We start from the raw sequence: 125,963 nt of genomic DNA on the forward strand, positions 1-125,963 counted from the left end.
AAATCTTTAATGAATATGAATAAATCTCACAAACAAATGAATAAGTATATAAATAAATACATTTTAAATGATTAAGGTGTTTAATGTTACATCTTTAGAAAAAGCTGAGCAGACTGTTCATTTTTTCTGATGCCTCCTGAGAGCCTGTCAAACACTTGTGTTTCCAAATTGTCCAGCCAAGGAAGCAAAGGCAATAGACAGGGAGTGAATGCATCTTGCATTCTTCCTGTCCCCTGTCCCCTTCAGTCAAAGTTTCCTTTGTAAGGAATTAATTTCCTATAGCAGTCAGGGTTCTCCAGGGAAACAAAACTAATAGAATGTGTAGAAGATTCACTTTGAAGAATTTGTTTTTTTGATTATGTTGTTGTTTAACCACTATGTTGTTTCTGACTCTTTGAGACCCCATGGACTGTAGCCTGCCAGTCTCCTCTGTCCATGGGATTTCACAGGCAAGAATACCTGAGAGGGTAGCCATTTCCTTCTTCAGGGGATCGTCCCAGCCCAGGGATGCAACTCAGGTCTCCTGCATTGTAGGCAGATCTTTACCACTGAGCCATTGGGGAAGCCCCCAATTAAACATATAATATTTATACATATATGGAAAATTAATATATACAAAATTGCATAAAACTACACTAAGAAACTGGCAAGAAAGACAAATATCATACAATATCACTTACATGTAGAATCTAAAAAAAGGCTACAAATGAACTTATAAAACCGAAATAGTGTCATAGATATTGAAAACAAGTTAAAACCAGGGGGTAAGGAGTCAAGAAGAGATGGAAGTACGTAGAGAGGATATGTTATAAGTTACTATTTTCTACTTTTGTAGACTCATGAGTACAGTGTAGCTAATGCTGTAAAAATTTAAAACATTTTGTTTATCAAATTCAATCATATATTCTGAGATTGGGTATCACATGGCTAATGGGTAGAAGTAACTATTTGTGATTTAATTAGAGTGGAAGAAGGATTTTAAAATCCAATAAAAGGTAAACAAAAGATTGGTATATAAAATACTAAAAACAAAATATTGGTTTATAGGGATAACATTTACTTAGCATACTGAAACATAAACACCAACAATTGAAGTGTACGAGGCATTTTTTCAGTGTTTCTAATGTTTTAAAATACAGAGTTTATAATAAATATTATTCTTAGTAAATTTTTGGGGGCGAGCTGCTTGGATCTTACTGGCGGCATGAGGAATCTTCTTTATGGGTTGTGGTATGTAGAATCCTGTTTTTTTTTTTTTTTGACAGTTTCTGTGATGTCTTTCTTTTTTCTTTCCTGCTTTTTGTGTTAAGATTTTTTTTTTAATTGGAGTAAAATCTCATATGCATCAACCAAAGATTCCATAGGCTGTACAGCTGATTCACTTTCTTAGAGAGCATGTGGAATTTTTAGTTGCTGCAAGTGGGAACTTTTGGCTGAGACAAGCCTGGGGAATCTTATACTTTTAGCATGCAGGATCTAGTTCCCTGATCAGGGATTGAACCCAGGCCCCCTGCATTGGGAGCAGAGTCTTAGCCACTGGACCACCAGGGAAGTCCCCAGTCTTGGGAATTTTAAGAATTTCCCTATATAAGTGTTTTGCTTTTTTTTTTTTTTTAATTTAATGAATTAGTTAATTTTTGGTTGCTCTGGGTCTTCCTTGTTTTGCGGTTTCTCCAGTTGCAGAGAGTGGGGGTTACTCTTTTTTTCTTCTTCCCATTTATTTTTATTAGTTGGAGGCTAATTACTTTACAATATTGTAGTGGGTTTTGCCCAGGTTGGATGCATGAGACAAGTGCTCAGGGCTGGTGCACTGGGGGCTACTCTTCACTGCAGTGCAGGGACTTCTCATTGCAGTGGCTTCTCATGTTGCAGAGCACAGATTCTTGGGCACTTGGGCTACAATAGTTGCCGCTCATGGACTGTGGAATCCAGGCTCAGTATTGTGGCACATGGTCTTAGCTGTTCCGTGGCATGTGAAATCTTCCTGGACCAGTGATCGAACCCATGTTTCTTGAATGTGCAGGCAGATGCTTATCCACCGTGCCACCAGGGAAGTCCAAAAAAGTTTTCCCCATACATTTGCAACTGATGGTAAGATAATTTCGATTGTGTTAACCAATTAATAACTTTTCTCATCAGTGATTAAAATCATTTAGCATGGCTTCAGTTATCATAGTTATTTTTATGGTCCCATATGTGCAAAGAAAGTACTGTCTGTATATAAAAAGAGACATTTGTTCATATTGACTGGGTTCAAAACATAAATATCAACTCATTATATAACACTTACTTAATTTAGAATCGTGCTTTTCCAAACCCCTGTATCATTCAAGTATAGCTTGTCTCCTTGCTGTTAACAACACTATAAATGAATATTGGTGATATTTTTGGAAGAGCAAGCGATAGAGCAGCAACTGTATGTAATTTATAATGCATCTCTTGGAGATCATGTGTGAAATTCCCTAAAAAAGACTTGAAGAATTTAAGGATATGGAATAGTTATTTTTTTGCTGCAAATCCATTTTCTATCTGTGTAACTTCTGGCACTACTAACTCCAAGGTCATTCAGGTAGCCACATGTCGCATCTCCTGTGATGGCAAACCTAAAACCAAACACAAAAATATTTAAAAAGCATAGACTGGACATCTACATTCATTTCTCCTCTGTATGTTTTAGCACCCCCACTTCAGTTACTGTTAAGGTAAACAAGAGAAAAGTGAAAATCTGTTGTTCATAAGTCTTCTGAGTAAATATACACCATTTCTGTATTTAGTTCCTTTTATACTCTCAAAGTCTCTGCTGGAGTATCAGAAGATTATCACCATCCATCCCAAATCCAGTTATGCTGTTGACTAGGTATTCAGAGACATTTCTTTGCCAACAAAGGTCCGTCTGATCAAGGATATGGTTTTTCCAGTGGTCATGTATGGATGTGAGAGTTGGACTGTGAAGAAAGCTGAGAGCCGAAGAATTGATGCTTTTGAACTGTGGTACTGGAGAAGACTCTTGAGAGTCCCTTGGACTGCAAGGAGATCCAACCAGTCCATCCTAAAGGAGATCAGTCCTGGGTGTTCATTGGAAGGACTGATGCTAAAGCTGAAACTCCAGTAATTTGGCCACCTCATGTGAAGAGTTGACTCATTGGAAAGGACCCTGATGCTGGGAGGGATTGGGGGTAGGAGGAGAAGGGAACGACAGAGGATGAGATGGCTGGATGACATCACCAACTCAATGGACATGGGTTTGAGTAAACTCTGGGAGTTGGTGATGGACAGGGAGGCCTGGTGTGCTGCGATTCATGGGGTCGCAAAGAGTCAGACACGACTGAGTGACTGAACTGAACTGAACTGAGGTATTTAACTAGTGCTTGCTGTGGTAGCCAAGTGAACTGTTGCCATGGGTGGTGATAAATGAAAATTTCACATATTGAGATATAGGGAAGTCATTCTGGTTTATACATGAATTAAATTTTATGCTATTAAAAACAACCTGCTTGTGGCCTATCAAGCATACATTATACTTCTGCTTTAATTACTAAAGAAAATGATACATTGACCAGAAGTAAAAATGTCCATGTTAGAAATGATTAAATGTCCCTCTTCTTGAGACATCAATGCTGGTTCTCCTTTGTTGATAAGACTCCCTTCCCAGGTGGTGCCAGGGTCATACTGATCCCCTGTGTATGTGCTGGTCTATTCTTTTTTTTTTATTCTGGGGGAAATCTCGAAGAGATGTAACCCTGACTTGTTCAATGTTCTCTGTTTTGACAAGATGTAAAACTGGGCTAGAAACCCTGTTTCTCTGGAGCGATTTCTCCGAGTAATCTAGGAAGTGGTCTAGTTCAGTCCTCAACTTGGTTGAGAACTAAAAAACATTTTCTATTTTTATTATTGATCATTTATTGATCTATTATTGATTATTTTCATTGCCAGTGGCCTTGAGTGAAGAACATTTTCAGTGCTCTCCTGACCTGTTTCATACATGCGTGAAAATAAAGTGTTTACTTGCTAGTAAATTCTTAAAAGGGCTTAGTTTTGATTGAGGGAAGTGACTGCGATTCTATCTGCTCCGATGTAATGATTACATTCAAAACATCCCCACCGAAGCACTCACAATCCAAGAAATGTTACTAAGTTCCTCCCAGAGATAATTTAGGGAGGATTCCCACTGGGTGCCCTGACAACCTTCCTTTTAAGAATGAATGTAGCAAATGAAAGAGTGGACTGAGGGTCTGTGCATATCAATTCTTAGTGGCTTTCTAAGATTGTAGGACTCTCGTGTGCCTCAGCTGTTCTCTCTACCTTTTAAGTAGGGAATTAGCACAGTTTAAGTCAGTGGGTGAAAGTGGAAGAACTACATCCAGTGTTATCATCATGATAAATGTTTCAACTGAAATCATATTAAAGTTTTTCCAAAGGTGCAACTAATAAATGGAAGAGCATACAAAGGATTTATATTTCTTAATTCATAATCTTTCCATGATATTAAATTTATTTTCTCATAAACACAATTCATACCCAAAACCACATGTAAATACAAAAGAAGAAAATCTATAAACTTACGAGGCATTATATTTAGAGTTGTCTGTCCATTTCCAAACATGATGTGATGATTCTCTACTAAGGCCAATCCAATGGTCAGAGGGGCCTTTGTATCTTAGCAGGAAGTTCTATTATAAAACACAGAAAGCAAAAACACATGTCTGCTTCATTTTACCCTTGAGTCCTCTTCCCCTTAGCCTTCTCTCTTTAAATGGCAGCCTAAATAATTGGTAAGTTTAGAATCTGGTGGGAGACTAGTCCCCAGTTCTCAGCTTAAGTCACTCAAATATCTCTGATCCTAAATTACATTAAAGTGACCACACATCCCAGTTTGACTGAGAAAGTCCCAGGTTATACCTGTGGCACCAACTTATTATTAATATTGTCATTTTCATTCCCCAAAATGTCAGATTTTGATGATAAATTACATGATTACCATATTTCTTTGTACAATGGGAACAATACTTTTAACTAAAGGTTAACTATGTGGATACAAGAGAGAATGTGTCTAAATTGTCTCACAGGGTTCCAGGCAGAGAACATACTCAAGAAATATCAGGCACTAATGTGCACTCGAAGCCCCCAAATCTGCCTGGAATCGGATCCTTCCTCTTTTTTCAGCTGTCACCCTATGCAGCCTATAGCCTTCTCAGGGGCTAAATATTTAACAAAGAACATGATCCAAAAATATTCCTTACCAGCTCCTCCTCGGTTTCAAACTGAGCAAGAACAGCTTCTTCTGAAGTACAGAATGTCTGACTGAATGTCCAGTTCCTTGTCTCATCCGAAAAATAAAAACATTTTCTTCCAAATCCTATCCATCCTTTTGAGCAGGGAACATACAAAACATATGAGTCCAGCTCTCTCCTTCTCACTAAAAGTTGGACAAACACAGTAAATGTAACAAACTTTTTCATCCCTTTCATCTATTTTTCCACTTACCATCCTGAGGTCAGTCTTTTTTTCTTTATGTGTGTATATATACACCCATATATACACACATATGTATATATGTAACACAGTATGTATGTGTGAAAGTCACTCAGTCTTGTCTGAATATGCAGTCCATGGAATTCTCCAGGCCAGTGGATTTTCCCAACCCAGGGATCGAACCCAGGTCTCCCACATTACAGGCAGATTCTTTACCGTCTGAGCCACCAAGGCAATTCCAAAATGAGGGGTTTGAAGAAAAACATGATCAAATATCAACTAGACTGTTGTACTTTTATGACTTTGGGAGATAGCATTTTGTTTTTCTTCATATCCGAACAGGAGCTACTCTCAGTTGGTAGATAGATTTTGAGAAATGCCTTCCATGCCCAAGTGTGTTTGCTTTTCCCAGTAAATAGCTTTCCATTACATGTATTTGAGAACCATTCATTACATAATTTCCCTCATCATCATATTTTGCTTCCAGAAAGACATCTTCAAATGCCTGGCTATGTAATAAATATCCTCTATGGATGCTGCCCAATTTCGGTTGTGCAGAACTGCTGAGCTATAATGCATTGCCAACTAGTATTACTAATGCCTCTTAGGGTGCTACTAGCCATAACGATTTATAAATCACCAACTACTAGTCAATATTTGAAAATTTGTTTGCATTTCACTGCTTGCCCAAACAACAGTCTTTTCTAAGATCATTTTCTTCTTTTGGTTTCTTGGAGAATGCAATATTGAGATATGTGATCACTTGCTGAATGCAAGCTAGCGGTAGTTGTTTTCCCTAAATGATTTTATTAGATCGAGAATTGCCTTGGAACAAAATGTACTACAGAAACTAATATGTGAATAAATGTATATATATTTTATATGGTGAACTTTTACCAGAGATCAGTCTTGAAGTATGTATTGTACATTCAATTGTTGCCTCCTGGAGTCATCACTAACAGTCTTATTTCAGGCACAAAAGCCATCAGTCCACTGATTTTCAAGCAGAGAATATGTGAACCTCACTTCCCAGGGGTCCATGGACACTAATTGTTATAAAGAAATCAACTTCTGTAGCATTTAATTTCTGTAGTATTCTTTCCAAGCATCACACAGATTTCCCTTTCCCCACAGCCTCTTTATATCAGTCCTTCTTACTCTGGACAGAAGAAAGGCAAATTCCTTACCTTTCCTAGGTTTTACTATGCTACATTTCTTAAGGGTATAAAACCTTCCAGTAGACAAAATATAGCACAGTTCAAATATTGATTTTAGTACCAAAAATACAATGTAAGGTTTCCAGAATTTTTTTGTTTTATGTGAATTTCTGTCAAATATGTGTAAAAATATATGGGCCCTGATTAAATACTCTGTAACCAGCAATATTTCAGAGTATAGGTTATGGGAAGAATAGATGTTTTTGCTTCATAATCTTACTTTTCCTCCCTTATCCAACCTGATAGGAAATAGCTGTTGACTCAACTTTCAGAATAGATAGATTCTGATACCTTGTTCCACCTCCACTGTTACCACCAGGGCCAAGCCACTGTCCTATCTGGTTAGACATACAACTAATCAGATATACAACTTTGTCCTAGTAGCTGTTCCTATGTCTAACTTTTCTTCTAACAATCTGTTCTCAATGTAATAGTCAAAATGATTATTCTACAATGAAATTCAGATCATGGCATTCCTCTCCTACAATTTTTCTCTTCTAGTTCCTCCCCATTGCACTCAGAACAAAATCCAAAATCTTTAACTGACTCATAATACTGTGACCCCCAGCCCATTACTCTTCCTCATTCTCACCTTGCTTCAGCTGAAGAAGCCTCCTTGCTGTTCCTCAAACCTATCAGGAGATTCCTCCTTTCATTCTACTTGTTCCCACCCTCTGGAATGCTTTCCCCACACAGTCAATGGCTCCTTCATCTCCTTTTATAGTTTGCTGAAAAGTCATCCTCTCAAGGAGGCTTGCCCTGGACACTTGTACTCCTTGAGTGAATGAGTGAAAGTTGCTCAGTCATGTCCGACTCTTTGCGACCCCATGAACTATACAGTCCATGGAATTCTCCAGGTCAGAATACTGGAGTGGGTAGCAGTTCCCTTCTCCAGGGGATCTTTCCAACCAAGGGGTTGAATCCAGGTATCCCACATTGTAGACAGATTCTTTACCAGCTGTGAGCCACAAGGGAAGCCCAAGAATACTGGAGTGGGTAGCCTATCTCTTCTCCAGCAGATCTTCCCAACCCAGGAATTGAACTGGGGTTTCCTGCATTGCAGGTGGATTCTTTAGCCTACCTGAGCTATCAGGAAAATCCCTTGTACTCCTTAACCTGTTACTTTTTATTATAGTATCTGTGTCTTCCTGCTAGAATAGGAGTTCACTGGCATGGGGATTTTGTGTGTGTGTGTGTGTGTGTGTGTGTGTGCGCATGCGTGTGCATGTTTTGTTCATGGTATACCATACCTCAAGCACTTCACACAGTGCCTGGTTCATAATGGAGCTCAAAAAACATTTATTGACTATATAAAAGTGCAAAGAAAATTGTAAAGTTTGGATAAAACACAACTTACCTGGGAAAAGAGGATAAAATAGCATTATATTTGCAGCTAGGGATGCAATGAAGATGAAATGATAAAACTTGGCAGAAGTTACAAAATATTTAATTGCCAGGTATATCCTTTGGAGCATTTTTCTCAATTGGCTCAACAGATAAAGAATTCGGAGTAATTTACCTATAAATGCAAATGTCAGAATCTCAATCTCATGGACGTATTAGGGAGAAAAACTTGACTTGATCTGACATAGAATCAACCTGTAAAGTCAGCTGTACCTCACCTCTCCTGTCACCAACCTCCTTCACAAGAGATCAAAGTCCACAAATGATGGCCATGACCCAAAGGGGACCAGACTAAGAGATACTGAGTTTTTTCCCCTAGAGAATCTTTCAGTAATTGGAAGAAGAGCTAGGGAAATAGTAAGAAACAAAAAGAGTAGAAATCAGGATGAAAAAAAAAAATCCAGATTTACCTCCTTAAATGAGAAATCTGCTTAGAAGTACTGAGAGGAGCATTAGAAAATTAATCAATGTAATTCATCATATTAACAGAATAAGAGAAGAGAAAGGATATGATCATCTCGTAAGTATAGACAAAATATGTGAAAAACATAATATTCATCCAAGATAACAAATTCCAACAAATTAGGAATTGAAGGACATAAACTGATACTTGTCATTTGCAGAAGTAGTACAACTAACATATTTAATGGTGAAAAAGTGAACCCCTTCCACCAATGGTCAGAAACAAGGCAAGGATGTCTGCTCTCTCTCACCAATCCAGTTTAACATTTTACTAGAGGTTCTATCAGTGCCAATGAGGCAAGAAAAGTAAGTAAAAGGCATAAAGATTATAAAGAAGTGAACGTGTTTCTAGGAAAGTCACATCCACTCACCTCCCAGTAGAAATATTAATTTGAAAATTATCTGTACATGAAAATACCTTCCCCAGAGCCAAGGAGTCCAGGCACACCCACTCCCTGACTCATCCCAGCTCCTTGCACTCCAGCAATCCCAGCAGACAATGCAGGCTCAGACAGCTTCCACCCCGGGCTTCCTGTGGGCTCCTAGGAGACAGGCTCCTGTCTCCCCCTGCACCTGCCAACTCCAGCAGCTCCAGGTGGGGCTCCTGTGATACTTGGCTCCTGGTGAACCCTTGGGGACCAGGCTCCCAAAACCCTTCCCTCAGGACTGGGCAGTCCAGAAAAAAGAGAGACCCATTCCCCCTGGGAAAAGGGGAGTAAAACAGCACCTGCCTTCGCTACATATCCCAGATCTGCCTTCCCCAGCATCACGTCAGGCTTGACTCTGCAGCCCTATGTGACTCCCTGCAGGCTCCCACTAACCCAGGACCCCTCATCCTAGTGCTTGACAGCTCCAGTGAACCAAGAGACACCAGGCTCCTGGAAGGCTCCTGGGAACCCAGGCCTGCTTTCACCCCAAGGACTTCTGGCAAAGAATATGGGTCTGAATGTGGTGGGAAACAGTGGGCAGGCCCTGGAGATCAGACTCTCAGACTTAGCTTTGGGTTTGTCTGTCGTCTCTGTGTGTCCCTGAAAACGTTTATTCACCCAACTTCCTCTTTTTTCATGTCCATGTCAATGACCTTCCTTCCCTTTGCAACTCAAGCCACCACCTCCAACATCTTTTGTCTTTAGCTGGAGATGGTATTTCATGTGAAGTTTTTGGCCATTTTGACCAGTTACTCAATTTTTATGTGTGTTTTTTTTTTTTTCCCCCATTTATTTTTATTAGTTGGAGGCTAATTACTTCACAATATTGTAGTGGTTTTTGCCATACATTGACATGAATCAGCCATGGATTTACACGTATTCCCCATCCCGATCCCTACTCCCACCTCCCTCCCCACCCCATCCCTCTGGGTCTTCCCAGTGCACCAGCCCTGAGCACTTGTCTCATGCATCCAACCTGGGCTGGTGATCTGTTTCACCCTTGATAATATACATGTTTCAATGCTGTTCTCTCAAAACATTCCACCCTCACCTTCTCCCACAGAGTCCCAAAGTCTGTTCTGTACATCTGTGTCTCTTTCTCTGTTTTGCATATAGGGTTATCGTTACCATCTTTCTAAATTCCATATATATGTGTTAGTATGCTGTAATGTTCTTTATCTTTCCGGCTTACTTCACTCTGTATAATGGGCTCCAGTTTCATCCATCTCATTAGAACTGATTCAAATGGATTCTTTTTAATGGCTGAGTAATATTCCATTTGTATATGTACCACAGCTTCCTTATCCATTCATCTGCTGATGGGCATCTAGGTTGCTTCCCAGTTACTCAGTTTTCCTGAATCTGTCCCATGTATGTTTGTTAGCCAACTTTTCTTTGATTTTCTCCTGTTATCTATGTCAAATCAATTGAATTCTTAAACCAACCAGAAAAGCAAAGGAAAATTTCTTCTCATTCTATGGTTTGTCTCTTCTTGTCTTTCTCTAAATTCAAATGCCTTATATTATACTCCAAACAAAATAACCAATTTTCTAATTTGAAAAATAGTGTTGGGGATTATCTCACAGAAGAACAGAGAAATGAACCATAATACTGGTCTATTGGTTTTAACTTTAGTTTTATGTTCTAGAAAACCTAGTTAGCTTACAGGAACAGTTTAAATTAAAAAATAAATAAATAACTTTCACATTTGCACTGCTCAAATAGTTTCAACTACCTAAGCCCTTGGCTTAGCTAGTAAAACATTAAAGCTCTTTAAGAACTTTCTTTTTGATTAAGCATGAACCCTGTGTTTCAGGAAATTCAATATCATCTTGTCCTTGATAAAAAATAAAATTCAGAGAAAGGGAAAAGGAAAGAAGAAAGATGGAAATGCATGTTTTTACCAGAAAATAGATGTTCAGTAAAAGGTATTCTTTCTGCTGGGCTGAAGTACAAACATGCATGAGCTGTATTTTTTCTCTTTCTCATCAAATTTCTTATAAACTAAAAATGCTAAAGGGTTTTCTGGAGGATGGCTTTAGTATCCTATTCCCAAACCCACACATTTGTTTTCTAAATTATAAAATAGGGTCTGTACATCAATATTTCCAGTTTGGAGGCAACTTTTTTTTTTAGTCAACAACTATTCATGGTTTTATTAAACAAAAGTCTCTTTAGGGAACAATAAGAAATTAGTTCTCAGCTAATATCAACTGGGGAGAGTAGAAGGAGGTTATAATTAATTTTTTTGTAATGCAGGGATGTTGATAATAACATCAACCATATAGATACTATATTTCAACAAATGCTTTTAATAATCAATCACTATGTTATATTAATACTGATGTTCTTACTAAATCAAAACTGTTATACTTATGGCTGATTCATGTTGATTTTTGGCAGAAATCAACACAATATTGTAAAGCAATTATCCTTCAGCTAAAAATAAATAAATTAAAAAAAACTTTAACTAAAATGGTTAGGTTTAAAAGATGCTCATGTTTTTTATGTTCACTACTGAAAATCTCTGGTAAGACACATTAAATAAACTACTTTGGTATCATACTCTAAATAGGATGACATAAAGCTTGGCCATATAAGATCCACTATAATCAAAGGAATAGAGAATGAAAGAGAGAGAGAGAACACAGAAGTACAGCAGACTCCATGAGACATAAAGCAGAAGAGAGACAAGAAAAAATTAACTGGACACAAAATGGGCCTCAATAGATTTTAGCTGAAACATTTAATGATCTCACTGAAAAATCACATTTACCCTTAACCCCAAAAGGAAACTTTGCAGGGTATTTTTGTGACCAAGGGAAGGAAAGTATACTTTTGTATTTACTTAGAATTTGTTTTTTGAAGAAAATTGACTTTTATTCCTATTTCTTTCAGAAAAAGTGATGCTATCATTCAAGGCCCAGGTGAAAATTAACTTCACAATTATGCCATCACCAACTCCCTAAGTTTCATTAAATATCTTGTCACACTAATCACATCAAGTTGTAGTAACTCGTTTGTCTGTCCCTGAGATGATGAAGCCTGAAATCAGGGTCTAAACGTAATTTGTCTTTGTAGCTCTATGTCTAACAAATAGCAGGTTCTAAACCTGTGATTACTAGATTCAATCACACTACAGTATAGGTGTCATAGTGAATTCTTTTTTAGCATATATATGTATTTATTCTTTTTAAAATTCGTTTCTCATTTAGGTTGTTACATAATATTGAACACAGCTCCCTGTGCTATACAGTAGGTTTGGGCAACTTTTAGTAGTATATATATTACCAAATGTTGGTGTCTGTTTACCATTACTCTGAGATATAATCGTCTGTTATTTAATATCATAATGTGACTTGCCAGAGTGCAAATCGCCAGCAACTTGGGGAAAATATAAAGACTAATAAAATAAATCCAAAGAGCATTTTTCTATTAACCTCCTGTAGCGTAATTCATGTGAAATATTTAAAAAACATAAACAGTAGCATATTAACTGATATAACACTTACCTGTCCTCTCAGCCACCTCTAGACCTTCAAACCATCTCTCCTTCTACAGAGGTGAATTGTGAGGCACTGATATTCCTGAAGTGCAATTTCTATCCTGTCAGTAGTCACTGGAATAAGAATTCCCCTCCCCAGCCCCCATTTTACTTTGTCAAAGTTTATCAATTTTCACTTACCAGATCGCCCCTCTTCCACATTTTCTCTGGAGGTAGAGTCTTTCTGAAACATTTTCAAAGTCTCCAACACAGTAATGTCTCTATTTAATCAAGAACATATGGCACTGTTTCATAAGTGGTTGCAAAAACAGGAAGTGAGAAGTGAAAGCAGTAAACTCCCATCCAGTAAGTAAGCTGCAACAAGATAAGTGAAGTTGACAAGAGTTTTAGAAGTATAAAATCCAAAGTGCTTTTAACTTAGAAAATCTACTCTACAATCTTCTTTTCCCTGTCAAAATGGAATAACACAGACCAGATTTCTTTTCTTGCCTGAATCAACTAAAAAGAAAAAGGTTAAATAAAATGTGTAGAAAAAACTTCCTTTCCATTACTGGCACCAGTCAATGAAGGGCAGTGATCCTTTGGTGAGACCTGCAATTGCTTCCGTTTACATCACAGACAGATTTGTCAGTCAGTCAGTCAGCTCAGTCACTCAGTCATGTCTGACTCTTTGTGGCCCCATGAACCACAGCACGCCAGGCCTCTCTGTCCATCACCAACTCCCGGAGTTTACCCAAACTCATGTCCATTGAGTTGGTGATGCCATCTAACCACCTCATCCTCTGTCATCCCCTTCTCTTCCTGCCTTCAATCTTTCCCAACATCAGGGTCTTTTCAAATGAGTCAACTCTTCACATCAGGTGGCCAAAATATTGGAGTTTCAGCTTCAACATCAGTCCTTCCAATGAACACCCAGGACTGATCTCCTTTAGGATGGACTGGTTGAATCTCCTTGCAGTCCAAGGGACTCTCAAGAGTCTTCTCCAACACCACAGTTCAAAAGCATCAATTCTTCAGTGCTCAACTTTCTTTATGGTCCAACTCTCACATCCATACATGACTGCTGGAAAAACCATAGCCTTGACTAGACGGACCTTTGTTGACAAAGTAATGTCTCTGCTTTTTAATATGCTGTCTAGGTTGGTCATAACTTTCCTTCCAAGGAGCAAGTGTCTTTTAATTTCATGGCTGCAATCCACATCTGCAGTGATTTTGGAGCCCCCAAGATATAAAGTCAGCCACTGCTTTCACTGTTTTCCCGTCTATTTGCCATGAAGTGATGGGACCAGTTGTCATGATCTTAGTTTTCTGAATGTTGAGCTTTAAAAAGGTTACCATATCTGGGGAAAAAAAAGTTTACAATATCTGGTTGAATTTATAGAATCACTGAATAAAATAGTTGAGATTTGTACACAAATTTGTTTCTGTGCTAAAGTCCTGTTTAATCTAATGCTATATTGCCTCCATGTGGTATAAACATATTCACAGGCACCTGTAAATAAATAGTTACATATTTCCATTCTTATGCATTTGGAAATACTGAAGATCTATTTACTTGTTTACTAGCAAAGCAATTTTTCCTGCATACCGAGGATGCTCTTCTTTTAATATTTACATCTCTTTGAATCTGTAAAATTGTATGCTTAAGACACACAACAAGCAGTTAATTATATGAAATTTTACATATATATTGTATATATTGTCCAAGTCATTGTATCCTAAAAGTTATTAAGCTATTATTAGTATTCATTTCACTTCAGCAGTAAAATAAATGAATTTCACAGTCTATGTAACTTGCCAGTATCACACAGCTACCAATGGTCAACCAAGGCTCACACTCTCTTGTTCATTTTCAAAGCCCATCCTTGTAACCATGAATTACACTTCTACCATAGTTTTTCCCCAGTTAGAATTTTTGTCGAGGTTTTATTCTTGCACTGCTTGTTTACAGCTTTTCCAACATAATATATTCTGAATGACCACAAGCATCAGATCTTTTGAAATCAATCCTTGAGTAGTACCTTGTTCAGCTATTCATTTGTGTAAACACAACAAATAAATATCTGTTCATTGTCTACCATCTATAACTGTACACTTTTTCACAAGACATAAACAAGAATTTGTTTTCTTTATTTTTCATTAATTTTTATTAGTTGGAGGCGAATTACTTTACAATATTATAGTGGTTTTTGCCATACATTGACATGAATCAGCCATGGGTTTACATGTGCTCCCCCAAACCCCCCCCCATTTCCCTCCCCATCCCATCCCTCTGAGTCATCCCCGTGCACCAGCCCTGAGCACTTGTCTCATGCATCCACTGATCTGTTTCACACTTGACAATATACATGTTTCAATGCTATTCTCTCAAATCATCCCACCCTCACCTTCTCCCATAGAGTCCAAAAGTCTGTAGTATACATCTCTGTCTCTTTTTCTGTCTTGCATATAGGGTTATTGTTACCATCTTTCTAAATTCCATATGTATGTGTTAGTAAACTGTATTGGTGTTTATCTTTCTGGCTTACTTCACTCTGTATAACGGGCTCCAGTTTCATCCATCTCGTTAGAACTGATTCAAATGTATTCTTTTTAAAGGCTGAGTAATATGCCCGGAGAAGGCAATGGCACCCCACTCCAGTACTCTTGCCTGGAAAATCCCATGGATGGAGCAGTCTGGTGGGCTGCAGTCCATGGAGCAGTTGCTAAGAGTCGGACACAACTGAGCTACTTCAATTTCACTTTTCACTTTCATGCATTGGAGAAGGAAATGACAACCCACTCCATTGTTCTTGCCTGGAGAATCCCAAGGACGGGGAGCCTGGTGGGCTGCCATCTACGGGGTCGCACAGAGTCAGACACAACTGAAGTGACTTAGCAGCAGCAGCAGCAGCAGCAGCAATAGGCCATTGTGTATATGTACCATGGCTTTCTTATCCATTCGTCTGCTGATGGACATCTAGGTTGCTTCCATGTTCTGGCTATTATAAACAGTGCTGCGATGAACATTGGGGTACACGTGTCTCTTTCAGTTCTGGTTTCCTTGGTGTGTATGCCCAACAGTGGGATTGCTGGGTCATATGGCAATTCTATTTCCAGTTTTTTAAGGAATCTCCACACTGTTCTCCATAGTGGCTGTACTAGTTTGCATTCCCACCAACAGTGTAAGAGGGTTCCTTTTTCTCCACACCCTCTCCAGCATTTATTGTTTGAGGACTTTTGGGTAGCAGTCATTCTGATCGGTGTGAGATGGTACCTCATTGTGGTTTTGCTTTACATTTCTCTGATAATGAGTGATGTTGAGCATCTTTTCATGTGCTTGTTAGCCATCTGTATGTCTTCTTTGGAGAAATGTCTGTTTAGTTATTTGGCCCAGTTTTTGATTGGGTCATTTGTTTTTCTGGAATTGGGCTTCAGGAGCTGTTTGTGTATTTTTGAGATTAATTCTCTCATTTGCTTCGTTTGCTATTATTTTCTCCCATTCTGAAGGCTGTCTTTTCACCTTGCTTATAGTTTCCTTTGTTGTCCAAAAGCTTTTCAGTTTAATTAGGTCCCATTTGTTTATTTTTGCTTTTATTTGCATTACTCTGGGAGGTGGGTCATAGAAGATCTTGCTATAATTTATGTCAGAGAGTGTTTTGCCTATGTTTTCCTGCTGGAGGTTTATATTTTCTGATCTTATGCTTAGATCTTTAATTCCATTTTGTGTTTGTTTTTGTATATGGTGCAAGAAAGTGTTCTAGATTCATTCTTTTACAATTGGTTGACCAGTTTTCCCAGCGCCACTTGTTAAAGAGGTTGTCTTTTTTCCATTGTATATTCTTGCCTCCTTTGTCGAAGATAAGGTGTCCATAGGTTTGTGGATTTATCTCTGGGCTTTCTATTCTGTTCCATTGATCTATATTTCTGTCTTTGTGCCAGTACCATACTGTCTTGATGACTGTGGCTTTGTAGTAGAAACTGAAGTCAGGCAGGTTGATTCCTCCAGTTCCATTCTTCTTTCTCAAGATTGCTTTGGCTATGAGGTTTTTTGTATTTCCATACAAATTGTGAAATTATTTGTTCTAGTTCTGTGAAAAATACCGTTGGTAGCCTGATAGGGATTGCATTGAATCTATAGATTGCTTTGAGTAGTATACTCACTTTCACAATATTGATTCTTCCAACTCATGAACACGGTTATTCTCCATCCATTTGTGTCCTCTTTGATCTCTTTCATCAGTGTTTTATAGCTTTATATACATAGATATTTTGTTTCTTTAAGTAGATATACTCTTAAGTATTTTATCCTTTTTGTTGCAATGGTGAATGATATTGCCTCCTTAATTTCCCTTTCTGTTTTCTCATTGTTAGTGTATAGGAATGCAAGGGATTTCTGTGTGTTAATTTTATATCCTGCAACTTTATTATATTCATTGATTAGCTCTAGTAATTTTCTGGTAGAGTCTTTAGGGTTTTCTATGTAGAGGATCATGTCATCTGCAAACAGTGAGAGTTTTACTTCTTCTTTTCCTATCTGGATTATTTTTATTTCTTTTTCTTCTCTGATTGCTGTGGCCAACACTTCCAAAACTATGTTGAACAGTAGGGGTGAGAGTGGGCACTCTTGTCTTGTTCCTGACTTTAGGGGAAATGCTTTCAATTTTTCACCATTGAGGATTATGTTTGCTGTGTGTTTGTCATATATAGCTTTTATTATGATGAGGTATGTTCCTTCTATTCCTCCTTTCTGGAGAGTTTTTATCATAAATGGATGTTGAACTTTGTCTAAGACTTTCTCTGCCTCTATTGAGATATCATATGGTTTTTATATTTTAATTTGTTAATGTGGTGTATTACATTGGTTGATTTGTGGATATTGAAGAATACTTGCATCCCTGAGATAAAGCCCACTTGGGCATAATGTATGATCTTTTTAATATGTTGTTGGATTCTGTTTTCTAGAATTTTGTTAAGGATTTTTGCATCTATGTTCATCAGTAATATTGGCCTGTAGTTTTCTTTTTGTGTGGCATCTTTGTCTGGTTTTGGTATTAGGGTGATGGTGGCTTCATAGAATGAGTTTTGAAGTTTACCTTCTTCTGCAATTTTCTGGAAGAGTTTGAGTAAGATAGGTGTTATCTCTTCTCTACCTTTTTGGTAGAATTCAGTTGTGAAGCCATCTGGTCCTGGGTTTCTGTTTGCTGGAAGATTTCTGATTACAGTTTCCATTTTCGTGATTGTAATGGATCTGTTAAGATCTTCTATTTCTTCCTGGTTCAGTTTTAGAAAGTTATACTTTCCTAAGAATTCGTCCATTTCTTCCAAGTTGTCAATTTTATTGGCATATAGCTGCTGGTAGTAGTCTCTTATGATCCTTTGTATTTCTGTGTTGTCTGTTGTGATCTCTCCATTTTCATTTCTAATTTTGTTGATTTGGCTCTTCTCCCATTGTTTCTTGATGAGTCTGGCTAACTCTTTGTCAATTTTATGTATCTCTTTCAAAAAACCAGCTTTTAGCTTTGTTGATTTTTGCTATGGTCTCTTTTGTTTCTTTTGCATTTATTTCTGCCCTAATTTTTAAGATTTCTTTCCTTCTACTAACCCTGGGGTTCTTCATTTCTTCCTTTCTAGTTGTTTCAGGTGTAGAGTTAGGTTATTTATTTGACTTTTTCTTGTTTCTTGAGGTAAGCCTGTATTGTTATGAACCTTCCCCTTAGCACTACTTTTACAGTGTCCCATGGGTTTTGGGTTGTTGTGTTTTCATTTTCATTCGTTTCTATGCATACTTCGATTACTTTTTTGATTTCTTTTATGATTTGTTGTTTATTCAGAAGCGTGTTATTTAGCCTCCATATGTTTGAATTTTTAATAGCTTTTTTTTTTTTTTTCCTGTAATTGAGATCTAATCTTACTGCACTGTGGTCAGAAAAGATGGCTGGAATGATTTCAATTTTTTTGAATTTACCAAGGCTAGATTTATGGCCCAGGATGTGATCTATTCTGAGAAGTTTCCATGTACACTTGAGAAAAAGGTGAAATTGATTGTTTGGGGGGTGAAATGTCCTATAGATATCAATTAGGTCTAACTGGTCCATTGTGTCATTTAAAGTTTGTGTTTCCTTGTTAATTTTCTGTTTAGTTGATCTATCCATAGGTGTGAGTGGGGTATTAAAGTCTCCCACTATTATTGTGTTATTGTTAATTTCCCCTTTCATACTTGTTAGCATTTGCCTTACATATTGTGGTGCTCCTATGTTGGGTGCATATATATTTATAATTGTTATATCTTCTTCTTGGATTGATCCTCTTGATCATTATGTAGTGTCCTTCTTTGTCTCTTTTCACAGCCTTTGTTTTAAAGTCTGTTTTATCTGATATGAGTATTGCGACTCCTGCTTTCTTTTGATCTCTGTTTGTGTGAAATATTTTTTTTTCAGTCTTTCACTTTCAGTCAGTATGTGTCTCTTGTTTTGAGGTGGGTCTCTTACAGACAGCATATATAGGGGTCTTGCTTTTGTATCCATTCAGCCAGTCTTTGTCTTTTGGTTGGGGCATTCAACTCATTTACATTTAAGGTAATAATTGATAAATATGGTCCCATTGCCATTTACTTTGTTGTTTTGGGTTTGCGTTTATACAACCTTTTTTTTTAAAAAAATACAACCTTTCTGTGTTTCCTGTATAGAGAAGATCCTTTAGCATTTGTTGAAGGTTTGGTTTGGTGGTGTTGAATTCTCTCAGCTTTTGCTTGTCTGTAAAGCTTTTGAATTCTCTTTCATATCTGAATGAGATCCTTGCAGGGTACGGTAATCTGGGTTGTAGGTTATTCTCTTTCATTACTTTAAGTATGTCCTGCCATTCCCTTCTGGCCTGAAGAGTTTTTATTGAAAGGTCAGCTGTTATCCTATGGGAATCCCCTTGTGTGTTATTTGTTGTTTCTCCCTTAATGCTTTATTTTTTCTTTGTGTTTGATCTCTGTTAATTTGATTAATGTGTGTCTTGGGGTGTTTTGCCTTGGGTTTATCCTGTTTGGGACTCTCTGGGTTTCTTAGACTTGTATGACTATTTCCTTTGGGAAGTTTTCAGCTATTATCTCCTCGAGTATTTTCTCATGGCCTTTCTTTTTATCTTCTTCTGGGACTCCTATGATTTGAATGTTGGGGCATTTCACATTGTCCCAAAGGTCCCTGAGATTGTCCTCATTTCTTTTGATTCTTTTTTCTTTTTTACTCTCTGCTTCATTTATTTCCACCATTTCATCTTCTACCTCACTTATCCTATCTTCTGCCTCTGTTATTCCACTGTTTGTTCCCTCCAGAGTGTTTTTTTATCTCATTTATTGCATTATTCACTTCTAATTGACTCACTTCTAATTGACTCATTTTTATTTCTTCTAGGTCCTTGTTAAACATTTATGGCATCTTCTTAATCCTTGTATCCAGGCTATTTATCTGTAACTCCATTTATAACTCTATTTGTCTGTAACTCCACAGAGGGCTAATGCACTCAAGACTGTGTGACCCCCCCCTGGACTGGGATAGTGAGATGTTTTGTTTTGTTTTTTTCTCCCAGTTATTTTTATTTGTTGGAGGCTAGTTACTTTACTATGTTGTAGTGATTTTTGCCATACATTGACATGAATCAGCAATGGATTTACATGTGTTCCCCTTCCTGATCCCCCCTCCCACGTCCCTCTCCATCCCATCCCTCTGGGTCATCTCAGTGCACCAGCCCTGAGCACTTGTCTCATGCATCCAACCTGAGCTGTGAGGAGTTTTATAGTGTTCAAGGAGCAATGTGTGACCAACTCATGGACCATTCTTGGATTGGTTGGCATCAAGGTGAAGTTTCAAGCATCATCAATTTTCTAGTTTCAACCAGTCTAGAGTCTATGTTCTCATGATTCGCAGTTTTCCTTTGGAGGGGGTCTGCTTCTTGTAAAAATATCTTAGCAATGTGTGTCATACCTTTATATATTTCAGAGAAATAGGAGTTCAGTGATTCTGCTATGTGGTTGAATTATAATCTAAATTGTTACCAGTTCCCCAGCCCAGTAGATAGTCTTTGTTTCTACATCTTCACATTTCTCTCTTCAATGAGGGATGCTGGGAAAACTGGTCAACTACATGCAAAAGAATGAAACTAGAATACGTTCTAACACCATACACAAAAATAAACTCAAAATGGATGAAAGACCTAAATGTAAGATGAAAAGCTATAAAACTCTTAGAGGAAAACATGGGTAGAACACTCTTTGACATAAATCACAGCAAGATTCTCTATGACCCATCTCCTAGAGTAATGGAAATAAAAACAAAAAATAAACAAATGGGACCAAATTAAACTTAAAAGCTTTGGCACAACGAACGAACCTATAAGTAAGGTGAAAAGACAGCCTTTATGAAACAATTGACTAAAAAAGAGTCAATCCTTGATTCTTGAGTCAATCTTTTACTTTAAAAACAAAGACGCAGGGATTTGTAGAGTTTCCGAAATACAATGTATTAATGCTACTGCTGCCATAACAAAGTGCCATGCACTGCATGATTTAAAACACAGTACTACTGCCTAGAAGGCCCAACATCAATATGTCCTCTGGGTCATGCTTTCTCAGACTGCTCTAGGAGACAGTCCTTTTTTGCCTCTTCCTGCTTCTCATAATGGCTGGCCATACCTACCACTCTTTGACTTATAGGTATATCACTTCAGTCACCTGGCCGTCTTTTCCCTTTGTTTTCATATTGTCTTCCCTTTGTTAAGAGTTTTGTCTGACTCCAAATTTCTTCTTCTTATAACACCACTGGTGCTAAAGAGCTTGAGGCCTATAGTAATGATGTCTTCACTATTACACTCACCCCAGCCCTAAATTCCGATAAGGTCACAGTCTGAGGTCCTGAGCAATAGAATGATGTGATCTCTCCATTTTCATTTCTAATTTTGTTGATTTGGTTCTTCTCCCTTTGTTTCTTGATGAGTCTGGCTAATGGTTTGTCAATTTTATTTATCTTCTCAAAGAACCAGCTTTTGGCTTTGTTGATTTTTGCTATGGTCTCTTTTGTTTCTTTTGCATTTATTTCTGCCCTAATTTTTAAGATTTCTTTCCTTCTACTAACCCTGGGGTTCTTCATTTCTTCCTTTTCTAGTTGCTTTAGGTGTAGAGTTAGGTTTTTTATTTTACTTTTTTCCTTGTTTTTTGAGGTAAGCCTGTATTGTTATGAACCTTCCCCTTAGCACTGTTTTTACAGTGTCCCATAGGTTTTGGGTTGTTGTTGTTGTTTCATTTTCATGCGTTTCAATGCATATTTTGATTTCTTTTTTGATTTTTTCTGTGATTTGTTGGTTATTCAACAGCATGTTGTTCACCCTTCATTAAAAGAATTTTTAATACTTTTTCTCCTGTAATTGACATCTAATCTTACTGCATTGTGGCCAGAAAAGATGCTGGAATGATTTCAATTTTTTTGAATTTACCAAGGCTAGATTTATGGCCCAGGATGTGATCTATCCTGGAGAAGGTTCCATGTGCACTTGAGAAAAAGGTGAAATTCATTGTTTTGGGGTGAAATGTCCTATAGATATCAATTAGGTCTAACTGGTCTATTGTATCATTTAAAGTTTGTGTTTCCTTGTTAATTTTCTGTTTAGTTGATCTATCCATAGGTGTGAGTGGGGTATTAAAGTCTCCCACTATTATTGTGTTATTGCTAATTTCCCCTTTCATACTTGATAGCATTTGTCTTACATATTGCTATGCTCCTATGTTGGGTGCATATATATTTATAATTGTTATATCTTCTTCTTGGATTGATCCTTTGATCATTATGTAGTGTCCTTCTTTGTCTCTTTTCACAGCCTTTGTTTTAAAGTCTACTTTATCTGATATATGTATTGCTACCCCTGCTTTCTTTTGGTCTCTATTTGCATGGAATATCTTTTTCTAGCCCTTTTCTTTCAGTCTGTATGTGTCCCTTGTTTCGAGGTGGGTCTCTTGTAGACAACATATATAGGGGTCTTGTTTTTGTATCCACTCAGCCAGTTTTTGTCTTTTGGTTGGGGCATTCAACCCATTTACATTTAAGGTAATTATTGATAAGTATGATCCCGTTGCCATTTACTTTGTTGTTTTGGGTTTGAGTTTATACACCCTTTCTGTGTTTCCTGTCTAGAGAAGATCCTTTAGCATTTGTTGGAGAGCTGGTTTGGTGGTGCTGAATTCTCTCAGCTTTTGCTTGTCTGTAAAGCTTTTGATTTCTCCTTCATATTTGAATGAGATCCTTGCTAGGTACAATAATCTGGGTTGTAGGTTTTTTTCTTTCATCACTTTATGTTTGTCCTGCCATTCCCTTCTGGCCTGAAGAGGTTCTATTGAAAGATCAGCTGTTATCCTAATGGGAATTCCCTTGTGTGTTATTTGTTGTTTTTCCCTTGCTGCTTTTAATATTTGTTCTTTGTGTTTGATCTTCATTAATTTGATTAATATATGTCTTGGGGTGTTTTGCCTTGGGTGTATTCTGTTTAGGACTCCCTGGATTTCTTGTACTTGGGTGACTATTCCTTCCCCATTTTAGGGAAGTTTTCAACTTTTATCTCCTCAAGCATTTTCTCATGGTCTTTCTTTTTGTCTTCTTCTTCTGTGACTCCTATGATTCGAGTGTTGGGGTGTTTAACACTGTCCCAGACATCTCTGAGGTTGTCCTCTTTTCTTTTAATTCTTTTTTTTTCTTTTCTCCTGTTTCATTTATTTCTACCATTCTATCTTCTACCTCACTTATCCTATCTTCTGCCTCCATTATTCTACTGTTGGTTCCCTGCAGAGTGTTTTTGATCTCATTTATTGCATTATTCATTATATATTGACTCTTTTTTATTTCTTCTAGGTCCTTGTTAAATATTTCTTGCATCTTCTCAATCCTTGTCTACAGGATATTTACCTGTAACTCCATTTTTTTTTTTTTCAAGATTTTGGTTCATTTTCACTATCATTATTTGGAATTCTTTTCAGGTAGACTCTCTATCTCTTCCTCTTTTGTTTGGTTTGGTGGGCATTTATCTTGTTCCTTTACCTGCTGAGTATTTCTCTGCCTTTTCATCTTGTTTAGATTGCTGTGTTTGGGGTGGCCTTTCCATATTCTGGCAGTTTGTTGTTCCTCTTTATTGTGGAGGTTCCTTGCTGTGGGTGGGGTTGGATGGGTGGCTTGTCAAGGTTTCCTGGTTAGGGAAGCTTGTGTTGGTGTTCTGGTGGATGGAGCTGGATTTCTTCTCTCTGGAGTGCAATGAAGTGTCCAGTTTTGAGATGGGTTTGGTGTGACGTTTTGGGCAGCCTGTATATTGAGGCTCAGGGCTATGTTCCTGTGTTGCTGGAGAATTTGCGTGGTATGTCTTGCTCTGGAGCTTGTTGGCCCTTGGGTGGTGCTTGGTTTCAGTGTAGGTATGGAGGCTTTTGATGAGCTCCTATCGATTAATGTTCCCTGGAGTCAGGAGTTCTCTGGTGTTCTCAGGATTTGGACTTAAGCCTCCTGCCTCTGGTTTTCAGTCTTATTCTTACAGTAGCCTCAAGACTTCTCCATCTATACAGCACTGATGATAAAACATCTAGGTTAATGATGAAAAGTTTCTCCACAGTGAGGGACACCCGGAGAGGTACACAGAGTTACATGGAGAAGAGAAGAGGGAGGAGGGAGATAGAAGTGACCAGGAGGAGAAGGGGGAATCAAAGGGGGAGAGAGCAAGCTAGCCAGTAATCACTTCCCTATGTGCTATCCACAGTCTGGATCCCTCAGAGATGTTCACAGAGTTACACAGAGAAGAGAAAAGGGAGGAAGGAGACAAAGCTGGCCAGGAGGATAAAAGGAGGACGCAAAAGGAGAGAGACAGATCCAGCCAGTAATCAGTTCCGTAAATATTCTCCACAGCCCAGAACACACAAAGGGATTCACAGAGTTGGATAGAGAAAAGAAGGGGGAGGGAGGAAATAGAGGCGACCTGGTGGAGAAAAGGGGGAGTTAAAAGGAGGAGAGAGCAATCAAGCCAGTAATCTCACTCCCAGGTAAAAATGGATACTGAAGATTGGGTTCTTAAAGGTACAAAATTGATAACAAATACCAAAAAGCAAAATTAAAAGTCTAGAGTAGAGGTTAGATTCTCAAAAATACAATATTAAAAAAACAAAACAAAATCACAAAGTTATAAAATATATATACATATATATGAAGTTTGATTTAAAAATAGGGATTTCTTTGCAAGGTAATAATAGGGTATAAAAATAAAAATTAAAGGAGTAACAGAGGACTTAAAAATTTTTTAAAAAACAATTTTTTAAATTTAAAAAATGATAATAGTAAAAATATATCTAGGACATTCTCTGGAGCTCTTGCAGACAGTGTGGGGTCAGTTCAGTCTCAGATGGTTCCTTGATCTGGCTTATACTTCTCAAGATCTATAGGTCCCTTCCTATGTATTCAGTGCTAACTACAGGGTTTTAATTTATTGCACCTGTCACTACCAAAGCAGTTCCCTCTGTTTATTTTAGCTTTTCCTGTCTGCTGGTCTCTTCAGTGTCTAATTTTTGCCCTGACACAAGGGAGCAGTGGTGGTCACTTTTTTAGGCTCACTGTTAAGTCATGCTGTGGGGAGGGAGGAACACCGAAAACAAATGTCACTGGCGTGTGTGGGGAGTGCTCACAGTGTCTCGGCCACACTGAGTTTGCCCCCCACTCACGGCGTGTGTGCTTTCCTGGTCTTTACTGTTCAGGCTCCAGGTGGCTCTGCTGGGAGCTTTCTGAGGCGGGCCCTGGGTTGCATGCCTTTCCCAGGTCTAAGCCTCTCAGGTTCAGGTTCTCGGGTGCTCCACAAAGGCGCAGACTTGGGTCTGTGTTTTGTGCCCTTCCCAGGGCCCAGCAGCTCAGGTGACCAGGTGCTTGGCGAGTGCATTCGCCCCCAGTTGAAGGCTGTGACTTATTGCCTCCCCCGTCCCAGCTGCTTGGTTTTCTGGGTGTACAACGGGCGCGCCTTCTCAGGTGTGCCGTGTGTCTCTTCTGGGGAGCTGATCTCTGGCTGCGACCCTCCCGGCGGATGTCGACTGTCCAGAATCCCAAGAAGTCTTGGTTAGCAACGAAGCCTGCTTGCAGTTTGGTAGAGGATGTCTCTCTGGAACCGCAATTGGCCCCTTCCGGCTCTGGTTGCGCTCACCCGCCAGTCTCCAGTTGGGGATGGGCTGGTCCACAGCCGGCTAGCTCTGCTCAGTCCTTTGTTCTGTGAGTGGGCCTGGCAGTGTCTTAGGTTAGGGCTTTTCGTGGGATAGCTATCCCACAGTCTGGGTTGCTATCTCAAGTTAGTTCCCTCAGATTGCCCTCGGGGCATTCAGGCCCGGTCCTTACCCTAAGCAATGCAGCCTATGCCTCCCTGTCCAGCCCCCGCTTGCTAGTGGCAGATGTGAGTGTCTGGGCTGCTTCTCTGCTGGGAGTTGCCATTAGGCACGTAATCTGTGGGTTTTAATTATTTATTTATTTATTTATTTTCCCTCCCAGTTATGTTGCCCTCTGAGATTCCAAGACTTGCCACAGACCTGCTGGTGAGAGTGTTTCCTGATGTTTGGAAACTTCTCTCTCTTTTAAGACTCCCTTCCAGGGACGGATCTCCATCCCTACCTCTTTTTTCTCTCTTTTTATCTTTTACATTTTGTCCTACCTCTTTTCAAAGACAATGGGCTGCCTTTTTGGGTGCCTGATGTCTTCTTCCAGCATTCAGAAGTTGTTTTGTGGAATTTACTCAGTGTTCGAATGTTCTTTTGATGAATTTGTTGGGGAGAAAGTGGTCTCCCCATCCTATTCCTCTGCCATCCTAGGACCGCCTCTGTTTTCCTCTATGTCTTTGCACTGACCCCTGAGGAAGGCTTTCTTATCTCTCCTTGCTATTCTTTGGAACTCTGCATTCAAGTGGGTATGTCTTTCCTCTTATCCTTTGCTTTTCACTTTTCTTTTCACAGCTATTTGTAAGGCCTCCTCAGACAGCCATTTTGCTTTTTTGGCATTCCTTTTTCTTGGGGATCGTCTTGATCCCTGTCTCCTGTACAGTGTCACGAACATCCATCCATAGTTCATCAGGCACTCTGTCTATCAAATCTAGTCCCTTAAATCTATTTGTTACTTCCACTGTATAATTGTAAGGGATTTGATTTAGGTCATACCTGAATGGTCTAGTGGTTTTCCCCACTTTCTTCAATTTAAGTCTAACTTTGGCAATAAGGAATTCATCTTGAAAGCAGGACTCCATCTTGGGCCGGACTGTGGACTTTGAGCTATATGCCCAGTATCTATGGAAATGACATACCAATGGAAAACCAGACCCCCTGGATGAAGGAGCCTCAGGACTTGTACCTAGACTCTCTGTCGCCTAAAAGAATGTGCTAATTATATCTGTAACAGAAGAAAGTCATAAATCCATTATGCTTATCAGGGTATGACCACGTGACTATTGATAAATGTCCACTGTTTAACTATCCAGGCTTATGACACATGAATCATGGGTTAACTTTGATTGTATCTCTCTTTTACCTTGTCCAGACTAGTTTCAAGGAATTTGGGGAGGTGGGTTTGAGCACATACACTTAGGGTATAAAAGGTTTTCATAAAAACTAGTCAGGGTCCTTGGCTAAGAGGCGACTCTGCCTTGGGCCCACCGTTGTATATAAACTGCACTCCACTATCTGCATTGTAGGACTTCCTTGGTGGCTCAGATGGTAAAGCGTCTTGCTTACAATGTGGGAGACCTGGGTTCGATCCCTGGGTTGGGAAGATACTCTGGAGAAGGAAACTGGCAACCCACTCCAGTACTCTTGCCTGGAAAATCCCATGAGTCAGACATGACTGAGCGACTTCCCTTTCACTACTTCTGAGTGCGTTTGTTTCCCAGAACGCGTGGCTACAACAAATACTACGGAGAAAACGTAGTCTTTTCAACAAATGATACTTTAACAGTTAAACACACACACACACACACACACACACACACACACAAATTAGATGCTAATCTAACACCCATCACAAAAAAATAACAAAATGTTATTGCCTGTATTTTTACTTTCATTTTCATAGAGCTATGATGGAAAAAAAAAACTATGTATTAAATATTTATGGAGTCAAATAGAGTAACAAGAGACTTTCATCTGTTACCTCATTTGAATCTTTAAACTAGCCAGTGAAACTGGTGATCTATTTCTTTTTCATGTGAAATACCTCTGCTTTGAGGTAATTTATAAAGGTCAGAATGAGAGGGTAACAAGCAGGAAGGCCAGGGGTCTCCAAAGAGAGGAAATAGGCTGCAAGTGTCAGACATGTTTTATTCTCTCTCTTAAGAGGCAGGAGGAAACAAACTAGTGTTACATTTTTTCCCCTTCAGGATACAAATTTAAAAGGAGGTTTCTCTTAAAATTCTGTGTTGCCATGACGACTCCTGGCTCCACCTGAATTTAAGTTTTCTCAGACCTTGAGCTAAGCAATGCATTGGAAATGTTTGTCTTAAGCTATGTTAATGTACTATGTATTTACCCTAGACTCTGTCTTCAAGTTGGTTTCTAAGACTCAGAACCAACTTGACAAACCAGTATGTTTTACTCATACATTGTTCTCCTAATCTATGTTAATGAAACTAGCTTGTAAAAGAATACTAAGTCAGTTAGGGTCACAGTTTGACTCAAACATCATTTGTAAATTAATCACTCCAAGTTTACCAATATAAATTTTACTGATTGCTTTATTTTACTTTCCAGATTTCTGTGAAAATTTATCTTTCTTTATGAGAAAATTAGCAGAAACAGGCAAACAGGGCAGCACCTCATAGTCAGGAAGACATTATATATTCACAGGTATGTTTAGAACATTCTGTACTTGAGACGTTGTGCTAGTCTCTGAGGACACGGAAGTGAACTAGACATTGTCCACTCATCTTACAACACTTGAGGTAAAGGGACGGTAAGACAAAAAGCATCAAATACATAATTTAAAGTATATAAAATTACATATATTATATATGATGTAAATATATAATATATATAAATAGATACAAAACTAAATATCTTCAAAATTAAATTAAATTACAAGGAGAAATTGATGACAAACATACGATATTGCTTATACATGGAATCTAAAAAAGGGTACAAATGAACTTTTCTACAAAACTGAAATAGAGTCATAGATGTAGAAATCAAACTTAGAGTTACCAGGTGGTAAAGGGGTGGAAAGGGGTGTGGAGGGATAAATTGGGAGACTGAGACTGACAGATACACAGCACTCTCTGTAAAATAGATAATTGGTCAGGAATACTGCATTGCCCAGGGAAACTCTATAACGTGTTCGTTCCTGTGGGGAAAGAATCTAAAAAAGCGTGCATACATGTTCATGTACAGCGGAGTCACTCTGCTGCACACCTGAAATTAACACAATGTTTATTGGAATATGGTTGTAGATCAAAATTAAAAACAAAAAAAGAAGAAACTGGGAAGCACACCACTAAGATGGGAGAAATGGAAGCACTGGGTTGGCCAAGAATGTTATTTGGATTTTCTATTCTGTAAGATCTTATTCACTGGACAACCCAATACATAAAGACAGAAGATGCATTATAAATTGCTACTTAGTCCATTTCTGGACTCATCAGTATAGTGCAGCTCATACTGTAAAAATCTAAAACATTCTCTTTCTAAACCTCAATCATACATAAACATTTGTGATACTGAGTATCACATGGGTAATGAGAGGAGTCAATTCACTATTGTTTAATGGGGTGAAAGCAGGATTTTTAAAATCCAATAGTGTAAAAAACAGATTGGTATTTGTTTATAGACATAATATTTACATAGCACACTGTAATAATGGGGAATACATGTAAATTCATGGCTGATTCATGTCAATGTATGACAAAAACCACTAGAATATTATAAAGTAGTTAGCCTCCAACTAATAAAAATAAATGGAAAAAAAAAGAAATAGAAAAAAAAAAAAAAACAGAAACACTTAGCATTAAAGCATAAAATGCACCTTTACAGTATTTCTAATGCTTTAAAATATGGAGTCTGAAATAAAGATTAGTCTTAGTAATTTTTGAATTTTGGCTGCCCCAGATCTTAGTTGCAGCATGTGGGATCTTTGATATTCATTTCAGCATGTAAAATCTAGTGTGTTTGCTTGCTCCCCACCCCCCCGCCCCGCCCAATCTTATGATTTCTTTCGTTTCTTACTTATTGTGGTAAATGGATAATTTATTATTATTATTGGACTTCCACCATGGAAGTCCCTAGTCTTGGTAGCATTAAAATTTTCCCTCTATATTTGTTTTCTAATGTACTTAATTAATCATTCACTTTCGGCTGCACTGGCCCGTCGCTGCAGTGTGTGGATTTCTCACTGCGGTGACATCTCCTGCAGCGGAGCACAGGCTCTAGCGTGAGGCTTCAGGAGCTGCAGCACTCGGGCTCATAGCTGTGGCTCACGGGCTCTACAGAGCGGGCTCCGCAGCAGTGGCACAGAAGCCTAGCTGCTGTGTGGGGCACAGAACCTTCCTGGACCAGAGCTGCAACCTGTGTCTGCGGCATTGGCAGGCAGATTGTTATTCACTGTGCCACCAGGGAAGTCCAAGAAAAGTGACCATGTACATTTGCAATTGACAGTCAGGGAATTTTGAATGTGTTAACCAATTGTAACATTTCTCATTTGTTATTAAAATAATTGTGCATGGCTTTAGCTATCATAGTCATTATTGTGGTCCCATGTGTGCAAATAAAGTGCTGTTTGTATGGGAAAAAGGGAATTCTTTCATATTTATGGGTTCAAAACATAAATATCAACTCATATTATTTAACACCTACTTAATTTAGAATCTCTTCCAAATTCCTATCTCATGCAAGTATAGCTTGCTTCTGTGGGGTTAACAAACACTATCAATAAATATTCCTGATATTTTTGGCAGAGCAAGCAATAGAGCAACTGTTTATAATGTATATAAAAACATTATAAATGTTAAATAATTTAATGTTAATAATTTAATGTTAATAATTTAACATTATAATGTTAACATTATAATGTTAAAATGTTATAAAACATTTATAAAACAATTTTTAATGCATCTCTCAGGGATGGTGTGTGATCCCTAAAAAGGCCTTGAAGAATTTAAGGACATGGAGATATTATTTGTTTGCTGCAAATCCATTTTCTTTCTGTATAACTTCTGGCACTGCTAACTCCAAGGTCATTCAGGTAGCCACATTCCCCATCTCCTGTCATGCCAAACCTAAAACCAAACACGAAAATGTTAAAAAAGCATAGCCTGGACATCTACATTCATTCCTCCTCTATAATCTTCAGTACCCCCGACTTCAGGGATTTTTAATGTGGACAAGAGAAAAATGAAAATCTGTTGTTCATAAGGCTTCTGAGTAAATATAGACGATTTCTGTATTCAGTTCCTTTTATATTCTCAAAGTCCCATCTGGAATATTGGAAGATTATCATCATCTATCCCAAATTCAGTTATGTTGTTGACTAGGTATTTAACTAGGGCTCACTGTTGCAGCCAAGTGAACTGCTGCCATGGGTGCTGATAAAAGAAATTGTCACATACTGAAATATTGGTAAGTCATTCTGGCTTATATATGACTTAACTTGAATTTTATGCTATAAAATAGTCTGTATCATAGTAAACATCCACTGTACATCTACTTTAATTATTAAACAAAAGGGCACACTGACCAGAAGTAAAGAATGTCCAAATTAAAAAGAAAGTTTAAATGTCCCTCTTCTTGAGATACCAACACGGGTCCTCCTTCCATGGTAAGACTCCCTTCCCAGGTGAAAATGCTGTGTCGATACACTGTGTACTTGGTGGTCTATCCTTTTTTTTTTTTTAAAGCAAAACCCTGTAGGAATGTAACCCTGACTTAATTTTCTCTTTTCTGACAAGACATAAAACAGGGCCAGAAACCCCGTTTCTCTGAAACAGTTTCTCAGAGTCCATCTGGGAAGTGGGCTTCTGGGCTAGTCCTCAACTTGGCTCAGATAAAACTTTTCTATTCTTATTTTTGATCTTTTACTGATTATTTTAATTAGCTTTCAGGGAACATGATTTTCAGTGTTCTCCTGACCTGGCTCATACATGGGTGAAAATAAAGGTATGTGCTTACTAGCAAATTCTTAAACAGGCTTAGCTTTGATTGAGGGAAGTGACCGCCCCTTATATTCTATAGGCTCCAAAGTAATGGTTACATTTAAAACATTCCCACTGAAGTGTTCACAACCCAAGATGTGTTACTAAATTCCTTCCAGGGATAAATTATCACAGGAGGGATTCCCACTGGTTCTCTGATGATTTCCTTTTAGGAATCGGCAGAGCAGCTGGCAGAGTGGACTGAGGGTCTGTGGATACCAATTCTTCAGTGGCTTTCCAAGACTGTAGGATCCCAGAGTACCTCAGCTGTTCTCTCTACATTCTAAATACGGATTTCAGCACAGTTTAAGTCAGTGGGTGAAAGCAGAAGAACTATGTCCAATGTCATCATCATGCTAAAGATTTCTACTAAAAACATGATACGTAAAGTTTTCCCAAAGGCACAGATAATAAATGGAAGCGCATACAAAGGATTTCTATTTTATACCTCACAGTGCAGCAAACTTTCCATGATATTAAATTTACATTCCCATAAATACATCTCTCACCCATAACCACATATAAATAGAACAGAAGGCAGTCTAAAAACTTACGATGTATTATATGTAGAGTTGTCTGTCCACTTCCAAGCATGATGTGATGATTCTCTGCTAAGGCCAATCCAATGGTCAAAAGGGCCTTTGTATCTCATCAGAAAGTTCTATTATAAAACACAGAAAACAAAAAACACATGTATCCTTCATTTTACCCTTGAGTCCTCTTCCCCCCAGCCTTCTCTCTTTGGATGACAGCCTGGTAAGATTGAGAAGCTTAGACATTGAAGGGAGAAGACTAGTCCCTAGTTCTCAGCTTAAGTCACTCAAATGTCTCTGATCCTAAATTACATTAAAGTGATCACACATCTCAATTTGACTGGGAAAGTCCCAGGTTATGCCTGTGGTTCCAACACAATACTGTCACTTCCGACATAATATTGTCACTTTCACTCCCCAAAATGTCCCAATTTGGGTGATAAATTGCATGATGACCAGACTTCTTTTTACAATGGGAACAATATATCTAATCTGAAGGTTAACCATGAGGATTACATGAGAGAATCTGTCTAAATTGTCTCACAGGGTTCCACGTAGAGAACATACCCAGGAAATATCAGGCACTAATATGCACTCCAAGCCCCCAAGCCTGCCTCGAATGGGATTCTTCCTCTTTTTTCAGCTGTCACCCTGTGCAGCCTACATCCTTATCAGGGGCTAAGTATTCAAGAAAGAACATGATCCAAAAATATTTCTTACCAGCTCCTCCTCGGTTTCAAACTGAGCAAGAACAGCTTCACATGAAGTACAAAATGTCTGACTGAATGTCCAATTCTTTGAGTCTTCAGAAAAATAAAAACACTTACACCCAAATCCAATCCATCCTTTTGGGCAGGGGACATACAGAATGTGTGAGTCTGGCTTTCTGCTCCTCACTAAAAGTTGAACAGACATAGTAAAGCATAACAAATAAATTTTCTCATCCCTTTTATTATTTTCCACTTACCATCCTGAGGTCTGTCTTTTTAACATATGTATGTATATGTATATGTAGGTACAGTATAACTAAATTCCAAAATGAGGGGTTTGAAGAAAAGCATGCCAAAGAACAACTAGACTCTTGTACTTTTATGGCCTTGGCTAACAGCATTTTGTTTTTCTCAAAACCTGAACAGGGGCTACTTTCTATAGGTAGACAGATTATTAGAAATGTCTTCCAAGTCCAAACTCGTCAGTTTTTCCCAAAGAACAGTTTTTCTTTTTATGTATTATGGCACCATTCATTACATATAGATTTGTGGAACCAGTTCTCTGCTGCTCACTAAAAGTTGGACAGACACAGTGAACATAACAAATAAATTTTCTTATCCCTTTTACCTATTATTCCACTTATTATCCTGAGGTTGGTCTTTTCTTTTTTTTTTTTAAATTATGTATGTATATACATATACACACACATGTATTCATGTATGTAAGTACAGCAAAACTAAATTCCAAAATGAGGAGTTTGAAGAAAAACATGGCCAAATATAAACTAGACTCTTGTACTTTCTGGCTCTGCAAATAGCATTTTGTTTTTCTTAAAATCTCTACAGGACCTACTTTCCATAGGCAGATAGATTGTCAGAAATGTCTTCCATGCCCAATGCGTTTGTTTATCAGAATGCAGTTTTATTTTATATGTATTTTGGCACCACTCATTACACAATTTCATATTATTTTGCTTCCAGAGTCACATTCTCAGGTGCTTATCTACATACTAAACACTCTCTATGGATGCCACCCAACTCTGGGTTATATGGAGAATCGCTGAGCTGTAACGCACTTCCAACTAATATTTCTAATGTCTCTTGAAATGCTACCAGCTTTAACCACTTATAAAACACCAACTGCTACTCACTGTGTGGAAATGTGATTGTACTTTACTGCTTTCAGAAACAGCAGACTTTTCCGAGATCTATTTTCTCATTTTGGTTTCTTGGAGAATGCAATATTGAGATCTGTGGTCACTTGCAGAGTGCAAGCTAGTGGTAGTTGATTTTCCTAAATGATTTTATTAGCTTGAGAGTTTGTCTTGGAAAGAATGTTCTGTGAAAACTAATATATGAATATATATATATATATATATATATATATATATATATTTTATATGGTGACTTTTTACCCCTGAGGTCAGTCTTGAAGTACATATTGTATTTGATTGTTGCCTCCCAGAGTCATCACTAACAGTCTTATCTCAGGCACAAAAGCCATCAATCCACTGATTTTCGAGCAGAGAATCTGTGCATCTCACTTCCCAGGGGTCCATGGACACTAATGGTTTTAAGGAAATCAATTTCTGTACCATTTAATTTCTGTAGTATTCTTTCCTAGCATCATACAGATTTCCCTTTCCCCACATCTTCCTTAATATCAGTCCTTCTTACTCTTGACATAAGAAAGGCAAACTCCTTACCTTTCCTAGATTTTACTATGATACATCTCTTAGGGGTATAAAACCTTCCAGTAGACAAAACATGGCATAGTTCAACTCTTGATTTTAGTACCAAAAATAAAATGTAGTATTTCCAGTGTTTCTGGAAATGCTATTTTATATGTATTTCTGTTAAATATGATAAAAATATTTGGAACCTTGTGAGATGCTCTGAAACCAGCAAGATATCAGAGTATAGGCTGTGGGAAGAATACATGCTTTTGCTTCCTAACCTCACTTTTTCTTCCCTTATCTAATATGATAGGAAATACTGTTGGTTCAACTTTCAAGATAGATTCTGATACCAGGTCCCATCTCCACTGTTACCACCAGGGCCAAGTCATGGTCTGCTCTGGTGTGGATTTCTATAAGTTTACCCTAGTAGATGTTCCCAAAGTCTAACTTTTCTTCCAATGGTCTCTTCTCGATGTAACAGTCAAAATGGTTTTATTCTACAATGAAATTCAGATCATGGCATTCCTCTCCTACAATTTCCCTCTTCCTGATACCGCCCACTGCACTCAGATTAAAAGCCAAAGTCTTTACCTGATTCAGTAGGCTGTGACCTCCCTGACCACCAGCCCATTACTCTTCCTCATTCTCACCTTGCTTCAACTGTAGAAGCCTCCGTGCTGTTCCCCAAACCTGCCAGGAGCTTCCTCCTTTCATTCTACTTGTTCCTGCCATCTGCAATGCTTTCCCCACATGCCCAATGGCTCCTTCATCTCCTTCAAGTTTGCCGAAAAGTCATCTTCTCAAAGAGGCTTTCCCTGGACACTTATATTCATCTCAATCTGTTACCCTATATTATAATATCTGCATCTTCCTGCTATTAATAGAATTGGAGTTCCCTGGGACAGGGAATTTTTTGTGTTTTGTTCACTGATATACCTCAAGCATTTCACACACCCTGGCACATAATGGAGCTCAATAAATATTTATTTACAATGTGAATGTGCAAAGAACATGGTACAGCTTGGAGAACAGGTAACTCACCTGCCACACAAATGGTAAGTAACACCACATTTAGAGCTATAAGCACAAGGATAATCACGATGCAGCAGTAAATCTTGGCAGGTGTAACAGGAGATATAATTGCTAGGCATTTCTTTTGGAAATCTTTACCTGTAAATGGAAATGTCATAATCTCAATCTCATGGAAGCATTAGAAAGAAAAACTTAAATGTATCACAGAATCCACATGTAAAATCAGCTGTACCTCACCTCCCCTATTGCCAAAATCCCTCACAAAAGGTCCACGTCCAGGAGAGATGGCCATGGCTGAAAAGCGACCCAGAGATAAGAGAAACAGTATTTTTCCCCTGGAGAGTCTTCCAGTTATTGTAAGAAGAGCTAATAAGAGAGTAAGAAACAGACAGACTAGAAACCAGAATGAAAACGAAACATAAACACAATCCAAATTTACCTCCATAAATAACAAATTTGGTTAGAAGTTCTAACAGGAGCATTAGAGAACTAATCAATATAATTCTTCATATTAACAGAATAAGAGAAGAGAAAGGATATGATCATCTATATAGGCATAAAAGGAGAAGGAAATGGAAATCCACTCCAGTATTCTTGCCTAGAGAATCCTGTGGACAGAGGAGCTGGTGGGCTGCTGTCCATAGGGTCACCCAGAGTTGGACATGACTGAAGCAATTTCGCATGCATGCATAGACATAAAATGTGGGAAAACCTAAGAGTCATCCAAAATAACAAAGCCCAACAAATTATGAATTGAACTTTCACTTTTCATAGAAATAGTACAGCTACCATGATACTTAATGGTGAAAAAGTAAATGCCTTCCTCTAAAGGTCAGGAACAAAGCAAGGATGTCTGTTCTCACCAATCCAATTGAACATTTTACTAGAGGTTCTATCAGTGCCAAAAATGCAAGAAAAATAAATAAAAGACATATGGAGATTAGAAAGAAGTGAAAGTGTTTCTAGATGTGGTATCCATTCACCTCCCAGTAGAAATATAAATTTGAAAATTATCTGCACATGAATCTACCTTCCCCAGAGCCAAGGATTCCAGGCACACCCACCCCTGCCTTGTCCCAGCTCCTTGCACTCCAGCAGTCCCAGCAGACAATGCAGCCTCAGACAGCTTCCACCCCAGCCTTCCTGTGGGCTCCTAGGAGCCAGGCTCCTGTCTCCCCGCTGCACCTGCCAATTCCAGCAGCTCCAGGTGGGGCTCCTGTGTCCCTTGGCTCCTGGTGAAGTCCTGGGGACCATGCCCCCCAAACCCTTCCCTCAGGACTCAGCAGTCCAGCATAGACAGAGACCCTCTCCCTGCAGGAAAGGAGAGTAAAGCAGCACTTGACTTCACTACAGACTCCAGGTCTACCTGCTCTAGCCTCACATCAGCCTGACTCCTGCAGCCCTGGGTGACAGCCTGCAGACTCACTAACCGAGGCCCCCCTCTCCCCAGTGCCTGCCGGCTCCAGTGAGCCAAGCGACTCCTGTGACATTATGCTCCTGGCAGGCTCCTGGTAACCCAGGCCACCTTTCACCCTAGGGACTGTGGACTCGAGTGCCCATAGGCAGCTCCTATCACTCCTGCTGGCTCCCATGAGTCAAGAAACCAACACAACCAGTCGTTGTTGTTTAGCTTCTAAACCTTGTCTGACTGTTGTGCGACCCCATGGACTATAACCTGCCAGGCTCTTCTGTCTATAGGAGTTGGCTCCTATGTCCAGGGGGTTTCCCAAGCAAGAATTCTGGAGTGGTTTCTCATTTTCTTCTCCAGGGGATCTTTCCAACCCAGGGATCAAACCTACGTGTCCTGCTTGGCAGGGGGATTCTATATACCACTGAGCCACCTGGAAAGCTCCAGCCAGTCACTAGGGGAACATAAAATACAGTGAGCTGCCACAAGATGTGTATCAGAGTGGCAAATAAAATAACAAAACTAAATGATGGTGAAGAAATGATACAAATGGAATTCTCATAAACTATTGAAAATGCAACAGCACAGCCACTTTGGAAAACAGCTTGGCAGTGAGGTGAGGCAAACATAACCTCACCATATGCCCTAGTAATGCCATCCCTAGGTATCTATGCAAGAGGAATGGAAATTTCCATTTACACACAAACCTATACTTGAACATTTATAATAACTTTAATTATTGTCACCAAAAATGGGCAACAATTCAAATATCCTTCAGCTGGCAGGTAAATAAAGACCACTTTTTACTAAGAAAAAAGAAAAACTTGACCCCATGCTCACAATTGCTTATTTATTATTTTGCTTTGGCTCAGTAAATTTTACTGAGCCTTTCTCCTCCCCAAAGACCAAGAGAACTCTGGATTGCCTGAAAATGTAAAAAGGCACTAAAGAAAGGAGTGAGATGCTTCCCAACTCAAGTGTGATCATGACCTCATGTCTCCAGAAAACAATTGAGAAGTGTGACTTTGGAAATGCCACCTGCTCTTCCGCCTTGCTCTCCCTTCCCCACGAAGTGTTCTGTTCCCCTTCTTGCCTTATTTAAAAATGAGAACATTTTTCAGAGGGTGTTCCTTATTGTGAAAGTCCTTGTGAATAATGTCTCTCCTTATTAAGTCTACATTATTGTTATATAGTACAATATACATGAATTTCAAATGCATTATGCTGGTGAAAAATGCCTGACTTTGTAAGCATTCTTCAAAAGCAAGAGCATCAAAAGAGTAAACAAATCATTGGTTGCCAAATGATGAGGAGAGAGCAAAGAAATATATACAGAGAGCATGTGTGTGTATGTTGGTGACGGGATACCCTCATTGTGTTGTGGCCACATGATTATATGTATTTGTCAAAACTCATAGAAATGCACAACAAAAGGTGAATTTTACTGAATGTCAATTATACTTTTTAAAAGTTCCTGCTACCTATCTTTTAACTGCTACATTTCACTCATTGCACATAAATCTTCCAGAATGTTCAGGAGTCTCAGTTTAAATGTGAGGCTGGGGGAAAAAATATAGGATTGAAAAAATATAGGATTGAGTTCTTAAATGCTATACAATTGGCTCCATATAAAACTTTTCATCTTCATTCTTTCTGGTTCTCATTAAAGCAAAATTGTCTTAGAAATTCCATATGTTATGACTTCTGAGAAATGGAAGATTTCCTGCCATAACAGTAAGCAAAGGATGTCACAGTAATCAGCAATCGCAGCCATCACAGAACGGTGAGCTGCTGAGCCCTGAGGGAACTCAGGAAGGGGAGAATTCCCTCCTTCTAGTGGCCCTCACACTGCAGCCACTCCCTAAGCTGAGCCCAGAAGGAACTCAGGATAGGAAAACACAGGATACTGGCCCCAGATAGTTGAGGTGCATATAAAAAAAAAAATGATTTCAGTGAGCCCAGACTCTTGCATCTTCCCATACATAGAAAAGTGCTAAATTCCTTAACTTGGGATATCTGGTTTTCTTTAATTTACAAAAAAAAAAAAAAAAAAACTTTTGATATTCAAAGGCTACATGCTGTTTGCTGCAAAGTTTTTATACCACCTGGCTCCCCCTTGCCTCCTTGGAGCAGTTCTCTTGGGGTTATTTGAGATGCTCTTTTCCTGGCTGTTCTAAAAGTTCCCACTGAATAAAACATAACTCTTGTAACCAGGGTTAATTTTGACGCCATACAGGATCTGTTTCTGTGACTTTAACTCTCCTTTCACTGCTTTTGTTATTACAGGCATACATAATGGCCTGCCTCAGGGAGCCCTGCCTGCCTGCCTGACCCTTGGGCTAGGGTGCCTTTGTTTGGCTCACAGGGAGACAGCCTGACTCCTCTCATCTGTGAAGGGCTATGACATTCCTGTTCTTTGTGTGGGAAATGGCACCCCTCCCCTGCTGCTTACCAGCGTGACTGAGAAATTCATATTTGGCGGCCAGAACTGCAGAGAGCTGTGGCATCTTTGTTTACTGATATCACAGAAAATATTTCATGTTACATCACCCAGGAAATGATAAGTGAAACTAACACATCCCTCTGCATGAGGCTTGCTATTCTAAGAGATACCGACAAATATCAATTTTTTTCTTTTTACTTTTGTTTCCTCACCTCCCCCCATCTCTGATCATAAAATAACCTGGCATCCAGACCCTGACAAGATGGTTATTTCGAGATGTTATTCAGCCATCTTTTTGGTCAGCCAGCTCTCTGAGTAAAGTCATATTTCTTGCCTCAACACCTTGTCTCTCAGATTTATTAGCCTATTGTAAGGCGTGAGTAGAGTGAACTTGGGCTTGGTAATACTCTCAACTTTTAGGTTGTGAATACTTTTTTAAGTTTACACTTCCACAATTTTTTTTCATTGTTAGAAGAGTAAGATGTGAATCTCCCCTTACCTCTCTCCAACAAATCCCCTATTTGCCCCTTACTTATATTTTAAAAGGGGCTTCCCTGGTAGCTCAGCTGGTAAAGAATTTGCCTGCAATGTAGGAGACCTGGGTTTGATCCCCGGGTTGGGAAGATCCCCTGGAGGAGGTCATGGTATTCTTGCCTGGAGAATCCCAATGGACAGAGGAGCCTGTTGGGCTGCAGTCCATAGGGTTGCAACCAGGCAGACGTGACTGAGTGACTAAGTACAGTATTCTAAAGTCCTCCCTTTTTCTTCTTCTTTATTTCTCATATCTTTCTCCTAACACCTTCCCTTGTTTCATGTTTCATTTCTCTTTCTTGCTTACTTACTTCTCTTTTGTTTTTTGGTATGGAAATAAAATTTGCCACCCCAAAAATGTCTCTTTAGCATGTGAATTATTTCAACCTGGAAATCAGCAAGGCACCCAAAATCCAGGAAGAATCTTTGATCTTCACCCTATCTGTCTAAAATAATTTAGATAGAGGGACTGTTTAGAAGAGAGCTATCACCAGAAATATCTGCAAAGATTATGGGCCTGCGTGTAGTGGGGGAGACTGGTCAGGGCCTAGAGATCAGAGTCTATCCTGGCCCTAAAGATCTTTGTCTCTGCACAGCCCTGCAAACATTTATTCACCAAACTTCTGCTTTTCCATTTCCATTTCCTTCTCTCTGAAGTCCCAAACCACTACCCCCAACATCTTTTGTCTTTAGCTGAAGATGCTATTTAAGGTGAAGCTATTGGCCATTTTGGTGAGCTACTCAGTTTTCCTGGGCCTGTCTCATGTATACATATGATTCAACTTGAGATGTGGAATTTCTTGCCATATCAATAAACAAGGATGTCACAGTCATCAGCAGTTTTGACCCTCCAAATGTGAGATTCTGAGCCTCGAGTGAACTTAGGAAGGAGAATGATGCTTGCTATCTGGCAGTCATTAAGCTGCAGTCACTCCCTGCTGTAAGCACCAAGGAAAAGTGCAGGAGACCAGCCCCAGACAGCTGCGGTGCGTATCAAGGGAATGATTTCCGTGAGCCCAGACTTACATCTTCCAGTACATAGAAATCACTACATTCCTTAACTTGGGATATCTGGTGTTCTTTAAATCACAATAATGTTTTGATGTTCAGATTACCTGCCCCTTGTTCTAAACTTCGACATAACCTGACTCCTGCCCCCTCCCCTCCTCAGAGCAGTTTTTATGGGGTTACATGAGACATTGTCTCCCAGCCTTGAAGCCCTAAGAATTCTCATCGAATAAAAAGTAACTCTCAACATTAAGGTGCATATATTCCATCAGTCTGCAAAGTTTTGTTTGATTTTTATTTGTTATCTGTCTCATGTCAATTTAATTCTTAAACCAGAAGAGCAGAGGAAAATGTCTTTCTCCCTTATACTCTCCTGTGGTGTGTCCTCTTCCTGTCTCCTTCTAAATTCATGTGGCTTTTATACTACACTCTGAACACTTCAAATGTCTAGTTTGAAAAATGGTGTTAGAAATTATCTCACAGAAAAACAGAGAGGAGCTGATGATGGAAGCACGACATGTACTCAGGAAAGACAAAGAAGGTCTTCTCCCCCACCTACTTTTCCTTTGACTGTAGCCCAGTAAGTTCTGCAGTGCAGGAGGACACTGCCCACCCACTTGAAAGCCTCACAAGTGTTCTATTCTAATAAATCACTTCTTATCTATCACCAGGGCTTCCCTAGTGACTCAGGTGGTCAAGAATCTGCCTGCAATATGGAAGACCTGGGTTCGACACTGGGTTGGGAAGATCTCCTGGAGAAGAGATCGGCTACCTACTCCAGTATTCTGATCTGGAGAATTCCATGGACAGAGGAGCCTGGCAGGCTACTCTCCACAGGGTCACAAAGAGTCCAACACGACTGAGCGACTTTCACTTTCACTTATTTATTACTTTGCCTCTCAATGAATTCTTTTCTGGGCTCAAAGATAAAGAACTGTGGTACCGGAGCTCTTTGGAGCCCCTGTCATGACACCAAACAGTTTCACCAATAGTCCTAGTTTTTGCAGTTAACCTTTATTTTTTTGTCAATAATTATTCATGGCTTTATTAAATAAAAGCCTCTTTAGAGGACAGTAAGAAATTAATTCTCAACTAACATCAGGGGAAAGTGATAGGAGGTTACAATTTTTTTTTTAATGCATTGATATTGATAATAACATTAACCAGATAGGTACTATATTTCAACAAATACCTTTAATAATCAATCACTATGATACATTAATACTCTGATGCTCTCATTAAATCAAAACTGTTTAACTAAAATGGTTAAATTTAAAAGAGGCTCATATTTTTATATTACTACTGGCAATGTCTGGTAAGATATTATATAAACTACTTTGCAATGTACTCCAAAAAGGATGATATAAAGCTTAGTCATTTAAGATCCACTATGATCAAAGGACCAGAGAATGAAAATTGTAGTATATTATAGTATGTAAACTATTATAGTATATATAATCTATATAGTATACAGTACATATATATAGTACATATAGAGTATATAATATATATACTATATATATAGTAGTAGAATATATATTTTATATATGTATGTATATACTATACATATATAGTTTAAATACATACATATATATACACACATAAGTATGCATATACACCCATATATATATATAGTATATAGTATATATAGAGAAGTAGAATATATATGAACTATTATCTATATTATAGTATATATCTTAGTATATATACTATATATATAGTATACTTCTGTTATTATATTTCTCTCTTATTTTCATTCTCTGGTCCTTTGATCATAGTGGATCTTAAATGGCTAATGCTTTTTCCAGTAGTCCTGTATGGATGTGAGAGCTGGACTATAAAGAAAGTTGAGCACAGAAGAATTGATGCTTTTGAACTGTGGTGTTGGAGAAGACTCTTGAGAGTCTCTTGGACTTCAACGAGATCCAACCAGTCCATCCTAAAGGAGATCAGTCCTGTGTGTTCATTGGAAGGACTGATGCTGAAGCTGAAACTGCAATACTTTGGCCACCTGATGCAAACAGCTGACTCATTTGAAAAGACCCTGATGCTGGGAAAGATTGAGGGTAGGAGGAGAAGGGGACAACAGAGGATGAGATGGCTGAGTGGCATTACCAACTCAATGGACATGAGTTTGGGTAAACTCCAGGAGTTGGTGACGGACAGGGAGGCCTGGCGAGTTGTGGTTCATGGGATCGCAGAGTCAGACACCACTGAGCGACTGAACTGAACTGATATATATAAATAACACTATATATAAATACAGAAGTATACTAGACTTTGTGAGAGAGAGAAAGAGACATAAAGAGGGAAAGAGACAGAGGGAAAGACAAAGAAAATTATTTGGACACATAAATGAGCCTCAATAGACTTCAGCTGAAACACTTAATGATATTACTGAAAATCATATTTACCCTTAATTCCAAAAGGAAATTTTGCAGGGCACTTTTGTGCCCAATGGAAAGAAAACATACTTTTGTATTTACTTAAAATTAAAAAAAAGAAATTGTGATTTTTATTCCTAATCCTCCAGAAAATGTGATACCATCATTCAAGGCCCAGGTCAAAAGTAACTTCAGAAGTAGCCGCCATCACCAACTCCCTAGGTTTCATTAAATACATTGTAGCACAGATCACATCAAATGATAGTAAATTCATTTGTTTGTCCCTGAGACAATGAAGTCCTGAAAGCAGGGTCTAAATACAATCTGTCTTTGTAGCACATAACAAATAACAGGTTCTAAATATCTCACTACTACATTTAATCAGACTACAGAATAGGTGTCATGGTTAATTTCTTTCTAACATATACATGAATCTTTTCTTATTCAAATTCTTTTCCTATTTAGTTTGTTACATAATATTGAGCAGAGTACCCCGTACTACACAGTAGGTACGGGCAACTTTTATTAGGATATGTATTACAGAATTGTTGGTATCTGTTTGCCATCACCTCTGGAATATAATCATCTGTTATTTAATATCATAATGTGACTTGCCAGAGTGAAAATTGCCCGTAACCTGGGGAAAATATGAGGATTAATAAAATAAATCCAGAGGACATTTTTCTCTTAAAAGTCTGTAACCTAAATCTGTGCAGAAATATTTAAGTAACATGCCAGTAACAAAACATCTGATGTGACAATTACACACCTGTCCTCTCACCCACCTCTAGACACTCAAAACATATCTCCTCTAGGGAGGTTAACTGTTAAGTACTGATATTCCTGAAGTGCAATTTCTGTCCTGTCGGTGGCCGGTGGTATAAGAGCTCCCCCTCCCCAACCCTCATTTTGTTTTGTCAAAGTTTATCAATTTTCACTTACCAGATTGCCTCTCTTCCACATTTTCTCTGGAGGTAGGTTCTCTCGGCAACATTGCCGGAGTCTCCATCAGAGTCATGTTTCTACTTAATCAAGAGCCTCCGGCACTGGTTTTCAAGTGGTTGCAAAAACAGAAACTGAGAAGTGAAAGCAGAAAACTCTCATTTAATGAATAAGCAGCAAAAAGATGACTGAAGCTGACAAGACCTTTAAATTTAATGTTGACAAGACCTTAAATTTAAAACGCAAAGTGCTTTTAACTTAGAAAGATCTACTCCATAGACTTGTTCCCTATCAAAATGGAGTACCAGGGACCAGATTTACTTTCCTGCCTGAATCAACTAAAAAAAACAAACCAAAATTAAAAAATGTGTAGAAAGAAAAAATCCTTTTCAATCACTGGGCATCTTTCAATGAAGGACAGTGAGCCTTTCACTTGCCCCAGCTTGTAGCCCATAGACAACTTTGTAGTGGTGAGTTTTTTGCTGTTCAGATGCTAAGTCCTGTCAGACTTTTTGCAACCCGTAACAGCAGCACAACCAGGCTTCCCTGTTCTTCACGATCTCCTAGAATTTGCTCAAACTCAAGTCCATTGAATTGGTGATGCCACCCAACCATCTCACCCTCTGTCCTTCCCTTCTGTTGTCCTCAATCCTCCCCAGTATCAGGGTCTTTTCCAAAGCAGAGGGAAACCAACAAAATGCCAAGAGATTCCCTGAGGTGGACAGGAGAAGCGCAGGGGTAAGACTGCAGACTATCAGAAAAGAGAGAGATGCACAGAGAGAGAACTCGAGGGCGGTACACTGCTCCCTTTGGGTCTCCAGCAGCTTGCTGATCACTTGTATATGAGGATGGAGGGAAAAATGAAAATCCTGTCAACTACAAACTGGTACTTGCCATGGGCATTGGCAACTCACTCCAGTATTCTTGCCTGGAAAATCCCATGGACAGAGGAAGCCTGGTAGGCTACAGTCTATGGGGTCGCAAAGAGTCGGACACGACTGAGCAACTTCACTTTCAAGGATTAAATCGTGTCCCGCGCCTTTCCGGCGCAGTTGCCTCTGCTGGTGCCCATGACCCCAGGGCAGACTCGGGGCTGAGAGCCAAGCCAGGGAGGCTGCTGGAAGCCCGAGGGCCGCCTCCCACGCCTGGCTTCAGGCTGCTCCAAAGAATGGGCAGCTTGGCCGGCGATCTTGGGGCCCCCCCGCCCGCCTGCCCCCCGCAAACCTAGCCTGATATGGCTGCCTGCCCCTGGGCCAGCTGCGCTCGTCCTCCTCCGGCAGCGAAGTCGAACAGGACTCCTCTTCCGCACGGCCGCCGCCTCAGCGTCCGCCGACACGCTGCCGCCTCGGCCTCTGCCCGCCCGCCGCCGCCTTGGCCTTGGTCTCCGCCCTCCCGCCGCGGTCTCCGCCCTCCCGCCGCCGCCTACGCCCGCCGGGTCAGCCACCCTTGGCGCCCTACCCATCCTCTCCCCGCCCCCATCCCCGCCTGCCGGGGCTGGCGAATCTAAGTTGAAAGAAACAGCCTGAGCATCAGGGAGTACAGGGTCAACGACATACAGAGCCTTCCTATAGGGGCTAGGAAGTAGAGCAGCGCTTACTGCGCCGAGGTAAGCAAGATGATTACCAGCTGGTTCCCTTGGACAGCAAGGAGACCCAACCAGTCAATCCTAAACGTAGGAAATCAACCCTGAATATTCACAGGAAGGACTGATGCTGAAGCTGAAACTCCAATAATTTGGCCACCGGATGGGAAGAACTGACTCACTCCCTCATAAGACTGAAGGCAGGAGGAGAAGAGGGTGGCAGAGGATGAGATGGTTGGATGGCATCATTGACTGGATGGATGGACAGGAGTCTGAGCAAACTCTGAGAGATGGTGAAGGACAGGGAAGCCTGGTGTGCTGCAGTTCATGGGGGGTCACAAAGAGTCGGACACGACCAGACCAGGCAGCTGATCAACAAAAACCGATTGGTTGGAAAACTTGGGTCAGGGAAATTATAGTGAAGTATTTGAGGCTGTTAACATCACCAACAGTGACAGAGTGGTTGTAAAAATTCTCAAGCCAGGGAAGAAAAAAATGGTAAAAGGAGAAGTTGACATTCTGGAGGACTCTCCTGGTGGAACAACTATCATTTAGCTGATTAACACCATGAAGGACTCTGTGTTGGAGAGACCAGCTCTGGTACTTGAATGTATCAATAATATAGATTTTAAGATCTGTCTTATATCCTGACATATTTTGATATCCAGTTCTATATGTCCTTAATAAAAAAAATGCTTATTTTATAACTACGTAAAGCTCTGAATTACTTGCCCCATCAAGGGAATATGCACAGGGGTGTGAAATCTCACGATGTCATGAAAGAGCACCACCAGAAAAACTGTGACTGATATGATGGGGTCTGGAGGGGAAGTTTATCATCCTGCCCAGGACTACAACATCCAAGTGACCTCCAGGTACTTCATGGGACCAGAGCACCTTCTGGAGCAGCAGATGTATGAGTATAGCTTGGATATGTGGAGTTTGGGCTGTATGTTAGCAAGCATGATCTTTTGAAAGGAGCCCTTCTTTCATGTGGTGCTAGTGGTAAAGAAACTGCCTGCCAGTTTAAGAGATGTAAGAGACTGAGGTTTGATCTCTGGGTCAGGAAGGTCCCCTGGAGGAGGGCATGGCAACCCGCCGCACCAGTATTCTTGTCTGGTAGAATCCCATAGACAGAGAAGCCTGGTGGACTACAGTCCATGGGGCTGCAAAGAATCGGACATGACTGAAGTGACTTAGCATGCATGCACTTCTTTCATGGACAGGATGACTATGACCAGCTTGTTCACATGGACAAGGTTCTGGGTACAGAGGAGCTACATGGAAATCTGAGTAAGTATCACATAGACCTAGATCTACACTTCAACTATATTTTGGACAACATTCTTGGAAACACTGGGAAACTTTTATCCATAGTGAAAACAGATGTCTTATCAGCCCTGAGGCCCTAGATCTTCTGGACAAACTTCTGCGATATGACCAGCAACAGAGACTGACTGCCAAAGAGGCCATGGAGCACCCGCACTTGTACCCCGTGGTGAAGCAGCCCCAGCCTTGTGCAGATAATGCTGTACTTGCTAATGGTCTCACAGCAGCCAGATGAAGACTGGCAAATGATGGCCTCTCAAAGAAAGCTTCGTTTCCCAGCATATCTCTCTGTACACATGTATTTTAATGCACATCTCTGGATCAAAAATGTTTTATTCATAACCATAACTAAAGGTTGAAAGCCAGTTTTCAGAGAGAGAGGGGAAAAAAAAAAGATGTAATATTAGAATTTATTCAGGAAGGACAAATTGGATGGAGGGGAAAGAGAGTTCTTGTCTCCCACTCTTTACCTCTTTTTATCCCCATGAGAAGCAATTTCTCTCTATTAGGGTAATATACATTTTTGAGCTCCAATAGGTATATATGGGGACTTTCTTGGTAGCTCAGCTGGTAAAGAATCTGCCTGCAATGCAGGAGACCCCAGTTTGATTCCTGGGTGGGAAGATCCCCTGGAGAAGGGATAGTCTACCCACTCCAGTATTCTTGGGCTTCCCTGGTAACTCAGCTAGTAAAGAATCCACCTGCAATGCAGGGAGACCTGGGTTCAATCCCTGGATAGGGAAGATCTTCTGGAGGAGGGCACAGAAACCCACTCCAGTATTCTTGCCTGGAGAATCCCCATGGACAGAGGAGCCTGGCAGGCTACAGTCCATGGGGTCGCAAAGAGTGGACATGACTGAGTGACTAAGCACAGCACAGCAGAAAGAAAGAATGTGACGTGTACACAGCAGAGGTATGCATGAGCGTGTTGGCAAAGAAAAGTCTTTCTTGTGTGCAGGGTTGGCATTGTGTGGGCTCCTACCTTCAAGACCCCCCCGATCTTACCCTGTGTAGTCTCTACATCTGGTGCTTTGTCTGTATCCTTTATCACACCCTTTTATAAACTGGTAAGCACTGGGAACACTAGTTCCCCTGGGCTCTATGAGCCACTCTGGCAAATTAATCAAAATCGAGGAAGGGTCATAATCTCTTTGATTTGTAGTCAAATTGAACAGAAGTTGTTGTAACCTGGGTCCTGCCACTTTCATTAGCATCTTGAAGTGGGGGTGGGGGGGCTATCTTGTGGGGCTGAGCTCTTAACCTGTGGGATCTGACGCTGTCTCCACATTGGTAGTGTTAGAAGTGAGCTAAATTGTGGGATGCCAGGCTAGTGTCACAGAGAGTCATTTTTTTAGTAGGAAAGTCTTGTGCACTTGGTGTCCAGAAGTGTCAGAAGTGAAAAGGTCTGTATGCATAATAACGGAGATTCGAAGGAAAGAAATACCAGTGAGGAAGAACTGTGGATTTTTCCTTTACACAAATCTTAAAAGGAAGACCCAAAAGGACAGAACTGCTTCCAAATAATTTAGCTTCACTCGGAACAAGTTTAAGAATATTTAGAGAAAGGCAAAAATACCCAACATCCAAAGGTAAAAACTCACAATCTCTGGAGTGCAAAGATTGCACAGAAGCAGAGAAGTATGACCCCCTGATGTGGAGAAAGTGAGCCAAAACAAACAAACAAACAAACAGACCCAGGAATGAAGCTGAGCAGGACCCTGTTGGGCTCCTGGATAGGGAAGTCTTTCTGTCTCACATTTCTTGTTTGCAGGTTATAGACTCCAGTCCTAAGATCTTCCTTGTGTTCTTTTTTAAATAACTTTCTACATTTTCCTATGGTATTTCTTTTTATTATTTATTTTTTAATTGGAGGATACTTGTTTTACCATGGTTTTACCATGTTGGGTTGGTTTCTGCCAACAATGGGAATCAGACATAACTATATATATATACATATCCACTCCCTCTTGAGCTCCCTCCTCTCCTCCCCGCATTACACCCATCTAGGTCATTACCGAGCAAGGGGCTAGGCTCCCTGTTTTATGCAGCACATTCCCACTAGCTATCTGTTTTACACGTGGTAGTAGATATATATATATCAGTGTTACTTTCTCAATTTTTCCCTTGAGTTCTAAAGAGCAGATTAGAACAGGTGCTAATCAGGGAAGGAAAGGGACAAAAGACAAGGGAGAAGGAGCAGCCAAGAAACAATAGAGCAGGCTTGGGGCAGGATCCTGGTTCTACCTCGAGGCATATATATATATATATATGTAATATCTTTAAGCTCTTTATAGAACTAAATCCCCAACAGATGGAAGATCCCCAACAGAATGAAGATTCTTCATTCCAAATTAAAGGAACCAGAGAAACTCCTCTAGAAGACCACCTCAGGCCAGTTTAACAGAACCACACTCACAACACTTAACACTTAACCAAGCTCACTTAACCTGTATGACACCGAGAAGGGAACTTCTTTTTAAAACACATATATTTTGCCAGAGAGACCTTGAGGACATTCAAACCAAGCTTAAAGACAAGTTTTCCCAAGAACATTAGACATTTGTGTTCCTGGAGAAGAGGGAGATTCAGGCCAGTTCCAGAGGGATCTCTAGTTTCCAATTAAGATGCCATTCCTGGGGGACAGGGAATATTGAGAAAACTGGGGGACAATGTCCTGAACCAGCTCACTAGGAACACTGGCCACCCCCTCCCAGCTTTTCAAAGCCCTTAATCCCCAGACCACAGGGCCTGTCCTAAGGAATCATCCAGTCACATGCTAATGTTCTGCAAACTCCCATGAAGAGGGCAGCTTAGGGGCTCAGCTCTCTGGGGAGAAATCAGGTTATATTTTTCCAAATCACCTGTTCAGGCCAGATACTCATACCTGCATAAGAGGTAAGTAAATATATACTATGCTATCAGTGAAATTGAGGAGGTTATTTATTGCAGCAGCTGTGTTACATACCTAGTTAGTTACAGGTAACTAGTTCAGATACTCACATTGAAAACAAAGCCCTGGTGAGGTCATGTTGCCAAAACTTGGCCTCTGTTCACCGATGCCAAGTAGAAACATGGAGACCGTCTTGGGTGAAGTACAAAAGAATAGCCGTTATTTCTTTTCCAGGCAAGGGGGGCCAGAGCAGGCTAATGCCCTCAAGACTGTGTGGTCACGAGGAGTTTTATACTGTTCAAGGAGCACGGCAAGGACAATTCTCAGATTGGTTGGCATCAAGGTGAAGTTTCAAGCATCTTCAGTCTTCTGGTTTCAACCAGTCTAGGATCAGTGTCCTGATGGTCAGCAGTTTTCATCTGGAGGGGATCCACTTCCTGTAAAAACAGCTTAGGAATGTGTGTCAGGCCTTTGTCTATATCTTTCAGAGAATTTGGAGTTCAGTGATTCAGCCATATGGCAGAATTATAATCTAATCTGCTACCAATTCCCCAGCGCAACAACTAGTGTTTGTTTCTGCATCTTCATATTTCCTGATGACTGACTCTTGAGCTGGCATTCTACTTCAAAAGACAAGAACACAGGGACTTGGCTTCAGTCATGGCCGAGTGAAACCAGGGTAGGCAGTTTCTTCATCCTCTCCTTGGCTCTCCTGGTAGCCGTTCCTCTTCAGTGTGACCTGCCGCTGGCCAAAGGGGTTTGCTGGTCTCAGGACTGCAAGCACTGCTGCTACTGCCAAGCCCTCTGGTTTCCTGGGTTCTCTCACACACACCTCACCACCTGCGGCCTCTCCTGGAGAGTCTCTCACTTCTAGGCCTCAGTCTTCTGCCCAGACTTGGGGGAGGCACCAGATGCAGGGACCAGAAAACAAGCACTGATCGTAAACCAGATGACACTAGGCATCCCTCAGTCTGGATGTCACATACTGGCTTTGTTTTATTTATAGATTGTTTTTACCAGCTTTAACCCAGTTCTGCTTCCTGTGATTTGTTTTTCAGGGCTTCAAGGCAGAAGCAGAAGTCAGAACAGGTGTAAACAGGATGCCTGAAGGTTGCTGGTCTTTGGGCTCCTCTTCAAACTGCCAAGTGCCTGATGGGGGCTGGTGGATTATCGGTGGACATAAGAGAACGAACCTTTGCTCAGGCTGTCTGCCACGCTGGGTGCCTTTCTGGCAGAGCAAAAGAAAGTCTGGAGAAGGCGTCACAGCCTGGCAGTCACCTTGGCCTAGCAGAGATGTGGACAAGGCTTTGTCTCTGAGGTTCAACCTGAGGTAACCAAGAGTTCTGAGGACAGAAACTCTGACTGAGGACACACCCATACTCAGAAGGGGTTGATTTGTGATTTTTAAGGAGTGTTATCTCTCAGGAGGCACAGATCAAAATAATTGAAAGGGAAAAAAAAAAAGCAAAACAAAATAATTGGAAGGTACTCCTGATTTACAAAATAGGGGAAATTTATAAAAACCCAAACTACAATTTATGTTCCATAAATTGTCAAGAATTAGGATTGGAGTTGGCAAGAAATAAGGGTGCTTCTTTAAGAATTGATTGGAGTTCAAAATGGTTACATAGTTGCAGATAGGGGAAGGGGTACTTTGAAACTATGTTTGCAGCTGGCCTGCAGCTTGCAGATATTGTTCTGAAAATGGTTGGGATCTTCCCTGGTGGTCCAGTGGTTAAGATTCCAAGTTTCTATTTCAGGGGCAAGTTCCATCTGCATGCTGCAGGGCATGTCCAAAAAAAACAAAAAAATGCTGGTGGTATTCTTGAGTTTGATATAGTCCCTAAAGTTCAAATTATCAGAGATATAAGAGCATGTCTGACACCACATCCATGGATGGCTACCTGGCTCCATTTTGAATGTGTAAACTATAGTTATTTCATTTTAATTTTTAAATGATCTTGATTTCAAAGCTAAGGATCTGTCCACGGTGAGATTGGTTCAGTTGGAATAGAGTTTACGAACATATTCTCAAAACAAGACAGTAACTGCAGAAAGTGGTCTTTGAACAACTTTATTCTTTTCTAGTGAATTATTTCAGTCCTTGAAATGATTTAGAAGTTTCACCAAGTGATGATAATAAAAAGCAGATGACTCTTTAGAAGACAGTTTGGCAGTTTTTTAAGACATTATTATATTCCTCATATGATCCAAAAATCTCACTTTTTGATCTTATACTCATCATATGATCCAAAAATTACAAAAATAATTTGAAAACTAATGTTTTTGCAAAATATGCACAGGTATGTTTATAGCAGTTGTATTCATGATTGTCAAAACTTGGAAGCAGCCAAGATGCCTGTCAATATATAAGTGACTAAATACACTTTAGACTCTCCAAACAATGGCATAATAGTCTGGGACTTAACAAAGAAGCTATTAAGTCAACAAAAACATGAAAGTACCTTTAATGCAGGTTACTATGTGAAAGAAGTCAATCCGAAAAGGCTACATACTGTAAATTTCAACAACATATCTTTCCAAATTCAGGAAAAGGCAAAACTATGGAGACAGTGAAAAGATCTGTCTGAAGGGCCAAGGTGGAGAGGTTGAAAGGGACGAAAAGGTGGAGCCCAGGGAACTGTTAAGGCAGTGAAACTATGCTATGTAATGATGGATTCAAGTCGCTATACATTTTTCAACATCTGTAGCATACACAGCACAAAGAGTGAACCCTAGACTATAGACTTCAGATAATAATAATGTAGCAAAGAGCTAACATCCATCCTTCTCAAACTCTTCCAAAAAATTTCAGAGGGAAGAACACTGTCAAGCTCATTCTAAGAAACCACCATCATCATGATGCCAAAACCAGACAAAGGTATTTCAAAAAAGAAAACTATAGGCCAATAACACTGATGAACATAGATGCAAAAATCCTCACAAAATACTAGCAAACTGAATCCAACAATACACTAAAAGGATCACATACCATGATCAAGTAGGATTTAGCTCAGGGAGGCAAGGATTCTTCAATATATGCAAATCAATTAATGTGATATATCATATTAACAAATTGAAGAATAAAAGCCTTATGATCATCTCAAAAGATGCAGGAAAAGTTTTTGACAAAATTTGATACCCATTTATGATTAAAGAAACTCTCCAGAAGATGGGGAGAGGAAACTTACCTCAATATAATAAAGGTCATATACAACAAGCCCACAGCAAACGGCATTCTCAATAGTGAAAACCTGAAAGCCTTTCCTGTAAGATCAGGAACAAGACAAAGTATCCAAACTGGAAGAGAAAGAAAACAGTCACTGTTTGCAGATGACAAGATAGTATACATAGAAAATCCTAAAGATGCCACCAGAAAACCACTAGTGGTAATGAATGAATTTAGTAATGTTTCAGGATATATAATTAATACCCAGAAATCTCTTGCATTCATTTATACTAACAACATAAGATTATGAAAGAAAAATCCAAGAAATAATTCCATTTACCATTGCAGCAAAAAGAATAAAATACCTAGGAATAAATCTACCTAAGAGCCAAAAGGCCTGTCCTCAGAAAACTAAAAGATACTAATGAGAGTAATCACAGGTGACACAAACAGAGGAAGAGATATAACATGTCCTTTGATTGGAAGAATCAATATTGTGAAAGTGACAATACTACACTAAACAAACAAATTTCATGTAATCATTATCAAACTACCAAGAGCATTTTTCACAGAATTAGAACAAAAATTTTTACAATTTGCATGGAAACACATAAGACCCTGAATAGCCAAATCTTGAGAAAGAAAAACAGAACTGGAAGAATCACTCTCCTTAACTACAGACAATAGGGCAAAGCTATAGTCTTCAAAACAGTATGATACTGGCACAAAATAGACATACAGATTAATGGAAGAGGATAGAAAGCCCATAAATAAACCCACTCACCTATGGTCAATTAATCTATGACAAAAGAAGCAAGCCTACACAATGGTGGAAAGACAGTATCTTCAACTGTTGAAAACATTGGGCAGCAACATGTAAAAAAATGAAAGTAGATTATGCTCTAACACCATACACAAAAATAACCTCAAAATGGGTTGAAGACCTAATTGTGAAATGGGAAGCAATAAAACTCCTACAGGAAAACATAGGCAGAACATTCCCTGACATAAATTGCAGCAATATCTCTTTCAATCCATCTTGCAGAATAATGGAAATAAAAAATAATAAACAAAATAAACAAATGATACCTCATTAAACTCAAAAGCTTTTGCACAGCAAAAAAAAAAAAAACAAAAAAAACCATAGACAAAATTTAGAAAGACGAGGAGAACTCACAGATTGGGAGAAAATATTTCCCAGTGATATGACTGACAAGGAATTAAGTCTCCAAAATTTCAAACAACTTCATATCATCAAAACAACCTCATAACAAAATCAGCAGAAGACCTAAATATATATTTCTCCAAAGAAGACACATGGATAGCCAAGAGACACATCAAAAGATGTTCAGCATCTCTAATAACTAGAGAAATGTAAAACAAACTGCAATGAGATATCACCTCATGCCAGTGAAAATGGCTATCATCAAAAACTCCAAATAATAAATGCTAGAGAGTAAAGAGAAGGGAATCCACCTACACTGTTGGTGGGAATGTAAATTGGTATAGCCACTATGAAGAACAGTATGGAGATGGCTTCAAAAACTGAAAACAAAACTACCATATGATTCTGCAATTCCAGTCCTGGGCATGTATCCAGAGAAAAACATGATCCTAAAAGATGCATGCATCCCAATATTCACTGCAGCACTGTTAACAATAGCCAAGACAAGGAAGCAACATAAATGTACATTGACAGAGGAATGGATAAGGAGGATGCCATACATATACACAGTGGAATATTACTTACTGTTAAAAAGAACAAGATACCATTTGCAGCAACATGGATGGACTTAGAGATTGTCATACTGAGTGAAGTAAGTCAGACAGAGAAGCAGAAATATTTTTTGGCATCCTTTATATACAGAATAGAAAAAGAAATGATATGAATGTACTTATTTACAAAAGAGACCCACAGACCTAGAGAATAAATATATGGTTGCCATGGGGAAAGATGTGGGGAGGAATAGTTAGGTAGTTTGGGATGGACATGTACACACTGCTATTTTTAAAATGGATAACTGACAAGGACCTACTATATAGCACAGTAAACTTTGCTCAATGTTATATGGTAGCCTGGAAGGGAGGGGAGTTTGGGGAGAATGGATACATGTATGTGTATGGCTGAGTCCCTTTGCTGTGCATCTGAAACTATCACAACATGGTCAGTTGGCTATACTCCAATATAAAATTAAAAAAAAATTTCGATCTTTATAGCAATATTTGTAGCACTACATTATTGTTTTTAATGTCTGTATTGTTTTCTGTAGTATTGTTTAGTAGCCCCCCAGGCTCCTCTGTCCATGGGATTTTTCAGGTAAGAATACTGGACTGGGTTACTGTTTCCTTCTCTAAGTGTATAGTATAAATGTACCATAATTTAACCTAGCTCATATATAGAGACATTAAAGTTGTTTATAATTATTTTACTATTTTAAATATTTTCGAAATGCGTATCATATAGGAGACCATTTATTTCCTTATGATAAATTCTTCGAAGGAGATTTGCTTGGTCCAAAATTTATTGATCCATAAAAGATTTTGAAATATTATTAAAAAGGTTTCTATATTAATAAAATGCATACCTGTACTGAAATAGAGGAAAGCAGTAGAATGGAAAAGACTAAAGATCTCTTCAAGAAGACTGGAGCTATCAAGGGAACACTGTATGCAAGAATGGGCATGATAAAGGACAGAAACAGCAAGGACCTAACAGAAACAGAAGAGATTAAGAAGAGGTGACAAGAATACACAGAAGAACTGTACAAAAAATGACCTGGATTAATGGCCTGGATAACCACAATGATGTGGCCAGTCACCTAAAGCCAGGCATTCTGGAGTGTGAAGTGAAGTGGGCCTTAGGAAGCATTACTATGAACAAAGGTAGTGAAGGTGACAGAATTCCAGTTGAGTTATTTCAAATTCTAAAAGATGATGCTGTTAAACTTCTTCACTCACTATGTCAGCAGAAAACTCAGCAGTGGCCACAGACAGGACTGCAAAAGGTCAGTTTTCATTCCACTGCCAAAGAAGGGCAGTGCCAAAGAATGTTCAAACTACTGTACAATTGTACTCATTTCACATGCTAACAAGGTAATGCTCAAACTTTTTCAAGCTAAGCTTCAGCAGTAGATGAATGAAAAATTGCGAGTTGTACAAACTGGGTTTTGAAGAGGCAGAGGAAGATATCAAATTTCCAGTATCTGTTAGATCGTGGAGAAAGCAAGGGAGTTCCAGGAAACATCTACTTCTGCTTTGTTGACTAAGCTAAAGCCTTTGACTGTGTGAATCACAACAAACTGTGGAAAATTCTTAAAGAGATGGGAATACCAGACCACCTTACCTGCCTCCTGAGAAACTGGTCAAGAAGCAACAGTTAGAGCTGGACATGGAATAATGGACTGGTTCAAAACTGGGAAAGAAATATGTCAAGGCTGTATATTGACACCAGCTTATTTAACTTACATGCAGAGTACATCATACAAAATGATGGGCTGGATGAATACATATGTATAATATGTTATAAATAAAATTGAAGATGCCTTACCACAAGCATAATGTGATGCAGTCAAGACAGACATCATTATTTCCACTTTATATTTGACTTAAAAAGGTTCAGTTCAGTTCAGTGGCTCAGTCGTGTCCAACTCTTTGTGACCCCATGAACTGCAGCATGCCAGGCCTCCCTGTCCATCACCAACTCCCGGAGTTTACTCAAACTCATGTCCATTGAGTCAGTGATGCCATCTAACCATCTCATCCTCTGTCGTTCCCTTCTCCTCCTGCTTCAATCTTTCCCAGCATCAGGGTCTTTTCCAATGAGTCAGCTCTTCACATCAGGTGGCCAAAGTATTGGAGTTTCAGCTTTAACATCAGTCCTTCCAATGAACACCCAGGACTGATTTCTTTTAGGATGGACTGGTTGGATCTCCCTGCAGTCCAAGGGACTCTCAAGAGTCTTCTCCAACACCACAGTTCAAAAGCATCAATTCTTCAGTGCTCAGCTTTCTTTATAGTCCAACTCTCACATCCATATATGACTACTGGAAAAACCATAACCTTGACTAGACGGACCTTTGTTGACAAAGTAATGTCTCTGCTTTTTAATATGCTGTCTAGGTTGGTCATAACTTTCCTTCCAAGGAGTAAGCATCTTTTAATTTCATGGCTGCAATTACCATCTGCAGTGATTTGGAGCCCCCAAGATATAGATATAAAGTCAGCCACTGTTTCCACTGTTTCCCTGTCTGTTTGCCATGAAGTGATGGGACCAGATGCCATTATCTGAGTTTTCTGAATGTTGAGCTTTAAAAAGGTTACCATATCTGGAAGAAAAAAAAAGTTACCATATCTGGTTGAATTCACAGAATCACTGAATAAAATAGCTGAGATTTGTACACAAATTTGTTTCTGTGCTAAAAAGTGAAAGAAAGTGAAAGTAAAGTCTCTCAGTCATGTCTGACTCTTTGTGACCCGGTGGACTGTAGCCCACCAGGCTCCTCTGTGCCTGGGATTCTCCAGGCAAGAATACAGTTTCTGTGCTAAAGTCCTGTTTAATCTAATGTTATACTGCCTCTCAGTGGTATAAACTTATATTCACAGGCACTTGTAAATAAACAGTTGCATATTTCCATTCTTATGCATTTGGAAATACTGGAGATCTATTTACTTGTTTACTAGCAAAGTAATTTCTCCTGCATACCAAGGATGCTCTTTTTTTTAATATTTACATCTCTTTGAATCTGTATAATTGTATGCTTAAGACACACAACAAGCCGTTAATTATATGAAATTTTACATATATAGTGTATATATTGTCCAAGTCATTGTATCCTAAAAGTTATTAAACTATTATTAGTATTCATTTCACTTCAGCAGTAAAATGAATGAATCTCACAGAGTCTATGTAACTTGCCAGTATCACACAGCTACCAGTGGCCAACCAAGGCTCACACTCTCTTGTTCATTTTCAAAGCCCATCCTTGTAACCATGAATTACACTTCTACCATAGTTTTTCCCCAGTTAGAATTTTTGTCGAGGCTTTATTCTTGCACTGCATGTATATGGCTTTTCTAACATAATATCTTCTGAATGACCACAAGCATCAGATCTTTTGAAATCAATCCTTGCGTAATACCTTGTTCAGGTACTCATTTGTATAAACACAAAAGATAAATATCTGATTATTGTCTACCATCTATAACTGTACACTTTTTCACAAGATGTAAACAAGAATTTGTTTTCAAATATGTGTTGATTTTGCTACTCTACTCCTGACATTGGTGGTAAAAAATGGTGGTGAAAAAATTCTTCTCTATGTGGTTTAAGGTCTAGATCCAAACCATACCTTTAGAAGTGAAGTGAAGCGAAAGTTAGTCTATCGTATCCAACCCTTTGCGGCCCCATTGACCATATAGTCCATGGAATTCTCTAGGCCAGAATACTGGAGTGGGTTGGCTTTCCCTTCTCCAGGGGTCTTCCCAACCCAGGGATTGAATCCAGGTCTCCTGCATTGCAGGCAGATTCTTTACCAGCTGAGCCACAAGGGAAGCCTTTAGAACTGCTGTGCAATAGGATAGTCATTAATCACATTTGAGTATTAAAATTTAAATAAAATATAATTAAATAAAAATTTAAAACCTAGCCACGTTTCAAGTGCTCACCAGCTCCATGTGGCTACAATTGTGGTTGCACTGATGTGGAATATTTCCACCATTGTAGAAAGTTGATTCAAAAGTGCTGATCTAGAATAAGAATAATAGTTTTCTTCCAGATGTTGAACAAAAGGAACTCCAGCTCACTTGCTTTTAAACAATGAACCATATATAGCTCAATACATTTTATAGTAATTAGAAACTTAGCCTCCTTCAGTATATGTGTTTGTGAAATGTATAGACGTTAAGATCCGAGTGAAGAAAGACTGTACAATGAATCCGTGGGATTAAGTTTTTTTTTAATTTTTCATAGTTTTCTTTCACCGTCTTTTTGCTGTCCAAGGACTCTACAGTATTGTGCGTGTGTGTGTGTTAGTCGCTCAGTCCTGCCAACTCTGCAGTCCCACAGACTGTTAAGATCCAAGTGAAGCAAGGCTGTACAATGAATTTGTAGGATTAGGTATTTTCAGAATTTTCTTTCACTGTCTTTTTGATATCCAAAGATTCTGTAGTATTTCCCCTTTTTTGTTTCTAATATTGTTGATTTGTGTCTTCTCTCCGTTTTCCTCAGTTCGCTTGAGGTTTACCAATTTTATTTATTTCTTCTGAAGAACCAGCTCTGTTTCGTAGAGGCTTATCAATTTTATTGATCTTTTTCAAGGAGCCAGCTTTTGATTTCATTGATTGTCTCTGTTGATTTCTGCTGTTCAATTTCATTTCTTTTCACTTTGCGTTTTCCCTTCTTTTTCTAGTTTACTATGGTTAAAGCTTAGATATTTGTTTTTAGATATTTATTCTTTTTGAATATATGCATTCAATGCAGTAAACTTTCCTCTAAACACTTATTTTACTCTATGTCACAAATTCTGAAGTTATATTTTCATTTAGTTAAAAATATTTTTAAATTTTTCTTGAAATGTCCTCTTTGACTCATGTATTGTTTAGAAAGATGTTGTTAAATCTCCTGTATTTAGGATTTTCTAGTTATATTTCTAGGTAGCCATCTGATTCTAGTCTAATTCCACTATGGCCTGAGCACATACATTATATGATTTCTATTCTTTTAATTTTTTAAGCTATAATTTCTCAGAATGTGGTCTCACATGGCAAATATTCGACATAACCTCGAGACAAATGTATATTCTTCTGTCATTAAATAAAGTAGCTTATAAATGTCAATTATTTTATATACAGTTGGTTGATGGCACTGTTAGAATCACAACTGTCTTGTGATTTTCTGCTGGATGGGTCTGCCCATCTCTGACAGAGGGTTACAGAAGTCTTCAGCTCTAATAGTGAACTCACCTGTCTCTCCTAGCAGTTCCATCAGGTTCTGCCTTATGTCTTGACACTGTTGTTAGGTTCACATACAAAAGAATTGTTGTGCCTTCTTGGAGAATTAATTGTTTTATGATTATGTAATGTCCTTCTTTCTCCCTGATAAGTTTTCTGGTTTAGAAGTTGCTGTGCATGAAATTAATATAGTGTAGCTACTCCAGCTTTCTTTTGATTAGTATTCACAGGGAATATCTTTCTCCATCCGCTTCTTTCTTTCTTTTTTTTACTACATATATCTTCATCTTTAGAGTGGATTTTTTATAGAAAATACAAAATTGAATCTTATTTTTGTTTCACTCTGACAATTTCTTTTAGCTGGTATATTTAAACCATTGACATGAAGATGATTATTTAAACAGATGAATTAATATCTGCCATATTTGTTAATGTTTTCTATTTGTTGCTATTGTTCTTTGTTTCTATTTTGTCTTCTACTTTTTCAGCCTTATGTGGTTTTATTGGGCAGCTTAGATTATTTCATTTTCTTTCCTATCTTGTATCCATTGTACTTCTTTCTTTTTAAAAAAAATATTTTTAGTGATTGCCCTGAAGCTTGGAATACAAAATTACAACTAGCTCAAATATGCTTTCAATTAATACTGTAAACCTCAAAAGAGTAGTGCAATATCTTATAACAAAATAATCTGAAGTATACTCTTGTCCCTTACATAGTTACTGTCATCCATTCCACTTATGCATAAACTACAAGAAACTAATACAGTCATTATTTTGAACAAACTGTTACCAGTGTGATCAATTAAGAATAAGAAAGACACATTTTAAATTTTCTCATTTATTCCTTAAGGTAGATCCTAGGTTCTGACCTGTATCACTTTCCTTACCTCTTTCTATTCCTTCCTTATTTTAACATTCTTACAAGGAAGGTTTGCTGGCTACAAATTCCCTGAAGTTTTCTTTTTCTGGAAAAAAATCTTTATTTCCCCTTCACTTTGAAGGGGATTTCATAGAATATAGAATTCTAGGTTGGTATATATATAATTTTTTCCCTCTCAATTTGAACATTTCACTCCACTTTGCTTGTTTACCTGGCTTCTTAGGTAACAAAAGGTGCAAGGTAATTTTTTTTTTCCCTGCTTCTTTCCAAATTTTTTCTCAATTTTTGTTTGACATTCTGCAATTTGACTATGATATATCCAGATTTATTTGATAGAGGTATGTGTGTGTGTGCACACAGATTTATGCTGCTTGGTTTTCTCTGAGCTTCCTAGATCTGTGCTTTACTGTCTGATATTAATTTGGCGTAAATTCTCAGTCACCGTTTCTTAAAATATTGTTTCTTTCTTCTCCTTTTGGTGTCCCCATTACATGTTACACTTTTTGTAGTTATCCCACAGTTCTTGGATATTGTTTTGGGTTTTCTTTTCTTTTTTTTTCTTTGGTTGTTTTCTTTCAACTTTTCAGTTTTGGATGTTTCTGTTGCTATGTCCTAAACTCAGAGATTCTCTGCTCAGCCATGAGCTATTCTAATCTATTAATGAAACCATCAGACACTCTTTATTTTTGTAAGTGTTTTTGATTCTCTGACATTTCTTTTTTTTTTTTCCTTTCTTATAATTTCTATGTCCCTCCTTACACTACCTATTTATTCTTCATGCTGTCTATATTTTGCATTGGATTCATTAGCATGTCAGTCACAGTTTTAAAAAAGTTTCCAGTGTGATCATTCCAATATTTCTGCCATATCAAAGTTCTGATACTTTTCAAACTGTGCTTAACTTTTTGTTTTTGTTTTCTGTGCTTAGTCATGTCTGACTCTCTGCAGTGCCATGAGCTGTAGCCTACTAGGCTCCTCTACCCATGGAATTTTTCAGGCAAGAATACTTGAGCGGGGTCCCATTGCCTACCTCAGGGGATCTTCCCCACCCAGGGATTGAACCTGCATCTCTTGTATCTCCTGCATTGGCAGGGGGATTCTTTACCACTAGCACCACCTGGGTGACTGAAAACTGTGTTGTAATAAATATATTTGGTCTTTGGCTCTGATTCCTGGCAAGGAGCTTCAAAAATCATTATAATTTTTTTCAATTTCTTGAGTCATAGAAGAAGTAACTTTGTTATGCTAGTGATCACTCACCGTGAAGGTTCTGTATAGTTTCAAGGGAGTGTCTGGTCACCAGAAAAAAAACCTCACCATGTGATTAGAGCGTAGCAAATTCCTGCACACCCCCTCCACAGACACACGAGCTGTGTGTGCCTACACCCAACTCTAATATACCAAAGACACTGAAGCCTAAACTCTGCATAGCAGAACATTGCCCACACTCAAGGTTGGCCACTGGTTGATGCCCTTGCAAGAAATATCCGAATAACACTACAAGGGCTCTGAAAACTGAACTGGAGCCAGGGCCCGCAGAAGGCCTCAACCTAGCTAGAGTGATTGTCTGCTCAAACCAAAAATTTGGATATGTTCCAGATATTTAAACAAAGAGTCTCCTAACAAAATATTTATCAAAAATGACCAGAAGACAATCCAAAATTACTCATCATATGAATAGCCATGAGAATTTGGACTTGCATGGGGAAAGACAATCAACAGAAGCTGTGCTGACATGACACAGATGTTGGAATTATCTAGCAAATAGTTTAAGCAGCTATTATAAAGGCACTCAAAATACCAAAGGAATGAAGAAATAAATGAAGTATTTTAACAAGAATTAGAAATCATCTTTTTCCTCCTCTGAATTGCTATCTAAATTGATTGCTACTTTTATCAAGGATAAAGAAAATTTTCCATCCTAAATTATGACATCTCAATTTCTCCAACAGGTAAAAGTCACTTTTTTCACTTAGTAAGTCATCAAACAAAATCTTAATACATGATTTTTAATTTCAAGCTCATATATATGTATGTATATGTACATATATATATACACACACACACACACACACATATATACACATTTTCCTTTCTATATGGCATCGAATGTAAGATATTTTATTTGAATGTTCTCCTAAATTTTTACCTGGACTTGTTCACTTTTTTAAAATGGTAAATATCTTGTACTTGCCTTTTAATGTTTTCTCTCCTATAAGCTTCCATGATAAGTTTTACACTTTATTTCATAACAATAATATGCTGCATCTGTGTAACACTTTACAGTATGTATTTTTCTCAGTGAAATTAATCATTCCATTATCAGTTATAAATTTAACCTGTTTCCATTCTCTTACCTCTTTCTCTTAATATTCCCTTTCATAACCTGTTAGAACAAGAATTTCCATATGTGCTTATTCTTATACAAATTATAAGCACATTTACAATTTTATGAATTATAGCACTCTTTTAAGGTCTCTCATCCTTGAAAACTCTGTACCTGTGAACCACTTTCCCTGTGTAGACACTAGAGTCTTATCAGGAGCATTATTTTATCACCTCAATCCCACCCTCATTCCCTGCAGCCCAAATTCTTACCTCATTTTGCAATCCACACAGTTGGAAAACATCTTTCTCTACCATGTTTAAATCATGCATTTTACCTCCAGCTTTCATTAGAGAACTAAGACTACAGTCAACCGTTTGAGGTTGGAACTTCCTGAGTAACTGAAAATATCAAGCTAAGCTAATTTGGGAGTGAAATATTCACACAGTGAACCACACATTTTTAGTCAGAAGGCCCCTTGCCACACACACACACACAGAAGACTGGGCTTTGTATGAATGTTTAAAAAGACAATGAAGTTATTTCATGAATAGTACTTTAATTGCAAGACAAAGGATTTCAAACTAATCACCATGATAAGACCAGTTACGGCATGTCAGCTTGAAATATATTACACAGTTACTGACTATATTTCCTGGACTGTATGTTTCTGCTTATAACTCTTTTATTTTGTAGCTGGAGGTTTCGGTTTCCCACTCTTCCTCACCTATTTCTTTTCATCTGTTCCCCCCACTCCTTCCTGGCAAACACGTATTTGTTCTTTGCATCTATAACTATACATACACAGTATAATAATTTTGAACTGCTATATTGTACATTTGAAGTTAATTTTGTAAATCTACTATTCTTTAGTAAGAAAGAAAAGGAAATGGTGCTCAAGAGGACATGGGAGTTATTTTCTGAAGCAAGTTCACTGGATATAGCAATAAAGATAGAAGTGACGTGGTGAGGGCTGCTTTTATTCACTTTTGTCGAGTGATAGACAAAACTAGATTTGAGTGGACTGAAATGATGAGAGAATGTATTTTCCTTAAAATACATTTCCTGAAAGAAGCAGTGGACATTCTAGGTTATGCTTGTATCTGAAAAAGATGAAACATAGAAATGAAAAGAAGCTGATGTTGATAATGTTACTGAAACTCTGCCTGTGTTCTCTGATGCTGAATAGAAACATAGAGACAGGTTTTGGGTGAAGTAGAAAAGAGTAACTTTTATTGTGCTGCCAGGCAAAGGGGGCCACAGAGGACTAATGTACTCAAGACTGTGTGACCCACCCTGGAGTGGGTAGTGAGGAGTTTTATAGTGTTCAAGGAGCAGGGTGTGATCAGCTCATGGACAATTCTTGGATTGGTTGGCATCAAGGTGAAGTTTCAAGCATCATCAATTTCTGGTTTCAACCAGTCTAGAGTCTATGTTCTCATGATCAGCAGTTTTCATCTGGAGGGGGTCTGCTTCTTGTAAAAATTACTTAGCAATGTGTGCCATGCCTTTATATATTTCAGAGAAATAGGAGTTCAGTGATTCTGCTATGTGGTTGAATTATAATCTAAATTGTTACCAGTTCCCCAGCCCAATAGATAGCCTTTGTTTCTACATCTTCACATTTCTCTCTTCAATGAGGGATGCTGGGAAAACTGGTCAACTACATGCAAAAGAATGAAACTAGAACACTTTCTAACATCATACACAAAAATAAACTCAAAATGGATGAAAGACCTAAATGTAAGACAAAAAGCAATAAAACTCTTAGAGGAAAACATGGGTAGAACATTCTTCAACATAAATCACAGCAAGATCCTCTATGACCCACCTCCCAGAGTAATGGAAATAAAAACAAAAAATAGACAAATGGGTCCTAATTAAACTTAAAAGCTTTGGCACAACAAAGGAAACTATAAGCAATGTGGAAAGACAGCCCTCATGAAACAACTGACAAAAAATGAATCAATCATTGATTCTTGAATTAGTCTTTTACTTTAAAAACAAAGACACGGGGATTTGTAGAGTTTCAGAAATACAATGTATTAATGCTACTGCTGCCATAACAAAGTGCCATGCACTGCATGATTTAAAACACCAGGAATTGATTGTCTCACAGTACTACTGCCTGGAAGGCCCAATATCAATATGTCCTCTGGGTCATGCTTTCTCAGACTGCTCTAGGAGACAGTCCTTTCTTGCCTCTTCCTGCTTCCGGTAATGGCTGGGCATACCTACCACTCTTTGACTTATAGGTATATCACTTCAGTCACTTGGCTGTCTTTTCCCTTTGTTTTCATATTGTCTTCCCTTTGTTAAGAGTTTTGTCTGACTCCAAATTTCCTCTTCTTATAACACCACTGGTGCTAAAGAGCTTGAGGCCTATAGTAATGATGTCTTCACTATTACACTCACCCCAGCCCTAATTTCCAAATAAGGTCACAGTCAGAGGTCCTGAGCATTAGAATGTCAACACAACATTTTAGGCTCATAGTTCAACCTCATAAGATATAGGAAGAGGAAATTTCTTGAGTCTACACACGATATACATAACTCAGATGGTAAAGTGTCTGCCTACAATGTGGGAGACCTGGATTTGATCCCTGGGTCAGGAAGATCTCCTGGGGAAGGAAATGGCAACCCACTCCAGTATCCTTGCCTTGAAAATCCCATGGACCAAGGAGCCTGGTAGGCTACAGTCCGTGGGGTCACAAAGAGTCAGACACAACTGAGGGACTTCACTTTCACTTTCAGAAGTTTACAAAAATTAATTCTATCCCATGGGATAGATTGCGTAGTTTTTCATATTAAATATTCATAGATATTACATAAATTAAGTTACCCTCAACTGCAAAGACCCTGTGTAATTATTGATTACTGGATATTTGGGCTTGTAAAGGCCTCTGCCTGGGTCTGAGATCCAGGGCAAACATGTATGGTAGGGTCTTTCTTCAAACAAACACTTTGCTTAAAGTGCATCATAGAACTCATAAGCCCATGAAGAGCATTATTATTTAGCAAAAAATCTTCAGAATAGTGGGGAAAGGGAATTGGTTATATACTGGCTCATCCAATGAGCGTGCATTCAGATTGTTTACAGGGTTCAGATGCTATTTCTTCCTGTTCAGGGCATGTGTGCTCAGTCGCTCAGTTGTGTCTGACTCTCTGCAGCCCTGTGGACTGGAGCACACCAAGATGGGCTTCTCCAGTCAAGAATACGGGAGTGGGTTGCCGTTCCTTCTCCAGAGGATCTTCCCGACCCAGGGTTTGAACCCATGTCCCCTGCAACTCTTGGATTGGCAGATGGATTCTTTTTCCACTGAGCCATCTGGGAAGCCCCTTTCCTGTTGAGAGCCAGGGATAATATCAGACTTTGTTATTGTCAAATGTGTCTTTTTTAATGTTATTTCTCCTATCAGGAGAAAATGAGATTTTTATTTCATTGACACAATATAAATCTTCTAGAGGCTGCAGCTCTCTAGCACCAGTCTTCAACATTGGTGACATCATTATGTCATGATGTCCATGAGTACTCTTCTAGCAGCTCTCTCAAAGGCTGCTACTGCTCTTCAGTGAAGATCACGAGTGCATATCTAAAAAATATATATATATATGCAGAAAATGTGAGCAGGAATGAATTTTCAAGACAAATGAAATTTATTATTCACAATTTTATAGCATAATTTAAAGCAGCACATTTTCAACCATGTCATCACTAAATTATTCAAACTATAATCCCTGCTTTCCTAAGGAAAATTTTAGGGTAATCACACTCAAGAGTGTTAAAAAATAAATATCAAAATGAATATATCTAAAATAAATAGGATATCACATCATGAGCAAATTGAATTTTATCTAGGAATGTAAAGCAGTCTCTTAACAATAGAAAATTTAAAATGTCATTCAATACATTAAAAGAATAGGAATAGAAACCATGACAAGATTGAAACAGATGCGGCAAAAAAAAGCATACAAGAAAATGAAGTCTCTTCCTACAAAAAAAAAAAAATAACTCTTAACAAATAGAAATAGAAAAGAACCAAGCTAATTTTAAGAAAAGTCTATAAAAAACTAGATACAACACGACTAATGTTAACATATCAGAAGCATTTTCTTTAAAATGCGGAACAATTTTTACTATCAATATTGTGCTGGAAATTCCACCCATTTTAACTATACAAGAAATAATTAATTTCTACAATATAGGAAAAATAAAATTGTTACCAGTAGATGTTATGTTTTCCAGTATTTAAATGAATCCACAAATTATTAGAAAATTATGAATTGTCAGAAAGTATATTGAACAGAACAAGAATACCCAAAAGAGTTACCTTGCTAATAAAAACAACTATTTTAAAAGATAATAAAAGTATATAATTGCAAAAGCAATAGATACATATAATAGACACATATAATAAATACTATGCAGTAACTGTTTAGAAAAATTATAAGTTATGTAAGACAAAAATCTATACAAGAAACACATTGTAAATGAATAAGAAAATAATACATAAATACAACCTAAATTAACCTAAAGATTGTGTAAAATGCATGATTCTTCTAAAATTGATATAGATAAGCAAAGATCCAGACCATTTAAAAAGCAGAAAACTAATAAGAAAATTACTTTCACAATCATCCAGCTGTGTCATCAGGCTATAATACTAAAGCAGTGAAATGTTGAGATTTCAACAAAGGGAAAGGGAAAAAGTTGATAAGTATTAAAACCATCTTACTCCTGGATGTCAAGTCCACTGTCGGAAACTGATTTAGGGCACTTTTTTCCTGCAAATCCATTTCCTCTCCGTGTAGCACCTAGCTGTTGCAACACCATCTTCATTAAGGTAAAAACATATTTCATTCCCTGTCATATTAATCCTACAATAAAGGAATCAAACAGTATGCATTAGGGAGTCCTGTGACTTCTCTCTTGGTCAGTGACACCTTTTGAAAAAATATTATCTGTCTAGAGTTCTGAAAAAGTATGCTGTTACACAGTCCTTTCTTGCTAGGGTTAAGATGTCTGTACCAAATTGGACCAAAGGAGTCTCCCTCCCAAGAATCTGTATTTGTTAAACTAAGTTACACGTTATAGGTAGAGTCTTCAATTTGTAGAAACCAATGGTTCTTAACCCTGGGGTGAGTTTGCCTTCCAGCAGTCCTTGCAAAGGACACTTGGAAATATCTGAAGACATTTTTGGTTGCCTCAAGTGGAGCGGAGCAGGGGGAATTGCTACTGTCTCATGAGTAGAGGCCAGAGATGTTGCCAACATCCTATTATGCACAAGAAAGTGCTCCACTCAACTTTTTAGGTCCAATTCTCCATGTTGTAAAATAGAAGGTATGAAGCTCAGGTTAAATTGCAACTATCAGTGCAAATAAAAGCAGGTTAAAATAAACAAATTTACCTTGAACTGTGAAACTTGTCAGCAAACAGCATGAAGTTTGTGAAATAGATATAAGATTAGAGAAAATAGGGTAAAATCATGAAAAAGCCTACTTTTATTGTGTATGTGAATCTCAGGTCTTTACTTTCAAAGTAACCAACTAAGAAGTCTTTTCCCTTATAGCTTTTTTTTTTTCATTTTTAAATTGAAATATAATTGCTTTGCAATGTTGTGTTATTTTTTGCTTTACAACAAAGTGAATCAACTATATGTATACATATATTCCCTTCCTCTTTAGCCACCCTCCCACCTCCTATTCCATCCACCTAGGTCATCACAGAGGGCTGAGCTAAGCTCTCTGTTATATAGCAGCTTCCCACTAGCTATCTATTTTACACATGGTAGTGTATCTATAGGCCCGCTGTGGCTCAGAGGGTAAAGCATAATGCAACTCTCTCAATTTGTCCCCCCCTTTCCTTCCACTGCTATGTCCACAAGTCCATTGTCTACGTCTGTGTCTCTCTTGCCCTGCAAATAGATTCATCAGGACCATTTGTCTAGATTCCATATATATGTGTTAACATACAATATTTGTTTTTCTCTTATATCTTGATTTCCAACCTCTCTGGTTGACTCTTGAAACCAGTCAATACATGATACACTAATCCTTACTCCACTTTTCCAACATGCAGACCAATCAAGGACTGTACAGAAATATACTAATGTACAGGTTCTAGAAGGCTGCAATCTGTGTGTGTGCTTAGTCACTCGGTTGCGTCTGACCCTGCAACTCTATGGATTGTAGCCCACCAGGCTCCTCTGTCCATGGGAATTCTCCAGGCAAGAATACTGGAGTGGGTTGCCATGCCTTCCTCCAGGGAATCTTCCCAACCCAGGGATCAAACCCAGGTCTCCTGCATTGCAGGCGAATTCCTTTACCAACTGAACCACCAGGGAAGCCCAAGAACACTGGAGTGGGTAGCTTATCCCTTCTCCAGGAGAACTCTTCCCAACCCAGGAATTGAACCAGGGTCTCCTGCATTGCAGGTGAATTCTTTACCAGCTGAGCTACCAGAGAAGCCCAGAAAGCTGCACTATCTAAACTTAAATAATCCCAGAAAAAAGACACTCACCCTTTGTTAAATATGTTTTCATCCACCCATTGTCCCGTTAGATTTTCTGTCATGTCTCGCCAAATCCAGTGATCAGAAGTGCACTTGAACCGCTTAAGGAAATGCTTTAGAGACAAAATAAAATTCATAATTTTACTTGTCAGTTGTCACTACAACTTATTGTGTTCTTCTTGCTTTGCAGGTTGTGAGAAGAAAGGTGACAAAGCTTCAAATCCTAGTTTCACTGGAAAATAGCTATGTGATTGTGAAAAAGTATTTTACCTTCTGACCCTCAATTTTCTCATTTATGAAACAAAGAAAGAAATTTGTTAGAGAAATTTTCTTTAAGACACTTTTGATTCCAAATTGATAAATATTCAGTATGAAACTCTATTCCTCCAAGATTTTTAGTCTGTGAACTCCTAGAAAGCTAGACTTTTCAACTGAGTTCTTACACAGACTTCCTAATCATCAGATATGTATTATGTTTTCTTTTTTACTTCCCAGTAAATACTAGTATATTGAATTTAATGCAACATTTCACTTCAATATTTCTTCTAATTATCACGTTTGCACACCCATACACACACATCTTTCACGTATCCAGTTCCTTTAGAACCTAATTCCCAAATTTCAATTTTTTTTTTTTACCAACTATTTACATTTCTAAAGACATCATTCGGGGGGAAATTTTTATTTTTTTCTGATATTTCTCCTTATTCATTTGATGTTGAAAATTTTTCCTACCTTAGACGCTTTCGTGCCATAAAATTATGTTCTACACAGAAAGTCACTGAGTCTACCTGCCCCAAAATAGTTGCAAAACCATAAACTTGACTTTGTATCACTCCACATTTCAGTTTTATATAAATACAAAGGAGTTATGACAGATAACAACACTGTGGTCCGTTCCTACCTGGTAACAGTGATGCCAATAACCTTGGCATTTTAATATACCATCTTCTATAGCATTTCACGAATTTATTTGAAAAAAAAATCCAATTCGCTGAGATAAGCTATGGGTTTACAAAGGAATCTATTAAGAAAACAGTGTCCCTGGATTCACATGGTTTCCTGTAGAGTGAGCAAATCCATGCAAACTTCAAGTTAGAAAACATTCTACTAAATGAGAAGATTATGAGTATAATAAATACAGAGTGAAATTTTAGTTTATAGAAGAAGCATCCCAGTCTTTATGGGAGACTGTCACATAGGATGCACTGTAAGAGGCGTATCTGGAAAGAGTAAAAGATTCCATGACAAATAGAGAATCCAGGGAGAAAAGGACAATTCATGTTCTAGGCTTAGGAAAGAGCTTGTTTTAAGGCAGAAAAAAACAAGCTAGACAGGCTGTATGTATTGTAAATCAACAGGATATATTGCACTGAATAGCTGGAAAAATTGGATGAAGATGTGGAGCTGTGTTTTTGATGATAGGGAACTGGGAAATGACAAGGTACAGGGAAATGTCCTATGAAAAATATTGAACATTATTTGCTTAATAAAGAGTAACTCATGGAGCTGCTTGTTAAAAAGACAAGGTATGGCAAAAACCACTACAATATTGTAAAGTAATTAGCCTTTAACTAATAAAAATAAATGAAAAAAAAAAGACAAGGTAATTCTAAATAGGTGCAAATAAATAGGGGGAAATTTTCATGAAGCAAGCTTCATCTCATTTTAACTAAGAAAATACTTTGCAATTTAAATAAACATTTGTAATATTTTAATTAAACCATTTAAAAATAGCCTTTTAAAATTCTTTTATAGTTTCTTTCATTACTTCTTCACAGATACCATATGCAATAACAACCTCATTCTATTTGTCACTTGTTTGTTTGTTTTTTCCATCTTGCTGCTCTTTGTTAGCCTTTTTTCCCCAAAAGGAATTGTAAGGCTGTTTAAGGATTTCTCAGAATGTTCATATCAAGAGTCTTGTTGAATTCAGCAGTGAAACCATTTGCTACAGAAGCTCTTTGTATTAAATTAAGCCTGCATCTTACTTTTTGACTTGGTATGTCTACTCTTAACATATCTAGTTTTTCACATTTTGTTCAGGTTTCTCTGTCTTTTCTTGCATCCAAAATGGTTTAGTTTCCTTACACTGATCTATAAATTGCCCCAGCCTAGTTTGTATCTCGGAGAAGGCAATGGCAGCCCACTCCAGTACTCTTGCCTGGAAAATCCCATGGACAGAGGAGCCTGGTAGGCTGCAGTCCATGGGGTCGCTAAGAGTCGGACACGACTGAGCGACTTCACTTTCATGCATTGGAGAAGGAAATGGCAACCCACTCCAGTGTTCTTGCCTGGAGAATCCCAGGGACGGAGGGGAGCCTGGTGGGCTGCCGTCTATGGGGTCGCACAGAGTCGGACACGACTGAAGCGACTTAGCAGCAGCAGCAGCAGCTGTTTGTATTTATTTAAATTTGAACCAGTCAGGCAGATTGCATAACTGTACATTGTTTACCTTGAAAGTAATACACAGTTCTTTTAACAATGTTGACAAGTGTGCTGCTGTACATTTAAACAATCTTGTATTACTGCTTTAATCGCTCACTCATGTCCTACTCTTTGCAGAACCATGGACTGCAGCCCGCCAGGCTCCTCCATCCGTGGAATTTCCCAGGCAAGAATACTGAAGTGGGTTGCCATTTCCTTCTCCAGGGGATTGTTCTGACTCAGGGATGGAACCACCCTCTCCTTCATCTCCCGCTTTGGCAGGCAGATTCTTTACCACTGAGTCATCTGGGAAGAACACACATAAATTTTAATGAAGTTAATTACCTTTTAAATTGACCCTTTACTTTTAAAGAAACGGAGCAAAAGTAAAAAACATACTTGTCACATAAGTCACCCAGGGAAAGAACAGATTTCATAAGTTCAGAGGTACAGGGTCTCATGCTTGTTAAAGCTCTTGGAGATTCTCTTTATTTATTGCATTTTTCCATCAGTGTTTTTTGAACAAAGATTCATTAACCTTTTTATTTGTACCTGCCTATATGCTACAGCAATGGATACAATTTCAGATAAAATATGGTGGCGATCTGGCCACTGGAAACTCATAACTTCAGCCTAGAGGGAAACTTTCAATTACATCTATTGCATTGTTGATAGTGAGCACTCTGACAGAGGCTGCCATGAAATCTCAGAGAAAGACAGGAAAGCAAGATTGATTAGCCAGAGGAAATTTCCACCAAGGAAGTGAAATGGAGAATTCCATCCTTCTTCTTCAAGGGTTTTAAAAGTTTTCCAAATAGTATAAAGCTCTTCTATTCTTATTCCTTAAAATGGAAAAGCTAGCCATCAAGTCTACAACTTGATCAGAGTCTTAAACTATCCAAACAAAATATCACTAGCTTTTTCAATTGTATCTCCTGTGGCATGTTCTAAACTTCTTCGGCATTTTGCATATATAAACAGGCATGTTTGAAATGCTTTAAAGACCATAATGGAATCTGAATACTTCCAGTATCTCTACTTAATGCAATTGATAAGGAATGCATATTAAATTACTTACTTTTTCTTTTGTAGTGGTAATCAAAACTAGGTTAGCATTTTGAGACAAACAGTTGTATCTACTTGAATTCCAATCTTGTTCTTCTTCAGAAAAATAGTAGCATTTATCTTGGAAACCAATCCAATTATCTGAGCAGAAATACCAAGCACCCTTATCTTCTTTAACTAGAGCAGAGATAAATACATATTTTAGGAATCAGATGAAATAATGTCACTGTGCTTTGAGATCACTGAAGAAGGACGGGACTGTGACAAAAAAGATGATGCTTATGGCCAGAATTGCATGTCTATCCCATAGCCAGTTGAAAATCGACTTCATGTTAGGTTAAATGAGAACAGTTCAGAATATGAGAGGACACTCACATTGCTTTCAACTCCAAACTCACTGATTCATAGGCCTTCCTAGAGCAGTCAATGTGATTTCACACATGTTAAGTCACTTTTGTCATTTCCAGTTTAATAAAATATAACAAAATCAGGTGGTACTAAAAAACTGATTTATTTTAGACTGTTATAAATCTAGGACAGATTTTAATCTCTAAGAAAGCAATAAAAATAATAAAACACTATATAACTAACAAGACATGTACTCGGTTTCCAGTTGCAACTAGATACCACCATCATTGTGTGGTTCCAGGTTAATCAACCGAAAGAACTCATAATGAAATTTAGAAGATGAAAATGAAGCAGAATTCATTATTGTTGGAGGCATTGTGCATAGGAAGTTTACAAGCCTTTTCATGAGTTTCCTTTTGTATTTGCTGCAGTTAGATGTTTCTAGACTTTCCGCACCTGGGTTTCTCCAAACATACTAGTGCTTTAAGCCAAAATCATTAGTGACTATTTCCTCTTTAGCCTTCCATATCATCTCTTCACAATTCCTTCCAATTGTGTCATGCATAGTTCTTACATTAAAATCTTTTCTATAGTAACTAGTTGTATTGTGGTGATGATTTTGAAATATATAGAAATGGTAGAAATTAAATAAAGTTGTATTCTTGTAATATTTGTGCCATCTACTTTTCTGAACACTCCCAGACTGAATCAGTTTTTGGTATCAAAAGTGGTTCTAAGGGAACAGAACCTTAAGGATGAGATATGCTATTGGTTTTCCAATGTGATCTGCATTAAAGGCATTGACCCAGTCACCAGTTGTAAATGGGATGCTGGTGATCTATGGTGCATAGAGGTAAAACTACTAGTTAAATTATCACTCCTAAGCACCTCATACCATACAGGTACCTGTAGATGGTAAACATTTTAGCACCCTTCTCTTAAATACTGATAAAGCAATGGTCGAAACGTCTAAGTGAAAGTGAAAGTTGCTCAGTTGTGTCTGACTCTTTGCGACCCCATGGACTATACAGGCCATGGATTTTTCTAGGCCAGAATACTGGAATGGGTAGCCATTCCCTTTTCCAAGGGATCTTCCCAACCCAGGGATCGAACCCAGGTCTCCTGCCTTGCAGGCGGATTTTTAACCAGCTGAGCCACAAGGGAAGACCAAGAATTCTGCAGTGGATAGCCTACCCCTTCCCCAGCGGATCTTCCTGATGCAGGAATTGAACTGGGGTCTCCTGCATTGCAGGCAGATTCTTAACCAACTGAGCTATCAGGGAAGCCCATGTCTAAATGTCTAAGAATAATAACATTTGAACACCATAAGTAACAAAATTGAGTTGACATATACCCAGAGCTAAAAGCAGCAACTACAGAATATACATTCTCAAAAAAGCATGTAAAACATTTACTAAAATGTGGGACAATTAAGTTTTAACAAGAGATTTTAAAAGGTTGAAAACATTAACAGTGTGCCAGCTGACTGTAGTAAAATTGAGCCATATTCCAATAAAAATTTTTTTAAAAAAATCACCAAAGTCTGTAGATTAAGAAGCACAATGCTAAACAGTTCATGAATCAAAGGGGAAAAAAAAAAAGAAATCTTGGGAAATAAAATGTGCTTTAAATGAAAGGTAATTACATATCTTTTCATATACGTTATATATATCATATTAAAAATTATGGATACAACTACGTTTGTGGGTCTTTCTCTTTTAGCTTTGGCCATGCCATGTGGCTTGTGGGAGCTTAGTTCCCCAACAAGGGATAGAACCCGGACTCTCAGCAATGAAAGCATGGCATCCTAACCACTGAACCACACAGTACATTTCCTTTAATCTTAGAGGAAAATTTATTGGTTTAAATTTATGTTTTTTTAATTAGCTATCTCGAACAATTAGAGTGATAAATTAAACGTAAAAAGTAGAAAGACTCCATTAAAAAAATAAGACCAGAAAGCAATTGAATAGAAACTAATATTCAAGCAAAAAAGTCAAGAAACTCATTGCTGGCTTTTTGAATAATCTAGAGTAGATAGAACATTAGCTGAAAAAAGAAAAACACCTTTTTAAAGGGAAGTAGACAAATTAGCAATACTAGGAATAAAAGAGAAATTTCTGGACAACACAGCAAAACTGAGAAAGGAAAGGTAAATGTGAATAAATACTCTGTGTAGTGAAGAAATTAAACTTTTAATAAAAAAAAATTCCACACAAAGAAATCTCCCAGTCCAGGTGGCTTCGGATGTGAACACATCTAATCATTTAGGTAGGACATAGCTATGTTACCCAATCTTTTTCAGAAAACAGAATAGGAAGGAATCTTTTACAGCTCCGTTTTAGAGGCTAGCATAATCTTGGTGGCTCAGATGGTGAAGAATCTGCCTGCAGTGTGGGAGACCTGGGTTTGATCCCTGGGTTGGGAAGATCCCCTGGAGAAGGGAATGACAACCCACTCCAGTATTCTGGGCTGGAGAATCCCATGGACAGAGGAGCCTGGTGGGTTACAGTCCATGAGGTTGGAAAGAATCTGACACGATTGAGCACCTAACACTTTCACATAATTTCAGTATTGCTGACAACACTGCTATCAAAATGGGAAATTATAGTTCAGCCTTGCATGAGCATATGCACATATTATCATAACAAAATATTAGCCAGGTTAATTTAAGAATGTTACAAAGGTTAATATTTTATGATCAAATTGAGTTTACTCCAGATAGGAAGGTTTATTTTAACATTTTGTAAAACTCTGTGTAATTCAACACATTAACAGAAAGAAGAGACAAACTAAGCATTTCTCAATAGTGCTTGATAACATTTTATGTCCTTTTAGAATAAAACTCTTTGGCTATCTAGGAATTATTTAATTAAGAATAATCAAATAATCTTTATTTGATTCAGAATAGCCATAAATAATCATTCTTAGTGAGAAATATTTAAAACTTTCTTATGTATATTAAGAATGAGATAAAGATGCAAGTTCTCACTAGTTCTCAACGTCTTACTGGAAGTATTAGCCAGTGAAATGAGACAATATAAATATATAAAAAGATATAAAGATTTCAAATAGAATAAATAAAACCACTATTATTTGCATATAATCTGAATGCTTACATAAACATACAAATGAAAATGAAGATAAAATATTAAAATTAATAGTTAACATAGCTATTAACACTAACAAAATCTAAAGAAAAATTAATTATGTTTTCTGACCACAGTGGAACTAAAATAGAAATAAATAACAGAAAGATAATTGGAAATCCCCAAAATATGTAGAGATGAAAGAATACACTATTAAATAACACCTGGGTCAAAAATGAAATACAAAGAATTTTAAAAGCAATTTGAATTAAACAAACATGAAAACACAACTCATCAAAATTGATGGGAAGAAGCAAAAGCAGTCCTTAGAAAAAAATAAATAGCACCAAATTTATACATTAGAAAACAAGAAAGTTTTAAAATCAGCTATCTACATTCCTTCCTTAGGAAACTAGGAAAAGAAGTGAAAATTAAACCCCAGAAAAACAGAGCGGAAATAATAAGAATCACAGAGCAAAAAACAATTAAACTAAAACAGAAAATTAATAGAGAAAGTCAACAAAAGCAAAAAGCCCTTTCTTTGCAAAGAACAATAAAATCACTAAGCCTCTAGCCAAGTTAACTTAGAAAATAAAGGAGAGATAAATTAATCATGTCAGAAATAGAAGACACAACATCACTACACATGCCACAAAAGATAATAAAGGAATACTATGAACAAGTTAATACCCACAAGCTTAATGACTTAAATAAAATGGACCAATTTCTTGAAAGATGCAATCTTCCAAAACTCACATAAGAAGAAATAAACAATGTAAATAGGCTCATATCTATTATAGAACTTGATTAATAATCAGAATTTTCTAAAACACAAAGCAACAGGCTCAGATGTGTTCACTGCCAAACAACTGAGGAAGAAAACAGCAATTGCTGACAACCTCTTTTAAAGTATAAAATCAAAGGGAATGCATCTTAACTCATTACATGAGGCCAGCATTATCTTAACCACAAAACCAAAGACATTAAAAAAAGAGAGAGAGAGAGAAAACTAGAGACCAATATCTCTCTTGGGCATAGGTCCAAAAATTCTTATCAAAATGTTGGTAAGACAAATCTAACAGTGTACAGAGAATTATACACTATGAAAAAGTAGGATTTACCCCAGGTCTGCAAGGATGATTCAATATTTGAAAATCCATTAATATAATCCATCTTATCAACAGGCTAAAAAAGAAAAATCACATGATCATATCAATATGAGCATCTGAAAAATTTAACACTCATTCACAGCAAAAATTCTCAGTAAACTAGGAATAGAGGGGAGCTATGCCAACCTGATAGACTATTTACCAAACAAACAAACAAAAAAAAAACCCTACAGCTAATTTCTTATTTAATAGTGAAAAATTAGAGGTTTTCCCTCTAGAATCAGGTACAAGGTAAGGATATTCCTTCACAAAATATTGCAGTTAAATGAGTAGTAAATGTGAAAAGCAGTAACTGTGAAAAGAATTTCCTAAAGGAAAATAATCCTGAGTATTCATTGGAGGGACTGATGCTGTGGCTGAAGCGCCAATACTTTGGCCACCTGATGCGAAGATGACTCATTGGAAATGACCCTGATGCAGGGAAAGATTGAAGGCAGGAGGAGATGGGGATGACAGAGGATGAAGATGGTTGGATGGCATCACCGACTCAATGGACATGAATTTGAGCAAGCTCTGGGAGATGGTGAAGGACAGGGAAGCCTGGCATGCTGCAGTCCATGGGGTTGCAAAGAGTTGGACATGACCGAGTGACTGAGCAACAAAATGTGAAAAGGGCCTTAACAGTATTCGTCATCAAGAGAAGGCCAATTAAAGTTGCAATAGGTACCAACAAATGTACCAACACACACTCATCAGAATGGCTAAAATGGGACTTCCCTGGTGATCCAATGGTTAAGAATCCACCTGCCGATGTAGGGAACATTGGTTTGATCCCTGACCCAGGAAGATTCCACATGCCTCGAGGCAACTAAACCTGTGTACACAGCTACTGAGCCCCCTGTGCTTTGCCACAAGAGAAGCCACAATGAGAAGCTCCCACACTACAACCAGAGAAAACCTACATGCAACAACGAAGACCCAGCACAGCCAACAAATAAATGAATAAAATTTTTAAAAGTAAGAAAGAATGACTAAATTGGATAAAGCTGACAACAAATCATTGACAAATTCTTGAGCAACAGACATTTGCATAATCTTTTGGTTGGCTTATCTACTATCTGTGGTATTATCTACAAAAACTGACCTAAGTATCAGTTCAGCTCAGTCGCTCAGATTATCAGGGTGAAAGATTTTGTCATAATCATCTTTACATCTCCCTATGCCTTAATGTATATTGTATAATTCATAAGCATTCATTCATTGATACCCACTATATATATCATGGTGATGCTTTCTAAGGCCCGCTTGACTTCACATTCCAAGATGTCTGGCTCTAGGTGAGTGATCACACCATTGTGATTTTCTGGGTCGTGAAGATCTTTTTTGTACAGTTATTCTGTGTATTTTTGCCACCTCTTCTTAAAATCTTCTGCTTCTGTTAGGTCCATACCATTTCTGTCCTTTATCGAACCCATCTTTGTGTGAAATGTTCCCTTGATATCTCTAATTTTCTTGAAGAGATCTCTAGTCTTTCCCATTCTGTTGTTTTCCTCTATTTCTTTGCATTGATTGCTGAGGAAGGCTTTCTTATCTCTCCTTGCTATTCTTTGGAACTCTGCATTCAGATGCTTATATCTTTCCTTTTCTCTTTGCTTTTCATTTCTCTCTTTTCACAGCTATTTGTAAGGCCTCCTCAGACAACCATTTTGCCTTTTTGCATTTCTTTTCCATGGGGATGGTCTTGATCCCTGTCTCCTGTATAATGTCATGAACCTCGGTCCATTGTTCATCAGGCACTCTGTCTATCAGATCTAGCCCCTTAAATCTATTTCTCACTTCCACTGTATTGTCATAAGGGATTTGATTTAGGTCATACCTGAATGGTCTAGTGGTTTTCCCTACTTTCTTCAGTTTAAGTCTGAATTTGGCAATAAGGAGTTCATGATCTGAGCCACAGTCAGCTCCCGGTCTTGTTTTTGCTGACTGTATAGAGCTTCTCCATCTTTGGCTGCAAAGAATATAATCAATCTGATTTCGGTGTTGACCATCTGGTGATGTCCATGTGTAGAGTCTTCTCTTGTGTTGTTGGAAGAGGGTGTTTGCTATGACCAGTGCGTTCCAAGGCCAAATTTGCCTGTTGCTCCAGGTGTTTCTTGACTTCCTACTTTTGCATTCCAGTCCCCTACAATGAAAAGGACATCTTTTTTGGGAGTTAGTTCTAAAAGGTCTTGTAAGTCTTTATAGAACCGTTCAACTTCAGCTTCTTCAGAGTTACTGAAGCATTACTTAGAAAGCATCACTACGAACAAAGCATCACATTACTTAGAAAGCATCACTATGAACAAAGCTACTGGATGTGATGGAATTCCAGTTGAGCTATTTCAAATCCTGAAAGATGATGCTGTGAAAGTGCTGCACTCAATATGCCAGGCAAATTTGGGAAACTCAGCAGTGGCCACAGGACTGGAAAAGGTCAGTTTTCATTCCAATCCCTAAGAAAGGCAATCCCAAAGAATGCTCAACCTAGCGCACAGTTGCACTCATCTCACACGCTAGTAAAGTAATGCTCAAAATTCTCCAAGCCAGGCTTCAGTCATACATGAACTGTGAACTTCCAGATGTTCAAGCTGGTTTTAGAAAAGGCAGAGGAATGAGAGATCAAATTGCCAACATCTGCTGGATAATTGAAAAAGCAAGAGAGTTCCAGAAAAACATCTATTTCTTCTTTATTGACTACACCAAAGCCTTCGACTGTGTGGATCATAATAAACTGTGGAAAATTCTGAAAGAGATGGCAATACCAGACCACCTGACCTGACTCTTGAGAGTTCTGTATGCAGGTCAGGAAGCAACAGTTAGAACTGGACATGGAACAACAGACTGGTTCCAAATAGGAAAAGGAGTACCTCAAGGCTGTATATTGTCACCCTGCTTATTTAACTTATATGCAGAGTACATCATGAGAAACGCTGGGCTGGAAGAAGCACAAGCTGGAATCAAGATTGCCAGGAAAAATATCAATAATCTCAGATATGCAGATGATACCACCCTTATGGCAGAAAGTGAAGAGGAACTAAAAAGCCTCTTGATGAAAGAGAAAGAAGAGAGTGAAAAAGTTGGCTTAAAGTTTAACATTCAGAAAACTATGGCATCTGGTCCCATCACTTCATGGGAAACAGATGTGGAGACAGTGGAAACAGTGTCAGACTTTATTTTTTGGGGCTCTAAAATCACTGTAGATGGCGATTGCAGGCATGAAATTAAAAGACGCTTACTCCTTGGAAGGAGAGTTATGACCACCCTAGATAGTATATTAAAAAGGAGAGACATTACTTTGCCAACAAAGGTCCATCTGGTCAAGGCTATGGTTTTTCCAGCAGTCATGTATAGATGTGAGAGTTGGACTGTGAAGAAAGCTGAGCACCGAAAAATTGATGCTTTTGAACTGTGGTGTTGGAGAAGATTCTTGAGAGTCCCTTGGACTGCAAGGAGATCCAACCAGTCCATCTTAAAGGAGATCAGTCCTGGGTGTTCATTGGAAGGACTGAAGCTGAAGCTAAAACTCCAGTACTTTGGCCACCTCATGAGAAGAGTTGACTCATTGACAAAGACCCTGATGCTGAGAGGGATTGGGGGCAGGAGGAGAAGGGGATGACAGAGGATGAGATGGTTGGATGGCATCACCGACTCGATGGACATGGGTTTGAGTAAACTCCAGGAGTTGGTGATGGACAGGGAGGCCTGGCGTGCTGCGATTCATGGGGTCGCAAAGAGTCAGACATGACTGAGCAGACTGAACTGAACTGAACTGAACTGATATATATCATGGATAATGGGAAGGGAGTGAGAATAATGAGAAAAGATTATGACTGAAGCAGAAAGGAAAAGTATCATACAGTAGGAAGCTCTGAAAACAAAGTATAATTTAAGAAATAACAGGAAGTAATTTACTCACCTGAAAAAGGTATATTAATACTTATTAAAACAATATTAATAACTGCAGATATTGCTAATGCAAAAATAAGTATTTTAGTGATTGTCTTTAACATCTGAAACTTGTACTGCTTGGACTGCTTGTCTTTAACATCTGAAACAAAACAAAACACCACTTAGATTAAGGAACAGGTAAAAGAAAGACCTAATTTGCATTCAAAACCATACTTGACAAACTTCTTTACGCTAATATTTCACAAGGAGATGACACAAAATGTACTTTCTCTGTTTGTCATGTGGAAAAAAAAAAAAGAAACATGATTTATCCTTTTTGCTGAAATTCTTCATGAGAACCTTTTATCAAATCCAGATGTTACTATGAACTTTACTGCCACAGCCCAAAGGATCAAATATATGACTTTTCCAGTCGAATTTCCTCAAGCCTGAAGCCACCCCCAGACCTTCAACACCCTTCTATGGTGAAATATCAGCACATCCTAACATTCCTTGAATATTTCTAAGAAAATCTACTTTATAACTAATAAAAAGTTTAATTTTAAAGGATAGACAATATAGTATACTTGAAAGGCCACAGAATAATCAATCAAAAAATTTAGAATTGAGATTTTCACCACTAACAAGGGAACTAGGATGAGTCACTTTTTTTTTCTAGTTCTGTATTTCCCAATCTACAAATTCAGTAGAACAGAACAAATTTCTGTGAGGAATTGTTTTTCTTTTGTTAGTGGTCATTTAGGAAAAAAATAAAATTTGTATGCAAGTTTCTTGAAATGAAACTTTTTATTATTTCATGTGATTATAAAATATTTATCCTTAATGTAAAATTTCATGAAATGTAAAAAATTATAGCAGATACTTTAAGATAGATAATAAAATTATTGACAAAATTGATTCTCCCTGTCTTTTTTACTTAGTGAAGAACTAGTTGCTTTTTTTGTTGGATAAATTTTTTCCTTAGTGGATATATAAAAGAAATAATTATTTTTAATCATTTTTTTTTTTTTTTTTTTACTGTACCATGCGGCACGTGGAATCTTAGTTCCTTGGCCAGGGACTGAATCTGAACCCCCTGCCTTGGGAGCCTGGAGTCTAAACCACTGAACTGCCAGGGAAATCCTTCTAAGAAATTAAATTTAAAATAAATCTAAATCTACCCTCCTTAGAAATAGCTGGTGTTATCATTCGTGTTAATATCCCTCCACACATAGATCTTTCTAATCCATTATTAGCTATATAACCTCCCTCCCAAATACTGGTAATTTTAAACAAGTATGATCATCATTTGCCCACTGTTTTATATTCTCATATTTTCAGTTAACACTTTGTTGTTCTTCCTACCTGTAACAAATTGTTAAAAATGGCCTCAAAGAATCATGCCTCTCCCTGTCCAACGCCCCTTTGGTGCACAATCATGCTATTTCTCCTACCACGAGGTACATACTGCATTTCCCAACACTTAAATATGAATTGGTCTTGTGTCTCCCTTTGGCCAATAGAGTGTGGTAGAAGTGACACTCTGGGACTTCAGAACACAGACCTTAAGAGACCTCGACCATTCACATCTCTCTTTTTTAAAATTAAAGGATATATTATGTACTATGTTTTCAGGTTTGGCTTATAACAGGAATTAAATAAAAGAAAATGGAAGTCGTTCAGTCGTGTCCAACTCTTTATATAGTCCATGGAATTCTCCAGGCTAGAATACTGGAGTGGGTAGCCTTTCCCTTCTCCAGGGGATCTTCCCAACCCAGAGATTGAACCCAGGTCTCCCACATTGCAGGCAGATTCTTTACCAGCTGAGCCACAAGAGAAGCCCAAGAATATTGGAGTGGATAGCCTATCCTCTCTCCAGCAGGTGGGGAAGATCTGATGGAGAAGGGATAGTCAAACTTTTATTTACCTTCCTGTGTTAGCACTCCCGTATTTCCATATTTTAATTACCATATGAGTAGGAGTTGAAGGTTACTTATTGCTCTATTAAGCAGAATTATTTTAAAATCATTTTTCTATTCATTCTTTCAAGGAGGTCTTCAGCTATTTTGCCATCGCTTTCTCCAGAATGATTGGTGAAATTAGTGACTCCTTCAGTTAAAAAAAAAAGAAAAGAAAATCCTAGTTTATTAAAGGGAGTATTTTGAGAATCATAAAGAGCTTTAAAAAGAGGAAATACTTATAAGCCACAAGAAGATGGTGGATATCCTGCTAATATGAGAAATGCTCTGGGTACTAGTGATATAAGTCATTTCTATCTCAAAGTTGGCAAAATACTAGATCATTCAACTTTGTGGAACATATGGAGATATCCTACCTGCAAAAAACCAGTCTCAACAAAGATGCAAGTCATAAGTGTGGCAAACAGAGTGGCTTTCATTACATTAGCACAGAGGCAGCAGAACTAGAACCAAAGGGGTTATGAATGTTGATATAAATACCCCCCTGATGGCTCAGAGGTAAAGAATCCACCTGCCGATGCAAGAGACTCAGGTTTGATCCCTGGGTGGGGAAAATGAGGAAGATCCCCTGGAGAAGGAAATATTAAATAGCAACCCACTCCAGTATTCTTACCTGGAAAATCCCCCAAGAGTCAGACACCACTTCTTGACTAAAGAACAGCAATGACAAATACATTCTTCTAAGTAATCAGTGAAAAGAGATAACTGAAAACTCTCAACCTCAAGTTCAGTGTCTTACAAAATCTGGGAAAGTTCATATAACCCTGTAGGGAATGCCCCACTCAATTCAATATCACAACCACCAAGATTAAATATACTGTCAGCTCAATGAGGTAGGAACTTGGAGTGATGTTTAGTTTGATTTAAAGCCTTAAAGAATTGGAAATTTATTTCACTTCTGAATATGCAGGTACATACTTAAATCTGTTACACAACTATTCCCTATTTTATCGGCTTACTCCCTAAGCCTTAAAATCTAGTTTTGCACACTCAGTATAATTAGTTTTCATCTTTAAAATTCCTTGTTTCTACTCATTTACTCAATCCTTAATACCTGCAACTTACACAAATATCCAAAAGACAAAAGCAACAGAAAGTGTTGGTCTCTCAGTATGAAGTTAGTATTGAAAGATGAATTTCAAAGAAGTTGTTCATAGTGTGTGCAATGAATGTATGCTCAGCCACTTCAGTCGTGTCTGGTTCTTTGCGATCCCATGGACTGTAGCCCGCATGCTCCTCTGTCCATGGGAATTTTCCAGACAAGCATACTGGAGTGGGTTGCCATGCCCTTCTCCAGGGTAATCTTTCTTTCTTTCTTTTTTTTTTCCACTGAAGAATTTTATCCACATTTAAGTGTGAAATAATACAAGTAGCACTCAAATTCTTTCTTAAAAATAGACCAGGGAGAACATTTATCCAATTTATACATGTATCCAATTTATCTCTAAAGCCAACATTACAATATCACGACCACAAAATTGTTGTTAAAAAAAGCCAACTATAGAAAGATATCCTCCATTAAATGGAAGCAAGTACTTAATAACATATCAGCCAATGCAGTGCAGTAAACACACAAAGAAGCCGAAAGCACACGCCAAGTGGGGATTTGTCTGGGCGATGCAAATGGGGAGGCCTGAACCCAGAGCAGGGTCTCCTTCTCAAAGGGTGCCCCCCACAAGACGTCCCATACACGCAGGCAGTCCCCGCGGACGAAAGCCATCACCACACAAGGGCAGAGTCGCAGGTCACTGTGCAGACCAGGGAGCCAGAGACAGGAGGGCTAGCTTCGCGGGGCCACAGTCTCCAACTGCCGACAGGAGACTGGGGCTCCCTCCACCCCTGGCCCCTGGGGGCTCCCAGACCAGCTCTTGCCTGGAGAGAGGGGGGCATGGGCACCTCACCCCACCTCCCTGGCCTCCTTCCTGGACAGGAAGCCTCACAGGCCCAAAGCTGCCTGCTGCCCTGGGGGCAGGGTGTGTGGTGTGTGTGTGTGTGTGTGTGTGTGTGTGTGTGTGCACAAGGGCAGGGAGCGAAGCTTCCAGCGACTGGAGCTTCATCCTCCCCTCACAGGGTAATCTTTCTGACCCAATGTCGAACTCACATCTGAGTCTCCTGCGTTGCAGGCAGATTCTTTATCACTGAGCCACCGGAGAAGCCTGGTGTGTGCAATGAAGGAAAAAAAAAAAAAAAAATCCCAGGGAAGCTTAATAAAAATCTATTTAATTAACAATGTAACTAAAATATTTCTACATTCATCCCTGTTATAATATAAATAGCTAAGTGTTTCAATCATTCTTCCCATAGAGAAGCTTCACTGACAACTAATTTCTCTGTTTCTGACTCTGATCTCCTCCAAGGAGATAAGAGAAAAGATCCTGGGTGACCAGTGAATTTAAAACCAAATACAATCCCCTTTTTCCGAGCTCACAGCTATAGAAAAAAAAAATCACAAAATACCGATATGCAGAAAGAATAAGACAAAATAAAATTTTTAAAAATATTAAGAGCTTAGAAATGAATTACATAACACACTGTTATTACCATTTCAATGGTGTTTAAAATGTCAAAATACATATACATGATGTAGATATTATATATACTACATAAAATTTAATTTATATATTTATGTGATACATATAAATTTATACATAAAATATATAAATTTACACTGTTTATTGATATATAAAGCAAAAACTAACACTGGTTTTATGAGTGGGTAGAAAACACCCTTAAAACTTTGTTTTAGATATTTTCACGTTATCTAATATTTGATCCCATTGCCCCTAACTTTCTTTGATCTAACCTTAGAATTATTAAATTGTGAAAAAAAATGAGGAATAAAGCATTTATACATGCTAATATGAACTGCAGCAATATTTTTGACTGTTGCATAATGCTGGTGTACATGTGTTCTTGTTCAGTTGTGTCTGACTCTTTGTGAGCTCCTGGGCTGTAGCCCTCTAGGCTTGTGGAATTTTCCAGGCAAAAATATTGAGGTGGGTTCCCATCTCCTCCTCCACGGGATCTGCCTGACCCAGAAATCGAAACCAAGTCTCTCGCATCTCCTGCACTGACAGGAAGATTCTTTACCCTTGCACCCTCTGGGAAGCCCATAACACTAGTAGACTAAAACAAAACTAAATGGAAAATTTTAAAACTTACCATCATCACTAAATCATAGATTGCTTTCTTTAATGCACTTTAGCTTCGTTTCCTCAACTCTGTTTCTACCTATTTAAGGACCCCTGTTCAAAAAACTTTGAAAGATTGTCCTGTTACTAATAGATTTAGAATTTGGCTCTTACCTACTCTGAACTTTCTATTTAAAACATCCAATGTCACCGAATTGTTTTCTAAGTTTTGTGTTGTTGGGTTTTTTTTTAGTACATTTTCTTTTCTTCTCCATTTAAAAATTGCCAGAGACATCTCAAGAATATTAGGGTACCAGCAATTGCTTAGATAAGAATAGAAGAGGGAGATAATCACTCTGCTATTAAGTACCTCTAAAGAGTAGTTTATCTTGACTCTACTCATGGCCCATAAACAATCTTTTAAAATATTATAAATATTTGCCAATTATTTCATATCACATATGTATTCTAGACATTGAATGGCTATGGTTCATATTTAACATGTCTTGAAGTACAGATTTGATTGAATATTTAGTAAAAATGGAATCTATCTTGAACAATTTTACAGTATGGATAATCTTCCTCCATTATCAATTAAGATAAAGTGAATCTGAATTACAAGGACAAAATAATCAATTACCAATTTTAGTTTAACAGAAAAAAGGGTTTTTTTTTTTTTTTTTTTTTTGCCTTGATGGAAAAAACTGCAAAACCCTACTCAGGACTTTCAAAACTTTTGTTATGAAGTTATGATTCATAATTTCAGTAAAGAGCTTTCATTCTGAACAATTGAAAATGTTCTTACCTCGATTCTTTTCATTAGCTTCCTGTTTGCTCGCCTCCTTGTGAGCTGACTGCATACTTGATGACTTCTCTCTTCAAAGTTTTAATTTTAATGTAAAAAAAAAAAAAGAAAAAGTTTTTACAACACAACTCCAAACTAGAGTTAAGCTACCCTGAAGTAAAAGACAGCTTATTTAAGTCGATCTCTCAAAAGGAAAGTAATCATGTGATGAAGATTGAGTCATACTATTATCTATATAGTTTGCTCCCTGGCAAACAAACACAAAACAATTACTGGAAAGGAGGGAAGTTATGCTAAATAGCGAAGAGAAAAACATATATTCTTCTTTACTCAACAAAGGATCATCATCTGACGCATAAAGCAAAAACCTTCAAGTGGCACTTAAATTCTCACGAAAGTGACACATAACTAGTGACGCACGACTCTCTTTAATTCATTCAAGGGCACGCTTTAGGACGTTATGGTTTCATTATCAAGCATTAAGAAAGGCCATCTCAAAGAGGATGAAATTAAAGAGAAGGGAGCTATGCTTTAAAGTGGTTACTGAAACCGAAATAAAAAGCATTTTATTTTAAACAGAAACATCCTGAGCAGAAGCTTGCACAAGAGTGTGTGTGCATATTCACATGCGTGCACACTCACACACACAGAAAAAGAGAAAAAGAAGGTTTAAAAAGTACTCAGAATGCCACATGAATATTCACGATGATAATGTTATTATGCTAATGTTATTGATGACAAAAATCTTGACTCTCTGTATACTGATGTCCAAAAAATTAGAGACAAAGTTTTGGAGAAACAGAAAAGAGCTTTATTCTTTGCCAGGCAAAAGGCAAAACTCAGGAGGCTAGCACCTCAAGAACTGTGCCCTGCCTCTGGGAAATAGGCAGAGGTTTTGTATCCTAAGGAAGGTTTTCCTTTATTTTCTTTTGCAAAATTTCAAAACAGCCACAGCTGGTAGGCAACTGGATATCTGGGGCTGGTCTTTTCTGAAGCTATTGACTGTGGCCTTCTTTCTGAAATGAAAAATGTTACAAGAGGAAAAGAATGCCAGATGTAGAGTATAATTCATACAGAGTCAGAGAGTAATTGACTTTGTTTAGGTTTGGGAAGGACAAGTACCAGCTACAAGTGTTTGTTAGTAGTAACAGCTAAAGAATAATCAAGATTGCTTTAACTCTCTCAGGCCTGTTTCTGTTGTTTTCCTACCTGTTCATTGTTTTCTTACTTTTCTTATAAGAAAACTCTCATTTTTGTTTAAGAAAAGGCTCACTTCTATTTTTGTTGCAATATTGTCAGAACTCTTGTTTCCTTTTCACATCTGTCCCCATCAGAATTTTGAAATGATATCCTGTTTCCCCTCAATATATCTAAATAAAGTCGACTCTTGGTACTTGTGGGGAATTCGGTCCAGATCCTCCTCTCCCTGCTATGGATGCCACAGATACCAGAATCCGAGCACACTCAGGTTCCTTACAGTCTGCTCTCCCACATGCCCTGGGTACCCTGAGTTCCCCATCCATGGATTCCCATCCACAACTGATTGACTCCCCAGTGTTAAAGCTTCTAATATGAAGGGTCAAATGTATTTACATTAAGAAGAAAACGAGGGCTTTCCAGGTGGCTCACTGGTAAAGAATCTGCCTTGCCAATCCTGGTGGTTCCATAGTAAAGATTTGGCCTGAAAGAGACCTGGGTTTGATCCCTGGGTTGGGAAGATCTCCTGGAGGAAGGCATGGCAACCCACTCCAGTATTCTTGCCTGGAGAATCCCATGGACAGAGGAGCCTGGCGGGCTACAGTCCATGGGGTCGCACAGAGTTGGACACGACTGAAGCGGCCAAGCAGCAGCAACCAATGTGGGAGACACAGGTTTGATCCCTGATCTGGGAAGATCCCACACACAGGGGAGCAACTAAGCCCGTGCACCACAGTTATTGAGCCTGCGCTCTAGAGCCTGGGATCCGAAAGTACTGAAGCCTGAGTGCCCTAGAACCAAGCCACCACAATGAAAAGCCCGCACATGGAAACTACTCACTGTAACTAGAGAAAAGCCAGTGCAGCCTCAAAGACACAGCACAACCAAAATAAATAAATAAAATGTATTAAAAAATTAAAGAGGAGGCAGAAAAGTAAAGAAAAGCAGCTGGTGTGCCAGTGACTGCTTTGGGATCAACACTACATCTGTCTGACAAGGGACACTGAGGCAGGAGAAGGAAATAAGAAGAAAGGAAAGTAGAGTAAGAAAGCGTGATGAAAATAAGAAGTAAAGGCTTAAACTCTTCCAGGTGGTCTCAAAGATATTCCGCTGGTCAGTTCAGTCACCACCTGAAGTGAAATTATGCAAGGTAAAATGCAGAAGGAAGGACAGATAAAACTGTTTCTGCCGTGGTCTTTGCAGTGGTTGGGAAAAAGTTTCCAGACTCGAGACAGAATGAGAGGAGAATAGAGCTTATTACTATGCTAGACACTCTTGGAACAGTGGGCCGGCTCAAGGGAGAGCTGACACTTTTCTGGGCTAGTAGCCAGTTTTTATAGCCTCAAGACAAAGAAAATTCCTGCTGGAAGGATGGCATTAGGTGACTGGTTAGGGTGGGTATTTTTACCTAATACGGTATCAGGGAGCTGGCCAGTTTAGATGAGGGGGATTCATGGCAACAGTTGCCATGAGGCTCAGTAAGTTCTGGAGATGACCTTGGTGCTGGGCTCCTTGTCTGTGGCCTTAGTACAAGGCCTCTCACTTGTGACCTTGGTATAGGATTCCACAGTTTCCATCTGGGGACAGAAAGAAGACAGAAAGTTTGAGGGAAAATGAACATACTCTATATTTATGCCATCACCAAAGCATTCTATATATAGGACTATTAGGAACACATACAGGAAAATACAGACACACTGTGTATTTTTGTGCTTTTTGAATACTGCATTTTTTACGGGTTGAAGGTTTGTACCAACCCTGTATGTCAGAGATGGTGAGCATTTTTCAGCAATAAAATATTTAAAAATTAAGCTACGTACATTTGTTAGACATAACTATTTCACACTTAGTAAGCTATAATATCATATAAATATAACATTTATATGCACTGGAAAACCAAAACATTTGTGTGATTTGCTTTATGGCAATCTTAACTTTATTGTGGTGGTCTGAAACGAAAACCACAATACCACGGTTGAGTGAAATTTACTTTTGTTCCAAAGGAAGTTCAAGATATAAAATTTGACTCAAAATATAAAACATTTTCATTTCTTCAAAATGTTCCCTGATGTATCTTTGCAATTCATTTCCCTACCTTGTGGAAGCAGGCAGCCGCTAACCTCTTATTAATGGAGATAAATTTTGCTGGTTTTAGAATTTTGTATAAACAGAAACACACAGTATGCATTCTTTGTGAGTCTAGTGTCTTTTGCTCGGCATAATGCTTTTGAGTTTCATCCACATGGTTGCATAGACAAATGGTTCATTCTTTATTACTGCTACATGGTATTCCATTGTGTGGATTTATAAAGTTTTGCTTATCACTAGCCCATTGAGTTGTTTCTGACTTTTGCTACTATATATAAAACTAGCATCAATATTTCTGTTAAAGTCTTTCTGTGGACATATATTTTCTTATCTTTTGAGGAAATACCTGGGAGTAGAATTGCTAGGTCAGATAGAAAATATATAGTTTTGTCTTTTCTCTCTCTTTTGTGATAAGAACACTCCAGTTGTGATCTGGAAGGTGATGGGTATGTCTACCATCTTAGTTGTGCTGAAGTTATTATTGGCTTATGTCCACACTCTTCAGAATGCACGCATTAAATACAAACTTTTGGTTATAAATTTTACCACAAGTTGTTTTCTTATTCGATGAAAATATGTTTAAAACAGCTTATAAAAATATAACATTTTCCAAAGAAATTGTACTATGTCCATCATTAATGTAGAATGGTTCCAGTGGTTTCACATCAATGGCAACTTTTGATATGGTCAGTCTTTTTAATTGTAATAATTTAGTGGTTTTATGATGCAATTATGCCCAGTGTGGCTGATTGCAAGCTACCTTTGTGACATTACTGAATACCAGAATTTAACACAGATGTGTAGTAGCAGATCTGTGTATAAATACACCAGAATTTAATACAGATGTACAGTAGCAAATCTGTGTATAAATACAGACCTGTGTATAAATACCTTCATAATACTACTATTGAAAAAAAAAAAGACTGGTGACTTCTGTGTTTTTATTCAGTTCAGTTCAGTTGCTCACTCATGTCTGACTCTTTGTGACCTCATGGACTGTAGCATGCCAGGCTTCCCTGTCCATCACCAACTCCTGGAGCTTGCTCAAACTCATGTCCTTTGAGTCAATGATGCCATCCAACAATTTCATCCTCTGCCTTCCTCTTCTCCTCTTGCCTTCAATCTTTCCCAGCGTCAGGATCTTTTCCAATGAGAAAGTTCTTTGCGTCAGGTGGCCAAAGTTTGGAGATTCAGCTTCAACATCAGTCCTTCCAAAGAATCTTCAGGACTGATTTCCTATATGATTGACAGGTTTAATCTGCTTGCAGTCCAAGGGACTCTCAAGAGTCTTCTCCAACACCACAGTTCAAAAGCATCAATTCTTCTGTGCTCATCTTTCTTCATGGTCCAACTCTCACATCCATACATGACTGCTAGGAAAACCACAGCTTTGAATTTTTATGTGTTTTTAATTACCTTTGTTTTTTTTTTTAAGTTTACTGGAGCATAGTTAATTTACAACTTTGTGCTAATTCCTGTTGTAAACCAAAGTGAGTCGGCTATACATATACACATAATCCCTATTTTATGGATTTCCTTTCCATTTAGGTCACCACAGAACATTGACTAGGGCTCCCTGGGCTATATAGTAGGTGCTCATTAGTTATTTATTTTATACATAGTAGTGTATATATTTTGCATTTAATATGAGTTATTTAAGTTTAGATAATGTAATTTTCAATAATGATTCTATTTAATGATTGGACATCAGTTATTGAAAGAGAAAGCAGGTCCTCTTCAATACCATGACTAGTATAAATTCTAATAAATGCCGAGTCCACCCTCAAAGTGACTTCAGTTATGGCAACTTCTCAGGCCACCGTAAAAAAAAATACATGGTGGCTTAAACAATAGAAATTTATTTTCTCACAGTTCTGGAGACTGAAAATCCAAGGTCAAGGTGCCAGAAGGTAGATGGCTGCTGAGATCATTCTTCCTGGTTTACAGATGCCTGTCTTTTCACTGTGTCCTCATGTTACCTTTTTTTTTTTCTGTGTGCAAGAAGAGAGAGCACTCTCTGGAGTCTCATCCCTTTTAACAAGTGAACCAATCTTATAAGATTAGGGCTCCACCCAGTGTCTTCATTCGACCTTAATTATCTTGATCAAGGCCCTGTTTCCAAATACAGTCACATTTGAAGTTAGGGCTTCAATGTCTGAACTTTGAGGGACAAAACTTAGCCCATAATTTTCCGTCTTCTGTCTCCCAAAAGTCATGTCTTTCTCACATGTTAAATACATTCAACCCAACAGCCTCAAGAATCTCAACCCATCCATCAATTCCAAGTGCACAGTTTCATCTAAATCAGAGATGGTGAGACTCCAGGTGTGATACATCCCAAGGCAAAATGCCTCTGTAGCTGTGAAACCATCCAAGTTATGTGCTTCTGTAATACAGGATGAGGCAGGCTCAAGGCAGACACTCCCTCTCCAAAAGGTAGAAATCAGAAAGAATAATGTAGTCATGGGTTCTATGCCAGTCCAAATCCTGGAGAGGCAAATTCCATTGGCCCTGAAGTCTCAAGAATTATCCTCTTTGACTGGATGTTCTGCTTTCTGGGTCTACTGGAAGAGCAGCGTCATCTCCAGGGTCTTAGGTGGAGACCCTGCCTCCTCTGATCTGAGTGATGGCCTTGTCCTTGAGGTTCTGAATGGGGGTGGCCCTCTCTGCTGAAGCTGAGGAGGTGGCCCCACATTCAGAAATCCAGGAGGAAATAGTCTTGTCACCATTCCTCACCCTTGCTCATTTCTGCGTGCTCTAGGCTTATGGTGGGAGTAGTAACCCTGATGATCCCCAAATGGTCTTCAGGACCATCCTTCTTGAAGGATAAAGCATGCTCACAGCTGGATAGCTCCAGAAGTCTAAAAATTGTCCTTTATGTTAGCTTACCTCTGCCTCATTTATTTCACACTTGCACTGTCTCTGCTGGTATATTTCTACCTTTATTCATGGCTTCTGATGATGGTGATGATGTGTGTTTGTGTGTGTGTGCTCAGTCATTCAGTTGTGTTCGACTCTTTTTGATCCCATGGACTCTAGCCCACAAGTCTCCTCTGTCTGTGGAATTTCCCAGGCAAGAATGTTGGCGCAGGTTGACATTTCCTACTCCAGGGGATCTACCCACCCAGGATTGAACCCACGTCTCTTGCATTGGCAGGCAGATTCTCTACCACTGCAACCCCTAGTGGGCTGATATATGGCTAATTAAAATTATGCATAGTCTCTTTATGGAATGATTGTCTGGCCATACTTTTGGTCTTTCCTCTGGAGCATGCCTTTTTACTTCCTTTATATGGGTAGGCTGAGAATTTTCCAAATCTTCAATTTCTGGTTTCTTTGCTTAATGATTTCTTAATTTATCTCTCACCTCTCACATATTGCTATAAATAGTAAGGACACCCTGACAGAACCTTCAACACTTTGCTTAGACATCTCCTTAGCAAGATATTCATTTTCACTTCTCACAATTTCTGCCTTCCACAACACCAGAACATAATTCAGCCAAGTTATTTGTCTATTTATAACAAGGTAGTCGAAAAGAGTCAAACAAAAAAACCACTCTTACCTTGCAACATACAGAATTTTATCTAGAAATCAACATGTCTCTTCATTTTCATTCACCAACATATCCTGTGTGGTTTTAGATAGCCCTGCCAGAGTGAATTTTGATTATTTTTGGACTTCCCTTTAGCTTTTGGTATATCGTGCTTAGGAGAAGTATTCAAGGCTGAGGCTATTCTCTATTTTATTTTTCCTATTTTCTGGGTAATATTATATGAAAACATTTGAGGAAATGGAGAATGAAGATGGCTATATGAGGCTGAAATTCAAGAATCGCTTTGAATCGACAAAAAAATCTAAAGGTAGGAATATTAGTCCCCTTCATTTAGACTCCAGTTTAAGGTTGTGTTATTCTCTTAGGAGCAAAATTATCGCTAATGTTTTTAAGTTAACCATATTCTGGGATTTTAAAAGATGATCATGAATGGTCTAAGATAAACTGTTCAGACGTCTATAAGCATCAACCATAAAAAGATGATTTTTGCAGCCATGGGTACAGAGAAATGCTAATAGAATAATGTATAATCCCTTCAAAGTAGAAATACTTTGAATAGAATAAGAATGCAACTTTCAACTAAAAGGTCAAAAACAGTATTTTTGCATAAATTATTTCTTTTACAAAATATAAGAAAGCTACACAATGATTTGGGTGTGTTATGTACATGAAGACATCTATTATACTTCAAAAGTAAAGAGCAAGTATTGATGGTGGGAGTAGCAGTGCTATATAGTGTTTTATAGCCTTAAAGTCATTTTTATACTTACATATTTTCAATGTTCACAAAAGATCCGTGGAATTGGCAGAATAATGCATTGGGAATGAGAGTCAAATTGAGTCAAATGGACTGAATTCAACCCTAAGCCCCACAAAGTGCCTGACCTTTGACAATTTCTTTTTTTCTTTTAAATCTCAATACTCTTATTTATAATAAAGCAAATTTATATTGTGATTTTTTCTCTCTCTTTTTAATGTTTATTTAAATATCTACTTTCATTTTATGCTCCCCTCTTTTTATGGATGTTTCTTCCTGTTATTTTATTTTTAATTTATTTTTTAGGCTGTGCCATGTAGCATGCAGGATTTTAGTTCCCTGAGCAGGGATCAAACCTGTGCCCCTTGCACTGGGAGTGTGAAGTCTTAACCTCTGAACTGCCAGGGAAGTCCCTATATTGTGATTTTTTTAATGTAGACATTACAGTAAATGAAACTAAATTATTAACTATATATTCTTTAATGTATAAACCACCTTGTAATAGACAAGAGAGTAGAGAAATGAAATATGAGTATAGATATGAAGTCTGAGTATAGATACATAGAATATAAGATAACATCCATTTAAATAATGAGGGAAAGATGAAAAGGACTGGCAACATATATTAAGCTTGTAATTCAGCAGAAATTACATATTAAGCATGTTTGTGTTTGATAAATTGGATTCTAAACTTGCTTATTATTGATGAGTGAAAAGAAAACCTGCCCAGTTATTTGACTTATATTGTAAAATAAAGTTACACTTATTGCATAAGTAAGCAAGTAAGCTAGTAAGTGTTAGCTGCTCAGTCGTGACCAACTCTTTGTGACCCCATAGACTGTAGCCCACCAGGCAAGGAAAATTTCCCAACATAAAGCAGATATGAATCACACAACTAATAATCTTGCAGGAGTGATAATAATGGAATTCAAAGAGCAGTTTCTTAATATTGAACCACTTAGGCTAATGGCAACCAGTTAAGTGGGTATAGAATGGACCAGTACAATGCACTTCAGGTACCTGGCTTGATACAGTATGTAAATTGTGGCTTATGTAAAAGACCATTGGCTTTTAATTTATAACTATAATAGTATTTGGCATTAAACTTAAAATTGTCCTCTCTGGTAAGTACAGAACCTGTTAACTGCAGATCTATGTGCCCAGGACTGATATCTGGTCATAAAATTGAGAAAATGTATTATGAGGATTTTTGGTGAAGTAAAGATCTTTGGGGCTTCCCTGGTAGCTCAGCTGGTAAAGAATTTGCCTGTAATGCAGGAGATCCCAGTTCAACTCCAGGTTAGGAAGATCCCCTGGAGAAGGGACAGGCAAACCACTTCAATATTCTTGGGCTTCCCTGGTGGGTCAGCTGGTAAAGAATCCTCCTGCAATGCAGGATACCTGGGTTCAATCCCTGGATTGGAAAGATCCCTTGGAGAAGGGAAAGACTACCCACCCACTTCAGTATTCTGGCCTGGAGAATTCCATGGACTGTATAGTCCATGGGGTTGCAAAGAGTCGGACACAACTTCACCTTCACTTTTTCAGAGGTCTTTCTACTTTTGTATGTGACCAAAAATAGATTAAAATTGAAAGAGGATCTTAACATAGTATCCCTACTTAAGGTATTTGGAAGTTCCCTGTTTTCTCCTCTGTAAAGGGACCATTCCTGCCAAATCTGAGCCAGAGGAGTACTATGGCATAAATTCTAGACAAGCTTCATTAATCAAGATCTATGCTGTTTAGGCTGATGCTGATTTCTGTCCAAAATATCAAAGCCAGGAAAATACAGTATAGCATATGTAAAAGTGGAATAACATGGAAATATGTTCAGTACAGTGACTGGTACAGTAATAGAACTTCAATAAATGTTCTTTTATTTGTTATAGTGAGTCATTAAAATAAATAATATACATGACAGTAGCTGATATAGATATTATTCTACATATAGAATATAAATTATATATTTTGTATTTTATATACTAATGTTTCATACCTTTAGTATATTACTTTTGCATCTCCTATTTTATATTTTTAAATTTTTTAATTACTTTTTTAAACTTTTTATTTTGTGTTGGGGTATAGCTGATTAATAATGTTGTGATAGTTTCAAGTGAATAGCAAAGGGACTCAGCCGTACATAAATATAAATCCATTCTCCCCAAACCCCTTAATATATTACTGCACATTATATACATGATATATTGTTCATACATATATACATATATACATTATATTTATTCATGCAGAAACAATTTAATGTCATTGTAAGTCATCAAAAGTCACCAAACAATCAACAAAGCAAGACAATTTCAGTATAATCCAACACATTCAATAACCATAGCATCTCTCTGCTTTTGTATTGTATTTTAAAATTTCAATTAATCACTACAACATTGTAATTAGCCTCCAACTAATAAAAATAAATAGAAAAAAATAAATAAATAAATAAAACTTCAATTAATCATGCTTTTTTTGTCATAATTTGGGCATAAATTAAAATTATAAACTAAAGATTAAACAAAAATAAAGTAAAAAGCTTATACATACATTAATCATAGATTCTAATGCTGTATCTAAAATGAACATAGATTTTCTCTGTAATAAAAACAATACAGAAAAATGTATACAAAGTAAATAGTCACAGACTTCTAAAATTTTTGAAAAAAAATGTCAATGTTTCAGATGTCACCCTGTATCTACAGTGTTACTGTCTCATGCTAGTACTTGGATGCATTGGCACCCTTATTGTCATGATGGCAGTAATTGGCCTGAACTTTCGAGGTGAGTATGGAATTTTAATTTATTTTTTCACTTTCAAAAATAATAGTTGATCTTTAGTTCCTTTTACTATCAACATAAGCTCCACACTGTATCTCAATATTGGTAAGTTGACCAGTTATATATGTCATATTACAAAATTATTTTTAAATTAAGAAAAATTAGGAAACACTCAAGTACAAAATTAATACTTATTCCATACCTCTTCTTATGAAGAACCTCCAGTAAAAGATTGGCGCTATTTTATTAAGAAATTACTACTGTATTTTTATTAAAAGTATGTACTCATTGGTATCACTTTGAGAGACAGGACAGTGATTGAAAAGTATCTGCACACTTTTTTTTCTGAAGTAGTAGTTAATGTATGTATTCTGTAATTGTTTCTTTTGAAGCAACCAGACTAATTCATGGTTTCTATAACTTTCCCTTGAAACTATAGTTTTTGAAAATATAGGGCTCAAGGAAACCAATAAAATTTAATACATTGATAAAAATATTAGTGGGGATAATATTCTTTACTATTTATATATATATAAATAAATTAGTGACAATTTTAATATTGGTGTTTCTTTTAGATTTTTGCTTATACTTTGACCAGTTTAAAAATACTTTCCGTGCTTCTAGTTCAAAACAAAGTATTGACCATAAATATTTACTTACACTCTTTCCCAAGATTTTATATTAGAATAGTAAAAAATAAATAAATAAAAACCTAAGTAGAAAAATGAATAGAAACACAAAAGGGTAAATGAAGAAAATTGTAAAGAAAATGAAAAGTGGATGGGCTAATGCTGTTGGATAAATCAAGGGAGGGAACCACAGTTCAGAAAACGGTTAATAGATGGCTTCAATGTAGAGGAAGCGGTTCCGCACAGCAAATCCTGGAGAGGAGTCCATTTTCAAAGATAAGAGTGCAGAAGCAAAGTCATTAATAGGAAGACTTTATGGTGTGCTCTTTTAGACTTGTGTCTTGACAGCCTCTTACTCTGCTTATAGTGACATTTCCCATCATATCATATCAAAAACAAATAAAAAATAAAAATGCTCCTAAAGCAATTGATAGACAGAATAGATTCATTGTATTTCAGAACACCACAGACAAAGACATGACCCTAAACGTTTACATGAAGAATTCATTTCCTCTCAAAGAAAAGACAAATTGGCCTCACATTTTCAAATGGACATAAAATTATACCACTGTAGCAATGTTCTAAAAATTATGAACAATCTTGATTTTAATGTAAGTTTTTTATGCATTCTTTTGGAACAAATAAGGGGGTGAGGCTAATTTTAGATAGAGTGAAACTAGCCTGGGAATGTAATCAAAAGTCCTTTCAGATTGTCAGCTGTTCTGTGTTCTGGAAAGCAATTAATTCATTCTGTTAAAAAATCTACAGACAATGCAAATAAGAAGCTGAAGGAACTTAATAAGGTGAAAGGAGTTTCTTGTGTGTATGCCTGCAAAAAGATGAAATAATATCAATTAAAAAGTTCAGTGAAAAAAATAATATACAAAAACGTAAAAGGTATGAATTTTAAGAAGGCACAGAATATTTGGAACTTTGATTAGTACTTAAAGCAGTAAAAATAGATATGGTAAAAAGTAGTTAACTCTCAGGACAGAGGGGAATAAAGGCATAGCAGAAAAGAGAGATTTTGAATTTTTATTTGTATGCTTTTATTTTGTGCTAGCATGCTTATTTTCATATACCTAGACTTCTATCCATTTTAAGTTTCTCTTTCTATTTTTCCCTTTGCATTGAGTGCAGATAGAGAAATGGATTTCTTTCAGAAAGCTAATATCACCGGCCTAGCAGGTAATCATCTGTCTGTAATGTGCTGTTTTGTTTGAATCAAAGATTTCAATTAACTGGTTACACGAATTTAGGAAAATTAAACATTAGTTTTGAAAACTTGCAAAGGAAGAATGTAATAGCTAACATCATGGAATGTTTCGTGTAGATTGAACCAATTATAACTGTTCGAATTACATGTGTGAACTTGGTTAGGCAGTGCACAATACCCAGATATTTGATCAAACACTTGTTTAAATGTTGTTGTGAAAGTACTTTTTAGGTTATGTTAATATGTAAGTCAATAGATTTTGAGTAAAGCAAATCACCTTCCAGAATGTGGGTGGGCTTCACCCAATCGGTTGAAAACCCTAAGAGAAAAATACTGAAGTTTTCAGGGGAAGAAGAAATTAAGCCCCTAGAATGCCTTCAGATTTGGGCTGCAACACCAACTCTTCCTTGGGTCTCCAACCTGCCAGCCTGAACATTTTGGACTTGCTAGCCTTAATGACCACGTGAGCCACTTCCTTAAAATCTCTCTCTCCTTTCATTCTCATTCTTTCTCTCTCTTTAAACATGCACACACAGACACAAAATTCTGTTAGTTCTACTTCTCTGAAGAACTCTAACATACCAATTAGCATAGAGCAGGATGGCATGATTCAGTCATTAGTAACATGGGTTATGGAATCAAAGTAATTGGGTTGAAACTTCAGCTTTAATATTTATCTTCTGTATGACTTCAGGATAATGTCTATGTGACTCACTTTCTCCTCTGTAAATTGAGCATAATAATATCTACTTCATAAGGTTTGTTTGATTATATTCTTGTATTTCTATTACATTTCCCTGGTGGTTCAGTGGTAAGAACCCACCTGCCAATGCTGTTGACACGGGTTTGATCCCTGGGTCAGGAATATCCCCTGGAGGAGGAAATGGCAACCCACTCCAGTATTCTTGCCTGGGAAATCCCATGAACAGAAGAGCCTGGTGGGCTGCAGTCCACAGGATTTCAAATGATTTGGACACAACTTAGCACTAAACAGATTTGTATTATGCAAAATATAACTAAAAGTGGAAAGAATTGTATAATAAATCTCCATGTGCCTTTCAACTGGTATCAACAGTTATCAATATGTAACAAAGATTATCTCATCTATATCTCCACCTCTATCACACTCTCATACTAGGTTTTATTAAAGCAATTACCAGCTATCATGCCATTTAATATTTAAATATTTTAGTATGTGATTCTGACAGTTAAGTGTTTAACACAATCACAATGTCACTATAAGCCCTGTGTTTGTTTACGGTGTACAATGGGTTGATTTATTATACATATATTGTAAGATGATTTCTATCTCTGTCACATCACATAGTTACCATTTCTTTCTTGAGGTGAGTGTGGGTGTGTTTTCATTTCATATACGGCAGTGCCTACCTAGGAATAGAATTATTGAGTTATATAGCAATTCTTTGCTTGAATATTTGGAGGAACTGCCCCTGTTTTCCAAAGCAGCTGCACCATCTGACGTCTCCTTGGGCCCATTTTAGAATTCTACCACAATTCCTAAAACCAAGTTGGCAATGACCTCCTAATATCATCTACTATTCTATCAGCATTACATTTTTTTCCTATTTTATTTGTTAAAATCAGAGCAAAGAAGTTACATCAGCTAAAATGTCTCTTGAGTATCTAAATCTGTACATTCTCCTTACTTCCTTTTGTTTCCTACAGAGACAATTATTTAATGTTAAAAAAAATGGATTATGGTTGTGTCTAATTTCTTATGTCCTGGGTTTTACTGTGTCTATCTCTATTGCTTCATTGAATGCATCTCTCTATTTTATAAAGTTGTTTTAAAAAAATAAGTATATGTTAAGTGCTTAGAAACCTGCTTGGCCCACAGTAATGGCATTTTGTGTTAGTTATTATTATGCAAACCATCTGAGACAGGAATTGATACAAAGTGTTGCTCAATAAGTATTTTTCTCCATCCTCATCCTTATGATATTTCTCCTTATTGTAGAACACGGTACTTGAAACTGAATTAACTCTTATAATTCTTCTGGACAATAAGTGTCCACATTTTGCATTTTTTGTGGCTTTAGCATATTACATTGATCATTTGGAGTATTTTCAGTGTGTTTTGCAGCTCTAGACCTGTACTCTACTGGCCAGTCTATCAGAATCCATGTAATAGATTAGTTTGTCCAAATGACCCCTTTTCACTAGTGAATAAATAGCATCTCTCCAGTCATAAATTGAGAAGTATATTTAAGGTCATTTTGGCACATGACTATGTACTTGTACAGGCTTCCCAGGTGGTCATGGTTGTAAAGAACCTGCCTGCCAATGCAGGAGACATAAGAGATGTGAGTTCAATCCCTGGGTCAGGAAGATCCCCTGGAGAAGGGCATGGCAACCCACTCCAGTATTCTTGCCTGGAGAATCCCATGGACAGAGAGGAACCTGGCAGGCTATAGTCCATGGGGTTGCACAGACTCAGACACGACTGAAGTGACTTAGCACACAGGCATGCATGTACTTGTATAGCTGAGATTAGAATCCAAGTACCCTGAGTCATCGCGTATTTTTGGAAGATTATAGTTATTCAGGATTGTCAACTCTTGCCCTAGTAGAAAGTAGTTAAAAATATATTCATATTTTATATATTGAAAATTAGTCCATGATAGTCTTTTTCAAGTCATGTCTGCTGATGTAACTTTGTTTTCCCATCATAGCTAGACATCTTAATTCAATTTCCTAAACTGAATTTTTAAAAAATTTAAGCTTATAGATGACAAACTAAAATATTAGCCATGAAAAGTGTGACATGCTCTAACTTATGGATATTTAATTCAAGCATTCAACAATCAACCTTCAGACACTATAATTAAAGTGAGGTATGATAGGAGATGAATATGTCAGTTACCTGAAGAACCTTCCAATCAGACAAAAGTTATGGAGTCATTCACAAGTGACAATGACATGGACAACTCATCCTTAGTTAAGCGGCACCAGAGCGTTCTGATTCTTAGAGGTGGCAGGAATTATGACTGTTTAAAAACTTTGTTTCTGAGGTGAAAAATGATCTCAGAGAGACAGCAGTGAGCAGTCATAAAGAGAGATCTTAGTTCCCTCCTCAAGAATTGAACCTAGGTAGCCTCGATGACCATCAGGAATCCTAGCCTCTAGTCCCCCGACTCCAGCACTCTTGCCTGGAAAATCCCACGGATGGAGGAGCCTGGTGGGCTGCAGTCCATGGGGTCGCTAAGTAGTCGGACACGACTGAGCGACTTCACTTTGACTTTTCACTTGCATGCATTGGAGAAGGAAATGGCAACCCACTCCAGTGTTCTTGCCTGGAGAATCCCAGGGACGGAGGAGCCTGGTGGGCTGCCGTCTATGGGGTCGCACAGAGTCGGACACGACTGAAGCGATTTAGCAGCAGCAGCAGCAGCAGCCTCTAGCCCACCAGGGGTTAGAGACTAGATGAAGAGCAGCCCTGGCTCTTTCCCCCATTTGAAAGCAAGAATGTTTCAAGGAAGCAAAAACTGTAAACACATGCACAAAGTTTATTATTAGAAACAGTGCAAAAAGTGGGAAAGCACACAGAGAAGCAGTTTGTTTATTTAAGACAGAAGCAAGGCAGAGATACACACCCAGAGAGGAAGAGTGTGGGCGTCCTTGCTAATGAGGCAGAGCCCAGTAAAGAGGCAATCTACATCACTAGTATAGGACAGTTCTGGTCTTTGTTTACCTTTGGCCAAGTATCTCAGGTCTTTCCCCACACTTGACTAGTCCTCAGACCCTCCCCAACATGGGTGCACAAAAACATTTTGCTGAGATGGATCCCACAACAGAGGCCTGTGGGTACATGTACACACTCATAATGAGATGGTGCACCCTCCAGTTTTGACCCCCAAAGAGTCTTCCTGTGTACATGCAGACAGGGGAGTTTTCCTTGACCTCAGAAGTGGTCACCTTATCTCTTTACTTTAGTAGTGCTCAGCTTCTGCCACTAGCTTTGTCCTTGGAGGGTCTGGGTGAGAACAAAACTGCAATTTTACTCCACTTAACAAACAGCAGCTGTCTGGCTCAGGGGCCTATCTCCTACCTCAGAAATGCAGTTGATCATTAAAAGATATACGTAATTTAGAGGATGAAGAGGAAGGGAAGGCCATTCGAGACTAGGGAAGCAATGTGATTGAAAAGCAATCAACACAATAAGGTAAGAAACGATGATGAAAAGTAATCTCACAGGAAGGAAGTGTAGGTTGTAAGGACAACCTCAAGGAAAAGAAATTAGAAACAGATATGGGAAAGAATCATACAACAGATTTTTAATTTTTCGATTAGTTATAAACACTTAAAATATATATATTTATCTCTCCTAACTATGGGATCAGAGTTCATAAGCTTTGTTCTCTGCAATCCATAGGCCGGAACACTGCCTCCATTCCAGGAAATATATAGATTCTGAATTACTTTCATTCTTGTTCTGCTAATGAGGTACCTTTTAATCACAAAAAATGAGTTGACAAAAATCTATTTTCCATTCAATCATATTTGATACTATTCACACTTTCTCTAATGACTGTAGTTTAACTGATTTCTTTCCCCTGTGTTTTCCTTCAGGAACTAATTATGTGTGCCCAAGTGACTGGCTACTGAATCAAGGAAAATGTTACAGGCTTTCAACTTTTTCTAAAACTTGGAATGAAAGTCAACATGATTGTTTAAAGCTACAGGCACATTTACCTGTGATTCAAAATTCAAAAGAGCTGGTGAGGAATCAAAAACAGTTTTTAAGTGTTCAAGGGTGAATCACTAGGTACAATTCAAAGTGTGGGTGGTTCATAGTCATTGCTTTTGAACATTCCTTAACCAGCATACTGTTTATGAGGTTCTCAAGGCAAGAATCCTGAAGTGATCAGTCAACCCCTTCTCCATGGGTCACGTTTTGTCCGGCCCTAACTAGCAGGGACATGCCCTTCAGCCACTCCACGTAGCCGGATGACATGCCCGGTGTCCTGACTGTCCCACTGCTGGTCCTCGTCGAGCCGGTAAACCTTCACTGGCCATTGGGCATTGGTCAACAAGCAGCTCGGGGTCAGGGAAAGGCCCTTCTGGAGTGACTGGGAAGGGATTCTGGGAGAGGCTGGAGCCAAACTTGGAGGACACCCAGGAGTAGAGGGCACTCTGGTCTCTCTGCTCTCTCTGGCCACCTGGGGGCCTACAATTACTATTGTTTATTTTTGAAAACCCTATTATCCTGAAAGAAATAGATATTTATCATTTCATTAATGCCTGGCTCAGTGCCTTACTATATAAAAGGCATCAACATTTTTTTGAGAGCTTGTTTGGAGGTTCTAGCAGGCGAGTACAGCTACTTGTATACTCTTGACAGAAGACTGGTCCTCCTCTATTGGGATGGTCATCCTCTTTGATGGAACTCATAAGTTCTGGAGGGACTCACATGGAGTGGTGAGGGAGGAAGGGGACACCCACCTAGCCAGCCAGATCAGCCGAATCAACCCTGGCGATCAATGTGGTGACAGGTGTCACAACCCTATCACCCTCACATCCCTAAATTTTTTTGAATGAATGAATGAATATACTATTTCTCCTATAGGAGTTCATACAGAAGAGTTTAAAGTCTGGACAACCTAGTTGGCTTGGACTGTGTATTGCATCCCCAGGAAAACAATGGGTATGGATAAATGAACACCTTTTTGTGGAACAAGAGATGTAAGTACTTATTTGCAGGGGAGAGATGGTGGTGGTATTGATGTTTTATTTATAGAAAGGTATTTTTACTTAAGCTTCTTTGCTTTCTGGTATTTTTCTTCTTTCTCTCCTCATTTCTTTTGAAAAACTTTTCCTCTCCTTTTTTTTCTTTTTTCTTTCTTTCTTATCTTCTTTCTTCCTTCATTTACTCTCTTTCCTTCCCCTCCTTCTCCTTTTAACATTTACTGGAGAGAATAGAGGGGATTTCCAGGTGGCTCAGTGGTAAAGAATCAGCCTGCCAATGCAGGAAACTCAGGTTTGATCCCTGGGTTGGGAAGACTCCCTGGAGGAGGAGGTGGCAACCCGCTCCAGTATTCTTGCTGGTAAACTCTGATGGACAGAGGAGCTTGGTGGGCTAGTCTGTGGGACTGCAAGGATTCAGAGATGACTGAGTGACTGAGTATGCAAAGGGACTAGAAAGTGTTCATTATGAAACCTGTAAATTATTAATTGCAAAAAATGAGAGTTACTTTTAAATTGTTAAACTGATTGAAATCTCCCTTAAAATATTACCAAGCAACTATTTTCCATATACAAAATACAAAGATAAACTTCACTTATAAATGAAAAACACCTGAAATATATACAAACATCTCTTGAGCTGAAATCAGAAAGTGCAAATTTGCAATTTTGCCCTTAGAAAATTATTTCAATCTCATTTTTTTTTGCATGTAGGAAAAAAATCTATTTTTTTTGCATGTATGAAAAAATGAAGCTTTTCTCACAATATTCTTGTGTGAACACTATAATATAATGCATGTAAGAAGATTTTAAGACTCTTAGGTGTCACAGATGTTTGCATATTCTCTGTGCTTTGATTTTCTTAACATTCTAACCTGCTAGAGCACCTGAGATTTGGCAAGTTTGGGGCAATGACCATGAAATGTCAGTTCATTTCAATCTATTTACTCAGTTCTAGATATTGATATTCTCCACTCATTCTTGTCTTTCACAAACGTTAAAGTATGAAGTAATATTCATTCTTTGGACCTGCTTTGATTGCAAACTTGACAAAATTTAGTTAGACATAACTAGGCATTTTTTTTTGTTCTTTTATTTGGAAAGCAGAATATTGTTATGGCAGCGTCTCCCTCTCTCTCTCTTTTTTAATCCTGTAGCCAAAAGAGAAGTTTATTGTAGAAGGAGAGTAGATAACTGAGTAACATATCTCATTTTAAAAGCTTTCATTTAATTATTTAAGGAAAAATGATATGCAGATGGGGCTTCTCAGATGTCTCAGTGGTAAAGAATCCATGTGCCAATGCAGGAGTTGCAGGAGATGCCAGATCAATCCCTGGGTCAGGAAGATCCTCTGGAGAAGGGAATGGCAACCCACTCCAGTATTCTTGCCTGGAGAATCCCATGGACAGAGGAGCCTGGTGGGCTACAGTCCATGGGGTTGCAAAGAGTTGGACATGACTGAGTGACTAACACACACACAATCAAGGACTAGAAAAAATAGTTAAGGAAATAGCTGTCTCAAAAATTATTCTATTCACACCTATTCCTAACCCTATCATACCACTGAAGTTAACTGAAGATTTAGCAGTTATTTTGGAGAAGGAAATGGCACCCCACTCCAGTACTCTTGCCTGGAAAATCCCATGGATGGAGGAGCCTGGTAGGCTACAGTCCATGGGGTCGCGAAGAGTCAGACACACTGAATGACTTCACTTTCACTTTTCACTTTCATGCATTGGAGAAGGAAATCGCAACCCACTCTAGTGTTCTTGCCTGGAGATCCCAGGGATGGAGGAGCCTGGTGGGCTGCCGTCTCTGGGGTCACGCAGAGTCAGACACAACTGAAGCGACTTAGCAGCAGCAAGCAGTTTTAACTTAAAAACGTCCCTAGTTTCCAACTTCGAAACTCCCGAAACTCCCACTGGTATGTAGAATATCTGTCACCACGTAACCTTCATCAAAACTTTCATTTGAGCATTTAGCTATCTTGAAAGGACATTATTTATGCTGCTATGTGAAAAATGAGCAGATGGAAAGTGACACGGAAATGGATTTTCAATCACAAGGCTATGACCAGGGAGAAAGAGAGGTAACAGTAGCTTGGGAGAGAGGTAAATGGATGTCATAACTAATCTTGAGATGGGATGCCCAGGACTTGCTGATACATGTGATTCGAGGGTTGAGAGGGCAGGAACCGTCAGGAATGTTCCTGTCTTCAGACTTGCACTCCCACAGTATTGATAGTCAGATAAGACCCATCTGAGAAGGCAGGGCATGGAGCATAAGCAAATCAAGAGTGCCTCACTGGCAACAAGAAAGTCTCTTCTAAAATCTTCTGTTGTTGTTATTGTTGTTATTCTAAAATCTTTTGTTGTCCCTGGCAACAAAAGAAGAGTCTATTCCAAAATCTCTGCAACATTTTGACTGCTGGGAAAAAAAAATTACCTGCATAACTTGGTTGGGGGAAACTTTAAGAAGTATAACCATTATTTTAAGATAAATGCTCTAAAGTCTGCCTTGTATCTTCTAGTTTCTCGGTGATTGGACCCATTGATAACATGAGCTGCGCTGTCATAACAAGAAATCAGGTGTATTCCGAAGACTGTGACTCCAAATTTAAGGGCATTTGCCAGAGAGATGCTATCTGAACAATGAAAGCAAATCTCTGCATTTACATAATTGGAAGAGAAATATATGGATGTTAACAGTTCCTATCTGTTTTTGGAATGCAAACCTATTTCTTAATACAAATAAAAAATTTTCACGTATTCTGTACAGATACAACACTCCAAAATTAGAAAATGTAATAACTTATTTTTAAACTAGAAAACATAATTCCCTATTTTTTATAATGTTATTGGAGATTATTATTAATTACTTTTAGATGTGATAATTGTATTGTGGTTATGTTGTATAGACAGATAGGGAAACATTCACATGATATTATGTCTAGAATTTGCTTAAATTATAAATGATACAAGATTGTTGTTGTTCAGTCACCCAGTCGTGTCTGACTCTTGTGACCCCGTGGACAGTAGCATGACAGGCCTCCCTGTCCCTCACCATCCCCTGGAGTTTGCCCAAGTTCATGCCCATTGCATCAGTGATGCCATCCAGCCATCACATCCTCTGACATGCTCTTCTACTTTTGCCTTCAATCTCTCCTGGAATCAGGGTCTTTTCCAATGAGTCAGCTGTTCGCATCAGGTGACCAAAGTATTGGAGCTTCAGCTTCAGCATCAGTTCTTCCAATGAGTATTCAGGGTTGATTTCCTTTAAGATTGACTGGTTACAAGATTGACAACGAGTTAATAGCTGTTAAAACTGAATAATGAGTACATGCGACTCACTATATTATTTTCTCTACTTTTAAATATGTTTGACAATTTCCTAACACAAAACAAAATGTGTTTTGGTTGGGAAAGAATGTTGATTTCTGACTTCAGTGTATGGCATTCTTATTTACTTTTGTTGCTGCAGTGTCTAAAAAATATGAAATTTAATCTTCTAATCCTGCTTTTTCTCTATTCCTTGGGTTCTAACTCTTCCTGTGCATTTGGTGAAATAATAGACTGTGCATATATATGGTTATACAACATTTTTTTCTTCATGGTGGGCTTTGTCCTTAATTACTTTCAGTTTTTATCAAAAAGAAATCAAACTTTCAACTGGTAATAAAGTACTCAGGCACTGTAATTATGAATGTCTTTTTAAAGTAATATACAATCTTGTATTTAATCTGATTCTACAATTCATTTCCCTTTAACCAAATTTGCTTTTAAACATTGTTATATTGAGAATTGTCTCACTCCCTTAGTTTTCTAACTGAAATTTTATACAAAGTACCTTATTTTTTTCTCTCATTTATCCAAAAGGCACTCATATTTCAAAATAAATTCAACAGTTTGTGTCCCCTAAGTAAGTGAGGAGATACGACATAATATCATCAAAAAGTTCTCTGTAGTTCATGATGAGTCATCAGGAGTTGATTCACCCTGATAGGTGTGACATAAAGAAAAACAAGGAGTGAATTACTTTAAATAATGAAGCAGTTGAAATTAATTTGTAATCATGAACCAACAGCAAAAATAAAACACATTATGAATGAAGCAAAATTTGAACTTAATCTGAGCCAAAATGTAATACATAAGTAATACTAAATTTCATATTTTCAAGTTTCTTGATGACAAATGATGAATAGATATAATATGCCTGTGCTTGCTTACATGCTGATATTTGCCAAGTATTTGCATTCACATATAGTACCAAGAACAACATTTACAGGTGGGACTCACAAGAATCTCCTTTTCATTTATCAGAAAGTTTCATCTGCAACTAATTTAGGAGTGAGCCTCCATTAAAGATATGGGAGAAAGACTGGTCTGCGTGTTTCTGTATGTTTATCCTGTAACCTAGATACTTTTTTTTTTCTCCAGCTTCTCCATCCTACGTGTCTATGTATTCTCCTAAACTCTCATTCCTTCTTGTACTGAGAGGTTACAGTTGCCTAGGCAAACTAATGTAACACAGAAGGGCTTGATATAATTTTCCCCACACCCTACAGAGTTTGAATTTTATGACACATCCAGGGTTGCATCTTAAGCCCATCCTATTTCCTGGTTCTTACTTGGAAAAGGGAAATATTTTTCAATAATCTATTCTCTGTTCACTTTTAATGTTATTTTTCTAGTTTATATTCTATAATCTAAGCTTTGTGATTTTAATATAGAACTTTGATAATGTATCTGTGTTTATTACTTTTAGTGTTAGGGGCCTTCCTAAATATTTTTCCCTTATTTGTAAGATATTATTTAAGTACATGTTTGTTCATAGGTGATTCTCTTGTAACATTTCTTTAAACCAAAGTTGCTATGGTTAGTGGCTTGTAATATTTACACATATTAAGCACATATATTTCTCTAACTTTTAAGCAGACCTACTAAGCAGTAGGTCTTGACTGACCTATTAATATAAATCCCCTTAAATTTGTTTATCGTAACTACTAATGCAATAAATGTCATCTCATTGTATACTATAACTTTGTTTGGTCCTATTTAACAGAAGTTTCCTGACTTGTGCTCATGATGAGCAATAATGTGCCTTGAATTAATAAGATTCTATATATAATCATTCATTCAACAATTTTAGTTCCTTTAATTCTTGCAAAATTCTACTGTATGCCAGAAACTAACATTTGTAAATCAACTATACTTCAATTTAAAAAAAAACTTGCAAAATTCTTTATTGATTCCCTAATTTATTCTGTTTTAGATATTGGTTTGCTGCAAATCCACTTGATATCAACAAATCCTCTGGAACTGTGGACTCCATCAGAATTCAAAAAGGCAAAGGGTCCATTCCCACTGATTTCAAACCTGAAAAGAAACAATATAAATCAGTTTGGGACCACTTTCAGTTTTAATCAAAAATAAACTTAAGAATAGAGCAATTTGAAACATTTTATACAAAACACTGAGCTTCATACTCACCTATCACAATACTCTACCCCCCAAATATCTGTTTTTTTAAAGCAATGTAGGTATTTAATATTACTATTATTAGCATAATCTGTCAACTTATTTAGGGCAACAGGTAGAAAGAGATATAAATAGACAAAGAGAAATAATAGATATAAATAAGAGCTTATATCTATCTCCATTTATCTAACTATATATATTTCTTTCAAGAGAGAGAAAGTGTTTCTAAGTCGAGTGAAATATGGAATTTTTTTAAAGCAGTTCCCTAGCATATCACCTGGTATATTTTTAGCCAATGTTTAGTTTTGAAAGTAAGAAACAAGATTTATATTCATTTTGCACTTTTGAAATATATTGATATGGAAACCAAGGAGGCTAATTATAATAATTTTTATCAATTTGCATCACCAATTCAATGGACATGAGCTTGGGCAAACTCCAGGAGATGGTGAGGGACAGGGAAGCCTGGCGTGCTGCAGTCCATGGGGTCGCGAAGAGTCAGACATGACTTGGCAACTGAGCGACAACAACAAAAGCAATATTATTTATTTATATAACTATTTCTTGAGGGAATGTTGTTTCCTGACTTTGTATCCATGTCTTCTTGCCTTAATATTATTAATTGCTAGATGGAAAAATGCGAACCAATTTAGAAATATGGGAAGACAAGAGAGATTATACTAATTGCATAAAAAGAAAAAGATTGATCATCAACAGAGCAAGTTGATAAAAATTATTTGCAATGAGTTGGCTGTTCATATCAGGTGGCCAAACTACTGGAGCTTCAGCTCCAGCATCAGTCTTTCCAATGCGTATTTATGGTTGATTTCCTTTAAGACTGACTGGTTTGATATCCTTGTTGTCCAAGGGACTCTCAAGAGTTTTCTCCAGCACCACAGTTCGAAAGCATCAATTCAGTGCTCTGCCTTCTTTATGGTCCAGTTCTCATGTCCATACATGTCTACTGGAAAGATCATAGCCTTTACTATACAGATCTTTGTCAGCAAAGTGATGTCTTCTCTTTTAACACACTGTCTAGGTTTGTCATAGTTTTCCTGCCAAGAAGCAATCGTCTTCTAATTTCATGGCTGCAGTCACCATCCACAGTGATTTTAGAGCCCAAGAAGAGGAAATCTGTCACTGCTTCCACCTTTTCCCCTTCTATTTGCCATGAAGTGATGGGACCAGATGCCATGATCTTAGTTTTTTTTTTTTTTTAATACTGAGTTTTAAGCCAGCTTTTTCACTCTCCTTCTTCACCCTCAAGAAGGTTCTTTAGTTCTTTGCTTTCTGCCATTAAAGTGGTATCATCCACCTATCTGACGTTGTTGATATTCCTCCCAGAAATCTTGGAAAGTTAAAGACTTTTAACTTGGAAATATGGTTATTTCCATATTGTTTCTAACACTTTAAAGAAAAAAAAGAGGTCTTACAAAAATTTTAAAAGTACAAGTAATAAATGTGCTTTGAATTTGCAGAATAGTTGAATTTGAGTTAGCAATAGGAGGGTTTATTAGCAAGAACCTGACAATAAAAATAAAATGAAATAAGGAACAAAAATAAAAATGGAAAATTTCATTGCATGCCATATAACAAAATAGAAGGAAGGTGGGTTGTTCTAGGGTATGTTTCAATCTGAGAAGATACATGTCACAGGGTAGAAACTGAGAAAGACATTTACACATAGAAAACAGGGAGACTTATCTACAAAAATGCAACTCAAACTGATTTAAAGTTTTTATACAACACAGAACAGAACCTTTCCTAGTAAATTTGAAACTCACCCAGCATTGAATGTAGTGCCATTTGTCCATTTCCAAGACTCTCCTAGTTTTCTGCTTAATCCAATCCAGTACATAGAAGTTCCTGCATGCTTCTTCAAAAATTTCTTTCACACAAATCAGAGAATTCTCCATTACTCAATATTTTAGACCATATAGCTGACATACTTCTCACTGGAACATCCCATCTTTATGATTTACATCCTAATTTGTGTGCCCTAATGCTTCCATAGCAACAAACAACATAGATGGTGATGTTCAGGTTAGCTTTATCAGAATAATTTTCACTTTGCTCTCTTAAATATATCTAAGTAGTAGAGTGACTTCTAACAAGTCATCAAAGCTCTTTGAGCTATATGTCTTGAATTACCATTAAGGGTAACTTCTATCTTTCAAATGAGAAACTGATGAAAAAAATCATATTTGACTTCCTTTCCTACACATTCTACTGCATAAAACACCAGTATGTTTCTCACAGAGTAAAGGACAAAGACTCTAAACTGACAGGATGTTATGTCTGGTTGACAAATTCAGGAGCTGAGCATTTTTATAGGAACAGGCATATCATATTTCTTAAGGGTGATAGAGAACTAACACTTATATCTTATTTTGTGCACAGATCTTCTCTCCCAAACTATATAGGGGTGAGAGTGTTTAAAGGAAAGTATAAGTACTGTTAAAATAGGAAAACTCAGAAACTACTTTGAATAGATACCAGTGGATACTGTTGCTGAAGCTGAAGCTCCAACACTTTGGCCACTTGATGAGAAGAGCTAACTCATTGGAAAAGACTCTGATGCTGGAAAAGTTTGAAGGCAAAAGAAAAGTGGGCAGCAGAGGATGAGGTTTTGAGATTACATCATCCACTCAATGGACATGAATTTAAGCAAACTCTGGAGAGATAGTGGAGGACAGAGGAGGCTGGTGTGCTATAGTCCATGGAGTTGCAAAAGTCAGACACAACTTAGTGACTGAACAACAACAGATACCAGAATAATAATGTCATTGCTGTATGATTTCACTTATATTTTTTATATGTGGAATCTAAAAAATAAAACAAATGACAAACACAAGAAGACAGAAACAGAGTCTCAGATACAGAGAACAAATAGGTGGTTGCCAGTGGAGAGATGGGTGGGGAGAGGAAAGAAATAGTTGAAAGAGCTTTGAACTTCCAGTTGCAAAATAATGAGTCATAGGTATGAAATGTACAAAGTGGGGAATATAACTATAACTACTTGATATCATCTGGTGATATATATTGTATGGTGACATATCATAACTAGAATTATCCTGGTGGTCATTTTGAAAAATATTGAAATATCAAATCACTATTTTGTGTAACAGGAACTAACATATGTTACAGGTCAATTAAAGTTCAAAGACAAATTAAAAAAACTCATAGAAAAAGAGATGGGATTTGTGGTTACTAGAGGTGGGGTGGGAGGAGGGGGGACTGGGTGAAGGTGGTCAAAAGGTAAAAACTTCCAGATACAAGTAAATGCTAGGAATGTCACATACAACATGATACATGCAAATTACTTATATTTCATGTATAGAATTTGTTAAGAGAGAGATGCTCAGAGTTCTCATCACAAGAAAAAAAATTACTTTCTATTTCTTAAATTTTGTATCTACAGGAGATGATGGATGTTCACTAAATTTATTGTTATAATCATTTCATGGATGTATGTAAGTCAAATCATTATGCTCTATACTCTTAAACTTATTCAATTATATCTCAATAAAACTAGAAGAGACAATGTAATTTCTATTGCACATTGTCTCCTATAATCAGAAATCTAATTTCTGGGAGAATATGATTTCTTCTAATAAAATATATTGACTGCCATCATTCCACAGTCTCTCCTACTGATTCCTTGCCTGCTGCTACTGCTGCTAAGTCACATCAGTCGTGTCTGACTCTGTGCGACCCCATAGATGGCAGCCCAACAGGCTCCTCTGTCCCTGGGATTCTCCAGGCAAGAACACTGGAGTGGGTTGCCATTTCCTTCTCCAATGCATGAAAGTGAAAAGTGGAAGTGAAGCTACTCAGTCATGTCCGACCCCTAGCAACCCCATCGACTGCAGCCTACCAGGCTCCTCTGTCCGTGGGATTCTCCAGGCAAGAGTGCTGGAGTGGGTTGCCATTGCCTACTCCAGATTCCTTGCTACTGAACCACAAACCATAGCTTTTCCTCATAAATAAACAAACGTCTCCACCAAACATTTGCCTTTCAACATAGAGATCAAACATATAGATACCAAGGTGGGAAGAGGAGAGGAGGGATGAATTGGAAAATCAGGATTGACATATACACATTTTTGGTAATATGTATATAATAGATATCTTATGTGAACCTCAGAATCAGTGCTCTGTGGTGACCTAAAAGGGAAGAAAATTTTTTAAAAAGAGGGGATATATGTATACATATAGCTGATTCACTTTGCTGTACAGCAGAAACTAACACAACATTATAAAGCAATTATACTCCAATAAAAGCTCATTAAAAATAAATAATTTATATTTCTATCTCATGTGAATTTCTTTCTCTCACTTTGATGTTCCAAACCCTTCCCCCTTTCTTCCAATTGCCTAACTTGTCCTTGGGAGTCATTTTCTTATAAAGCCCTCATATGTATATAATTAATTTGGTTTTCTCCTGTTAATCTGTCTCATGTCAGTTTAATTCTTAGATCAGCCAGAAGAACATAGAAGGGTAGAGGAATTTTTTGACATAATCATGGAGTATTAGCTTTTATCACTTTTATCCTCTCTTTGTACAAAATTAAGCTTTGAAATAATTGAAAACTTTTTCCTTTTCTTACCATCTCCTCTGGGGTATCAATCTGAGCAAGTTCTGATCCCTGTGAACTGCAAAATCTTTTACTGGTTGTCCAATTTCTGGTATCATTAGAAAAATAGAAGCACTTCCTTCTTACTCCAATCCACTCCTCTGAACATTCCATAGCTTTGGTACTTTCTGAAAAACTCAAATATAATACTGAAAAAAAAAAAGAATGAATAAAAGCAGTTATTCTGGTGTATCAATTTTATTTTTTACTGCCATGGTTTGAAACCTGACAACTAACTTGACTCATGGAATGATGGATGAATTCAATTCCTCTGTTGTCCATAAGAAGACCATTTAGTGGTTGAGAAGTCTAGACTTTATTCTATTTTCCTGGCTTATATTTTGAGAAGCGGAACGGCAAATCTCTCATGGTCTATATTGGCATCCTACCAAAAATTATGCAGTAGATTTAGCAACCAAGGAAGAGACATAAATATAAATAGTGTTAAGAACCAACGTAAGAAATAAAGGCTTACTTTTACCTCAAAGAAATGAAAGGTTAACAGCAGAGAGGACATACGAGCTAAGGAAGTGAAATTCACTATAAAGGACAATGAATCATTGAAATCTGAATTAATCAAATATTGGTTCTATGTCACCAATATTTAGTGCCAAAGAAGCTGGAATAATGATGACTTTATTTCTCTGTATGTTGTTTTGAGAGTTTACTGTTTCCAGATTTTAGTGAGGTGCTGAGTAATTAGGTTAGATAAAGTCCTGGCCCTCCAAATGTTTAAAGCTAATTAGCGGGTACAGTGTCAAGTAAACATTTAAATGTAGAGCCAACTCCAAACTCCTGACTTTTTCTCTTCTGTAATACTCAGAATTGGATCCAGACTACCACAAACAGGTAATAAAATACATCGTTTCAATTTTACCTTTGTAGTGAATAAATGAACGTAAATAAGTCTTAGAGAAACTCTTCCCTCTAAATATTTAATTTTCAGATGTTTAAATAGAATTAGTATTGCACTCTCAGAACTTTATAATGACAGAAGAGGCTATAAGCAGGAATAATATCAGTACTTTTGTGAATGACAAAAAGAAAGAAAGAAAATGAGACTCAAGAATGTTGTGTTAATTTAATTTCAGAGCTAAATTTAGCAAAACTTGCAGATGGAAAATCAAGTTCTGGAGACTATTAGGCCACAAGTCAGAAATTAAAATCTACCTTTGGATATTTTTCACAAAATAGACTGACAATATCCAGAAAAAAATTTAAACATCTTTATCTTTGAAAATTTACTCCAACAGAGAAAATCCTGAAGTAAATACCTAGTTCCATGTTTTCCTTTTATTGCTTTTAACATAATAGAAATAAGCAAGTATTTCATAGAGCAACTATTAGTAATATAACTCACGTTTGATCCAAAAGAAATGAAAGAAAGACTGCAATTATGGTGACAGTGTTGTATGGTAGTTAAAATATCAGAAACTAGAGAACTGGAATTTATCCAACAGAAAAGAATCTCAATTCTGGTTGGCCCTGGAATTTATTATTTGTAAAAAGCGACTAATTCACTCTGGTTGCTATTTCTTTGGGTGTGAATGGATTTCATAACTATTTCATAGTCTCGTGTGAATTAAATATAAAAAAATAATAATAAATGTAGTATATTTAACATTAGCTCTTTAGTTCACACAAAATACTCTCAATTAAACAGTTATTGCTGTTGCTGTCTGACAGTTATCTGAGAACTTATGATTATTTTATTCAAAGATCAAGAACTCTTACAAAGTCAAGAAGATGACTAAGTTCTGAGAGTATTTTTAAGAGAGGCAAGGAAGGTGGTACATGCGTGTTCGGTCGCCTCAGTCATGTCTGACTCTTTGTGACCCCAAAGAACTATACATAGTCAGCTTTCTCTGTTCATGGGATTTTCCCAGCAAGAATACTGGAGTGGGCTGCCATGTCTTCCTCCAGGGGATCTTCCCGACCCAGGGATCAAACCTGCGTCTCCCACATTGTAGGCAGATTCTTTACAGCTGAACTACCGGAAAGCCCCAAGGAAGGTGGCAAAAGCTGCGAAGCTAGTAGGAACCTGAGGTCAAGTCTCTACAGTCCTTTTATTACTGCAGAGTTGAGAGATTTGGGGCTACACTTGAGGTATAAATGCATAGCCTGCTGCATAAAGAACCAAAGAAAATTCACAAGTCACCTACCTGGTACAACGACCACTGTAAGAACTAGGGCAAATATAGAAAAAATCTTCCACCGGTCTTTTTTCAACTTGCAAACTGTAAAATAAAAAAATTTATTATAAAATTTTCAGAGAAAATTCTGACTGGGAACTGATTATTCATTTATTCCTCTGCCATAATAATCAATCAAGAAACTCTCACTAAACACATCTACATCCTAAAGTAATAAAAGATATACTGGCCTTACAAAGTACTAATACAAGGAAGATAAGTGCCAGTGATTGCTATAACTGCTCAGATTGGCAGTGAGGGGTGAGGAGATTACTTAGACTTGATGGAAGGAAGAAAGAAAAACAAGGTTATCCCTAAAGTGGAAACAGTGTGAATAAGAGATTAGAATTAAGATAGGATTAGAATCAACAAAAGGGCTATAATCAGACAAATAGCTACGAAAGAAATATGAATCAACCAAAACAAAGATAGGGAAGAAAAGAAAGTCATAAGTATGTATGACAGAAGAATTGAAATGTAAGATAATTTTTTTGTATTTGGTGAGCAATAGAGGGCAGAAGTTTAATGTCTTTGAGCAAAAGCATGTTAAGCTAAAAGCAGTAATATGTACTGAGCAGAATGAATTAGAAAGGAGAGGGAATTTAGCACTTTTGGAAATGTTAGGACATTAGGAACAAACAGTAATAATTCTATTAATGACTAAGATCCCCATGCCTGGCACATTATTTAGTTCAGTCATTCGGTCATGTCTGACTCTTTGTGACCCCATGGGCTGCAGCACGCCAGGCTTCCCTGTCCATCCACCAACAACCCCCAGAGCTTGCTCAAACTCATGTGCTTTGAGTCGGTGACTCCATCCAACCATTTCATCCTCTGTCATATCATTAGCAGATGTAAAAACAATCTGGGAAGACTGTGAACACACATGCACACACACATTTAATATCAGAAAAAAAATTTGAATAAAAAATAAAAAATATGTCACACACTCTGTCTTTTTTCAGAGTGGTACCACAGACCTAGTGATTGAAAATGAAGGTTTTAGGTTTTGTAGGGGAGGCAAAACTTTAACTATACCCATCTTGGGTTTTCAGCTGGCTTTTTTTTTTTTTAACAAAAAGATTAATAAGAGAAAAACAGTTTATTAATGACTGTGATGCACACCACTTGGGAAAAACTTACATGAAGAGTAATTTAAAGCAATAGCTTAGAACCCCAGTTAACAGAGCATCTTCCACAAAGGACAATACATTTCTAGAAAAATGAGAGGACAGAAAAAGCAGTTTTTGACTTTCAAGAGTGGCCAACTGTGAGAAGGCAAATATGTGGGGAGAAATTAATAGAATAAGTGAGAGAATTTGTATCCTGTCTTTGGGCAGAAACAAGGGCAGGCACAATTAATTTCCCTTGCTGTTTACTGGTTTCTATGTGCCTCCAACTCAAAGTCATTTTTATATCAAAAGGCAAATTTTGAGATGAAATATTCTGGTTTCCTTCAGTTTCATGATCACAATAAAAGGGAAAAGGATTTTAAAGGAAGAGATGTATCTGCAATGATTTCAGACAGTATGATTACATAAAAAGAAACACCAACAGAATCAACTTTTATTTCCTTTAATTTTCTTGTATCACTGACAAAACCTAGAGCTCTGCTAGGTTGAAGGGTACCAAGGAGTGAGCACCTTTTCTTGTTCTTAATCCTAAATCTATAACATTTCATTATTGAACGTCATAAAAATGCTGCATAAATTTAACATATAAAAGAGAGATGGGTTAAGATGGCAGAGTAGGAACACCTTGAGGTCACCACCACTCACAGGCACATCAAAATCACAGCTACCTGCTGAACAACCATAAATGAAAAAGACTGAAACCTACCAGAAAACATCTTCTATAACTAAGGATATAAAGAAAGAACCATAAAGAGATGGGTAAGAGGGGTGAACTCACAGTTTAGTCAAGTCCTGTTTGCCCCGTGCGGGTGATTCACAAACTGGAGAGTAATTATATTGTAGAGGTTCTCCCACAGAACTGAGAGTCCCTCAGGCTCCTCAGGGCCCTCAGCCCAGGGATCCTGCACCTGGAGGATGGGCACACAGAATATTTGGCTCTCAAGTTCAGCGGGGTTTAATTTTAGGAGTCTCACAGGACTGGGGAAATAGAGCCGTCACTCTTAAAGGGCACACACACAATCTCGCACACTTCAGGACCCAGAGGAAAAGCAGAAATTTGATAGGAGCCTGGGCCAGACCCACCTTCTTGTCTTGGAGCATCTCCTGTAGAGTCTGGGAGGGCCTGCCTCTCTCCTTGGAGACATGGACACTGGTGGAAGCCACTGGCTTCCACACTGGGAGCTTCTTTTAGCGGGTAAACGCTGGTGTAGGACGAAGTCATCCTGGAATCTTCCCTCTAGCTCTTTGGCACCAAGACCTAGCCCTGCTCCACAGAAAGTAGATGCCAGTAATGGCAGGCTTCAGGTCATGCCCCTTGCTGGGTGGGGCCACCTAGCCCCGCCCACAAGAAGACGGGCAATAGGCTGCATAAAGTTCTTCTGAGCCCACAGTAGCCTATGGCCATGGTTGGCTTTGCCCACAGGAGGGCCCCAGGACCCAATTTCACCTACCAGTGATCTTGCTCTCCAAGAAGCCTACTCTGGGTTCTGAGTCAGCCTTAACCACGAGGGGACAAACACCGGATGTGAGAAAACCACAGTCAGACAGCCTGTAAAACCAGCCTGTCCACAGCAGACCAGACCATGCCCTGGGATCAGCTGAACCTCAGCCCTGACCACTAGCAGGCAACACAAGCTTTAGGACACCCCAGGCCAGACCATGTACCCAACCATGACAGGAACCAGCACCCGCTCCCCAGCAGCCTGACAGCAGATCTGGGATCCCTGGACCCTGCAACCAGACTCCAGGGCTGCTCCACCTGCAGGTAGTTCTGCACTAACCCCAGGACCTGGCTTTACCCAATAGAGGGCAGGCAACAACCTCAGGGGCTTCTGGATCTTGACACCAAAAAAGACACAAGGATTTCCCTGGTGGCCCAGTGGTTAAGAATCGCCTTGCAATGCAGGGGACGTGGATTTGATTCCTGGTCAGGGAGCTAAGACCTCACATGCCACAGAGCAACTAAGCTCACACTCCACAACTAGACAATTCGTATACTACAAAGATCGTACAAAAGATAACAAGATTCTGCATGCTGAAACTAAGACCCGATGCAGACAAATAAATTAATTAATTTGAAAAAAAGAAGAAGCAGATTCACAGATAGGGAACACACTATTGGTTACCAGTGGTGAAAGGGAATCTCTAATGATGTGAAGGTAGATATAAGCTTCTGATTCTCAATTTTTGCATTTATTACTGTAATCTATTTGTACCTTTCTATCTGTCATGTATACACCCATCTATCCATCCATCTGTCCATTCACATGCACACTCCAAAACACAGGTGTGTGTATATGTGTGTAGTTACCCTTTGCCATGAATTCAATATTCATCTGGCAATGAATTAAATGTTCTTCATAGATTCTGTCCTATTTATTCCTTATAACAATAGCTACAACACAGGATTAATTATCTTCATTTTATAAATGCAGAAACAAATGTTCAGAGAGATAATATTTAAGGTCCTCTAAGGTCACTTTAAAATTATAAAAAGCACTTATGTACACTCAATGTTTTTTGTCCTTTTGCTCCCGAGCTGTTTTCCTGTCCCACTTCTTTTGTATTCTCATTTGAATTTATTTTCTTCTAGTTCATAGCTTAGAGAACATTCCATGAGGGACTGCTGGAAACTCTTTTGGAGATCTAAGGTTACTCTACGCATATGTGTAAGCACTTTAACCACTTTAAAATTAATATTAGTGACATTATATCCATTAACTAGAGAGAGACACTTCTAGTTAAAATTTGTCTAAATTGAGATAGATAGCCTTGAAAGGCAGAAGCATTGTCATCACTGAAGATCTTCTAGTACAGACTGCTAGGAATGTTGCAGTTGGGAATATCACATTAGACAAGTTTTTTTAAGTGACTGCTGAAGTCTAACTTTTAAGATGATCAGATTTATTTATTAAGAGAGTTATCGAGTAGCCAGCATTGGAATTTATATCAGTGGTTTCAATTGCTATCTGCAATTCATATCAAACTTTTACTTTTTTCCTTTCACTGTCTTTATCTTGGAAGTTTTATAGATTGCCTATTCCAGTCCTTTGGCACACAATTCACTCATTTTGTCTAACATAAACCATGAAATGTTGTGCATGGTGGGGTTTTGTTTTGTTCTGTTTTTGTGCCTTGTTGTTGTCAATTGTTTGTTCAAATTTCAGGCACTAAAATATAGTTTTGTTAGGTTCAGTCAATCCTTATACTTCTTTAAAAGTTCTTTTTGATCTCATTATGCATCCTTAAGCCACCTTCAGACTTTCTCTACTTCTAGTTCTTTTGTTTTAATTGAAATATAATTGAAGTACAATGTTATGTTCGTTTCTGCTGTACAATATCATGAATCATCCAAATATATACATATATTCCCCTCCCTCTTGAGACTCCCTCCTACCCTCCTCTCTACTTCTATTTTCCATAATATCAAGATGGTGTTGGGGAAACAACAGAAGATGCTAGATGCCTAATGATTCTTAAAGTCAACCAGAGTTAAGATTAGTCATTTAAAAACATCTTCATTTACTTTATTGAGACATTAGCTATTTCTACCCATTCTCAGGCTGTGCCACTTGAATCAGGGGAAAAATATCTTGATTACAGGATGGGGAAAACTGTAGTAAACAACCTCTTTCATTTCTGTAAAAGCACATTTCAAAAATCTTTTGTATTGGAATATAATACACATGCCACAAAATTCAACTCTGAGTATCTTTATTTACACACAAGCTTATGTATGCCGTCTCTTGCATATATCATAGAGATATAAAACTCTACACATTCTTCCAAACTTTCTGTTACTTTGCAACAGTACTTTCACCCCTACCATACCACCTCACTTCCTTTAGCAGTTTTCTTCCTTAAGTAAGGAAGTTAGCATTTTGAGGCTGTCTTGTATTTTATTTTTATTTCTCTTCCTTTTATTCTCATTCACTCTATGCAACTTACCTATCATGTGTATCCAGCTGTCATGCCTGCCAATGTGTAGCTCCAGAATAATAAGGCAAAGGTGGTAATTAATCCAGATCAGTAGGAGAAAACCAAGATCTTTGTATACATCACTTATTAAAAAGCACTGAGCTTGACTAACAAGATAGAATTGAAACAACTGATGATCAAAATAGGCTCTTGCAATCCAAATAAACTGTCACTACTGATTTAAATCAGATATGAATGTAGACAAACTTGTTAGTTAAGAAAAGAAATCAGAAAATTGACTCATCCACAAGCAAGGAACATCATGAAATTAGTGAAAAATTTTTTTCTCTAACAAGAAAAACATCTTGAGTGGAACACATATAAAGTAGTATTTGTCTTGTATAGCACTTCATGCTATTTTTGGAATGGTCTCTCATTTCTCATTTTTATAGAAAACTTATACGCCAGTCATTAATAATAATTAAACACACACCTTAAGTCTGTATAGATTCAAACACACTTATTATTTGTGTGACTTTGAGAAAGTTACCTAAATGCTCTTGCTCAATTGTCTGTTTTGTAAAATTGAGAGAAAAATTGTACTAATCTTGTAGAAATGATACAATGATCAGATGAAACACTATAGGGACAATGCTCATAATGTTCATGCCTAGTATTTATGTCAAACATATTTCTCTCTCTCTATCTATCTATACACACATATTCTGGTATATTTTTTGTTACTTTGGATTCTGCTTATGAATCACAGCATTTATGTCAGCTAAAATAAAACTATTCTTTGTGAATAATTTTATGTATGAAGCTATATTATGTTTAAAGAATGTTACCTCTTTATGTCCTTCATTAGATCACTGATTCACTTTCATTGTTAGTCAGCATTACTCTCCGGGTTTTAATATATTGAAATACATGCAATTACGACAACCAAAAATCTGTGCATACCTTTTGTTTGCTGTATAGAGCCAGTACTCTGTTCATTTCTGTGGAATTGAGAAGCTTATATACAAGACCGGTGACCATCCCCTAAATTTTGCTCAATCATGCTAGAGGCTTGGGTAACTTCGGTGTGATTGGTCCATGTCTGGTGAATTTTTGGAAGGAGCCACTTATGGAATTGGATCGACCTGATTCTAATTTGGGGTTTACAATTGCTTTTTTTTTTGACTTCTGGAAAGTTAGATGAACTCCCTTCATGGGTATTCTTTCACTGCTTCTGTAGAAACACATGCCTTTCCTAAACACATGGCTTCACCATTCTGTTTGAAAGGTTATTAAGTAAAATGACATTAAAAAGTACACCGGCTGCAGAGTGGGCGTATGAGCCTGCGGCGACCTTTAGGGGCTCTTCTCCCTGTATGTGTTCCCTCGAAGTCTAACTTACATGTCTCTTAAATACCCAACCTTTTAGGCAACAGGGACAGGTTTCCTGGAAGACAATTTTTCCATGAACGGGGGCGGAGTGTGGGGATTGGTTTCAAGATGATTCAAGTACATTCCATGTATTGTGTACTTTTATTTCTATAGTTATTACATCAGCTCCACTTCACATCACTGGGCATTAGATCCTGGAGGTTGAGGACTTGTGTTAAATCACCCCACATTTTGCCTTGCAATCACCATTGTTGTTTTTCTTAGAAGTGACAGAGACAACAAAATACTCACATGTATCCATATTACAAGGGCCTGGTAACTTGTCAGAATGCTGTCATTACCTGGTCACACTTTTTAAAAATACAGGTTATTTGACCCACTTCAGCTTCTGGGGTGAGATCAAACTAGTGATTCTACTTTTCCACCTGGGGAATATGGTCATGGGATATCCAGAAACTAAGATGGTGAGGCTGTTTTCTACATTACAGATTCTCAGTGAGCATTGATTTTACACCTATATCCAAACTTCTTTAAGCTACATTATTTTTCTTCAATAATTCACACACATAGTTTTCTTTAACCTCTATCTGCTACAGAATTTAAATATACTTATCCTATTTGGGAGTCTTCTGGTTGACCTTGAGGGTTTCTGCTCTGTATTTTATTATTGGTTAGTGAATAATCCCATGCCATAGTATCTGGGTTGGCTTATGTTGGAATGGCAACTTTCAACCTTTCACAATAAAAAATGCACCAACAGAAAGACTGTTATTTACTTATAGGGTATCTAAAAGACTGGTCGTTTGTTTTGCCTTAAAAAAAGAATTTTCAAAATATTTGTTAATGTAATAAAGGGTTTTAAAATAAATTTACTTAATAAGAAATAAAAGGATGAAGTTATATTACTGTTTGTGGTTTTTCTGGTGGTTCCAAAAGCAACTATCAAAAATAAGCTTATATTATTTTTTATAGATACTATCTTTTAAATTTCTTATTGATAACTGAGGATTATCAACAAAAATCCTGAGGAAAATAGCAGCCCTACTTCTTCTTACCTGATTCATATCTATACACACACATACACATATATACTTTTTTATCTGTGTGTATTCAGTGGTCACTTGTAAAACTTAAATAGCATATTTAAGGTCTATTTTTGTTCTCTGTGAGAAGTATATATTGAGTTTCTTGAGTATATCTTGAGTTTAATCAAAGAAATTAATAGAAATCACATGCTCATCACTCCTATGATCTTTTTACATATTTTTCAATTATGTGGTTCTGAAGTTATTTTTGTCCAGATAGGAGGATAGAGCATAGAAAATTGTTAGCTTGAATTATAAATGTGTATATTTAAAAATAGGATATGTGAACCTCAGTTTGTTCTCTGGCCTGAGGCTCAGTAAATGTCAGAGGAAGATATATATACTCAGATGTC

At 37.8% G+C, this 125,963-nt stretch overlaps 5 protein-coding genes and 1 pseudogene across 18 annotated transcripts in view; 2 read left to right on the forward strand and 4 right to left on the reverse strand.

Moving 5' to 3' along the window:
* Positions 1-13,065, reverse strand: part of LOC110122676 (C-type lectin domain family 2 member D11-like) — a 13,527-nt gene extending 462 nt beyond the window's left edge. The window contains exons 1-6 of one of the 4 annotated variants that reach the window (XM_070464046.1): positions 12,961-13,059; positions 12,669-12,842; positions 8,047-8,208; positions 5,241-5,416; positions 4,564-4,670; positions 2,610-3,160 (exon numbers count right to left, since the gene is read on the reverse strand). In XM_070464046.1, coding sequence (XP_070320147.1) covers positions 2,854-3,160; positions 4,564-4,670; positions 5,241-5,416; positions 8,047-8,208; positions 12,669-12,720 — 804 coding nt within the window. In that variant the 5' untranslated portion in view covers positions 12,721-12,842; positions 12,961-13,059 and the 3' untranslated portion in view covers positions 2,610-2,853. The other 3 variants (XM_020870217.2, XM_070464047.1, XM_070464045.1) reach the window with 3 other exon arrangements.
* A 15,137-nt stretch (positions 13,066-28,202) lies between these two features.
* Positions 28,203-63,841, reverse strand: LOC110143547 (C-type lectin domain family 2 member D11-like). 7 transcript variants are annotated; one of them, XM_070464021.1, is made up of 8 exons: positions 63,731-63,841; positions 56,852-57,629; positions 44,335-44,468; positions 35,856-35,984; positions 35,628-35,756; positions 32,918-33,093; positions 32,219-32,325; positions 28,203-30,752 (listed from the first exon to the last, which is right to left on the reverse strand). In XM_070464021.1, exons 3-8 carry the CDS (start codon positions 44,408-44,410, stop codon positions 30,632-30,634), a joined length of 738 nt encoding a protein of 245 aa, XP_070320122.1. In that variant the 5' UTR covers positions 44,411-44,468; positions 56,852-57,629; positions 63,731-63,841; the 3' UTR covers positions 28,203-30,631. The 7 variants fall into 7 exon arrangements, with proteins under 7 accessions (XP_070320122.1, XP_070320125.1, XP_070320121.1 ...); XM_070464024.1 differs by lacking the exon at positions 56,852-57,629; XM_070464020.1 differs by lacking the exons at positions 56,852-57,629; positions 63,731-63,841 and adding an exon at positions 53,327-54,417.
* LOC110122675 (casein kinase II subunit alpha'-like) lies at positions 46,621-47,806 on the forward strand (annotated as a pseudogene).
* A 156-nt stretch (positions 63,842-63,997) lies between the features above and the next one.
* LOC110123730 (C-type lectin domain family 2 member B-like) lies at positions 63,998-89,935 on the reverse strand. 4 transcript variants are annotated; one of them, XM_070464027.1, is made up of 7 exons: positions 89,887-89,935; positions 87,850-87,920; positions 81,963-82,094; positions 73,475-73,638; positions 69,979-70,082; positions 68,195-68,336; positions 63,998-67,051 (listed from the first exon to the last, which is right to left on the reverse strand). In XM_070464027.1, exons 2-6 carry the CDS (start codon positions 87,902-87,904, stop codon positions 68,228-68,230), a joined length of 564 nt encoding a protein of 187 aa, XP_070320128.1. In that variant the 5' UTR covers positions 87,905-87,920; positions 89,887-89,935; the 3' UTR covers positions 63,998-67,051; positions 68,195-68,227. The 4 variants fall into 4 exon arrangements, with proteins under 4 accessions (XP_070320128.1, XP_070320129.1, XP_070320131.1 ...); XM_070464028.1 differs by lacking the exon at positions 89,887-89,935 and adding an exon at positions 88,180-88,455; XM_070464030.1 differs by lacking the exon at positions 89,887-89,935 and adding an exon at positions 83,903-84,043 and having other exon boundaries at positions 87,850-88,447.
* A 4,915-nt stretch (positions 89,936-94,850) lies between these two features.
* Positions 94,851-108,618, forward strand: KLRF2 (killer cell lectin like receptor F2). The gene is made up of 6 exons (XM_070464017.1): positions 94,851-94,997; positions 98,133-98,231; positions 99,998-100,045; positions 104,664-104,812; positions 105,661-105,776; positions 108,307-108,618. Exons 1-6 carry the CDS (start codon positions 94,910-94,912, stop codon positions 108,422-108,424), a joined length of 618 nt encoding a protein of 205 aa, XP_070320118.1. The 5' UTR covers positions 94,851-94,909; the 3' UTR covers positions 108,425-108,618.
* Positions 108,619-111,013: 2,395 nt separating this feature from the next.
* LOC110134647 (C-type lectin domain family 2 member A) lies at positions 111,014-120,498 on the reverse strand. 2 transcript variants are annotated; one of them, XM_070464010.1, is made up of 5 exons: positions 120,299-120,498; positions 118,053-118,127; positions 115,864-116,039; positions 113,038-113,141; positions 111,014-111,151 (listed from the first exon to the last, which is right to left on the reverse strand). In XM_070464010.1, exons 1-5 carry the CDS (start codon positions 120,435-120,437, stop codon positions 111,034-111,036), a joined length of 612 nt encoding a protein of 203 aa, XP_070320111.1. In that variant the 5' UTR covers positions 120,438-120,498; the 3' UTR covers positions 111,014-111,033. The 2 variants fall into 2 exon arrangements, with proteins under 2 accessions (XP_070320111.1, XP_070320112.1); XM_070464011.1 differs by lacking the exon at positions 113,038-113,141.
* Positions 120,499-125,963: the final 5,465 nt, after the last annotated feature.

The sequence above is a fragment of the Odocoileus virginianus genome, unplaced genomic scaffold (assembly GCF_023699985.2).
Source record: "Odocoileus virginianus isolate 20LAN1187 ecotype Illinois unplaced genomic scaffold, Ovbor_1.2 Unplaced_Contig_11, whole genome shotgun sequence".
NCBI classification, from domain to species: Eukaryota; Metazoa; Chordata; class Mammalia; order Artiodactyla; family Cervidae; genus Odocoileus; species Odocoileus virginianus.

What these genes read in the sequence shown, in the direction of transcription:
- LOC110143547 (XM_070464024.1), bottom strand. Translation starts at nt 44,410, where the DNA reads ATGACTCTGATGGAGACTCCGGCAATGTTGCCGAGAGAACCTACCTCC. An exon ending in ACTTACCATTTGTGTGGCAG is followed by an intron (nt 33,094 to 35,627) that starts GTGAGTTACCTG and finishes TTCAACTTTTAG; the next exon opens with TGAGGAGCAGAAAGCCAGAC. An exon ending in AACTCTACATATAATACATC is followed by an intron (nt 30,753 to 32,218) that starts GTAAGTTTTTAG and finishes GTTTGGTTTTAG; the next exon opens with GTTTGGCATGACAGGAGATG.
- LOC110134647 (XM_070464010.1), bottom strand. Translation starts at nt 120,437, where the DNA reads ATGACTTCGTCCTACACCAGCGTTTACCCGCTAAAAGAAGCTCCCAGT. An exon ending in AGATGCTCCAAGACAAGAAG is followed by an intron (nt 118,128 to 120,298) that starts GTGGGTCTGGCC and finishes TTTATTTTACAG; the next exon opens with TTTGCAAGTTGAAAAAAGAC. An exon ending in TTGATACCCCAGAGGAGATG is followed by an intron (nt 113,142 to 115,863) that starts GTAAGAAAAGGA and finishes TTTGTGTGAAAG; the next exon opens with AAATTTTTGAAGAAGCATGC.
- KLRF2 (XM_070464017.1), top strand. Translation starts at nt 94,910, where the DNA reads ATGAAAACATTTGAGGAAATGGAGAATGAAGATGGCTATATGAGGCTG. An exon ending in AATTGGCCTGAACTTTCGAG is followed by an intron (nt 98,232 to 99,997) that starts GTGAGTATGGAA and finishes CATTGAGTGCAG; the next exon opens with ATAGAGAAATGGATTTCTTT. An exon ending in TAATATCACCGGCCTAGCAG is followed by an intron (nt 100,046 to 104,663) that starts GTAATCATCTGT and finishes GTTTTCCTTCAG; the next exon opens with GAACTAATTATGTGTGCCCA.
- LOC110123730 (XM_070464027.1), bottom strand. Translation starts at nt 87,904, where the DNA reads ATGCAGTCAGCTCACAAGGAGGCGAGCAAACAGGAAGCTAATGAAAAG. An exon ending in TTACCACTACAAAAGAAAAA is followed by an intron (nt 70,083 to 73,474) that starts GTAAGTAATTTA and finishes TTGTCTCTAAAG; the next exon opens with CATTTCCTTAAGCGGTTCAA. An exon ending in GAAAACATATTTAACAAAGG is followed by an intron (nt 68,337 to 69,978) that starts GTGAGTGTCTTT and finishes CCTTTATTGTAG; the next exon opens with GATTAATATGACAGGGAATG.